The 140,000-nt window shown below is 44.0% G+C and overlaps 5 protein-coding genes and 1 long non-coding RNA gene across 23 annotated transcripts in view; 2 read left to right on the top strand and 4 right to left on the bottom strand.

The window, feature by feature from the left end:
* LOC143487818 (NACHT, LRR and PYD domains-containing protein 3-like) overlaps positions 1 to 51,295 on the top strand; it is a 55,279-nt gene extending 3,984 nt beyond the window's left edge. The window contains exons 2-14 of one of the 7 annotated variants that reach the window (XM_076987023.1): positions 23,330 to 23,411; positions 24,570 to 24,623; positions 25,288 to 25,345; positions 26,205 to 26,409; positions 29,644 to 31,420; positions 31,602 to 31,778; positions 41,125 to 41,301; positions 41,717 to 41,893; positions 42,261 to 42,437; positions 42,963 to 43,139; positions 45,225 to 45,401; positions 48,795 to 48,971; positions 49,100 to 51,295. In XM_076987023.1, coding sequence (XP_076843138.1) covers positions 23,371 to 23,411; positions 24,570 to 24,623; positions 25,288 to 25,345; positions 26,205 to 26,409; positions 29,644 to 31,420; positions 31,602 to 31,778; positions 41,125 to 41,301; positions 41,717 to 41,893; positions 42,261 to 42,437; positions 42,963 to 43,139; positions 45,225 to 45,401; positions 48,795 to 48,971; positions 49,100 to 49,226 — 3,501 coding nt within the window. In that variant the 5' untranslated portion in view covers positions 23,330 to 23,370 and the 3' untranslated portion in view covers positions 49,227 to 51,295. Of the gene's footprint in view, positions 1 to 23,329; positions 23,412 to 24,569; positions 24,624 to 25,287; positions 25,346 to 26,204; positions 26,410 to 29,643; positions 31,421 to 31,601; positions 31,779 to 41,124; positions 41,302 to 41,716; positions 41,894 to 42,260; positions 42,438 to 42,962; positions 43,140 to 44,996; positions 45,199 to 45,224; positions 45,402 to 48,794; positions 48,972 to 49,099 lie in introns of those variants that run through there. The other 6 variants (XM_076987026.1, XM_076987025.1, XM_076987027.1 and 3 more) reach the window with 6 other exon arrangements.
* Positions 5,872 to 15,756, bottom strand: LOC143487819 (uncharacterized). Of its 2 annotated transcripts, XM_076987031.1 has the most exons (12): positions 15,355 to 15,756; positions 12,575 to 12,770; positions 12,373 to 12,481; positions 12,187 to 12,278; positions 11,588 to 11,632; positions 11,461 to 11,490; positions 10,748 to 10,786; positions 10,608 to 10,670; positions 10,372 to 10,407; positions 9,386 to 9,621; positions 7,034 to 7,193; positions 5,872 to 6,027 (listed from the first exon to the last, which is right to left on the bottom strand). In XM_076987031.1, exons 2-9 carry the CDS (start codon positions 12,768 to 12,770, stop codon positions 10,397 to 10,399), a joined length of 585 nt encoding a protein of 194 aa, XP_076843146.1. In that variant the 5' UTR covers positions 15,355 to 15,756; the 3' UTR covers positions 5,872 to 6,027; positions 7,034 to 7,193; positions 9,386 to 9,621; positions 10,372 to 10,396. The 2 variants fall into 2 exon arrangements, with proteins under 2 accessions (XP_076843146.1, XP_076843145.1); XM_076987030.1 differs by having other exon boundaries at positions 12,575 to 15,756.
* A 15,755-nt stretch (positions 51,296 to 67,050) lies between the features above and the next one.
* LOC143487820 (enteropeptidase-like) lies at positions 67,051 to 90,671 on the bottom strand. The gene is made up of 25 exons (XM_076987033.1): positions 90,395 to 90,671; positions 89,824 to 89,963; positions 89,495 to 89,562; positions 87,889 to 88,031; positions 87,690 to 87,755; positions 86,123 to 86,242; positions 85,828 to 85,936; positions 83,524 to 83,633; positions 82,542 to 82,679; positions 81,024 to 81,173; positions 80,797 to 80,902; positions 79,446 to 79,593; positions 78,852 to 78,993; positions 72,708 to 72,797; positions 72,303 to 72,428; positions 72,029 to 72,169; positions 71,835 to 71,945; positions 71,190 to 71,322; positions 69,709 to 69,804; positions 69,436 to 69,485; positions 69,108 to 69,339; positions 68,842 to 69,023; positions 68,657 to 68,752; positions 67,542 to 67,681; positions 67,051 to 67,424 (listed from the first exon to the last, which is right to left on the bottom strand). The coding sequence occupies exons 1-25, from the start codon at positions 90,507 to 90,509 to the stop codon at positions 67,230 to 67,232; spliced, it is 3,147 nt and encodes a 1,048-aa protein (XP_076843148.1). The 5' UTR covers positions 90,510 to 90,671; the 3' UTR covers positions 67,051 to 67,229.
* Positions 90,672 to 91,437: 766 nt separating this feature from the next.
* LOC143487810 (uncharacterized) lies at positions 91,438 to 96,385 on the bottom strand. 4 transcript variants are annotated; one of them, XR_013124374.1, is made up of 3 exons: positions 96,250 to 96,385; positions 92,394 to 93,043; positions 91,438 to 92,290 (listed from the first exon to the last, which is right to left on the bottom strand). It is a non-coding gene; the product is annotated as an uncharacterized LOC143487810 (long non-coding RNA). The 4 variants fall into 4 exon arrangements; XR_013124373.1 differs by lacking the exon at positions 96,250 to 96,385 and adding an exon at positions 95,722 to 95,985; XR_013124371.1 differs by lacking the exon at positions 96,250 to 96,385 and adding an exon at positions 94,181 to 94,718.
* Positions 92,262 to 105,591, top strand: lipia (lipase, member Ia). Of its 4 annotated transcripts, none has more exons than XM_076986995.1 (12): positions 92,262 to 92,382; positions 96,321 to 96,478; positions 98,539 to 98,602; positions 99,398 to 99,768; positions 102,095 to 102,203; positions 102,295 to 102,396; positions 102,533 to 102,622; positions 103,030 to 103,197; positions 103,381 to 103,470; positions 103,626 to 103,734; positions 103,848 to 104,021; positions 105,240 to 105,591. In XM_076986995.1, exons 2-12 carry the CDS (start codon positions 96,476 to 96,478, stop codon positions 105,322 to 105,324), a joined length of 1,365 nt encoding a protein of 454 aa, XP_076843110.1. In that variant the 5' UTR covers positions 92,262 to 92,382; positions 96,321 to 96,475; the 3' UTR covers positions 105,325 to 105,591. The 4 variants fall into 4 exon arrangements, with proteins under 4 accessions (XP_076843110.1, XP_076843108.1, XP_076843109.1 ...); XM_076986993.1 differs by lacking the exon at positions 92,262 to 92,382 and adding an exon at positions 95,162 to 95,291; XM_076986994.1 differs by lacking the exon at positions 92,262 to 92,382 and adding an exon at positions 96,015 to 96,153.
* A 10-nt stretch (positions 105,592 to 105,601) lies between these two features.
* On the bottom strand, positions 105,602 to 132,546 carry csf1rb (colony stimulating factor 1 receptor, b). Of its 5 annotated transcripts, none has more exons than XM_076986988.1 (26): positions 132,307 to 132,546; positions 129,701 to 129,961; positions 128,704 to 128,988; positions 128,439 to 128,575; positions 128,099 to 128,261; positions 127,835 to 128,012; positions 127,388 to 127,509; positions 127,080 to 127,188; positions 125,844 to 126,046; positions 125,570 to 125,691; positions 125,360 to 125,486; positions 121,638 to 121,742; positions 121,366 to 121,476; positions 119,159 to 119,369; positions 117,376 to 117,422; positions 117,179 to 117,276; positions 116,435 to 116,557; positions 115,981 to 116,092; positions 115,794 to 115,893; positions 115,546 to 115,663; positions 114,696 to 114,840; positions 112,278 to 112,294; positions 111,852 to 111,944; positions 109,461 to 109,654; positions 108,660 to 108,723; positions 105,602 to 108,272 (listed from the first exon to the last, which is right to left on the bottom strand). In XM_076986988.1, the coding sequence occupies exons 1-26, from the start codon at positions 132,353 to 132,355 to the stop codon at positions 108,222 to 108,224; spliced, it is 3,345 nt and encodes a 1,114-aa protein (XP_076843103.1). In that variant the 5' UTR covers positions 132,356 to 132,546; the 3' UTR covers positions 105,602 to 108,221. The 5 variants fall into 5 exon arrangements, 4 of the variants coding, with proteins under 4 accessions (XP_076843103.1, XP_076843102.1, XP_076843104.1 ...); XM_076986987.1 differs by having other exon boundaries at positions 105,603 to 108,272; positions 114,696 to 114,843; positions 132,307 to 132,544; XM_076986989.1 differs by lacking the exons at positions 105,602 to 108,272; positions 108,660 to 108,723 and having other exon boundaries at positions 109,516 to 109,654; positions 111,856 to 111,944; positions 114,696 to 114,843; positions 132,307 to 132,543.
* Between the last annotated feature and the right edge of the window lie 7,454 nt (positions 132,547 to 140,000).

Genomic DNA, 140,000 nt, shown 5'->3' with positions numbered 1-140,000 from the left:
TTCTGCACACCTCTGGTTACGACCAGTGATGTCGTAGTAATCTAACGTAGTTACTTTTAAAATCAAGTAGGCTAATATGTAACGTAACTAAGTTACTTTTAAAAGGAGTAATCGGATTACTTTCTCAAGGTAACTTAGCCATCACTGGTTACGCGACACACCTCCCATTTACTGTATAAAGCAGAGATTGTGAGGCAGGTGGTGCGCACGCGCACACACTGCTTGGTGTTAGACAAAAGGGACCCAAATGCCAAACCATAAACAAACAAAAAACAAAGAACTGAAACCTCCGCCAAAAGAGTGCGGGAAAAGAGAAAAAGAAAAACCCTATGGATAAATAGGATGAAGGGTAAAAACACGGTAAACTGAGAAATGACGCGGAGGGAACTCGACGCGCGGTAAGTAGCTACTGAATGAAAGGAAAACGAAATCAGAATAACAGAAAGACGCGGAAATACTTCAACGCGAAAACGAGAAGGAGAGAAAGAGAGGAAAGTGAAACAAAAAAACTGTCAGGGAAAAACCCGACTACCCGACCAACAACGGGGATATACTAAACTCCACTTGAAATTAAACAAAATTCGGACAGGAAGAATATAGCGGGAGGAAAACTTGAGATGGGCCAAACGGCGCAGGAGATAAACTCGAAGAGACAGGAGATAGCGAAGAGAAAAAACACTGGAGAACATGAATCGGAGAGTAAACCGACGATACCGGCTGGCCGCATGAAAGATCAAACAACTCAGCAAAGATGAGTCGCAGTCAGCTTCCTTAAAAAGGGTGAAATCAGGTGTTCTGTCGATTTTTCCTACCCATCGAAAATTCATACCAAGGCTTACTGCGCATGCGCAAGTCGCTTTTACGTCACTATTTTGGTGGCCGCCTACTACACCCATCGATTTTTCCTGCCTGCTAGCGAATTTCAACAGTGCAGTACTATTTAGTCCTTTCAGTAGTGCAGTAAGTTAATTTCTTGTTTATAATTCCTTCTTTGTTTGCAATTGCTATGTTTTCAACTGTGCATTAAGTTAACTAGTTGATTAAAATGTTTTAAACAGCGCCGTTTTACTACCTGTTATTACCTATTTATAGGGACTTGGATATTTCCGCATGATAATGATTGAGCCGTGTAATAATACACTAATACGCAAAATAAAACTTTTATTTTAAAGCTCATCCTACTTTTTAAACGCTGATTTGCGCTACATTACAACGTTTCCATAAGGTAAACAAACTAGAGATACGTCTACAATACTACTTTTTAAACGCTGATTTGCACTACATTACAACGTTTCCATAAGGTAAACAAACTAAGAGATACGTCTACAAATACTACTTTTTAAACGCTGGTTTGCGCTACATTACGACGTTTCCATAAGGTAAACAAACTAAGAGATACGTCTACAAATACGCGATGCCAACGGACACGGTAGGAACATTCGACAAGGTAGGAAAATTCGACAGACTAGTCTATAAATACTCGCTGCCAGCTGATACGGTAGGAAAATTCGACAAAGTAGGAAAATCCGACAGAACACCGGCTGCGGCTCATCTTCGCTGATTGAGAGTTGTGGAATGCGAACGCCTTCTGGTATTCATGGCATGCGTAGAGGAGGGACCTGCCCTGACAGGGGACCGCGAGCACCCTCTGGTGGACATGGGCGGGGCAGCGCTGGGGCCTGCCCTGACAGAGATGGGCAACTTCCATGATAAAGAGGGCCACATGACCACGCACTTCAAATAATTGGATATGAAAGACACTACAAATTATTCTCAATAAGAACACATTTTAAATGAATTCAGATCTGTATGTTTATTGCACCAGCATACATCTATTTACTGCATCAACATGTCCTTAATAAGTAACAAAGACAAAACATTTTACTGAGGTCGGTTTGAAATGATCTTTTGAAAACCTGAGCGATTAAAAACAATGCCCTGAAACAGTGGCGTGTACAGACATTTTGGGGGGCAAGTGCCTGGGCACTCTTTAGCTCACGTGGAACACTTCATTATAAAAAAAATTACAGTCATATCCAATATACAGTCATGTCCTTCAGGTAACTTCTGTTTACCCTCCACTGTCTGCAGGCCTTGTTGCATATATTTTGCAATTAGTAAATCAATATAGGCCTACAATTAAGACAGTAAAAAGACCAAAAAGTAGGAGAAGGAGTTATAGGCTACTGAGTGTTGTCATTACATGAATGCAGATGGGCATTTTTCACAGGTAATGGGGAACTTCCCGTTTCTTCTTTCACAAATGAATGTGTTAATTTATGATGCGTGACAGCACAGCACTCGCTGAACTGAACTGGAAGAGAGGTCGGGTGTGTGTGAGGTGGTGGCTCATTTCAGGCCCTGAAATGAGCCACCACCTCACACACACCCAACCTCTCTCTTCCTTTAACACCAGATGCGCTGCAGCAGCAGTTCAGTTCAGCGAGTGGAAGGAAGCGTCTTCAGCACAGCACACACGCTCACAGATAGACTTCTTCTCCCGTCCCCACCAGCCAGGTCACATACACATCAAGTCAAATCTACCGTTTGCCCTCTAAGCCCAACGTGAAATCATTTTGTTGTGCAGTAAAATGTCTCATACAGCTCCAAACTACTAAGCATTTTTAGCCGATGGTAACCTGATAAACTAGTCGCACTAGCCCAAATCAATGATAGATAACGTGAGGATGACCACATACAAATAATTAAGGTAGAGTTTGCAAATCTATGTGTTAAGCTGAACGTCTTCTGTTGTATAGGTTTGTTAGGCAACATAAATTAACACATTCGTTTGTGAAAGAAGAAACGGGAAGTTCCCCATTACCTGTGAAAAATGCTAATCTGCATTCGCTGAAGTTGGTTACTTATTTGCAGTTTCAGATTCGTTTGGTTACGCAGCTTGTTATTCTGTGGCTTAAGGTTCCTTATTCAAACAGAATGTGTTGATGCGTGGGAAACACTCAGGTTTTCAAAAGATCATTTCAAACTGACCTCAGTAAAATGTTAATAATAATAATAAAAAAACCACTGAAAAAAGTTTCAAAAGGGCACTTTCGTTGATACAGGGCAGAGTTGGGATGTCTATTTCTGCACACCTCTGGTTACGACACACCTCCCATTTACTGTATAAAGCAGGGATTGTGAGGCAGGTGGTGCGCACGCGCACACACTGCTTGGTGTTAGACAAAAGGGACCCAAATGCCAAACCATAAACAAACAAAAAACAAAGAACTGAAACCTCCGCCAAAAGAGTGCGGGGAAAGAGAAAAAGAAAAACCCTATGGATAAATAGGATGAAGGGTAAAAACACGGTAAACTGAGAAATGACGCGGAGGGAACTCGACGCGCGGTAAGTAGCTACTGAATGAAAGGAAAACGAAATCAGAATAACAGAAAGACGCGGAAATACTTCAACGCGACTGACAGAGATGGGCAACTTCCATGATAAAGAGGGCCACATGACCACGCACTTCAAATAATTGGATATGAAAGACACTACAAATTATTCTCAATAAGAACACATTTTAAATGAATTCAGATCTGTATGTTTATTGCACCAACATACATCTATTTACTGCATCAACATGTCCTTAATAAGTAACAAAGACAAAACATTTACAAAAAGGTGCAAAAAGGAATTTGAACTCCTTCATATCAAAGAACAAAAAAGTTTGCTTTAAAAAACTGAGTGCAAATGGCTCACATTCAATAATGGCAGAAAACTATACCACAGAAGCCCACCATTAATTAAACCTAACGAGAGAGCTGTGGTTTGGCCTGCTGTCTATGGATTGGATGTCAGTGTCAATTTTTGTGGCCGCAATGCGCATCAAATGAAAGTATCATCGGTGAGTCTGTTTCTCTCCTTGGATTTTATGTGCTTCACGGTGGAAAAACTGCTCTCACAAATATAAGTGCTCCCAAACACGCTGGCCAATGAGAGGGCAAAATATCTGAGACGTGGGAAACGTGCCTCAGGAAGAAGTCTCCAAAATGTAATTTCCCTCTCGTTGCGCTTTGCTTGAAAAAACGGGTCTGCCTGCAGCTGCAGCTCCGATGGTTGCACGCTGACCACAGCAGAGAGGGGGTCTGTGAATAGTGCAATTCGTGGTCGCATCTCGTGAAAATCTTGGAAACGATAGTTGAATTGCTCCTGTAATTTTTTGAGGTCTGCTTTGTATTTCTGGATTTGGTTTTCGCACTCGGGGCTCTCTTTGCGAATCTCGATGCACACGGGAAAATGTGCCAGATTTGCACAAGGGGAAGAAAAGCCTTCTATGAACAGCCCAAGTTTGCGCTGAAATGCAGTCATATGAGAATATAGATCACACACCGTTTGATCTCTCCCCTGCAAAAGTGTTTTGAGGTGATTGAGATGCGTGGTGATGTCTGTCAGAAAGGCCATGTCACAAAGAAACTGTATCTGAGTTTTGTGCAGTATGCATTTGTATCGCCACTAATATTGTTCTCCAAGAACACTGGTATTTCCATGTTTTTTTTTTTCTTTTAATTATTAAATTATTATTGATCTATTTGCGGGCTGCACTGAGTGTGGACGAGGGCCGTGTGTGGCCCCGGGCCGCCAGTTGCCCATCCCTGCGGGGTGGCCGCGGGTCCTTAAAAAGTCTTAAATTGTATTAAATTTCATTTTTGTCAAATAAGGCCTTGAAAAGTCTTATTTTGTCTTAAATTTTCAACAAAAATGTCTTAAATTTGCGGAGCTAAATTTAGGGAGGAATTAATTCCGTCAGCCATGTGTTGAACTTCGGGGGCGGAAATCGGTAGCCATCGGAAGTATTTCGGGCTTAACGAACACCCGTAGTTATTGGACTGGCGGGATCGTAATTTCATGCGTGCTGTATGTACGTTAACGTCTGTTCGGAGAGATGGGGAAATGCAAATTTAGCCAGAAATGGTTGGAAGATCCGAAATAATGTTGGTGGCTCAGAGCTGTCACAGATACCAGCGAGGCTCGTCAGCAGCAGCCTGCAATATCAAAGTTTTGCCCCGCTGCTGGCGCTACTGCAACAGCCAGCAGTACAAGAGAACCCATTCAGTCGAGCTCTGCTCTACGTCGCATTTACGCTGTATGCGGCGCTACCAATATTTTGAAGGCTGAGGTAATATGGGCGCTAAAACAGTTACGAGTTACCAGGCATACAGATCCAACGAAGGAAATGACTCATTGTTTAAAACCATGTTCCCTGATTCCGCCTTCAAGCCTGGTTTATACTTTAGTGAGTGACCGTAGCGCGCGAATCCGCACACCTCGCGCATGTGCGATAATGTGATAAAAAAGCGAATTTTTTCGAATCATTTCGAGTATATGTATAAATATTTAACTTAATTCCCAGATAGCAAAATGACATTGATTCAATATTGAATCAACATCAGTCATTATCATTGAATCAACATTGATTTCTGATGTTGATTCACCATTGAAACTGCTCGTTATGTCCGACATTGAATAAATGTTGAATAAACAACCGAGGCCAACACAGAATCAACACTCATTCAATATTGAATCAACATTGATTTCTGATGTTGATTCAGCATTGAAACTGCATGTTCTGTCCAACATTCAATAAGTGTTGAATAAACAACTTGGGCAAACACAAAATCAACTCTATCAATCAAAATTTAAATGCAGTACAATTGATTACATGTTTTTTTAGGTGATTCAATGTTGAGTCAAGCCATAAAACAATTTTATATATAAAAATACCCTCTCCTCCACAAAGTAAAACTCAAAACACAACTCAGTTGAATTACATTGCTTTATTTTACTAACCAAACCAAAATTTTATATAACACAAGTAAACAATCTTCACGTGGTGTGGTTCAGAATTTTAGATGAAAACATACAAAAAAAAAAAATGAAACCTTCAGACGTTCATCATCTGACACTGTTTCAATTCTTCTTCCTGGGAATGCCACCTTCTCTTTCGGGTGCATAGCGCAGCCACTTCATAACAACATCTGAGAAGGTCAGCAAGGTCAAACCTTTATGTTGTTGGCAGGCTGCAGCTAAAAGCAGACAATAAAAAAATAACACTTTCAGGTTACGTTCAGTCTCTTAGCAATTCATTCAAATAGCAAATGATTAACTACAATGGGCACTACAAAATATACTATGAAATTGAATAAAACCAGTAAGAGTGACAGTATACCAGTGCCAGTAATACTAGTACATTTCTTGTAGTTTATAACATCAATATAATATCCTGATCCTTAGTTATATTTTATATGAATGCCACAAGTGTTGCTGGCTCACATGAGGTGTGGAAGGTAAAAGGATTTACTGTTCACTGTTCTGTTTTTGAAATTTTTTCTCAGCTTGAGCAAACCATTAAACATTATCTCATGTCTGTACACACCACAATGGTTCAAACTCAAATGAATGCACTCTCTCTACTTTGCACTGAAAATAACATTGTTGACAGTCTGGAGTTTGATGATGTAATAGATGATTATGCCACTTCTATAGACTACTGACTGAGCAGTACTGACTATGGCTATAAACAATTCATGAGTATGACTTAGATACTGATCAGCAACAATAATAGTAATTATTTACTGATTGTGTCTGTCGGTCTGTGAGAAATTTACATTTACTCTGCTGTATGAATTTGTTCAGAGGTGTCATTTTCAGGTTCAGAAAGTAAAAGTCCTCACGAGGATTTTGCTCAGGCTTCTTGGATTGTGTTGATTCCACTAATTTTACTTGGATTGAACTAATTAGAAAATCTAGCAAGCTTGAGCAAAGTCCTGGTCAGGACTTTTACTTTCTGAACCTGGAATTGACACCTCTGAATTTGTTTAGTGTTCTGCAGCTCTGAACTCCCGAATATAACCGAACTCAACAATTGTTGGCTTGCATTTTACTTCAGACTGAAAACTGCAGGTGCAAAAGGTTGGGACGACAAAGGGGGCGTTGAATTTTTTTTGGCCTTGGACACGTTGCAGCCTAAAGATGTCCCTGCCTGCAAGTGGAAAACTGTGGAGATAAGAGATAACACCTGTAAAGACCTACCAAATATGCAGTCTTTCAAGATGGTGTCTTTGAATGGCCTTTTACATCCTTTCCCAGCCCAATTAAACTGACAAGCCAATTCATTTGTCAACGATGACTGCAAAATGCGGCGTATTGTTGTCTCTGGTGTTCCACAACCCACAGCAGCAAATTTGGACACCTACAAAATCAAAATTTAAATAAACATTGGTTTCTTTAGTTTCAATTAGCTCTGTTTGGTATTATACGTGGTACATTTTGTAAAAGAGAGCAGGCGAGTGGACACCTTTGGCAATGTAGTGCATGTCTGCATATTATGCATTATCTATGCCAACAATTTCAACTTTGAAAATGTGTGTGTACGTGTTATATTACTATTGAACGTACTAAAAAACGAGGTGCTATACTATGACTGATAAGTACTAGGGCTGAACGATTTTGGAAAATAATCTAATTGCAATTTTTTATCTATAAATTGCGATTGCGATTTAAAATCGCGATTTTTTCCCATTGTTCCATTTCAGGAAACTCTGTTTCGGCATTTTTTATACAGCTCAGATACAGTGTTGCGGGAGGGGGGGTGTAAACAGAGGCGGTCTTTGCATAGAGGCGTTGCTAGGCAATTGCCTTGGGCCCCTCCCACTGTAGGGCCCCCTTGTCTAGCTAAAGCCAGGTTCACACTACACGACTTTTCAGTCATCAGGTTTTTGTGCCGTTCGCACTACATGACTGGTTGTGCTGTAATCGCGAGTCTTTCAGTTGTTGTGGCTTTCACACTACATGACTGATCGGTGACGCGGGCTCACGAATTAAACGACTGGGGAATCGCCGACTCATCTGGCTGCCGTCCAAAAACACGAGAACACGAAAATGAAACACTCGCGAGAACCAGCAACACCACGAAGAAAATAAAAACAACGTACATGTACTCCACATTTTCGTTATTATTATTTTTTTTTTTTTACCGTTTAACCACTCCATAGTCCCAAATTGCCAGTTATTTCATCTCTCCGTTGCAGTGAACATAGATATAGTCAATCGCACTATTTCTCCAGTGCTGTCACAATAACTTAAACACAGTGTTGTAGTAAAGTTGTATGAAGCTAGACGCTGCTGTTGACTCACAGTCGCCGACTGGGCTAGATATGAAACATGCTAGATATTAAACATGCTAGATATCTGCCGGTCGTCTGCGATGAGTTGGCGGCCACTCGGCGAGCGTCTTTCAGCAGTTCACACTACACGACTGAGCGAGCGCCGAATGATCCCCGATTTGCGTCCGACCACAGTTTCTGTCGGCGATCTACAAAAACAGTCGGCGACTGAAAAACCAGCCTAAAATCTTGTAGTGTGAACCTGAACTTATTTCTCGCATATTAATGTTGATGGGCCCCCTAGCTAAATTCGCCTTGAGCCTCCAAATTGCTATGTCCGCCACTGGGTGTAAAATGGACTAAATTTAAGTATTATTATTATATCGTGATCGATCGATCGCCTGTGGTTGGCGCCAGAGCGAACTACTAATTTTTTAGTCTAAGACGGTCAATGCGTGAGAGTTGGCAACCCTGCAGGTATAGCAACTTGGCTAAAATATGTGCGTGAGGGCGTTTGGTAGCGCATATCCAGTGTGTTTAACAAAGCCATGAAGCCGGGCTTGTTCACTATATTAACGGGCATCATGTCTTTCACTATGAACTCCGTTACTGCCCGAGTTATTTCAGCATGCCGCTTCCAATTACATCCATAAGGAGTTACACTTTCAAACGGTTCGGTCAGTGAACCCTGTCTGCTGGACCGCGGTCAAGCTATCCGCGTTTTCGCGATTCATCCGTGCTTTAAATCTTATTGCACCTATATGCGTGATTTTACGGTATTTCGCTGCTCACCGCATACTAAAGCTGTATAAGCGCAGAAAAACACTGGCGTATTTGAAGATGCAGCACTGGTCGTTGGCATTTTAGCCTTACAAATATCATACGAGGCTTTGTGGTGTTTTTTTAATGCTGAAGGTTTGTAGTGTTACCTCGCGTCGTAGCAACAGTAGCAAGGCATGTTTTACACAGTACCTGACGTTGAGCAGCATCTTTTTAAAAGCCAAAGTAATTTCACACAACTTATGTGCTGCCCCTCTTTGGTATTAGACTTTCAGTTGCCTGAAGCCATTGTGCAACAAGTTAAAGTGCGCTGTGTTAACTTCACTTCTCCACCTCTCTGCCTCCTGCTCGGGTTTGCTCCGTTCGTCCTCGGCTCGGCTCGCTCCCAAGTCACGTGACCAGTTTAAATCGCAGCCTGTGCGATTAGACAATCGCGTTTTAAAAAATCGCGAAATTATCGCAAATGCAATTAATCGTTCAGCCCTAATAAGTACATTACGGTTTTTCGATGGACTGCTTCAGTCTGAAGTTGTCTCTCTGCTTCCTCAAAATCCTCCACAGTCTTCAAGGGCAGACATAAAGCAGCACCCAGTGATTCCACGCTCTCATTCTGTGTTCCAAACCATTGTTTAATTTCTCCAACATCCTTCTGGAGTGTCAGGATCTCCTTTCGAGCTTCTTTTATGTCCTCGCGGATATTAACCAAAATGGTCATCATTTTGTTAACTGCTATGTCTGAAACAATAACCAAACAAGATTATTATCCTAAATGAACAAAAGGGCTACCACATTTGTTTATTTAAGCTATTAAGATATTAAATATACCTTTAATATTAAATCAGACAGATACAGAACAGCAAGGATAATGTGAATATCGTAATAAAGGAAAATATGGGTAACAGTAGTGTTACTAAGGTGCAGCCTAATAAGCTATAGACTTGAACATTTTGATCAGTGTTAGCTTATGTTAAATAATTTAGCCTTCCTGCTGTCTCTGTGAGGTAATGGTATATTACAAGTAGGGATGTCCCCGATCCAATCACCTAATCTGAAATCGGGATTGATCTCGTAAATTTCAAAGGATCGGAATTGAATGAAAATGATTCGGATCATTAATGTATAAAAAATTTATATAGTTGCATCATAGAGGCTCTATGATGCATATTCAGTGTCAATGGGTAGGCAACGAGTCTTCTAGTACTGTATATTTCTATTAGTGGGCATATAGTTTCAGACAATGTTTGTGGTAGTGAGCAGAGCTGTGAGCTGATCGCAAAAAATATATATATAATACTTTTTTAATTTGGGACACTGCTGCTAAATGACAGGTAGGTAGGTAAATCAGGCACAGTGCCTCCAGTAAGACATCAGAGTGGTCAAATAACCGACACTTCTACTGTAAAAATAGCTTTAACTTGAGAAGTGATTTAATATCAATCTGTAATATGTAGTCTTTAAGCTCAGATTTTAAAACAAGTATCATACCTTTCAGGACTTGCCTTGACCCTGGTCATATCGGATCTGCTCCCACAAGATCATATTGAAGAACAATTATTAAAATTGTAAAACTGTGATGAATTTAAATAACATACTCATTTTGAACATTTCAATAATTAAACAATAACAGGTAAAGCTTAAACCAAAATTTAGGTTGGATAAAATGTATAGGGCTTTAAAAGAAATAATATCTAAAATATCAAATTAATTAGTTCATTATTTACCATTTCTTTCATATTCTGGGACTTGCAGTGTATGGTACACTGGGTTGCTGCTGCCTTGGGAGTCTAACATGACAAACAAAATGTCACCAAGTACCTTCTAAGACTTTTAAATGGACATTTAATTCATTAAGTTCACTAACCATTAAAACACTGCTCAGACCAGTTTGTTGAACCCAAACCTGTAAAGAAAAAGGTAAATCAGTTTATTTTAACATTTCTAGTATTATTTCTGGTTTTGGCTCATCACTCACACTTAATTTCTGCAATTCAGGTTATTATTCTCGATTATTCATTATATCATATGTAATTCAAATGGAATTGCACTGGGGCACAGGTGAGATGGTGAAAACATGTCTGAGTGGAGTGAGTGAGTTATTTGCCTGAAGCATTGTTTTGCATCTGTATACACAGGATTATTGTTATTTCTTGTTCATTATCCCCATAACACTTTAAAGTAATTTTGTCCACAATGTATTTTATACAATGTATTTTTTAGCAATATATGCATGTGATGATACAATATTGTCATGATACGTTGCCCATGATAAAGATGATATAACGATACTGTGATTCTGATCACTGTGATCACTGTTTTCAGATCAGATTTTTTGGTAAGAATTAATATTCACAAACATTTAATGTTTTACTGCCAATATGTAGCACAATGTAACAACTGCTAATACTACTCTGTCACAAATTATTTGCAGTTACATGACATCTACATTTCATTTTGAGAAATTACAATTTAATCTGTCAATTATATTTTTGCAAACTTTGAATGCCGTTATGATCATATATACTGGAATATCACTCAAGTAAAGAAAACAGACACAACTGCTACTCAATAACTTACCATTTGACGGCCACTGTCCCCAGAATGATCCTGCACAATGAATAAAAATTCAACATTTTGAACAGCTTTATAAAATATGTCTTTTTTAAAAAGAATTTGAATAAAATAACAATAATACAATTCTAACCATTATTTGATCTTTGTTCCTGTGCCGTATATCCCGGGCTGACTTCTAATGAGACAAATCAAAGTTTAATACTGTTACACTGAAGAAGTAGACCTTGTTGTACCTTAGTTGTTGAACTACTTCTTCAGCATATTGTGACGTGCGGGCAGGGCGAAGGACGAGACACGGGAATCCTTGCTTTCGTGGCAAACGTCACTTTTAATAACAAATAACGGTTGCGCAATAGCGCACGAGCAACACAGAATAATCACACAACGTGCAGACTTAGACAACGACGAGCACAGGACACTGCGCGAGCACACATTAAATAGACAGACCACATTAGCCCCACGTGATTACGAGACGATTCACAGGTGAGACACATTATTCACACGACATAGCCTTCACCACGGAGTCCCACTGACGCAGACAAAGCACGTGGACTACGTATACACACGCCCAAAAGGGAGGGGCCGGGGTCCTCAACGTGACACATATGATGTGATGTGGTGTTACAAGCCAACTTTGTATTAACCAACAGCTGCTCCAACACTGCTCAGTAATGGACAAAATCTGTGAAAATATTCACTGGTTTCATTTAATTTAAAAAAGAAAGGTACCTGGCAGCACAACTGGAGGAGGCTTGGCTAACTGTCTCCTTTTTGATTCCCCAGGGTCCTCATCAACATAGTCACTGTAACGAGTATTAATCCTGAACACAATATTTGACCGTTATGTGAATGATCAGATTCCCAGCATACAATGGCAAAAAATAAAACAGAAGTCAGAGAAAGTTACAAATGCACCTCATTTTCCTTTTTTTTCGTTCTTCTGTATCCTCATCTGACTGCAGGTCTGATGTGCAGCAACCTTCTTCAACTAATTTAAGACGGCTGTGAGCCATTTCATAGGTATCTATAAAAAATATATATAGAAAATTGAATAAAAAAAAACTGATAAAACTGGAAAGGTATTAAAAATTCTCTCAAATGCATAAAAAGTCCTCACCACAAGTTACTAGACATCGCACATTGTCATGAACAGTCCAGTCAGGTCTGGATATTTCCCTTTGTCTGACAGATTTTTGCAGCTTTTGGCTGTTATAGGGTGGCCATGAACATTTGTCACCCTTGAGCCAGCAGCTAGGCACAACGGCAGTACCCCTGTCCTGGAACTCCACCACACAATATTGTTTGTTTTCCATCTGAAACATAGAAACACATGAAACAGGAACTGGATAACTGGTAAACAGGAAACTTTTCAAATTAGGCCTCTTTCCTCCTCCATTTTTAGAGGAGAACACCAGTGTGAAATGGACTTGGGATGTAGTGAAACATGAAAACCAGTAGGAATCTCTTACGAGTATCCCACCGTTTAGAGCATTCCAAAATACAACTCTATTTGCCGAGGATAACAGGCTCACAATGCTAGCAATAGTGGAATTGCATTGTTTATGCAAATATCATCATTTTTCCACCATTAACAAGGCTCAAAGTAGCTCCACAAAAACGAAGCGAATGGGCTATCCACATAATTGATTATGATCTACACAGAGCCTATTAGAGTAGCCGGTGACAGCAGGCAATTGTTTCTAATAAAGTAGCTGGTGAACAGCTGGATGCTGACCCTATTCCATCAAACACAAAAAATAGAACTATTACAACATTCCTGAACACTACTATACATACCAAATCCTCAGAAGTTGAGGTGTGTTCTCTATAGATGACTATTTGTGAAGCATAGGAAAGACTACAGAGCCATTATCTACTGGATATAGAACACACTTTCTTTGTATGTGTGAAAGCTTTACCACTGTCAGATTGTCAGATAAATCACACACCCTGTAACAACCAATATATGTGGAGGTACATGGATACTCAAAGTAGGGTTCACGGTGTCTATATTTCTGAAACAGCAGAAAAATATTTCCATTGTCCCTGATGACATTCTTGATCACACCAATCTCACCTGAAACCTCGATGCAATTATTACCAGTCTCAGTGGATAAGCAGAAGTCTCTGGAAGTTACCTTTCTGAACTGCTCAGCATGACAAAACTGAGAGGGTAAGGGACCACTATAATGCAAGCCTGCAACTGTAGCCTCACTTGGAGGCATTTCCACCAAAGCCGGTGTCGCTTCTGATAATCTTTTAACAACTTGCTGCAATGGCTGGTGTGGTTTGCGTAGGAGACGTTTAATCTGACACAAATAATTCTCAAACGGAAACCCAGACACATTGTCAAGTGGACCAAAGTGTCTATACTCATCGGCTAAGTGAATCAACTGGTGTATAGTGAACACAACTTCGTCACTTCCATACAGTTTCCCAAAGTGCTGCACAAAAGACACGAGGAGATCATGAGCAAATTTTACCATTTGTTCATTGTTGACTGGAGACAGGAGTAAACGCATGGCAACAGAAAACAGCATAAAATTGTCATAGAGCTCGCTAGGCAGACAATCTTGGAGGACAACAGGACCAGAGTACAACATGAACTGTCTTAGCTCAGTGGCTTTCCACCGATCCACCTCAGTCAGGTCCCTTGGTTTGCGTGCAAACTCAACAGGAGTGTGAGGACGTAGCTCTAAAAGTTTGCTAGAAATCAAGCCAACTACTTGAGATTGAATCCTTGTGGTCAAATTTTTGCCTCTCAGCCAGAAGTACAGGAGTTTTCTTGTTACCCCAAGACAGCAAAGATGCATGTAATCTATAGGGAACTGAGAAACCATTTTTACCACACTTGTCAAAGGGCTAAGTTTTTGTTCTAGGTGATGGTCTTCATCAACCATAGCTGCAAAATCAGCATCAGTCCTAGGTTTAACTGCAATATCAGGAAATGTCATCTTGTTCTTCCACACATCAGCCTGTGTACATTTATCACATCCATAGTAACCATTATGAGCTTTCACGTTTTTGACAAAAGCACGAGCTGGAGCATCACACACAAAAGCTGAAAGAAGTACCTGAAAAGATCTACCACAATACACAATGCCATTAGTAAGAACATGTGTCAAATCCTCAAAGACACTTCCAGGTTTCCCTGCTCCACAGTATATACCAACAACAAATGGGGTTCTGGTGTAATCACAATCGAGTAGTCCAAGAATTGGCCAAAACTGTAGCCTAGAACTTTTAAACAAAGGAAGGCCATCAATGTTGAACTGCAGTTTCAGTTTGTTGACATCTGCAGGAAAAACTAGACACTTTAATCTAGAGAGCAACCCTTGTTCTAAACCAAAGTGGTAGTACTGTCCATTTCCCATTTTACGAGTGGGTACCTTTGCTTGTGTGCCAAGGAGTGTCCTTCCATCACGTGGAAGTTTTGGGTGAAACACTTGCAGAATACACAGGAGTGCTGTAAGAGCAACCAGTGAAATTGAAAACTTTGCTGCCCACTGTTTCAAGCTCATGTAAAGCATATTGTCCTTTGGTTCATCTTCATCTGAACCACCAGCTGATTCACTAGAGAAACTGCTACCAACTGCACATTGTTCATCAGACTCTGCCATGACATCACTAGCACAGGCAGAGCTGGCTTCATTTGAAGGTGAACTCTGTGTACGTGCTTCAACAGTATTTGCACTAGCCAAATTCACAAACCTGTGCTCTTCAGTTTGGAAGCTTTCGCCCCCATGTGGTCCTGTCTCAACTATTTTTTTAAACTCTTGCAAGATCTCGTTCTCTATCCTGCTTACTTCCCTATTTACCTTCCGTCTCTTTGACCAGTAAGAAGCCATGCTGTTTGCTGTATCATTCAATGTATCACACTTCAAAAGTGAGACTTACCTCTGTTCAACACAACAAACCTGTGAATCTCTACTGTGCTTCTTTTCACCACCTGGGTTACAAAAGAAAAAAAATTGTAATAAAAAAACCAGTGTTTAAGTTTGGCATAACACATATTACATATTAGATGGCATATTACATTAGAACAATAAAAAAGGATTTTAATATAGAAATGTTGGCCTACTGAAAAGCATGTAGGCTACAGTATATACACTCAATACTTGGTCGGGGCTCCTTTTACATGAGTTACTACATCAGTGTGGCAGCTTCTTGAACTGAGGTGTTAGAGAAGCCCAGCATTTTTGTGTTATGGAGTGCCAACATTTCTGTATTAACTGTACAATGTAATAAATTCACTTTTTGATGATATTCAAATGTATTGAGTTTCTCTGGTAAATAGCATTTTAGTTATTTACCCTGCAAATGAAACACTATATAATGACATAGAAATTCACTTTATAATCAAAACAAATAGATTTTTTTTACATGGCAAAAATAGGCTTTTATATATGTGCAAATGCTGTGTCTTGCACAATGCAAGTAGATGGCAGTATGTCTTTTCTTAATTCTAAAAACTTTATATAAATGTCCTTATATTGAAAAGGAAGGGGAAAATTTTGGCCCAGTCTTTTCATGTATTTTATTTAATTTTCTGTGTTGCTTGCTCAAATTCAATTATATATATATATATATATATATATATATATATATATATATATATATATATATATATATATATATATATATATATATAATTTAATGTGTACGTATGTGTGTACACATTTTACATACGATATAGGTCAAGTAATTGCATTGCGTTGTTGATCATAACCAATCAAAATGTTGATACAATGTCATCTTTTCAATGTTGAATCACAGTTAAGACTTCAACCCAATAACAATATTGATTTATAGTTGATTTATGGTCATCAACCAAAACCAACCAAAAAAACCCAAAATCAACATTGATTCAATATTCCTTTGCTATCTGGGTTAAGTTTAACGTGCTGGGAAATATTGAAATGAACCTTTAAAGTGACGTACAAGTGCTTTAATTCCACCTTGTAAAGGTGTATGAACCCTGCAAACATGACTTTGTTCATTGCGCTAAAGCGCGGCGCGCGCAAAGTTTTTACAAATTTCGAGAGGTGCACGACCTCGCGAATCGACAGCGCGCGAGCCCCTCGCTCATGGGTGGAGCCACCGCGATTACGTCATTTTCGCCGCGCGGATCCTCGCGCCGCTTGCGACGCGTCAAGTATAAACCGGGCTTTATTACGCGGCTCTGACTGAGGAGGACGGCGTCAGGATAGGAGTTGGGACAGGATAACTGCGTACAGTACGGTTTACGACGCGAGCGTAGGAAAGGATCAACGTCCTAACCCATGGACCACCTGTATTTCAGACATCGGAACAGCTTCAGAGGTAGACGTAAGATAAATTCAGTATTTTATCTTTATTCTGATGAAGTTAAATTTATCATGGCCGTCCGTAATTTACGGCGTAATTCGTAATACATGAACAAAAGCATATAATTTACGTCCTAATAAACCAACATGAAATATTTATTAAATACTTTATTAAAACGAACCATAATCATAATGTGACGTCGGGTGCGTTGCAAAGGACGAGACACGAATCCTGGCTTGGCAATAGACGACACATTTATTTTAACAGAACGTGCAGACAGCGCACGTAAAACACTCAGTGTAAACACTCACAACGTGTAGACTTAGACAACGACGAGCACAAGACACAGCGCGAACGCACATTAAATAGACAGACCACACAAGTCCCATGTGATGACGAGATGAGCCACAGGTGAGACGGATAATCACGAGACACACCCGCACCCACGGAGATACACAGACGCAGACGACGTTAACACACGCCCCAAAGGGAGGGTTCGGGGACCGTAACGTGGCAGACGCCCCCACCAAGGGCACTACCCGTCCGGGGTGCCAACAGGACCGAGTGCCCCGAACCCACGTTGATGGGCGGATCCGAAGCGCCCAGTCCTGCGTCTGGGAGATGACCGCCCTCGGTGGAGAGTCCGCCACGAACAGCCTAGAACACCCTCCCTGGGAAGACGGGGGAAAACACATTAGACACATTAAACGGGACGTTTACGAACACACAAACAGGAACATTAACACAGAGGTACGAAAGGGAAAAGGAGATTAGGCAGACATACGGGAATACATACGAACACAGGGACAGACACATATGCAACAGGCTCCAAGCTACGCGCCAGGAGGAGAGCAATCAGGGGAGAGAGACCGGGAGCTGCTGGTGCTGCAGGCGCTGCGGTGGGTGGTCCTCCTCCTGCCCTCGCTGCAAACCCTCCACCAGGCGCAGCGCGGCCGGCGGATGCGCCGGGTGCAGCACGGCTGGCGGACGTGCCAGGTGCAGCGTGACTAGTCTCTCCCCTTGGTGGGCCATACGGGAGTCCATCTTCGCCCTGGGATCTCCCTCTGGGCCCGGCAGTGGAAGTGCCTTCTTCCTCCCTCGCCTCCTCACTGCCACGGCTCCAGCTCATGGGCTGCCCCGAGCTGCCACCCCGGGAACAGTCCATTTCGCTGACTTGGGAGCGCTCGGGGGATGAGCCCGCCTCTGGACTCCTCCTCCTCTTCACTGTCCCGGCGGAGAGCTCCGAAGGGGGTGGCATCTCCTCCTCCGTGTAGGAGCACCCTTCATCCTCCTCCTCCTCGCCGTAGTCTGTGGCGGGCATGGAGCACACTGACGGAGGGTAGTCCTCTTCCTCCTCGCCGTAGTCTGTGGCGGGTGTGGAGCACACCGACGGAGGGTAGTCCTCTTCCTCCTCCTCTCCCTCACAGTAGTCCACGGTAGGAGCGGAACAGACCGAGGGAGCAGGTTCTTCTTCCTCCTCCTCATCTTCCTCGTCCTCTGATTCCTCTGCCTCAAACTCTCTCTCGGGGGTCTTCTCCATTGAGCAGAGTTCGAGGTGACCTACCCTCAGGGGCGAGAGGTTTCGGGATGGAGAGGGGTGTTGCTGTCTCCACCACCGCTCTGCAGCTTCGCAGAAGCTCTCCACCTGCTCAGCGCTGCAGGCTTCTCGAGCCTGAGGCAGCATGGCTCCGCAGAACGGGTCCTGCTCTAACAGCTCGAGGGGCACGGAGGCGTTACGGTGCTGTGCAGGGGAAGAGCCATGGTGGTGTTTGCTGGGTGGCGTAGCCTGGCATACTTTGGTGTCTCTTGTCGGCTCGTCGTTCTGTGACGTCGGGTGCGTTGCAAAGGACGAGACACGAATCCTGGCTTGGCAATAGACGACACGTTTATTTTAACAGAGAACGCACAGACAGCGCACGTAAAACATTCAGTGTAAACACTCACAACGTGTAGACTTACTGTGCGTTCACACCGAAAGCGACGAGAGCGACACGGCGACCGGAAGTCATTCATTTTCAATGAGAGTGAGCGACACCCAGCGACACGACGCGGCGCGACGCGAAGTGAGCGATTCAAGCGACGCGAACAAGTTGAGCTTGGCTCAACTTTATGCAAATGAGCAGTGACGCGCGGCGGCGACTACCAATCAGAAAGTATGTTTGCACCCTCCTCCGAAACCGCACCTCTGACTTTGGTTCCTACTGATTATTTGTTCCGATTGCAAAATTGAGGAGAGATTAATAGTGGCTGTCTCTGGATGTCCCGCACTTTACGATGTGTCCCTGTTTATTTACAGTACAAAATGTTTATTTTTGGAGGGAATACTGTTCATTTGTTAAAAAACATCTGCAATAAATTAGCGTATACCCGATTATTGGTTATGATTTTTTTAATTCCTGTTTGATCTTCGGGTCTGGGGTAAAAAGTAAAAAAAATACATAAACATTTTAGGTTTATATACTATATGTGTTTTATACACACACTATGTTTTATACACGCACTCCTTTATAATCGTGTGTCCTGTAATCAATAGATTAAAATAAATACTGCGTCCTGCTTTAAAAACGTGATTTGCATATCTGTCACGCGCTGCATGCAGGCGTGATGTTGGACACGCCCCCACGCGACGCAACGCTGGCGACTCTGCGACGGAGAGCGATTTTATCGCTTTCGGTGTGAACGCACAGTTAGACAATGACGAGCATAAGACACTGCGCGAACGCACATTAAATAGACAGACCACACAAGTCCCACGTTATGATGAGACGAGCCACAGGTGAGACGGATAATCACGAGACACACCCGCACCCACGGAGATACACAGACGCAGACGAGTAGACGCAGACGACGTTAACACACGCCCCAAAGGGAGGGTTCGGGGACCGTAACGTGACACATAATACTTGTAATTCTTTTAAACTTTATTTTCATGATTTATTTGAGTTGTCTTTAATCATTTTAATAACAGTAATAATTAATTAATTAATCATGCCTACATATTGTTTAATTGTGTTAACAGAATCTTTAGGTTACAGCATTTTCTCAGAATATTAATAGAAATTTTGTTTTTTTAATTAAAATAATTAATTTAAAGATTAATCATTAAATATTAATTTGTTTATTCATTTTGAATATTATAATGTCATGTCCATACTATAAAATTTTATTTGAATTTGTAGTGAAATATAGAAGTTGTTACGGTGATGGCTCCGGACCCTTCCCTGTGGGCGTGCTGCTACGTTGTCTGCGTGTCGTTATGTCCATGTATGTTCTTCCGTGGGTGTGGGTTGTCCGTGAGCGTGTTCGTAGTCTCACCTGTGCCTTGTCTCAAGATCACGAGGGTACATGTGGATCACCTATTTAATGTGCGTTCGAGCAGTGTCTTGTGCTCGTCTTTGTTTAAAGTTTCGTGCCAGTGTGAGTGTCTCTGCTTTCGTGCTTACTCTCCGCACGGAGCTTACACGTCTTTTGTAAAATAAACGTTCTGTGTTGCACCGTTATCACTCGTGCCTCCTCCCTCGAGTGTGACAGTTATGGTTATTTATATTGAAGAATCTCTCCACCGATCACAGACTTTTCTTCATTTAGCTTTAATACATTCGGAGAAATTCCATAAAAATTCTTCCATTTAAAATGTCATAACTTTTTTATTTCTAACCAATTTTAACATGGATGGTGTTGTTCTGTTTGTATTTAAAGGCTCTATCCAGTGATGTGATTTAATTTGCCATTTTTGGACTTTTAATATTTTTGTAACATACCTACTTAGAGCAGGTAATCTTACTGCTTATGTTTTTGCGATAGTGAGTCTGATAAAAACGAGAGAGCTTCATACTTTTTAAAACTCACCAGGATTCACTAAATTTGACTTGATCTTTAAATTTTCTGGAGAAGGACCCCCAGATAACTCCATTATATAAACATTTATGTACATTTATTGCTCAGGTGTTGCATTTTGTCGCTTCATAGATTCTCTCTTCTCTCCTTACACAGGCTGTTTAGATAAATATACTTTATAAATGTGTTTATTGTGTAGAATTAAGAGGTCTTGTCCCAACTATACCACATTGTCAGTAATTGCTGGCATTGTCTTTTGCCAGGAAAAAATTTCAGTCAAATGAAAATTTCTTGCTTTAACCCATGGAATAGCGCAAATACGCTCGTCTGATGAACAATTAGCAATTGTTTCGTGTAAGTAAATGAAGTGCATCTGAACCAGATGTTTACTGAGAGCTTTTAGTCCCTTTGTGCTGTTTTACACTCCTGCAGGGTCCAGTCAACATGACACGTATCGGTAATACTAATCTACATGTGTTACACGTACGAGTTTCTCTCCCCTTCACTGGATAACACCGCCTAACGACGGTTATTATCACAATTATTCACAAATGAAGGTGATTTTATACACCAGGCCAGAGTTATGTCCAGAGTTAATATTAATATTTCACAGTATGCCAGGCTGAACGGTGGCCCACACACACTTTCACCTGAACAGATGTGGCCCTCATTGCAAAAGGTTTGGACACCCCTGCTGTGCACAGGAAGTGCCACAAATGTCTCGGACCGAGTCATCAGATCTACCAGTGTTTTAAGTGTCCAAATCAACCTAGACTAGACAAATTAGTCTAGACTAGACATGTTCACACCGTGCTGTTGATAAAATCACATATTAAAAGACTTAACGCTATCAGACCGGTGTTGCCCCAGTGGTGTGCATGTAAGTGTAGATAAGGATTTATGGAGTGAATATTCTGCACTTTCTTTATATACATGTCAGTTGGTCTGTGGTCCAGTATACACATATTTTAAAAACACTTTATCCAGGACTTTAGTCTCACAGTGTTCTTGACACTAAACTGCTCAGATGAAGATATTTATATTTACACTCATGGCATTTAGTAGACTGTCTAATACACAGTGACTTACAACAGTGATTTAGTTCTGTATTTGATAGAGACTACAAACGTCTTCTACAAGTCTCTCTGGACAAAGGTGTCAAATGCTGTAAAAGTAAATAATTAGGGGTGGGAATTGTTTACTATCTCACGATTCGATTCGATTCCGATTTTGGGGGCCACAATTCAATTCAAAAATCGATTTTCGATTCAAAACGATTTTCGATTCAAAAAACGATTTGATTTATAAAAATGTCTGCTTCAGTCTATAAAATCTGCATGATCTACTACAGTCTGCTTTGCAAGACAGAACAACAAATACAGAAAATTAAGTGTCTTTCACATTTAACAAAAATTAAGTGCTTTGGTAAAATAAAATGGTTTTTGTTGTTACCAAAATTCTTGAGGTTCATTTTGCGAGCTGTCAGGGCTGGCTCGGATGCAGTTCCCCCAGCCGTCGCTAGGGGCACCAGAGTCAGTCCCAGACTAAACCGATGTAACCGTATGTTCTCAGCCAGTCTCTGCTTTCTCTGTGATTGCTTATCGTTTAATTAATGGTGTCTCGCCACCTCTCTCTGTTATGCTTTCTCTTTACTTATTCGAGTATCTCATGCGTCGCTTTCTGACCCATCTCAAGTTTTCCCAATCCTGTATGTCTTTCTATCCGTTTTGCCTTTATTTTTGGGAACGGTTTTATTTTGCTGCAGCATTTTTTGTCAGTTACTTCTGCTGGTGTCCTTGTTTTCGTTTTCGCGTTGCATTTATCCGCGCTGTTTTTTAGTTACTGTTGTTGTTTTGTTTCTTCCTCCCGTCTCACTACGGTTGAGTGTTATTTTTCACGCGTTGTATTTTCCGCATTGGTTTTTTGTTTCTATTTACTCCGTGCCCTCGCGGTTTTGCTTTCTATTCTCTTGCGCGTTGAGTCTTCCGTGTTGTTTTGTTTGTTCGTTCTGGGTCGCTGTGCGCGTTTCCCTCTCGCTAATACATTTGACGAATGTCAGTTGTTGAGCGGGGGGGTGGGGGGGGGGGTTGTATACGTTGAACATCGCGATCGATCGCCAGTGGAGGGCGACTTAGATATGGATCGGAGGTAAATAAACTAGATTTTTTTTCTCGCCGTGTGAAATCGGAGGTGTGGCGTGTGAGCGTGTGAAGACGGTCAAATGCGTGTGTCACACGCTCAATGCGTGAGACTTGAGAGCCCTGTTTCTCACCCTTCTCTATATTAACGCTCCCGTGCTCACCGCGTTACACAAGCCTTGCACACGAGCTATTGTGTCCAGTTCGGTCTTCCCCGGCATTCGGTAAAAACCAAAATGAACCCATATTTTTGCCTTAAATGAAGACCAGACAGGTTGAATATCTCTTTCCTCCATGTGTTTTGAAACTTTTCCGCGCATGAGTGTGTCCCAGAACATGCTGCGTAAAGTCTCGCGTAATTTTGTAATTACGTAACGCAAGACTTCAACACGACTTAGAATCGATTTTGGGACATTTAAAATCGATTCTGAATCGTAGTAAATGAGAATCGATTTTTGATATATGAATCGATTTTTTGGCACACCTCTATAAATAATGTAATTGAATATGTATCTGGAATTACTTATCTGTGTGTGTGTGTGTGTGTGTGTGTGTGTGTGTGTGTGTGTGTGTGTGTGTGTGTGTTGCAGGTTTACAGCTGTAATCTGTAGGAGGAGACGTGACCTCCAGAATGAGTGTCTCTGGGGAACAGCACACACAGAAAGGAAAGAGGTGAGAATACACACACACAAAGGAGAGAGGTGAGAATAACAAACATGAGACACACATGGGGGAACCAGCCAGGAGTGAGTCACAGTCACCAGGAGTGAGTAACAGTCACCCAGGAGTGAGTTACAGTCACCCAGGAGTGAGATACACTCACCCACACTATGGGAAACAACAAATGAATCACACCATTCTGTCACGTCTGGCTCCGCCCTCCTCTACTAGCTGTCCTCTCTGTGGTCCTGGTCCGTGTGTAAGTGTTTTCCTACCCTAACATTAACTCTCTTAAATCCTGCAAGTGCGTCACACCTGCTCCGCCCAAACAAAACATATTCCCAGCTGCTTATGGGGGATATAAGTTCTAAGAACAAGTACAAACCGAAATAGACCACAGAAGCATAAATCCACATGTACATCCAACAGTATATACACTATAACTTTAAACAACAATAATCAATGATCCGCTACACAAAACACAAGCTATGTATAATCACATACTCAACAAGTAACACCTGAAAATGCTAACATGGGGAAAATGTTACAAATTACAAGGCGGGACTAAGAAAGGCACATAGCTGTACTGTTCTGAGATCAGGTAATGATGATGTAGGAATGTGAGTGTTGTACTGAGTTCAGGTAATGATGATGTAGGAATGTGAGTGTTGTACTGAGTTCAGGTAATGATGATGTATGAATATGTGTGTTGTACTGAGTTCAGGTAATGATGATGTAGGAATGTGAGTGTTGTACTGAGTTCAGGTAATGATGATGTAAGAATATGTGTGTTGTACTGAGTTCAGGTAATGATGATGTAGGAATGTGAGTGTTGTACTGAGTTCAGGTAATGATGATGTAGGAATGTGAGTGTTGTACTGAGTTCAGGTAATGATTATGTAGGAATGTGAGTGTTGTACTGTGTTCAGGTAATGATGATGTAGGAATGTGAGTGTTGTACTGAGTTCAGGTAATGATGATGTAGGAATGTGAGTGTTGTACGGGCTTCCACGAACTTTGTGTAATTTTGTAACAATTTAACAAATAATAAACAATATTGTAACATTAGTTACATTCAAATGACACTTCCACCATTTATACACAAATTATGTTTTGCATTTTGGTGTTAACAATAACTTTTTTTTTTTATTATTATTCACCTGAACCCAGCTGTGTGTCCATGAAGAGTGATGCATCCATGGACTCTCCAATACATTTTAGACCGTAAGTGAATCCTAATGAGTTCAGGTAATGAGGATGTAGGAATGTGAGTGTTGTACTGAGTTCAGGTAATGATGATGTATGAATGTGAGTGTTCTACTGTGTTCAGGTAATGATGATGTAGGAATTTGAGTGTTGTACTGAGTTCAGGTAATGATGTTTGAATGTGAGTGTTGTACTGAGTTCAGGTAATGATGTAGGAATGTGAGTGTTGTACTGAGTTCAGGTAATGATGATGTAGGAATGTCAGTGTATCTGAGTGTATGAGGAGGTGTTCATAAAGTGATGTGAGTGTATCTATGAGGAGGTGTTAATAAAGTGATGTGAGTGTATCTGTGAGGAGGTGTTAATAAAGTGATGTGAGTGTATCTATGAGGAGGTGTTCTTAATAGTTCTAGTGTAGTAAAGACGAGGAGTGTGAGATGCACTAGTGATGTAGTGATATCTGCACATGCATCACCATTGACACGACTCTGTAGTGAATGTTTAGGAAATTAAACCAGTTCATCCAGCACTGGAATGAGGAACAGTGGATTAATTGATTAAATCAGTTAATCCAGTCTGTATTGTGCATTATTTGCTGGTGTGTTTAATGGTGTGTTGTACAGGGATGAATGTGCTACATATTCCCCATTAAACTCAGTGTTGTGTTTGTGTTTGTCCACAGTGAACAAAAGGAGAAATTAGTGCTGCGCTACAGAAAACATGTGGAGTCCATATTCAAGGTGTGTGTGTGCGTGTATGTAAGTGTGTGCGTGTGTGTAGGGGTGCGTGTGTGTAGGGGTGTGTGTGTGTATATATATGTGTGTGTGTGTGTATATGTGTGTGTTTGTGTAGGGGTGTGTGTGTGTGTGTGTGTGTGTGTGTGTGTGTGTATATATATGTGTGTGTGTATATGTGTGTGTTTGTGTTTGTGTAGGGGTGTGTGTGTGTGTGTGTGTGTGTGTGTGTGTGTATATATATGTGTGTGTGTATATGTGTGTGTTTGTGTTTGTGTAGGGGTGTGTGTGTGTGTGTGTGTGTGTGTGTGTGTGTGTGTATATGTGTGTGTGTGCGCGCGTTTTATGTAAGTGTGTGTATATGTGTGTGTGTGTGTGTGTGGGGGTGTGTGTGTGTGTGTGTGTGTGTGTATGTGTGTGTGTGTGTGTGTGTGTTTATGTGTGTGTATATGTGTGTGTGTGTGTGTGTATGTGTGTGTGTTTGTGTAGGGGTGTGTGTGTGTGTGAGAGTGTGTGTGTGTATGTGTGTGTGTGTTTATGTGTGTGTGTGTGTATGTGTGTGTGTATATGTGTGTGTGTGTGTGTGTATGTGTGTGTGTGTGTATGTGTGTGTGTGTGTGTGTGTGTGTGTGTGTGTGTGTGTGTGTGTGTGTGTGTGTGTATGTGTGTGTGTGTGTATGTGTATACGTGTGTGTGTGTGTTTGTGTAGGGGTGTGTGTGTGTGTGTGTGTGTGTGTGTGTGTGTGTGTGTGTATATGTGTGTGTGTGTGTGTGTGTGTGTGTGTGTGTGTGTGTGTGTGTGTAGGGGTCTGTTTGTTTGTGTACCATTCTGGTGTTTTTATGATTGGTGTTTATTCATTACCAGGAGATGGAGCACAAAGTCATCTCTCTGGTGAAGAAGGAGCTGAAGAGGTTTAAGAAGATACTGAGTCCAGATTACCCAGCATGCTCTGGGGGAGAGATGGAGGATGAGGAGGATCAGAGCAGTGTCAGAGAGGGAGCGCTGAAGATCACACTGCACGTCCTGAGGAACATGAACCAGAGAGACCTCGCTAACAAACTACAGACCAGTAAGAAATCTGGGTCATGGACCAGACAGACCTCAGTAACACACTACAGACCAGTAAGAGATCTGGGTCATGGAACAGACAGACCTCACTAACACACTACAGACCAGTAAGAGATCTGGGTCATGAACCAGACAGACCTCGCAAACACACTACAGACCAGTAAGAGATCTGGGTCATGAACCAGACAGACCTCACTAACACACTACAGACCAGTAAGAGATCTGGATCATGAACCAGACAGACCTCAGTAACACACTACAGACCAGTAAGAGATCTGGATCATGAACCAGACAGACCTCAATAACACACTACAGACCAGTAAGAGATCTAGGTCATGAACCAGACAGACCTCACTAACACACTACAGACCAGTAAGAGATCTGGGTCATGGACCAGACAGACCTCAGTAACACACTACAGACCAGTAAGAGATCTGGGTCATGGACCAGACAGACCTCAGTAACAAACTACAGACCAGTAAGAGATCTGGATCATGAACCAGACAGACCTCAATAACACACTACAGACCAGTAAGAGATCTGGGTCATGGACCAGACAGACCTCATTAACACACTACAGACCAGTAAGAGATCTGGGTCATGAAACAGACAGACCTCATTAACACACTACAGACCAGTAAGAGATCTGGGTCATGAACCAGACAGACCTCACTAACACACTACAGACCAGTATGAGATCTGGGTCATGAACCAGACAGACCCCACTAACACATTACAGACCAGTAAGAGATCTGGGTCATGGAATAGACAGACCTCACTAACATACTACAGACCAGTAAGAGATCTGAGTCATGGAGCAGACAGACCTCACTAACACACTACAGACCAGTAAGAGCTCTGGGCCATGTCTCTATGATGACAGTATCACTCTCACTACATTTAGTGTGCGTGAAGGGTAGGACCCATATGAATTGAGTACCTGTCAAGGGTGATGTAACTCTTTAAGACACTAACCAGACACACACACACACACACACGACCACATCACAACCACAGACACTAACCAGACACACACACAGTTAGTAACTGTAATAGGTTCCCTCTTTAGTTGAGGGGGTGTTACACCCTGTATATGGACATGAGTTAGTAACTGTAATAGGTTCACTCTTCCTTTAGTTGAGGGGTGTTACACCCTGTATATGGACATGAGTTAGTAACTGTAATAGGTTCACTCTTCCTTTAGTTGAGGTGTTACACCCTGTATATGGACATGAGTTAGTAACTGTAATAGATTCACTCTTCCTTTAGTTGAGGTGTTACACCCTGTATATGGACATGAGTTAGTAACTAATAGATTCACTCTTCCTTTAGTTGAGGGGGTGTTACACCCTGTATATGGACATGAGTTAGTAACTGTAATAGATTCACTCTTCCTTTAGTTGAGGTGTTACACCCTGTATATGGACATGAGTTAGTAACTGTAATAGGTTCACTCTTCCTTTAGTTGAGGTGTTACACCCTGTATATGGACATGAGTTTGTAACTGTAATAGGTTCACTCTTCCTTTAGTTGAGGGGTGTTACACCCTGTATAGGGACATGAGTTAGTAACTGTAATAGGTTCACTCTTCCTTTAGTTGAGGTGTTACACCCTGTATATGGACATGAGTTAGTAACTGTAATAGGTTCACTCTTCCTTTAGTTGAGGTGTTACACCCTGTATATGGACATGAGTTAGTAACTGTAATAGGTTCACTCTTCCTTTGGTTGAGGTGTTACACCCTGTATATGGACATGAGTTAGTAACTGTAATAGATTCACTCTTCCTTTAATTGAGGTGTTACACCCTGTATATGGACATGAGTTAGTAACTGTAATAGATTCACTCTTCCTTTAGTTGATGGGGTGTTACACCCTGTATATGGACATGAGTTAGTAACTGTAATAGGTTCACTCTTCCTTTAGTTGAGGTGTTACACCCTGTATATGGACATGAGTTAGTAACTGTAATAGGTTCACTCTTCCTTTAGTTGAGGTGTTACACCCTGTATATGGACATGAGTTAGTAACTGTAATAGGTTCACTCTTCCTTTAGTTGAGGGGTGTTACACCATGTATATGGACATGAGTTAGTAACTGTAATAGATTCACTCTTCCTTTAGTTGAGGGGTGTTACACCCTGTATATGGACATGAGTTAGTAACTGTAATAGGTTCACCCTTCCTTTAGTTGAGGTGTTACACCCTGTATATGGACATGAGTTAGTAACTGTAATAGGTTCACTCTTCCTTTAGTTGAGGTGTTACACCCTGTATATGGACATGAGTTAGTAACTGTAATAGGTTCACTCTTCCTTTAGTTGAGGTGTTACACCCTGTATATGGACATGAGTTAGTAACTGTAATAGGTTCACTCTTCCTTTAGTTGAAGTGTTACACCCTGTATATGGACATGAGTTAGTAACTGTAATAGGTTCACTCTTCCTTTAGTTGAGGGGTGTTACACCCTGTATATGGACATGAGTTAGTAACTGTAATAGGTTCACTCTTCCTTTAGTTGATGGGGTGTTACACCCTGTATATGGACATGAGTTAGTAACTGTAATAGGTTCACTCTTGCTTTAGTTGATTGGGTGTTACACCCTGTATATGGACATGAGTTAGTAACTGTAATAGGTTCGCTCTTCCTTTAGTTGATGGGGTGTTACACCCTGTATATGGACATGAGTTAGTAACTGTAATAGGTTCACTCTTCATTTAGTTGAGGGGGTGTTACACCCTGTATATGGACATGAGTTAGTAACTGTAATAGGTTCACTCTTGCTTTAGTTGATTGGGTGTTACACCCTGTATATGGACATGAGTTAGTAACTGTAATAGGTTCGCTCTTCCTTTAGTTGATGGGGTGTTATACCCTGTATATGGACATGAGTTAGTAACTGTAATAGGTTCACTCTTCATTTAGTTGAGGGGGTGTTACACCCTGTATGTGGACATGAGTTAGTAACTGTAATAGGTTCACTCTTCCTTTAGTTGAGGGGTGTTACACCCTGTATATGGACATGAGTTAGTAACTGTAATAGGTTCACTCTTCCTTTAGTTGAGGTGTTACACCCTGTATATGTACATGAGTTAGTAACTGTAATAGGTTCACTCTTCCTTTAGTTGACGGTGGAGTATTTAATTTGGGTTTACTTCAATAAAGGTGTTTTAAAGGTGGGCCGAATTTAGAGGTAATACCCAAATACAGTAACATCATGTGTTTCTGTTTTTTAGAGCTGGTCTCTGTATATCAGCAAAATCTCAAACACAAACTACTGGAGAAATGTAAAAAAATTAATGAAGGAATCTCAGATCATGGAAGCTCAACCCTTCTGAATGAGATCTACACAGAGCTCTACATCACAGAGGGAGGGAGTGGAGACATCAATAATGAACATGAGGTGAGACAGATTGAGACAGCATCCAGGAGACCAGCAACACAGGAGACACCCATCATATGTAATGACCTCTTTAAAGACAAATCCATCAGAACAGTGCTGACTAAAGGAGTTGCTGGAATTGGGAAAACAGTCTCTGTGCAGAAGTTCATTCTGGACTGGGCTGAAGGAAGAGCCAATCAGGACGTCTGCTTCATATTTCCACTTCCTTTTAGGGAGCTGAATTTGATGAAGGAGAAAAGGTTAAGTCTGATGTGTCTGCTTCATCACTTTTTCCCAGAAGCAAAACAATTACAGTTAATAGACTGTGATGATTATAAAGTCATTTTCATCTTTGATGGTCTGGATGAGTATCGACTTCCTCTAGATTTCCAGAACAATGAGAGCTTATCAGACATAACGGAGTCGACCTCAGTGGATGTGCTGCTGACAAACCTCATCAAGGGGAATCTGCTTCCCTCTGCTCACCTCTGGATAACCTCTCGACCAGCAGCAGCCAATCAGATCCCTCCTGATTGTGTTGACCAGGTAACAGAGGTACGAGGGTTCAGTGGTCCTCAGAAAGAGGAGTACTTCAGGAAGAGAATCAGTGATCAGATCCTGGCCAATAAAATCATCTCACACATGAAGTCATCAAGAAGCCTCTACATCATGTGCCACATTCCAGTCTTCTGTTGGGTTGCAGCCACTGTTCTAGAGAGGATGTTGGGTGAAGCAGAGAGTGGAGAGATCCCCAAGACTCTGACTCAGATGTTCACACACTTCCTGATCTTTAACATCAAACACAAGGACAGAAAGTACCGTGGAAAAACTGATGCTGATCCTCACCAGACTAGAAATATTGTTCTGGCACTGGGAAAACTGGCTTTCCAACAGCTGAAAAAGGGCAACCTGATCTTCTATGAGGAAGACCTAAGAGAGTGTGGCATTGATGTCAAAGAAGTGTCAGTGTACTCAGGATTGTGTACCCAGATCTTCAGAGAGGAGTCTGAACTGCACCTGGGGAAGGTGTTCAGCTTTGTACATCTGAGTGTTCAGGAGTTTCTGGCTGCTTTATATGCATTTTTCTCCTTCATCTCCAACAACACAAATGTGCTGGAACATCAAACCACTGCAGACCAACATGACATTAAAAGATCAACAATATCTGACTTCCTTAAGAAAGCAGTGGACAAGGCCTTACAGAGTGAGAATGGACACCTGGACCTTTTCCTCCGCTTCCTTCTGGGTCTCTCACTGGAGTCCAATCAGACTCTCTTACGAGGTCTACTGACACAGACAGGAAGCAGCTCTCACAGCAAAGAGGAAACAGTCAAGTACATCAAGAAGAAGATCAAGAAGAATCTCTCTCCAGAGAAATCCATCAATCTGTTCCACTGTCTGAATGAACTGAATGATCATTCTCTAGTGCAGGAAGTTCAAAAATATCTGAACAGAGGAGGTGACCGTCGTCTCCGTGGAGTCAGTCTCTCTTCTGCTCAGTGGTCAGCTCTGATGTTTGTGTTGCTGATCTCAGAAGAGAAGCTGGATGAGTTTGACCTGGGTAAATATCACCCATCAGAGAAATGTCTACTGAGACTGCTGCCAGTGGTCACAGCATCCAGAAAAGCTGAGTGAGTATCTTCATTCATAAACACATTACAGCACCAGGGGGGAGTTTCCCAAAAGCACCATAGAATCTCACACACACACACACACACACACACACTGCATGTCTCTCCTGAATACACACACAGTGTCTGTTTGTGTGAGTGTGTGTTGATGTGTAAGGAGTTTTTCTCATTCTCTCTACAGTCTGACTAGCTGCAGTATTAGAGAGGAAGGCTGTGCTGCTCTGTGTTCAGCTCTGAGGTCAAACCCCTCATCACACCTGAGAGAGCTGAAACTGAACTACAATAAACCAGGAGACTCAGGAGTGAAGCAGCTCTCTGCTCTACTGGAGGATCCACACTGTACACTGGAGAAACTAGAGTGAGTTACTGACTTACTGAGTCTTTATACACTTGCTTGCTTGCGGTTGTCCATCGGTCCGATGATGACATCCACTTCTGTTTTCTAGCGGTGAATTCTCTGATGGCTGAACAGGCCAATCCTAGATCCACAAGTTCTATTGCAAGTGGGGCAAGAATACGTAGTATTAGTGTGACTGGCAGCCATGTGTATGTCCCTCCTGAATCTTCTTTGTTGTCTCCTGGCTGTCCTTTCCTCCTCCAGTGTTTGAGTCCCAACCACAGCTGCCTCCAGGTGTTGCGTTAAGCAGCCATACTTTCCACGTCTCCAGGTTTATTTTTGCACCTTTTAAGCGCTGTTTTCAGCTGGTCTTTAAAGCGCTTTTTCTGTCCTCCAGCAAGGCGCTGGCCATACAACACCCTGCGTGGTAGCCTGTTGTAAGGCATCGTTTTAACGTGCCCTAGCCACCGTAATTGGTGCTGAATGATTGTAGTCTCAATGCTACTGCAGCCTGTTCTCCTCAGGATCTCAATGTGTGGCACTCGATCACACCAGGTGATTCCTAGGATTCACTGAAGGCAGCGGATGTGGAAATGTTCCAGGGTTTTAATGTGGCGGCTGTAAGTAACCCAGGCCTCACAGCTGTAGAGGAGTGTGGAAATGCAGACTGCTTGGTAGACGGATATTTTAGTGTTCAGGTGAAGATTTTTATTCAGGAAAACCCGGTGACTAAGTCTCCCAAAAGAAGCTGATGCATGGCTGACTCTATTCTGGACTTCATTGTCGATGGTATTGTCATCAGACAAAACACTCCCAAGGTATCTGAAAGATGAGACAACTGACAATGGTTCTCCTGCAGCAGTAAATGTGGGTGACGTGGGTGGGATTTTGTCACTCCACTGGCAGATTATCTCTGTCTTTATGGTGTTAATAGTCAGTCCCGTCCTGATGAATGCCCTGACTGCTGCATTGAGGACAGATTGGAGATCTTGTGGAGTGTTAGACACGAGAGCACAGTCATCAGCATACTGTAGCTCCAGTATCCTCACTCTATACAGCTTGGTAGTTGCTTGCAGTCTCCTGATGTTAGAGATTGCCATCTAGCCTGTATGCCACTGTATCCCACTGTTGTCTTCGAACTCCTTATGGAGGAGCTGGGTGACGCATGAGAGGAAGATGTTAAATATAGAGCTGGGCGATTAATCGATATTATCTATTAATTCGAATTTACAGTTAAGGACGATGTGTTTTTAAGAAAATCGATTTTCTGAGTTTTAATTTTCACCACCGACGCTGCACTGTGGGCTCCCGTAGTTCAGTGAGTTTAGCACCTCCCACCCATCCACCCTCAACACACACACACACACACACACACACACACACACACACACACACACACACACACACACACACACACAAACATGACGGTGGATCTTGTGCCCAAGAAAAGAGCAACTAGCTCCGTGATCTGGAGTTGGTTCGGTTTTGCGGCGTCAGACGTAGACCAAACAAGTCCTCGCTGTAAGGTGTTTGAAACCGATAGAGGGAGAGAGCGAAGAGTGCTATTTATTGTTCAGTTGCGTTGTGAATAAAGTTTCCCTCCGTGGGATATTTTGGATTAAGCAGTTTCTGCCTCGGTTACCAAACCTGCTTCAATGGTTTATACTTTCGCGAGTGACCGTAGCGCGCGGCTCCGCACACCTTGCGCGAACGGTGGTGGCAGGGTTGCCAGGTCCTACAAAAATATCCAGCACAAAATCAGGGTAAAACCCGCCCTTCAGAAGCCTAAACTAGCCCAAAGCCGCACCCCGCGACCCCAAAATTTTTACCCGCGGCTTTTCAAACAAGTCCAATTTGGCGTGAAAACCGCGAACCTGGCAACTATGGGTGAAGGCGTCCGAAACGATATGTGGTAGTATAAAGAAACACCCCTCAAAAACAGGGGAAGGAACATTTACCTGACGAATTTTAATGTTGCTTTGTATTCCAGGTTTGAAAAGTGAATTTAGGCTAAAGTGAGGGCAGCCCTGATCTTAATCAGAATGTAGACAGCGTGACTGTCAGTACGCAACATGCAACAATTGTTAAATTGTATTTGTTTTCCATTTTATTAAAAAGGGCACCAAATTATTTATATCTATTTATTTTTTGAGGGTGTGTTTTATTTATTTATTTATTTTAAGTTTGAGGGTGCATTGTGTCAGTGTTTAAACTATGTTGGAGCCTTCTAAAAGTAACTGAATGTTCTCACTTGTTTATGTGATGGGCAAGGTGAGCAACTAAAAAGGAAGCGATCACGCCAAGTCTCAGGGAAAGAGGATGGTTTAATAGAAAGTGCGCAAACCAAAAACCCGTGATGTTGTTCCAGATGAAGGAAATAATAACCAGCAGTCAACTGGTACAAAGACAAGACAGATATAGACGAACAAACGACCCTCAGGTGAAACGGATCACTGGTCCCGCCCACCTGAGGGACGAACATCACGTGACCAAAAGAGGACATCTGCCGCTGTAAACGGGGGCGACCGGCAGGGAGCCCCCCCACAACGTGACAGACCCCCCACCAAAGCCGCACTCCCCTCCGGATGTGCGGCTTACAGCGGCAGCACACAAAACACAACAAAGGGGTGGGAGGGCAGGGACAAGACAGGGACCCGTTCCCTGCCGTCCTGGAGCTAAAACATAAAACACACACACACAGGTTAGCTCGCCTCCTGGGCGGGACCCTGGACCGACTGGGCCGTCAACAAAATGAAAACCACGCCCCGGTCGGTCACAGGGCCCTCACGCCCTAACCGGCCTTAGGCCGCTTAAGCCCCACCGCTGTGCGCGGACCGGGAGCACATAGCCCAACACACATCACAGGTGTGGATGTGTGCAGGCCGCCACACTGGGGTGCGACCACGGCTTCCACCAACCACCTCCCGAACCTACCTCTTCGCTCGGAGCTGACCCCTGCCCTTTTCGCTAGGGGTCACCCCAGACTCCTGGGGAGTGAACCCCTCCCGGGGCCCCTCATTGCACGGTGGACTCCTCCAGCCAACCCGGTAGCGCCAGAGACCAGGGCCCTGGCAATGCGCATCAGGGACACGCTGGTCACCCCGAGTTCGAAGGGGAGGGTCTCCTCCTGGAGACCCCACTAGGTCCGGGAGTGCCGCAGTTCACCACCAGGAGCAACCTGCAACACATCACACACACACGCACACATACGACACACAACATATAACGCGCACTGCCCTGACCTTTGACCCCCCTTTATCCAGGGGGGAGGGGACCCCTTCTTGGCATGAGGAGACACCCTGTCCATACACCCCAGGCATCCTCTGCCTACATAAAGGGGTACAGGGGCTCCTCCCTGCTCAGGGGTCCCTCCCAAAGGTCAGGTCTCCTGATGGAGCAGCGCCTTCTGAGCCATCTTCCTGGCTCAGGAACCCCATAGCTCCCCCCCAAAAACATATTTAGGGGTGGCCCCTCCAGGGAACAACAAAAGAAAAACACAAACACAACACTTACGCACCTAAGATGCCCTCCGTGCCACACCCAGTGGCACGGGACCTCAAATAGACCCCTCCCCACACACAGTGAAGAGGGGTGCAAGCGAGGAATTACACAAAACAAAGCACGCTACACAAAACAAAGCACGCTACACAAAACAAAGCACGCTACACGCTATAACAAAACGAACACGCAAAGACAGAAAACACAAAAACAAACGGACAGGACCCACCGATGCACGCGCTCTGTGGAGCGCGACGCGCCTAGTCCAGCTCTCTCTCTCTCACCATTTTCACAACGGAATCCGAAGATCTTTGGAGAGAGAGAGAGCTATACGCGAGCGGATTGCACGTCACGCCCACAGCAACGCGTCTCTCTGGCTCGCGGTCGCTCACCCCCATCACCACGGAATATTAGGTGAGCGAGGCGAAAAGAGCAGAGAGACTCTGGCGTCTTACGCGGTCTAGCGTGCGGCACGCATCGGTGGACCCGTCCACACACACACGAACACCACCAGCAAGACACACACAACGGCACACACACACACTCGCTCACGTCCGTGTAGTTATTTATACAAAACAAAACAACGTACACACACACACACATACACACATACACAGACGATAACGATCAACGGACGAGCGTAATGTGTGGTACCGGTAGTCATGGCGGGACGAGTGGGGACAGACTCAACACACTCTCAGACAATACATGACAAACACACAGCACGTAGACAAACACTCACCACGAGACATGACCACGAACGAAGGAGAAAGTAAAGAAGACTGGCGGCTTCTGAAGGGTGGCTGGCTATTCTGTGATGGGCAGGGTGAACAACTAAAAAGGAAGCGATCACGCCAAGTCTCAGGGAAAGAGGATGGTTTAATAGAAAGTGCCAGTGTTTGGAACGTGGGTGCATCCATGATGACTTTTGCTGGAAGATGGTGTTGGGTATTGCTCAGGTCATGCTCAGAGCAGAGGGTAAGTAGCCTCATGCCACTTAAATTGATCTGACCAATCCCATGTCTGCCAAGCACTCCTTTCCATATGTCGCTATTTTGTCCCGCAGGTGCATTAAAGTCCCCAAGAAGTAGGATCTTGTCAGTCTTGGGGATCTGACGGAGAGCTTCATCCAATAACTGATAAAAGGAGTCCTTTGTCTCAGTGTCTGATGGCATAGTAGGTGCATACACACTAAGAATGGTAGCAAAATGGTTCTTCACCAGGGGAATACGGAGGGTCATCAATCTTTCACTAATGCCCACAGGGGCTTCAGTGAGTCTTGGCAGTAGCGTATTCTTAATGGCCAACCCCACGCCATGCAGATGATTTTGTCCACCTGTTTGGTAACCTTTTCAGTAAAAGGTGTAGCCCATGCCCTCTTCTGTAAGAGAGCCTTCATCAAGGAGCCTGGTTTCACTGAGAGCAGCAATATCAATGTTATAGCGACCCAACTCAGCTGCAATCAGGGCTGTTCTTCTATGGGGTCTCTCAGATCCACCACAAGAGTCCAGGAGGGTTCTTGTATTCCATGTTGCCAGTTTAAAATTAAAATACTTATTTTTCCTGTTTCGACCACAGATATGGAATAACCCGACAGGTGCGGTAGCCTGTCCAGGTACAAGTTAAGTGGGTATTTTTTAGACCACCTTTTCTAGGTCCCTCCTCAAAACTGAGGTGAGTAGTGCGGTCCCTAAATAGGGCTGCTCAGTCACACAGGGGTCTGCCGAGAACAGCTGTCACCCAGACCCAGCTGTTAGCGACCAATATCCTATGATAATACCCTATGATAATACCCGATGATAATACCCCATAATACCCTATGATAATACCCTATGATAATACCCGATGATAATACCCCATAATACCCTATGATAATACCCCATGATAATACCCCATAATACCCTATGATAATACCCCATAATACCCTATGATAATACCCTATGATAATGCCCTATGATAATACCCCATGATAATGCCCTACGATAATACCCTATGATACCCCTATGATAATACCCCATGATAATTCCCCATGATACTACCCCATGATAATACCCCATGATAATGCCCTATGATAATACCCTATAATACCCCTATGATAATACCCAATGATAATACCCTATGATAATACCCTATGATAATACCCTATGATAATACCCTATAATTACCCTATGATAATACCCCTATGATAATACCCTATGATAATACCCCTATGATAATACCCTATGATAATGCCCTACGATAATACCCTACGATAATACCCTATGATACCCCCATGATAATACCCCATGATAATACCCCATGATAATACCCCATGATAATGCCCTATGATAATGCCCTATAATACCCAATGGTAATACCCCTATGATAATACCCCTATGATAATACCCTATGATAATACCCTATGATAATACCCCTATGATAATACTCTATGATAATACCCTATAATACCCCTATGATAATACCCCTATGATAATACCCTATGATAATACCCCATGATAATACCCCATGATAATGCCCTATGATAATACCCTATAATACCCCTATGATAATACCCAATGATAATACCCCTATGATAATACCCTATGATAATACCCCTATGATAATACCCTATGATAATACCCTATAATACCCCTATGATAATACCCCTATGATAATACCCTATGATAATACCCTATGATAATACCCCTATGATAATACCCAATGATAATACCCCTATGATAATACCCCTATGATAATACCCCTATAATACCCTATGATAATACCCTATAATACCCCTATGATAATACCCTATGATAATACCCCTATGATAATACCCTATGATAATACCCTATGCCGCTGACATGTAGGGCTCTGACTAGGAGCTCCCAGCCAATTCAAACCTGCCCCCGTCGCCAGACACCCCATCGCTGTCAGACTTCAACCAGATGTGGATCGGTAATATCACCATTGGTCAGAGGTGGATACCTGCGCCAGGAGATTTTTAAGTGCTGTAGGGGGTGCGCTATCTGCAGGAGGCTGCCGGATCCTGTTTCTGTTCAGGTCCACCTATTGCGCGCCACCAGCGCCTTACTTTTCTGTCAGGGTGTGCTCCCTTAGCCCTTGCCTGAAAAAAGGCTACCCACAAGGCAGTGGGGCTATTTGCCCATAGTTGGGGCAGTGGTTGATGGGTGCTAGGACGTGTCCACCCTGTGGTGGGCCTACACACCGCATCTCTGGGGCCCACTGCTGCTCCGAGATCCCCTGCAGTTTAGCCTGGGACCACGAGGACCCAGTTTACGTGTGTGGCCGCGAGGAGGCACTGCAGGAGTCTTGGCTGTGTACTGAATCAGAATCGCCTTTATTGTCATTATAATTTGCATTAAAATGAAATTTGATTTTACTCCAAGGTGCTTGTTGGGACAATAAATACATACAATACAGACAATAAATACACACAATACAGACAATAAATACACTCAATGACATAAAATGATCCAAATATACAACTGGTTCAGTAGTTTCCTTATGTGGTATGTTGGATATTGCACAAGCTATTTACAGTGTATGTTACATAATATTGCACGTGGGAAGTATTTTACAGGGGTTGTATTGCACATGGGTTGGGAGTTTACATATTGCCATTATTTACATGTATTTAGTGCAGTGATGGCTCTAGGGTAAAAGCTGTCCCTGAGCCTACTTGTGTGAGTTTTGTGCAACCTGTACCGTCTGCCTGAGGGTAACAGGTCAAACAGATGATTTCTGGGGTGGGATGAGTCCTTGGTGATACTGATCGCCCTTCTGAGGTAGCGAGAGGTGGCAATGTCCTCCAGGCTGGGCAGGGAGCAACCAGTGATCCCCTGGGCCGTGTTGATCACCCTCTGCAGTGCTTTTTTATCTGCTGCTGAGCACCCTCCATACCATGTTGTGATGCAGTACATGAGGATGCTCTTGATGGAGCTGTAAAAGAGCACCAGCAGTTTCTCCTCCATCTTGTTCCTCTTTAGAACTCTCAGGAAGTGGAGTCGCTGCTGGGCTTTCTTTACCACCATTACTGTGTTTGCAGTCCAGGTGAGGCTGTCGGTGATCTGCACACCCAGGAACCTGATTGAGCTGACCCTTTCAACGCAGACTCCGTTTATGAGAAGCGGGGCTGGGTCAGTCCTGCCCTTCCTGAAGTCCAGAATTAGTTCTTTAGTTTTTTGAAGGTTCAGTGGCAGGTTGTTGGCAGAGCACCACCTGGACAGCCTGTTTATCTCATCCCTGTAACCCGACTCATCTCCCCCTGAGATGAGCCCGACCACGGTGGTGTCATCTGCAAACTTTATGATTGTGTTAGAGAGATGGTCATGGAGCAGTCGTAGGTGTAGAGGGTGAACAGGAGAGGGCTCAGTACACAGCCTTGGGGGGAGCCGGTGCTGAGTGAGATGGTGGAGGAGAGGTGGGGGGCCTAATTTCACAGACTGTGGGCGGTCTGTGAGAAAATTCTGTATCCACTGGCAGGTGGGGGTGGAGATACCCAGAGCCGTGAGTTTGTGAACCAGAACCAGGATGATGTGGTTGAATGCTGAGCTGAAGTCCAGGAAGAGCATTCTCACGTAGCTCCCCCTATGCTCCAGGTGACTCAGCGCGGTGTGGAGTGTAATGTTTATGGTGTCCTCTGAGGAGCCGTTTGCCTTATAGGCGAACTGATGGGGGTCCAGGTTGGGAGGTAGACAGACTCTAAGGTGTTTAGAGATCAGTCTTTCAAAGCACTTAATGACTACTGGTGTAAGTGCAACAGGCCTGTAGTCATTTGTGCTCTCCACCACAGACTTCTTCAGGACTGGTATGATGATGGAGGACTTGAGGCAAGGTGGAATGATGGCCTGTGACAGGGACATGTTAAATATGCAGGTGAAGACCCCCGCCAGTTGGTCGGCACACGCTTTTAGCACCTTTCCAGGTACGCCGTCGGGGCCAGCCGCCTTCCTGGGATTCACCGCCTTCAGCACACATCTCACTTCATGTTCCTGGAGTGTTAACATGCTAGTGCTAATTGAGTGGTGAATGTGTAGTTGATGTTGCTGGTCCGACTGTGTCGAAGCGGGCAAAGAAGCGGTTCAGCTCCTCTGCCATCGAGGCGTCGGTACCAGCGTTGTCCGGATTCTTGCATCTGTAGTTAGTGATGTGATTTATGCCCTGCCACATCATTGAATGATCATTTCCAGTGAAGTGGTCCTCTATCTTCCTTTTATGCACCGTCTTGGCCTCCCTGATGCTTTTTCTCAGGTCAGCTCTGGCTGCGCTATACCGGGCCCTGTCCCCCGATTTAAAGGCAGTGTTTTGGCTTTTTAAGAGGGACTGGACTTTGCTGTTCATCCAGGGTTTCTGGTTACTAAACACCCTGACCTTTTTGTAGATGGTGACAGTGTCAATGCAGAGGAGAGGAGCACTCAGCTCCTCGTTTCACCCCCGGTGAGGGGGCTAGCCAGAGGCAGTAGCTAAAAGCAGAAAGTTACAAGCAGAAAGAGACATGCACTTACTACAAGAACTTCTACACTACTGCACTAGATGTCTCACACACATACCCATACACATAGCCACTATCCTCTCTCTCTCTCTCTCTCTCACTCACACACACACACACACACACACACACACACACCACACACACACACACACACACACACACACACACACACACACAGAGTCAATATCCCTGTTATTCGGCTGAAACACACTATCTCTGTATTAATATATTTACATACACACTTTCTTGCTTGTTCTCTCTCTACAAACACACACACACACACACACACACACACACACACTGCATGTCTCTCCTGAATACACACAGTGTCTGTGTGTGTTGATGTGTAAGTGTGAGTTTTTCTCCTTCTCTCTACAGTTTGTCTGACTGCAGTATTAGAGAGGAAGGCTGTGCTGCTCTGTGTTCAGCTCTGAGGTCAAACCCCTCATCACACCTGAGAGAGCTGAAACTGAACCTCAATAAACCAGGAGACTCAGGAGTGAAGCAGCTCTCTGCTCTACTGGAGGATCCACACTGTACACTGGAGAAACTAGAGTGAGTTACTGACTTACTGACTCTTTATACACACACACACACACACACACACACACACACACACACACACACACACACACACACACACATACAGTCAATATCCCCTCTCTCTCTCTCCCTCTCACACACACACACACACACCACACAGTCCGTATCCTCTCTCTTCCTCTCTCCCTCTCTCTCTCTCTCTCTCTCTCTCTCTCTCTCATTTCCCTTTTTCCTCTGAGACACAAACTATCACCATATTAATTAGATTCACATACACACACTTTCTTGCTTGTTTTCTCTCTACACACACACACACACACACACACACCATTGTAAATAATTTCTGAAAACACACACAGTGTCTATATTTGTGTTCATGTATGTGTTGATGTGTAAGTGTGAGGAGTTTTTCTCCTTCTCTCTACAGTTTGTCTGACTGCAGTATTAGAGAGGAAGGCTGTGCTGCTCTGTGTTCAGCTCTGAGGTCAAACCCCTCATCACACCTGAGAGAGCTGAATCTGAATTACAATAAACCAGGAGACTCAGGAGTGAAGCAGCTCTCTGTTCTACTGGAGGATCCACACTGTACACTGGAGAAACTAGAGTGAGTTACTGACTTACTGACTCTTTATACACACACACACACTCACAGACGCACACAAACACATACACACACGCACACACACCCATACACATAGTCACTATTTTCTCTCTCTCTCTCTCTCACACACACACACACACACACACACATACACACACACACACACTGTCAATATACCTGTTATTCCTCTGAGACACACACTATCTCTGTATTAATTATACTTACATGCACACTTTCTTGCTTGTTCTATCTCTACAAACACACACATACACACACTGCATGTCTCCTGAATACACACACAGTGTCTGTGTTTGTGTTCATGTGTGTGTTGATGTGTAAGTGTGAGGAGTTTTTCTCCTTCTCTCTACAGTCTGTCTAGCTGCAGTATTAGAGAGGAAGGCTGTGCTGCTCTGTGTTCAGCTCTAAGGTCAAACCCCTCATCACACCTGAGAGAGCTGAATCTGAACAACAATAAACCAGGAGACTCAGGAGTGAAGCAGCTCTCTGCTCTACTGAAGGATCCACACTGTACACTGGAGAAACTAGAGTGAGTTACTGACTTACTGACTCTTTATACACACACACACACACACACACACACACATGGCTACATGTTTCTCCTGAATACACACACAGTGTCTGTGTTTGTAATCAATCAATCAATCATATTTTAGTTATATAGCGCTTTTTACAACAGTTGTTGTCACAAAGCAGCTTTACAAGTGCCGAGTCCTAGCCCCCAGTGAGCAAGCCAAAGGCGACAGTGGCAAGGAAAAACTCCCTAGTTTTTTGCATGAGGAAGAAACCTTGAGAGGAACCAAGACTCAGGGGGGGAACCCGTCCTCCTCTGGCCGACACCTGTCACCATGACAACAACAACAACAATTTATACAGAAAGAAGAGAAAGAAAAGGAAAAAGATGTAATAATGTCCATCTTGGTGTAGGCATCCGTTTAGGCAGGAGGTGACCGGCCCAGGATGGATCGCTTGTCTCTCCTCATCTCATTATTCCAAATTGTTCACGTGCGTGTTGATGTGTAAGTGTGAGGAGTTTTTCTCCTTCTCTCTACAGTCTGTTTGAGTGCAGTATTAGAGAGGAAGGCTGTGCTGCTCTGTGTTCAGCTCTGAGGTCAAACCCCTCATCACACCTGAGAGAGCTGAATCTGAATTACAATAAACCAGGAGACTCAGGAGTGAAGCAGCTCTCTGCTCTACTGGAGGATCCACACTGTACACTGGAGAAACTAGAGTGAGTTACTGACTTACTGACTCTTTATACACCACACACACACACACACACACACACACACACACACACACACACACGCGCGCACACACACACACACACACACACACACACACACCAGGGTTCCCACGGGTCCTTGAAATACTTGAAAGTTTGTGAATCTGAAATAATAAGTTCAAGGCCCTGGAAAGTTTTTGAAAACAGGCATAAAAGACAGCTGTCCTTGAAGGTCCTTGAATATTTTGGGAAGTTTGAAATTCCACATGGATGAAGACCGCAGTCAAGGAATAATAGGGCACAGTTGGTAGGAAGTCAATATTTACAAAAGATTGCTATGAAAAAGATTGTCATAATGTTTTACATTTCTCATCCTTTGTTGAAAAATATGATCTGACCCTAGTTGTTAAAAGATTTTAAGAAAGTGCAAAGTGATTCCTTTAGCATTAATTCAATTAATCAAAAATGTTATTTTATATTCAGAGTTGACTGTTTTGATGCCCATGTTAAAAGTGAATGACTAACTTAGTTGACTTCAATTGTAATAACAAGATTATCACTGATGGTATGAGACAAAAAATGTAATAGAGATTCTTTCAAGAAACGTCCTAATACAAGTTATAAAACCACAATGGCTTGTCAAATGGCCCATATCTTCTGAAGTAAAAGAGACTCATTTCAAAATAATAAATAAGATATATCCTGTAGCCATGTTTCTTGAAAGAAGAGTTAAACTTGATGTGGATTCATGTGCCTTTTGTAAGTCAGAAGATGAATTCCAGGAGCATTTGTTTTTTCATGTCAACATTCACAAAGTTTTTGCATGGACACTAGAAACTGGATTAATCTCAAACTTAACATTCTTTCTTTTGATACCATTTTACTTTATGCGGAAAACTTAAGTTCGGATTTCTCTGATGCCATAAATGTAGTCGTACTTTTAGCAAAATACCACATTCACTACAGTAAGTGGAGTGGTTAAAAGCCTTCTTTTCTCTTTATGAATGAATTAAATTCATATTACTCTTCATTAAGTAGATAAAAAAACTTGTAAAATGCTAGAATCATCTCACACCAGATTTCTCTAGAAATCTATAGTTCTAATCTCATTATATGGCTTTGCTCCTCTGTTTTATGTATGTACTGTATGTGTATATGCATATGTGTATTATTGTTATTATTATTTATCTGCTGTCAATGTGTCATTATTTTGCCAACACAAGTTCATTTAAAATTATATTGATTCTACAGGGCCTATGCTGACTTTTACTTTGCAAAAGTTTGGTCATTCTCCTGTAGAGAAATTAGTTTGTTTGTTCAGCACTGAAAGCTAGTGTTTCCTGTATGTAGTTAGCGTATGTGTAGCCACTTTACGTGAATGTCACCTTCTCACAGGTGCATTACTAAATTGCCAGTCGTTGAGTGTGAATTAAGTTTTTGTTTAATCAGCGCTTAATGTCATGCACAGAACATTTCAGGATGCATGGCTTGAAATGACATTCAGTCTTTTGAATTTGCGTTGTATTAACATCGTTTTTTGATAACATATTCAGGGGTAAGAGTAGGTAAATGCTGGCAGGTGCTGTCCTTGAATTTGAGGAAGTTGGTCCTGGAAAGTCATTGAAAGGTCCTTGAATTTTATGTTAACCAAGGTGTGGGAACCCTGACACACACGCACACACACACACACAGTCAATATCCTCACTCTCTCTGTCTGTCTAACCCTAACACCAGGGTTCAGGGCAAAATTCATATATGGGTCTTATAGGTTCTGTGTGTTTATGAAGAAGATGCATTTAGGTGATGTGCGTTAAATATGAATATTAATTTCTACATGATTTTATCCTGATTTTGCTGCTCCAGACTCATTTTGGACACTTGGACAAATCGCAGTGCGCACATGATGACCGCTGTAGTGTGAAGGTTCCATGCGCGGTTTTCCCACGCAGATCTGTGTGTGTGTGTATGTGTGTGTGCGTATATGTGTGTGTGTGCGTGCCTGTGTGCGTGCGTGCGTGTGTGGTAGAGATATTTGTGTTGATGTGTGTGTTGATGTGTAAGTGTGAGGAGTTTTTCTTCTTCTCTCTACAGTCTGTCTGACTGCAGTATTAGAGAGGAAGGCTGTGCTGCTCTGTGTTCAGCTCTGAGGTCAAACCCCTCATCACACCTGAGAGAGCTGAATCTGAACAACAATGAACCAGGAGACTCAGGAGTGAAGCAGCTCTCTGCTCTACTGGAGGAGCCACACTGTACACTGGAGAAACTAGAGTGAGTTACTGACTTACTGACTCTTTATACACCACACACACACTCACAGACGCACACAAACACATACACACGCGCACACACACCCATACACATAGTCACTATCCTCTCTCTCTCTCTCTCTCTCTCTCTCTCTCTCACACACACACACATACACACTCTATTCCAGCAGGTCCAGTTCTGTCAGTACTGCTCCAGCAGGTCCAGTTCTGTCAGTACTGCTCTATATGGTCCAGTTCTGTCAGTACTGCTCCAGGTCCAGTTCTGTCAGTACTGCTCCATGTTCAGTTCTGTCAGTACTGCTCCAGCAGGTCCAGGTTCTGCTGTAGACCTGCTCAGTGGGGACAGCAGAACCAGGTCGTCTGATAGAGCAGGAATTTGATCTCTGAGTGGTGCAGAGTGAGACCAGGAGCTGTGGATTGTTCTAATATTTTTGCCAATTCATTAATATAGATATTAAATAATGTTGGGCTTAAACAGCAGCCCTGTCTCACTCCACTTATTACTAAGAGTGATCAATACATATATGAATACTGATGAATATGATTACAGAGAGACCAAATATGAATTTTATCCCGACACTGTCTCACTCCTGTGACGCGGGGATAGAGACGGCAGGAGGCAGAGGCTGCAAACTGAACGCTTTATTGTCCATGATAACAAACACAAAGACTCAGGCCGAAAGGCAACAACCATGAAGACAGTAGCACTCAAAGCAGTTCTGAGAGGTAGACCAAGGGTGAGGAGACTTCTAGGTGCAGAAGGTGACGTCTGTCCAGGGATTCGAGACGAAGGCTCAACAATGTGCAGCACTGGACTGCACGACCTGTGGGCTTTTAGTACGATGTGTGAAATAAGGAACAGGTGTTAGTAATGTGGTCATTGGGACCTGGGGCGTGGTCTGGTAACCGGGGGAGTGGTCTGGTAACCGGGGGCGTGTGCTGCCCTGAAGTCTGCGTGTGTGAATCAGCGAATGCGAGCCCTCTGGTGGCTTCTAGGCTGACCCACCGTGACAACTCCGCACTCCTAAGAATTTGTTTATTGCCCATTTTATTACGCACCTACAAACCGGATTCCAAAAAAGTTGGGACACTAAACAAATTGTGAATAAAAACTGAATGCAGAGATGTGGAGATAATAGAACATAGATGACAGATCAAAAGTTTAATCTGAGTAAATGTATCATTTTAAAGGAAAAATATGTTGATTCAAAATTTCACAGTGTCAACAAATCCCAAAAAAGTTGGGACAAGTAGCAATTAGTGGCTGGAAAAAGGAAATTGAGCATATAACGAACAGCTGGAAGACCAATTAACAATAATTAGGTCAACTGACAACATGATTGAGCTTCTCAGAGTGTCAGTGTCTCTCTGAAGCCAAGATGGTAAGAGGACCATCAATTCCACCATTGTTGTGCAGAAAGATAGTGCAGCAATACCAGAATGGTTTTACCCAGCGTAAAATAACAAAGACTTTTAAGTTATCATCATCAACCGTGCATAACATCATCAAACAATTCAGGGAATCTGGAACAATCACTGTGCATAAGGGTCAAGGCCGTAAAACTACTGGATGATCGTGATCTCTGGGTTCTTAAACATCACTGCACCTCAAACAGGAATGCCACTGTCAAGGAAATAACAGAATGGACTCAAGAATACTTCCAGAAAGCTTCGTCAGTGAACACAATCCACCGTGCCATCCGCCGTTGCCAGCTGAAACTCTGCAGTGCAAAGAGGAAGCCATTTCTAAGCAAGCTCCACAAACTCAGACGTTTGCAGTGGGCCAGGGGTCATTTAAAATGGAGTGTGGTAAAATGGAAGACTGTTCTGTGGTCAGATGAGTCACGATTTGAAGTTCTTTATGGAACACTGGGACACCATGTCATCTGGACCAGAGAGGACAAGGATAACCCAAGTTGTTATCAACGCTCCGTTCAGAAGCCTGCGTCACTGATGGTATGGGGGTTGTATGAGTGCTTGTGGCATGGGCAGCTTGCATGTCTGGAAAGGCTCCATTAATGCAGAGAACTATGTTCAGGTTCTACAACAACGTATGCTCCCATCTAGACGTCGTCTCTTTCAGGGAAGACCCTGCATTTTTCAACAAGATAATGCGAGACCACATTCTGCAGCAATCACAACATCATGGCTACATAGGAGAAGGATCCAGGTACTGAAATGTCCAGCCTGCAGTCCAGATCTTTCACCTATAGAGAATGATTTGGTGCATCATAAAGAGGAAGGTGCTACAAAGAAGGCCCAAGATGATTGAACAGTTAGAGGCCTGTATTAGACATGAATGGGAGAGCATTCTTATTTCTAAACTTGAGAAACTGGTCTCCTCTGTCCCCAGACGTCTGTTGAGTGGTGTAAGAAGGGGGGATGCCACACAGTGGTAAAAATGGCCTTGTCCCAACTTTTTTGGGATTTGTTGACGCCATGAAATTTTGAAACAACATATTTTTACTTAAAATGAAACATTCTCTCAGTTTAAACTTCCGTGATTTGTGTTCTATTCTGAATAAAATATTATGTTAGCACCTCCACATCATTGCATTCAGTGTTTATTCACAATTTGTTTAATGTCCAAACGTTTCTGGAATCCAGTTTGTATTTCCCGTGTACATTGATTTAATTAGATCATATGTTTTACGCTCTATGCCACTTTTAACACGTTTGTAAAATAGTCTCTGGTGCCAAATAGAATCAAAAGCTTTTTAAAAGTCTATAAAGCATGCAATCCCCTCCCTCTCTCTCTATCTTTCTCTCTTACACACACACACTGTCAATATCCTCTTTCTCTCTTCAATTCTCATTTTTTAATACTTTCAATTCAATAAGCTTTATTGGCATGACCATATTCAGTTACAGTATTGCCAAAGCAGTGTTATCGTTCAACATGAATAAATCATTGAAAAATATGAACAATTCTAATTATGATGAACCTGAACATGAAGAATTTAAAGTTGAAGTGAAAAGAAAGGAAAGGAAATAAATAATATAAGGATATGAGAAGAAATAAATAGATCAATATAAATTAGTGTTTACAAACAGGGCATTACAGTCTGTGTGTGTGTGTGTGTGTGCATGTGTGTGCGTGCATGTGTGTGTGTGCGCGTGTGTGTGCGCGTGCATGTATGTGTGTGTGCATGCGTGTCTTTGTGCATGTGTGTGTATGTGTGTGCTACTCACTGTCCCTTATGTTGTGTAAGGCAGACACATATCTCCCTGCTAAAGTGCTGCTTTCTTTCTCTTCTCCAGCAGGGTGGGGAGTTAGTGGGTATTAGAGAGTTAAGTAGGGGTGAATCAGCTCAAATGTTGTGAAATAGATCTGACGTATTTGGTGAAATGTTCCACATTCAAATGTGAGGCGTTTTTCTCCTTCTCTCTACAGTTTGTCTAGCTGCAGTATTAGAGAGGAAGGCTGTGCTGCTCTGTGTTCAGCTCTGAGGTCAAACCCCTCATCACACCTGAGAGAGCTGAAACTGTACAACAATAAACCAGGAGACTCAGGAGTGAAGCAGCTTTCTGCTCTACTGGAGGATCCACACTGTACACTGGAGAAACTAGAGTGAGTTACTGACTTACTGACTCTTTACAGTGAGTGTTTACACTGATTGAGTTTGTGTATAGAGTGTGATGTCTGACTGTGATGAGTGTGTGTTCATGTCCGATTCTGTCCTTTTCTCTGTCTTACAGTATGGGACCACGTCAGTGGAGACAGAAGAGGGTTTTCCATCAGCCGAGGACCAAAAAGACCAAAATTCGAAAAAAGCCCCAAATATCGCAAAAAGATTTTTACGCTAGGAGGAGGTGGAAAAGTTAGACTATCGCATCGCCAAAATTCGGAAAAACTGGATGAAAAAGGGTTTTTCGCATAAACGATGACGTATCATGCCTCAAGTCATGTGGTTCTGTACATGATCGCGATGTAAAGATGGCAAATGCATACAAAAACAGTTCTGGAGAGAGCAAAAATTGAATTTAACTTCTCCATGTATAGAAAAGAAAAAGAAAAAAATGTTTCAAAACCTCAATGTGCAAAAATGCGTAACTGCCAGATGGACGTAAAACCACTATTGTTTGGCGTCCTCTCACGTGATCTAAAGTTTATTCGCATAACTGTAATGAATGGAAACAAGGCTTAAGTCGCATTTTTTTCTGCCGAAACTTGGAAATTGCGCATTATTTTTTCGAAAGGTTTGGATGGAAACCCGGCTACTGAAGTTGATCTGAACTGATCTGAGGCTCATATACAGAGAAGAGGATGACCACACACACACACACACACACACACACACACACACACACACCTACCTTACAAGAAACAAGGCCTGCAGACAGTGGAGGGTAAACAGAAGTTAACTGAAGGACTTAACAATGACTGTATATAGTTAATATTGGATATGGATTTTATCAGTTGGCGGTGTGACTTTTTTTCCATTGAAAACTCACGTCTTGTAAATTTTTTTATAATGAAGTGTTAACCCCCCCCCCCCCCCCCCCCCCCCGAGCACTTGCCCCCCAAAATGTCTGTGCACTCCCCTGGTTTACAGGTATATACAACTCAGTATTACATTTGGTGCATTTTAAATGTTATGTAAATGGTTGTTTACAGTGTATTATTAGTGTTCCGGCTGTTTCAGTACAATAAATGTGGACCTTACAGATCTTGTCCATATTTGATTTGTTATCTGGGTAGTCATCTGTATAGTGGTGTCAGTTCCAGGTTCAGAGATTAAAAGTCCTCACCAGGATTTTGCTCAAGCTTGCTAGATTTTCTAATTAGCAATCCAGGTAAAATTAGTGGAATCAACACAATCCAGGAAGCCTGAGCAAAATCCTGGTGAGGACATTTAATCTCTGAACCTGGAATTGACAGCACTACATCTGTAATATATTGGCTAAGAAATTATAAAAATTTGGTAGTTCAAAGCCACCATTGTGTTTTAGCTTTTGTAATGTTTTCAGACTTATTTGCGATGACTTGTTTTTCCATGGAAATGTTGAGATGTTTGAATCTAAGTACAAAAACCAAGCAACAGAGGGTTTATTTGTGATTAGTGAGAAAATATTTTATTTTTGGTAAAACTGTCATTTTACTCCCCATGAGTGATAGGGATGTGATTTAACTGCACTAAGTCTAAAAGTCTAGCAGAGACATGTATGCCTAAATATCTAACATTACCTGATTTTAGTGGAGTGGTGGTCGTGTTCTGGAAACTACAATTTATAGACAAAACTGTTGATTTACCCCAGCTGATGGAATAGTCTGATATAGAAGAAAAGAATCTTATAAGTTTTATCATAATCAGAAGAGATGCTTGTGAGTTCCCCAGGAAAAGTAATACATCTGCATAAAGGCTTATCTTATGTTTGTAGTTTCTGTGTAAATTCCTTTAATATTTGGGTTTTGTCGAATCGAATTGATGCTAATGGATCATTGAAGAAAACAAAAAAGTGAAGGAGAGAGTGATCAGTGAGATCAGAGAGAGTGAGAGAGAGTGATGATCAATCATGGTGCCCTCCGTGGCAGACGTGTTTGCTTGCTCCGCTCCTGGCTCTTACTTTTTTCCTTTCTTGTATGTTTTTATTTCTTGTTTTGGATGTAGTGCACACAATTGCCATGCACTACAGACTTACAGCAGACAGGACTAATGTATCCCCACCATTGCACAATGTAAATAATTTTGTAAATAATTTTGTATTTGTATTTTGTATTTAGCTTGAGAGTATGTTTGTTTTTATATTTCCATAATTTTTTTATTCATTTATTCTTTTTATTTCTTACTTTATTTACATTATTACATCCAAGGCGGATAGCAAAGTAGGGGTTTCATTGTACAGGGAAGCTTGCTCCTTACTGTGCATATGACAATAAAGCTTTGAATCCTTGAGTGTGTAGCTCTGTCTGGTGTTCTGTAGAGTGAAGGAGAGAGTGTGTAGTCCTGTCTGGTGTTTTGTAGAGTGAATGGAGAGAGAGTGTGTAGTTCTGTCTGGTGTTCTGTAGAGTGAAGGAGAGAGAGTGTAGTTCTGTATGGTGTTCTGTAGAGTGAAGGAGAGAGAGTGTGTAGTTCTGTCTGGTGTTCTGTACACTCACAGAAATTATTCATGGCAGAGTTAAGTTTTATGCATTTACATATATTTGATTTTATTTAAAAACTCATATTTTTTATATTTATGCCTTAAAATTAATTATATCTACATAATCTAATCAATTCTAAAATATATTGAATGTAATTAGTTAATTTATACCTACCCAGTTTAAATAATTACAGTTGTAAAACAAACAAGATTCTGTTATATAAAATTTATGTGACTGGTTTTCATTGAAGTTATGAGAAATAAAATGTACTGCTTTCCCGCGGGTCTCCAGTAGGGGTGGGCGATACTCTGAATTTTGGTATCGATACCGATACGATACTGGTCAGTATCGCCGATATCGATACCGATACTTCCAAACCGTTGGGGGGGGTGATACTTTTTACTTTAAATTATAATCCATTAATATAATAATTTATATATTTTTGCTGATGCTGGTCCAGCGTGTCGCGTGCCAGTGATTATGCCTCGTGCCAATGGTGGCACGCGTGCCATAGGTTGCCGACCCCTGCTGTAGACGATCAACCAGTTTCAGCTGTGGAAAATTCAGTTAAAATAGGTGAATACACCGCAATTAAGCCAACTACAGGAAAGTCTGATGTATGGAAGTCATATTCCATTGTAATTAATGGAGAGGGAAATCGGCTTGTTGTGATTGATATCAGAAAGTGTTGGTGTACGTCACCTGACGGCATGTGTTTGGACTGTGGTAAGAAATGGGACAGCGCGATCCATCGCTATATTGCTGTTTTAATAAATACATAAGAAAATTTCAAGTACTAAAACTAATTAATTCAATTCATATTAGGATTGCGGGCGGGGGCGACAGAAATGTGTATGTGGCGGGCGGATGCGGGATTAAAACAAGCGATTTTTTGGCGGGAGTGGGATTAAAACAAGCGGGAGCGGGTGGGAGCGGGATTTAAAAAGCAGTCCCGCGCAGACCTCTAAACTGCAGCAAAAGAATCGATATTTTCGCCGTGGTATCGATCCGATACCGATCCTCACCTTTGTATCGATACTATCGATATAAATATCGATCCGCCCACCCCTAGTCTCCAGCAGGCAGGTTCATTTGGGTAGCAGTCATCCATGCGACGGTAAGCAATCCGAGACATCCTATGTTTTATTACTTTCAAATGTGTCCTAATCGTGCAGTTTATATCACATCACATCAATATAAATATATTTGTATAGTTCTTGATTATTTTAAGCAGTTTTATCTCGGTCATGTTGCTGGACTAGACAATACCAGCACACGCTAGCATCACAGCTAAGCTAGTTATTTCGCGACATAGCTAGATAGGTAATACAGTTTGATACTGAATTAAACTAACCCATTGCAGTTGGTTTTCATGCCAGTTAAAATGACTAGTTATATCAGTTGCAAAGCAAGTCGGAAAGCATTCTCTTTGTCCACAACATTTAGCATATTCATTTTGTAATAAGTTAGGCGCTGTCTGCTTATTTAAAGGTGAACTTGAGAACTTGGTAGGTGCAAACTCATTACATTTTAATGAAATTCTGTGGTGTGAATGCAAAATATGGCATTTCTGTGATTCATTCAATTAAAACATTTCTTTCTTCGGGGGGTCAATGTGCTTCGCAAGCTTAGTCATGAGTACAAATCACTTTGTTTCAGTGTTTTACAGACCCCAACGCGCGCGTAAGTTCGCGCCTTTTTTCGTGATGCCGCTTTCCTGCTCGTTAAACGTCGCTAGTCATGCTGCCTTTTACAGTGCGCACAATTTCTCAGTATTTTGTGGTGGCTGTGACATAATTCTTCTGGCTTACTGTCCATGATACAGAGCATGCTGCTGGTCTGTTTGTGTGTGGAAACATGGAAGCATGAATTCATTAAATTGCCTCAATGATCCAGACATTTTCTATAGGTTGTTATTTGTAGGAAAATTTAGTGTTGGCCATTAATGATGTAAAAAATTTCATACAGTAAACTGAGCTATTCAACTGCAATCAACTAACCCAAACCATTGTACAACAATTGAGTCAAGAATCAGGGATCTAATTTGTTAGCTAGTATTAGCTGAGTGACTGCTTTTTAAAGTACTAAATTTACATACTGGCTTTGATTACAGAATTGAATGTTGGATGCTGCTTTTTTTCTCACTTATATCCATTTTTTTCAGGTACCTAACTCTTAGGGTGTGTTTCTCCTCCTGTCCCATTTTCTCACTTCCATGTGGCAACATAGATTTAGTAAGTGCAAATTAATAGATGTACACATCAAAATGTAGTTCATATTAATTTATACTCCATTTGATGTTAAAATTGTTTACAATATCAAACTAAAATGTTTAGAGTGAGCATGTTAAAAGTATAAAAGATTTGATTTATAATACACAAAATTTATTGGGCTTACAAACAAGGTTGGATGTGTTAGTTTTTCAGGTGTTGTACATTGTGCACTTTGAAAAGGAGCTGACTTTTTGAGTGCCTTTTTTGTAACATCATGAATGCTGTTAGAACTCCCAACAACAAACTCAAGCTGAAAGGCAGCTCATTTTACAGGTAACCTAATTGATTGGTTGTTCTTTGCCTTCATTCACAGGTGCTGTGTGAATGTGGCCTTGCAGATTGTGTGACAGTTTATTATCTACCAGGTATGAGTTATTAAAACATTTTAGGCTGCAACATTTCCACCATAGCCAGGCAGGCCGATATCCATGTGTATATCTAGACTGTGCTTGCACATTCACAAGCTGGAAGAAACTTTTGAGTCACACACATCAAGCACACAGGAAGGTAGAAACAGCAGGTGCTCAGTCCACTACATTCTCATGTCAGACATGTAGGTGTGAAGAACTTTCAACAGTCATATAAATCAACACCTTAGGCAGTATGAAAATGTAACTTGTATGTTTGAGGGATGTACATATCAGTTAAACATATATGGCACTTTTAACTCACATAAAAATCGTAAACACAATCCACACAGTCTAAAGGATTTTAAAGCAGGTGTAGTGAAAGTCAGTGTTCAGTCTAGTCCAGCAGAGGAAGGGCCCGCGTTTACTACAGACGTAGATTGTAGTCTGTCAGATGCAGATAGTGTATTGCTAATTCAAAGGACCTTCCTGAAGTTGTAGGACAAAAACTTGGCTCTCTTCTATTGAAGTTAGAAAAAATTTTTTATGTTCCATCTACAGCAATAGATGAATTGGTTGATGAGCTACACTACTTGCTGAGTACTGTGTCTGTGCCAATAACTTGTAGAAGTATTTCAGATTTTTTCAAAAGTAAAGACCTATCAACCAAGGTTGATAGCTTGGTTATTAAGGAATTAGCTCATTCACTGTGTAAATCTAATCCTTTGGCAAATGCACTGGGAAATGGTGGCCCCCTTGCAACAGCTTATAAGAGAAAACAGTACTATAAAGAAGTGTTTAGGATTGTCGAGCCTGTAGAGTTTGTTCTTGATCAAAAAACAAGCAGGTCCTTTCAATATATCCCATTACTGCGATCTTTGCAGCAGATACTTGATTCTCCTGAAGTGTTGAATAGAGTTCTTGATAGCCACAAAACACAGGGCAGTAACACAGATCAGCTTGATAAACAGCAGTATTGCTCCATAAGAGATGGTGTATACTTCAAAGAAAACCATTTTCTGTCAGGTGATGATGAGTTAAAAATTTGTTTAACCTTATACATCGATGACTTTGAATTGTGTAATCCTTTGGGCACATCACGGAAGAAGCACAAGTTGTGTAGCATATACTGGATTCTCAATAACTTGGGACCAGGCTCTCACTCAGCACTCACCTCTATTTATTTAGCAGTTTTGTGCAAGACTAATGATGTAAAGACATATGGATATAGAAATATATTAGGGCCACTATTACATGACCTTGTTACATTAGAAGAGCATGGCGTCTATGTTTCAAAGCTTGGGACTTTTGTCAAAGGAACGGTGCACAGTGTTATTGCTGACAATTTGGGTGCCCATGCTTTGGCTGGTTTTATAGAGAGCTTTTCTGGGCATTATATTTGTCGATTTTGTACTGCTCAGAAAGAAGAGATCCAGTCAACAGATGTTTATTCGGGTGCGTTTTCTCTTAGAACCAAAGAAGTACATGAAGCACATGTGAAGACTGCACTGGACACTGAAACGAGTTGCTTTGGAGTGAAGCGTGCTTGCCCTTTAACTGAGCATCTTAGGCATTTTCACGTCAGCACGGGCTATCCCCCAGATATAGTCCATGATTTGTTTGAAGGAATTGTCCCATTAGAACTAGCATTGTGTTTGAGTATTCTGATCTCCAAGAACTATTTTAGGCTTGACTCTCTTAACACATGTATCCGCAAGTTTCCTTTCAAGTGGAGTGACAAATAGAATCGGTCTCACCTTATACCACACAACTATTCCAGTAGGAAGACAGTAGGTGGTAACGCCCATGAGAATTGGTGCCTTGTACGTTTCCTCCCATTTCTAATAGGAGACCTTGTACCAGAAGGTGAGCTTGCTTGGCAAGTGATACTAGATCTGAAGGAAATCGTAGAGTTAGTTGTGGCACCTGTTCACACCCAAGAGACAATCGCCTACCTTGATGTCAAAGTGTCTGAGCACAGACAGAGATTACATGAGCTTATCCCAGGTGAGATGCTGAAACCTAAACACCACTATCTTGAGCACTATCCACACTTGATCAAATGCTTTGGGCCTCTTGTGGGTGTTTGGACGATAAGATTTGAGGCAAAACAGTTATTTTAAACAAATTGCCAGGCACACAAATAATTTCAGGAATATTGCACTCACTCTGGCAACCAAACACCAGCAATTAATCAGTTATCATTTGCACTTATCTAGTCTCAGTGGTTCAAATCTGGAAGTGACAAATGTCTCCACAGTCCCTATTGAAGTTCTGAGTGAGGAGGTTGTAGTGGCTCTCAGACAGAAATATCCAGACATTAGTCAAGTTAATCTCACAAAGAATGTCACAACTAAGGGGATCAACTACAGAAGTGGAATGATGGTTGTATGTTATTCAACTGCTGGAATGCCTGAATTTGCAGAGATTCTACAAATGTGTATAGTAGGAGATGAGTTGAGCTTCATAGTTCGTTTATATTTTGCATGGTATCAGGATCATTTCAGGGCCTTTCAGTTGACAGTGTCACCAGATAGAAAGGTTGCCCTTGTTCAGTTTGAGGAGCTAAAAGACTGCTACCCACTTGTGGCCTACACAGTCGGATCCAGACGTATGGTGACCCTGAAGAGATACATCGTCATCAAAGGTATGATTTTCATATGCTACAGTGCTGTGAAAGGTCTTCTGTAATGGAGAGTTGGTGGGTAGGATAGAAGAAAGTGGAGGGTTGACTCTTCACTAGTGACCTTTCTTGGCTTCCACATTTTGCCTAACTTCTCTCCCATCCTGCTCACTCCAAGTTTCCTCTAGCCTTCTCACTACTAACCTCTCTTACCCTCCTCCCAGCTGTTCTAGTCTCCTCTCAACTGACCACTTATTTTGCCATTCTCACTCGACTTTTCTCTTTACAAACCATTCTATTACCCACCTTGCTCTAGTATTCTTCTCCCTAAAAGCCACCTCTCTCATACATTCTTCTGTTAACCTTCTCTCCTTTCTCCTACTCCATACTCTCTCTACCAGCTGTTCTCCCTTTATTAATATTCTGTCTTTATTAACTCATCAGTTATAGGCTAATACTGCCTCCTATTTCTGCTTGGGTGGTTAAGTATTTAAATAAACAAAATTAATACCTGTCCACTTTGGGTCTCTACCTTAGATTAGCAAAGCAGGATGGCAGGACGAGTAACTTTCAGAGTACTCTTTGGAGGTGAAGATGATGCAAGAAAACTCACCATTGAATCTGGAATACCAAACACTGTGGAGGAATTCGCTCTTCAAATAAAGACTTTCTTCCAAGTAACTGAGCCATTCAGACTTCAGTACAGAGAAATGGATGATCAGTTCATGAACCTCTCATCAGCTTCAGAACTTGAAGATAAAGCTACTGTGAAAGTTGTGTTCATGCCTTCTGACACAGCTAGCTCTAATCCAATCACAAGAGATACCAGCCCCACAACCCCTGGTACTCCTTCCAGTGTCAGCTCGTCATCACATGGAGTAAATGATTCAGACTCCTACAGCAGCAATGACACCATCATCACCCGGGACCCGGTCCTGTTCTTGGCCCAAAGTCTTTGTTGTTCCTCGTTTCTCATACTAATGCGTGAGTGAAAATTATATTTTTATATTTAGCAGAAGAGTGCGATTATATTATTATTTTCTCCACCTTTATAATACTGTATTGAGTTTTTAAATATTTTTTAATTGAACACTTACTGATTCCAGGTCTAATCTTAGTGGTGTGAAACACACATGGCATCAGATAAAAATGAAGTATAAGAATATAGTACAAAGTGGTATGGCTGTATATAACTATATCTTATTCTTAAAATATATTCTAAAATATATTTATTTACAAGAAAAATGAAATAATGAAACATAACAGTGAATTTGACTGTAATGTATATTAAAAGGTTACAGAGTGGATGGTGGGGTGGGTGGTGGTGCATGATTTAATGTGGAAAGCAATGATTGCAGATGGAGTCTCTGACAACTCCACCATCTCTGTTGTCACCCACATGCATGTAAGGTTCCTCGTCTGTGGGCATGTCAAAGATGGTAGGTTGTCGCTCTTCCTGGATGGTTGCAATGTTGTGTAATACCACATATGCCATTATTATGTGGCACACCCTATCAGGGGTTACTCTGAGCCCCTTCAGGCACTGGAACCTGACCACGAGGATTCCTGGGGTCATTTAAATTCCTGCCCTGGTTTTGCTGTTTTTTGTATTTTGCAATTTCTTTATTGTCCGTGTGAATTAAAGACAAACCAACGATGCTGTGGAATTCCTCTTTGATGTCCATAACTGGCTTAAGCCCAGAAAACACCACAAAACCGGGCACTAGTCATTTTAATGCCGGACATAGTTTTTGGACAGACCGACATACAGTAGCTTTGCTGACAGATCCCGCATCTTCTACACTATAAAAAAAAAACTTCCACTAGCAAAAAACGAAGAGCGATGTATAACAATCTGGAGAGAATTTAGGGCTGATCCGCGATGTGTAATATTTGAAATGTGACGCTTAATAATTTTATTGATGTAAGTATTGGATTGTGCTGAAAAACGATAACGTTCATTAAAAAATAATCCGAAAATGATAGTAGGCCTATGTCTATTCGGGGTTTTATAAGGCGTTCCCGACGAAGAACTCAGCGAATAAACTGAGTTTCAATATCCACATGATCTTCGAGGAAATGACACGTCATGATGACGTGTTTGTAACTCTGGGTCAGGTCCAAGTTAACCTGCCAGCGAGCAGGTTAGCTTCAGAGCACAAGTTGCTATAGTAACTGACTCCGGTTCTCTCTAAGCTCGGTTTCTGGAACGGAAAACCTCGAGTTTCCGTGAACTCTGAGTTAACTTACCCGGGTTTTCTCGCTTAACCCGCTTCTTGGAACACCCCCCTGGATTCTAATGTTTGTTTGTTTGTGTGTGTGTGTGTGTGTGTGTGTGTGTGTGGTGGGGGGGTGGGGGTCACTAGGATGCATGTTGTGGACTATCTGCTTATGAACTCCAGCACCTTGAGAACATCACACAGAAGGAAGCCTTCTTGTCTTCTTTGAAGTTATGGCAAGTATGTGAACATGTTAACTGAAACTATAACCAATACAGGCCTGATTAGCTATTGTCCATTTCACACTGTCTCCCTCTCATAGTTTGTCTTCATCTACTCTCCTCTCAGTCTCTTTTCTCTCCATCCTGCTCTTTTCACTGTTGTCCCCTACTGTCTCTGTATCTTTCTCTCATACTCACTCCTCTCCCACCAGTGTAACTTCACACAATTTTGCATGGGATTTTATTCTTCTTCCCTAACCTTCCCTTGTCTCTCCCTTTATTCTTCAAAGCCAGATGTCAAGAGGTAAGTCATAAAGCAGTGTAGTTGGAGCATTAATTATTGTTGCTCTTGGGGCTGAATATTGACTAGAAAGGGGTTTTTTCTAACAGTCGAAGAATAAAGGGAGAGACAAGGAAAGGTTGGTTCTTTCCTTATCGTCCTCCCTCCAACCTTCCTGCTCACAACTTAATTCATTGAGCGCATTAGTTTTGTCCTAACTAGATATTTAGGCATAATACTGCTGTAATACTGCGAAGTTGTAGTCAGAAGTGAACTTTGGTATAGCCAGTGTGTTTTTTATTTAAAATAATTAACACCCTTGAGCCAGTGTGGCTTTGGACATAGATAATGGCATGCCATTTGCTGTGATGGATAATTAAAGTCTAACTCTTCAACAATATAACAATATAATCAACAATATAATCTGTAGCATCTTTATGTGGATAAACGAGATGAGTCGGAATTCGGCACAATACCGGCTGAAAGCTGAATCTGTCACATGTGAAATGCTACAGGCACCGTTCAGAAACTGATCATTTCAGTTAAATGTAATCAGTTCAGTAGATATATGCGCCTATTAGCCCGGTGCGGCTTATAAATTTTCCATTTTTAAAAAACTTTGTAGGTGAGGCTTATATTGAGGTGCGCTCTATAGTCCAGAAAGTATGGTAATCACTTAAACTAATAGTATATGCAGGAAATAAAGGTCTTCCTGTCAGGATGTAGTGGAGCTTGTGCATCAGGTCTATTATTCCAGTGATGAGAGTAAGAAGGAGAATAAACCTTACCCCTACAAGAGCTTAGGAGAGAGAAGAGGTGAGTAGAGAAGGAAGACTGTAGAAGAGAGGGAGAGGTGAGTGGAGAGGTTTACCTCCTTTGCTTCAATCCGTTTTCCCTGCATCAAAGAACAGCTCCATCTTAAAGAAGCACAAGGCCTTACCCCCAGTGGTGGATCAACCCTTAAACAGGTGAGAACAAGTCTACTACTGTAAAGGATAATTTTAGAGTTTTTAATTGTTGTCATCTTGATTGAAAAGTCCACAATTTGAGAGAAGTCTGTATATAATCTCATGTTAACAAAAACACAAAATGCATCCTTATGACTTTTCCTTTTTTTCCCAGGCTTTTAGGAGGTGATCAAAGGTCGTTGTTAGAAACAGCACATGACCTGTCCTGAACTTTTGATTCACCTGCTACTCATTTCCCCAACCATTTCACGACTATTTAACCATCCACGTCACACTTCCGGGTTGCGAAGTATTGTTGCCATGCCACATACCGAGCGTTCTATTCAAGCGATTGTCTCTCCATGTTCTTACCTCTGCTCTCCTAGACCTCATCCTCTGCTTAGCCCTACTGTACTTTCTGGCCTCTGTCTTCCCGGCGTGACCCTGGACCGTCCTGACCTCGTTCGTAGCACCCCTGTGCTTTGTTCTCTGAGTAGAGTTTCACGTCTGTTTAAGTGCTGTATACTTGCTCTATAATAAAAGCTGTGATTCTCCGCATTTGGATCCTTGCCTGTCTGGTGTTCTGTAGAGTGAAGGAGAGAGAGTGTGTAGTCCTGTCTGGTGTTCTGTAGAGTGAATGGAGAGAGAGTGTGTAGTTCTGTCTGGTGTTCTGTAGAGTGAAGGAGAGAGAGTGTGTTGTCCTGTCTGGTGTTCTGTAGAGTGAATGGAGAGAGAGTGTGTAGTCCTGTCTGGTGTTCTGTAGAGTGAATGGAGAGAGAGTGTGTAGTCCTGTTTGGTGTTCTGTAGAGTGAAGGAGAGAGAGTGTGCAGTCCTGTCTGGTGTTCTGTAGAGTGAAGGAGAGAGTGTGTGTAGTCCTGTCTGGTGTTCTGTAGAGTGAAGGTGTGAGTGTGTAGTCCTGTCTGGTGTTCTGTAGAGTGAAGGAAAGAGAGTGTGTAGTCCTGTCTGGTGTTCTGTAGAGTGAAGGAAAGAGAGTGTGTAGTCCTGTCTGGTGTTCTGTAGAGTGAAGGAGTGAGTGTGTAGTCCTGTCTGGTGTTCTGTAGAGTGAAGGAGAGAGAGTGTGTAGTTCTGTCTGGTGTTCTGTAGAGTGAAGGAGTGAGTGTGTAGTCCTGTCTGGTGTTCTGTAGAGTGAATGGAGAGAGAGTGTGTAGTCCTGTCTGGTGTTCTGTAGAGTGAAGGAGAGAGAGTGTGCAGTCCTGTCTGGTGTTCTGTAGAGTGAAGGAGAGAGTGTGTGTAGTTCTGTCTGGTGTTCTGTAGAGTGAAGGTGTGAGTGTGTAGTCCTGTCTGGTGTTCTGTAGAGTGAAGGAAAGAGAGTGTGTAGTCCTGTCTGGTGTTCTGTAGAGTGAAGGAAAGAGAGTGTGTAGTCCTGTCTGGTGTTCTGTAGAGTGAAGGAGTGAGTGTGTAGTCCTGTCTGGTGTTCTGTAGAGTGAAGGAGAGAGAGTGTGTAGTTCTGTCTGGTGTTCTGTAGAGTGAAGGAGTGAGTGTGTAGTCCTGTCTGGTGTTCTGTAGAGTGAATGGAGAGAGAGTGTGTAGTCCTGTCTGGTGTTCTGTAGAGTGAAGGAGAGAGAGTGTGTAGTTCTGTCTGGTGTTCTGTAGAGTGAAGGAGTGAGAGTGTGTAGTCCTGTCTGGTCCTCTGTACTTACGTTATCCCATCACCCTCGGTTTGCCCTGGCTTCACTTACACAACCCTCACATAAAGTGGTCCACTGGTAGCATCCTTCGCTGGTCGACTCCGTGTAGAGCTCATTAGAATGCTAACCACCAGCATTGAGATCCCGAATGTAGCCAACCCCCCAGTACCGGGACTTCGCGGAGATGTTCAGCACCGAGATAGCAGCCCAACTATCGCCACACCATCCATGGGACTGCTCCATCACCCTAACTCCACCCAAAGGCAGAGTATGTCCTCTTTCACAAGAGGAGGAGAAGGTAATGGACCAATATATCAGGGAGGCCTTAGCGCAGGGCTACATCACTCCATCCACCTCGCTTGCCTCAGCAGGAAGAAGGACGGTGGTCTGAGGCCGTGCGTAGATTATCGAGGGTCAATTCCCTCTTGGTACTCCTACTGCTACCCGCTTCCTCTAGAGCACTGGAGCAGTTGTGGGCAGCGAGGATATTCACCAAGCTCGATCTACACTGCGCCTACAACCTCATCCGTGTCCGGGAGGAGGGTGAATGGAAAACAGCGTTTAGTACATCCATGGGACACTATGGCTGGAGGGAGTGAGGCCTCACGAATCACAAAAACCTGGAGTACCTGAAAACCACTAAAAGAATGAATGCGCACCAGGCCCGCTGGTCTTTATTCTTGTCAAGATTTTGTTTTCAGGTTACTTACCCAGTCCCACCAGGATTTCGCGGGCCTTTTTTGTGATTGTTGCGGGCTAAAATGTTTGATGTTGCGGGTGTTTTTCAAAAAAATTGCGATGGAAGTTGCGGTGTGTTTTTGCTTTTTTGTGAGTACATTACAATAGGGAGTAAATGTTGTATGGTTTCCTCTATTTAGTAGTCCATTTTAATTATCTATTTACCTATTTAATCAGGGTTGCCAACTTTTCAAGATCGCTTGAAGTGAGATTTGAACCTGGAGGGGGTGGCGAACATTAATTGTTGACGGGGGGGCGGAGTTAGCGAATGTAAGTTGTTACCGGGCGGCCTGTAAAATGGACACAAATTAAGTATTATATCGAGATCGATCGCCAGTGGTTGGCGCCAGAGCGAACTAGTAACTCATAGATATGGATCAGAGATAAATAAACTTTATCTCAGTTTAAAGTTTAAACTTATAAACTTTATCTCAGACCCTCGCCACTTGCGTGCGCTGCAGTGACTTCGCAGGCTACCGTTGCATTGTGGGGAATGTAGTGTTTGTGCGTGCAAAACACCATCGGGTGGCTGTGGCCTGCGGGCCGGTTCTAATAGTAGTTAAATATCATCCAGGGGTCCATAGATAATCAATTCGCGGGTCGGATCTGGACAGTTTATCCCCGCTTTCATGTAGTGTACCGGGATACTGCTTTTCCCAATCTTTTTGCCGTTATTTTCGTCGCTCATGCTGCTTTCAGTCTGCTCCTCTTGAACGTATATACGGAAGTAAGCCGGGAGTTTGTCGACGTCACATCAATACGACATCAGTGATTGGTCAAATTTGCGGGAAAGTTGCGGTGATTGGCTGAAGTTGCAACACCGCCCTGAATTCGCGGGGTTTGCTTGAAGTTGCGTTGAAGTTGCAAATCGCAACATCGCGACTTTCTGGAGGGTCTGCTTACCGCCCCAGTGAGAGGAACACGCGGGCTGATGCCTGTGACATGTTTGGGTCTGTTTGTTATTCAACACTGGGAGAGCCAGTAAGAGACAGATCTGTCTCCCTAGTTTTTTGCATGAGGAAGAAACCTTGAGAGGAACCAAGACTCAGGGGGGGAACCCATCCTCCTCTGGCCGACACCGGTCACCATGACAACAACAGCAATTTATACAGAAAGAAGAGAAAGAAAAGGAAAAAGATGTAATAATGTCCATCATGGTGTAGGCATCCGGTTAGGCAGGAAGTGGCCGGCCCAGGATGGATCGCTGGTCTCCTCATCTCATTATTCCTCTTCTTCCTCCATCATCATCTGTGTGGATGGACTCTTCCTCCTCCATCATCATCTGTGGGGATGGACTCTTCCTCCTCCATCATCATCTGTGGGGATGAACTCTTCCTCCTCCATCATCATCATCTGTGTGGATGAACTCTTCCTCCTCCATCATCATCATCTGTGTGGATGGACTCTTCATCCTCCATCATCATCATCTGTGTGGATGAACTTTTCCTCCTCCATCATCATCTGTGTGGATGAACTCTTCCTCCTCCATCATCATCTGTGTGGATGAACTCTTCCTCCTCCATCATCATCATCTGTGGTGATGGACTCTTCCTCCTCCATCATCATCTGTGTGGATGAACTCTTCCTCCTCCATCATCATCATCTGTGTGGATGAACTCTTCCTCCTCCATCATCATCTGTGTGGATGAACTCTTCCTCCTCCATCATCATCATCTGTGTGGATGAACTCTTCCTCCTCCATCATCATCTGTGTGGATGAACTCTTCCTCCTCCATCATCATCATCTGTGGTGATGGACTCTTCCTCCTCCATCATCATCATCTGTGTGGATGAACTCTTCCTCCTCCATCATCATCTGTGTGGATGAACTCTTCCTCCTCCATCATCATCATCTGTGGTGATGGACTCTTCCTCCTCCATCATCATCATCTGTGTGGATGAACTCTTCCTCCTCCATCATCATCATCTGTGGGGATGGACTCTTCCTCCTCCATCATCATCTGTGTGGATGAACTCTTCCTCCTCCATCATCATCATCTGTGTGGATGGACTCTTCCTCCTCCATCATCATCATCTGTGTGGATGGACTCTTCCTCCTCCATCATCATCTTTGGGGATGGACTCTTCCTCCTCCATCATCATCATCTGTGGGGATGAACTCTTCCTCCTCCATCATCATCTGTGTGGATGGACTCTTCCTCCTCCATCATCATCATCTGTGGTGATGGACTCTTCCTCCTCCATCATCATCTTTGGGGATGGACTCTTCCTCCTCCATCATCATCATCTGTGTGGATGAACTCTTCCTCCTCCATCATCATCATCTGTGGGGATGGACTCTTCCTCCTCCATCATCATCTGTGTGGATGAACTCTTCCTCCTCCATCATCATCATCTGTGTGGATGAACTCTTCCTCCTCCATCATCATCATCTGTGTGGATGAACTCTTCCTCCTCCATCATCATCATCTGTGTGGATGGACTCTTCATCCTCCATCATCATCATCTGTGTGGATGAACTCTTCCTCCTCCATCATCATCATCTGTGGGGATGGACTCTTCCTCCTCCATCATCATCTGTGTGGATGAACTCTTCCTCCTCCATCATCATCATCTGTGTGGATGAACTCTTCCTCCTCCATCATCATCATCTGTGTGGATGGACTCTTCCTCCTCCATCATCATCATCTGTGTGGATGGACTCTTCCTCCTCCATCATCATCTTTGGGGATGGACTCTTCCTCCTCCATCATCATCATCTGTGGGGATGAACTCTTCCTCCTCCATCATCATCTGTGTGGATGGACTCTTCCTCCTCCATCATCATCATCTGTGGTGATGGACTCTTCCTCCTCCATCATCATCTTTGGGGATGGACTCTTCCTCCTCCATCATCATCATCTGTGTGGATGAACTCTTCCTCCTCCATCATCATCTGTGTGGATGGACTCTTCCTCCTCCATCATCATCATCTGTGGGGATGGACTCTTCCTCCTCCATCATCATCATCTGTGGGGATGAACTCTTTCTCCTCCATCATCATCATCATCTGTGTGGATGGACTCTTCCTCCTCCATCATCATCATCTGTGTGGATGAACTCTTCATCCTCCATCATCATCATCTGTGGGGATGGACTCTTCCTCCTCCATCATCATCTGTGTGGATGGACTCTTCCTCCTCCATCATCATCATCTGTGTGGATGGACTCTTCCTCCTCCATCATCATCATCTGTGTGGATGGACTCTTCCTCCTCCATCATCATCTGCATGGTTTTTCTGCTGTAGCTGCAGATACAGGTGTCACCACACATGCACACCTGGACACTTCAGTCTTACCTGATGACTCCGTTCCCACTGATTCAGTTCCACAGATAGAGGGTTCTGTAAGAACATGTGCAGGTAGACTGGTAACGTGTCTTAATAGATTAATTGACTCAATGGTCCAGAAACCTTTGCAGAAGAGCAAACATTTTGTGTTTAATTATTAATCTGATTTCAATAATTTACATGGGTTATCCTAAAGTAGGTGACATTCTCATTTTTTGTCTTGTCCGTTAGTAACTTATGATTAGTAGAGCCAAGTCTGGTGTTGTGTAACATCATACTGTTCTGAGAGGATCTCGTGACCTGATCAATCTCGTTCTTCTCCTAACCCTTGAAGGGGATGACTATTAAATTGACGTGAACTAGGTCTTCACTTTTATTTGCACCATCATGTTCACTAGTCCCTTGTTGGTTTGTGGTCAGTGCTGCATTCAGTTTATCAGGATATTGGTGGATTTAACCCAATGTAACCCAATCAAAATTAACACAGTACTACAAAAACATAATAGTGATGAAACTCCACCAAATCCTGGTAAATGCACTGCAACATCGTCATTTCATTTCAGGCTGGAGTTTGGCAAATACCTGTACTGTCTCTTTAAGAGAGAACTAGTTGCAACACCTTTTCCGGTTAGCCTCTCAGTCCACGGGTTACGAGCTGATAGGAGGTCAGTGTTTCTTCATGTTCTCCATATAAATGTGTTTTGTAAAGCCTGAAATTACTCTAAAACTAGTGTGAGGTTAAATCATTCGTAATACTGTGTGACTCATTTTATGTTAGTCATATAAGAGTAAATGGAAGGGAAAGCGCTGTTTTTCTAGTTTTTCTGTTGGACATGTGCTCGAGCTAATTTTCCATGTGCGTTGTCTGCTAGGAGGGAGCTGTAGGCCTCATGAGTGTGTCTGTCGACGGCTCGACTGTGTGGAAAAAACTCTCTGTACACATTGTCTTCAATGATTGTTTATTGTTTCATGTACAGACCCTTGAAATAAAGCAGCAGTAGTTACAGCACTGATCACCTCAGAGTTCATTCTTCCCCTTCGCTTACCACGGACACCCAGAACACCACACAGAAGTATTACGGGTGTGTCAGGACTGTATAGATGACGATTAAAGGACTCACGACACACACACCTGTTACACCAGTCTGAGGACACAACTATCCCAGTCTGAGGACAGAACTATCCCAGTATGAGGACAGGCGGCGAGTCTCCACCACCCAGTCTGTGAACTGGCTGACATTAACGTACACCCCCGGGCGCTGGGGTCGCCCACAGCCCCTGCCAAATGATGTCACACCCACCAGGACCCAGTGGTCATCCTCTTCACACATAAATGGACCTCCAGAATCAGCCTGGAAGAGTAACACAGTGGCACAACAAATATGGGCTTTTCCAAACGTGATCTAAGATCTCTTCACATAACTGTGAACTTCACTGATGTTTAAGTGTCTAGCCACCATTGCACAGACCTGGCAGCTGTCGTGGCCTCCGTCAGCGTAGCCGGCACACACCATGCGCTCGGTGATGTGGTACTCTGGCATCCAGTCCTGACACAGTGCGCTGCCCAGGATGGGCAAAACCGCCTGACGCAGTGTGTTCGACATACTGCCTGTGAAGCACAGAGACACTTACACTCACACACAGTGAACCCTCATCTAAACACTGTTGAAACACAGAGACACTTACACTCACACACAGTGAACCCTCATCTAAACACTGTTGAAGCACAGAGACACGACTCTTACACTCACACAGAGTGAACCCTCACCTAAACACTGTTGAAGCACAGAGACACGACTCTTACACTCACACACAGTGAACTGAGACAGCTGTACAGCTTTAGAAACGCAATAAACAATATTATCTGTACTAGATAACTTCTTAAGCAAAATAATGCTCCAACAAAATAAGGTTTCACAGCTCCGTGGTTCTCGGAAGCGGAATATGTAAACGAGGACGTCAAAGGACTGAATCGAAACTAGCTAGCGGTGGTACGCTAACAACAGCTAGCGTCGCCACAGCGGGCGGAAATTATCATACAGTTAAGCCCGCTCACTAAGAGGGAAGATATGATTGGTCAATTTTACTGTCATTTGAAACTAGTATTGCGCTGAATTATAACTGCCAGGCCCTCTGTAAACAAACAGCGGGCATCACAGTCCTGATAGGCGGAGACACAGGCTCACAGGCTTCCACTCAACCCCTCACCTTCCAACACAGATTGAATAGACACGGGTGAATCATTTATTTGCTTATATTTTTGTAATTGTTTAGATGTCGATTGTCAAACTGTAAGTAGATTTTAAAAAATTGATAAATTGTATATATTTATGTTTTAAGAATATTTTAGGCCCTCTGAGAGGGCGTAGAGGGCCCTGACGGTTCCCCACTGGTGAACCCTCACCTAAACACTGTTGAATATTAGTACAAATAACTACAAAAACTGCAGAACAAGAGTTCTTCACTGATGGAGCAGATGATGGACCTCCGTCCAGAACATCGTGTTCTTCTGAGAACCTCACGCTCTTCACTGCAGTTTTAATGACGTGTAGTTTTATATTTTAACCCAGGCGAGGTCACTCACCTCCTTCAGATACTGCACCCCAGCCAGTTATCACACATTTTCTTCCAGGTTCAAACTGTTGCTTGGGGTCAGGCAGGCAGATGGGCTGTATGTGGTCTGCAGGAAGGAGACCTGTGAGGTGCTGGTTTGAACAAGGCTGCAGACAGAGGTGTGAGAGATAAAGGCCACACAGGCGGGAAACCTACCTGTGAAGTTCACCGGGGTCTCTAAATGAATCAGTGCAATGTCAGAGTCTTTTGTCCTCCTGTTGTAGTGCTGGTTGATGATGATTTGATCCACTAGACGGGTTTGTCTTTCTGAAGTGTCCACCTCATACTGGGAATGCATACCCAACACAGCTTCCCAGTACTGCAGGTGATTGTTCCTTCTACGGACACACAGACCAGCGTGTTTACGTTGTGAACGTGTCTGTTTGAATCACGTGGAGCATCATTGTGTGACGAGCACTTACCCAAACACACAGTGGGCAGCCGTCACCAGCCACTCTCTGTCAATCACAGCAGCTCCACACACGTGTCGGCCTTGCCACTGAAGAGACACCATCCATGGCCACGCCCCCTTCTGTGCCTGTTCCCCTCCCACCACTCGATCCATCCCATAATAGCTCGTCTCCTGCTTTTCTGTTTCTTTTGCTGAATACGACCTGGAGCCGGTCTCCATGGCGATCATCCGTGTTCCACACGCTGTAAAACAGGCCAGTTTGAGGCTCACACTGTTTCTCTCTAATGGGAAATTAATTTTCTCTGTAGTGTAAATTCAAACCTCGGCTTCTTACTTACGCTGGTTGTTGCAGTGAAGTGATACGACCATTTCACCTGGACATCTCTCACTTTTAAACAAAGAGAAAAGTTTGAAAATATGATTACTGCATTTTACATACATACACACTCACACACACACACACACACACACACACACACACACACACACACACACACACACACACACACACACACACACCTTTTACTCTCTCATATATATATATAAATGTGTGTGTGTGTGTGTGTGTGTGTGTGTATGTAAATAAAAACATGTATATCACACAGTGATACCTGGGTTTTAGCTCGAGAGCGCCCTCTCCTGTCAAGTTGACTGTAGTAAAGGGAGCGTCCTCTTCAACAAGTGGCACAAATGAAACGTTTCCTGACCTTGATGGACAATAAGATTATTAGAAGAAACTCAAACATTTATTATAACATTTATTATTACATTATTGGGAAAAAACACTTGGAAAATGTATTTTCCTAATAGGCAGTACAGCATAGACATATGGATACCCCTACATTACAGACACATGGATACAACTACACTACAGACACACGCATACCCCTACACTACAGACACACCGATACCACTACACTACAGACACACGGATACCCCTACACTACAGACACACAGATACCACTACACCACTGTCTGTAGTGTAGTAGTGTAGAGGCATCTGTGTCTGTAGTGTAGTGGCATCTGTGTGTACCACTACACACAGATGCCACTACACTACAGACAAACGGATACCACTACACTACAGACACACGGATACCACTACACTACAGACACACGGATACCACTACACTACAGACACACAGATACCACTACACTACAGACACACGGATACCACTACACTACAGACACACAGATACCACTACACTACAGACACACAGATACCACTACACTACAGACACACGGATACCACTACACTACAGACACACGGATACCCCTACACTACAGACACACAGATACCACTACACTACAGACACACAGATACCACTACACTACAGACACACGGATACCACTACACTACAGACACACAGATACCACTACACTACAGACACACAGATACCACTACACTACAGACACACGGATACCACTACACTACAGACACAGGGATACCACTACATTACAGACACACGGATACCACTACACTACAGACACACATACCACTACATTACAGACACACAGATACCACTACACTACAGACACACATACCACTACACTACAGACACACAGATACCCCTACACTACAGACACACGGATACCACTACACTACAGACACACGGATACCACTACACTACACACACGGATACCCCTACACTACAGACCCACAGATACCACTACACTACAGACACACGGATACCACTACACTACAGACACACGGATACCACTACACTACAGACACACAGATACCACTACACTACAGACACACGGATACCACTACACTACAGACACACAGATACCACTACACTACAGACACACAGATACCCCTACACTACAGACACACAGATACCACTACACTACAGACACGCAGATACCACTACACTACAGACACACAGATTCCACTACACTACAGACACACAGATACCACTACACTACAGACACACGGATACCACTACACTACAGACACACGGATACCACTACACTACAGACACACAGATACCACTACACTACAGACACACAGATTCCACTACACTACAGACACACAGATACCACTACACTACACTATGGACACATGGATCTTTGTACGAGTCACCATCACCTGTAGCCCAGATAGTGACAGAAGATGGTGGAGAGATGTTGACTCCAGCTCTGTGCACATGCTGTGTAGAGGATCTTCTCAACCTGAATTCTTAGGCGCCGAGTTCCAGTCAGATTTACGGACATCAAATGCACTAAAGTACAATGAAATATAAAATAATAAATTAATAATTTCACGTGTTTATATGAATAATCATTTAAGTATTAATTTAATGCACTTGCTAATGCTCTTTCTGCTATCACGTGATATAATTTTTCATAGGCTTCTATAAATGTGCACACACAGCCCCCAAACCGCCTGCACTTCAAACGCATCGGCCTTACATAGATTTAAACATACCACAGTAACCAATAATCACCACAATAAACACACATACATTAAACACTCACCACCGTAAACACTCACCACCGTAAATACTCATCAGAGTAAACACGCACCACAGTAAATACTCATCAGAGTAAACACTCACCACAGTAAACACTCACCACTGTAAACACTCACCACTGTAAATACTCACCACTGTAAACACTCACCACAGTAAATACTCACCACAGTAAACACTCAACACAGTAAACACTCACCACAGTAGACACTCAACACAGTAAATACTCACCACAGTAGACACTCAACACAGTAAATACTCACCACAGTAGGCTTCATCAGAACCATCTGGGCAGCTAAGCGTTCCATCACACACATTGGAACCATGCACACACTCTCCTGACCTGCACTGGTACTGGTCAGTCTCACAAGGCTCTGCAAAGACATCTTTTTTGTTATTTCTAAATCTTTCTTTGGTGACCACAGATTTCGTACTGTAGAACAGTTGCACGTGTCACCTGGCTGGCCCAGATGGAAACCTGCACTGAAGTTTGCCAGAAAGCCCCGATTTGTTCCTGAGATGTCGGACATGAACCTCACAGTCATCTGAGACGTTGTGGAGAACAGGTCAGGAAAGGGATCAGTTCCAGTCAGGACATCTTCAGGGTGGAAGACATGGGATGGACAACAAAGGGGACAACATGAACTCTGTGTGTGTCCTTCATGACCAGATTAGAGGCAATTGAAGAACTTTAATCTCTGACCATCACATTTTACCTGTACTGAACTCACCTAGCAACATGGAGTGAGGCTCCTCCCCGTCTCGGATCTCCACCGTGTCATAGGGCATCTCCAAAGCAAAATCTTGAAAATGGAGTTGAATATTTTGCCCTTCCTCAGCATGTAAAGTCCACAAACCTGATCAAAACCACACAATATACCTCAGTGAAGTACCTCAATATACCTCAGTGACGTACCTCAATATACCTCAGTGACGTACCTCAATATACCTCAGTGACGTACCTCAATATACCTCAGTGACATACCTCAATATACCTTAGTGACATACTTCAATATACCTCAAAGAACACTTAACTTACTAAAATAGAACACTTACTGGATGAGAAAAGGAACCCAGCAAATATGAACACACTGACAAATGTAAGATTCAAAGAACACAGTGGTTGTAATACTTACATGAAGCTTCATTTCTGTAGTAATGTGGGTAGTTGGGAGTGCTGAACGTTGAGTTTGTTACATATAGATCAAAGGGACCTCCACAGTCCACTGGCATCGTGTAAAAACAACAAAAACAATAACAGGCGTTCATATGAACATTAATAACTGAATTAGCACAACTCTGATCTAGAGTCAGACAGAGAGAGATATCATGGTATCTGTTATGTCATGTGCACTGTGGGGTTTAGTGTTGCAGTCAGTTATTGCATCTCTGTTCACTGATGTCACACTATAAAGCAGGGGTACTCAACTGGCGGACCGCGGTCCGGATCCGGACCCGAACGCAGTCCTGTCCGGACCCAATCTCATTCCTGATTAACTGGATACGGACTAAAACAAAACCGTAGCATTTATTTCAGGGCTATTGAAAAAACACTCCGTCACGTTAAAGCCTGGTTTATACTTTCGCGAGCGACCGTAGCGCGCGGCTCCGCCCACCTCGCGCGACCCTGCGCGAGCGGTGTAGGCGTTTATACTTTCGCGAACGTCGCGAGCGTCGCTGCAGTGTTCTCCGAAACGATAGGTGGCGATAGGTGGCAGTGGAGAATAAAAAACCCCTGCAAAACCGGGGAAAGAACATTTTTACCTGACCAGAGACCGTATATATACACATCAGGCATCAAACGTAAATATGGCTTTGCAATGTTGTTCGAAACGATACGTTAACAAATAAGAGCCTCTTGTAATTCCAGGACGAAACATGAGAGAACGTGAAGACGTTAAGATTGGGCGTTTTGAAAATAAACAACCATTAAATAATGTGATAAAAAGCGAATTATGTCGATTAATTTCGAGTATATGTATAAATATTTAACTTAATTAAGTTTAACGTGCTGGGAAATATTGAAATGGACCTTGAAAGTGACGTACAAATGCTTTAATTCCACCTTGTAAAGGTGTATGAACCCGGCAAACATGACTTTGTCCATCGCGCTGAAGCGCGGCGCGCGCGCGAAGTTACAAAATTCGAGAGGTGCACGGGCGGAGCCACAGCGATTACGTCATTTTCGCCGCGCGGACCCTCGGCGTCGAGTATAAACCAGGCTTAAGCTGTTGAGCGGGGGTGGCAAACGTAAAGCCTGGTTTATACTTTCGCGAGCGACCGTAGCGCGCGGCTCCGCCCACCTCGCGCGACCCTGCTTAAGCCTGGTTTATACTCGACGCGCCGCGAGCGGCGCGAGGGTCCGCGCGGCGAAAATGACGTAATCGCTGTGGCTCCGCCCGTGCACCTCTCGAATTTTGTAACTTCGCGCGCGCGCCGCGCTTCAGCGCGACCGACAAAGTCATGTTTGCAGGGTTCATACACCTAAACAAGTTGGAATTAAAGCACTTGTACGGCACTTTCAAGGTCCATTTCAATATTTCCCAGCACGTTAAACTGAATTAAGTTAAATATTTATACATATACTCGAAATGAATCGAAATAATTCGCTTTTTTAATCACATTAGTTTATGATTGTTTATTTTCAAAACGCCCAATCTTAACGTCTTCACGTTCTCTCATGTTTCGCCCTGGAATTACAAGAGGCTCGTATTTGTTAACGTATCGTTTCGGACAACACTGCAAAGCCATAACTACGTTTGATGCCTGATGTGTATATATACGGTCTCTGGTCAGGTAAAATGTTCTTTCCCCGGTTTTGGAGGGGTTTTTTATTCTCCACTGCCACCTATCGCCACCTATCGTTTCGGAGAACACTGCAGCGACGCTCGCGACGTTCGCGAAAGTATAAACGCCTACACCGCTCGCGCAGGGTCGCGCGAGGTGGGCGGAGCCGCGCGCTACGGTCGCTCGCGAAAGTATAAACCAGGCTTTACGTTTGCCACCCCCGCTCAACAACTTACGTTCGCCACCCCCCGCTCAACAACAAGCCTGCCTGGTTGACGCTTCGCGAGCGGCGCGAGGGTCCGCGCGGCGAAAATGATGTAATCGCTGTGGCTCCGCGCAGGGGCGGACTGGGACAAAAAATCGGCCCTGGCATTTTTGGACCAGACCGGCCCACTCACACTCGATAACGCTTTTCACACTTTTCAGTTTTTTGAATGTGTATACCAACAGTTTACACTCTTTAAAACCATGTACCCTAAGCCATGCCATGAGTTTACAGGAATTAGTGAGAGTGAAATTAAATAATTTTTAAATCATTAAATACTTTCAAAAAGTTTTGTTTATTAACAGTATGAAAATGCATATTGAACCACTCCATCACAGTAACGAATGCAGCATTCATCCAACTGGGTGTGCCTATGTGTTTCAGGGAGGAAGACAAGAGAAAGAAAGAATAGAGATGAAAAATAAAGGATCAGATGCTAACTCTTCCAAGAGTAGTACTCAATAAATTGTGAACTTACCCAGTCAAAAGAATGAATGTATGTTTTTTTTTTATCTCAACATAAGGAATTAATTATTGTTGTTTTATCAGAAAAACAGACACACAGCTGCATTGGCATAATACTGGCAAAAAAAATTGTCATTGTAAAAAATAAGATTTTCTTTAATTAGAGCCTACATTTTCTTTAGCCAGCTAGGCTAAATGCCCCCAAACACATCCAGGCGAAAAAGTAGCTAAACCTAGGCTTACAAGTTAAACAATCAATGGCCTAATAACAAAATCAGAAAACTGCCCAGTAACTCAGTTTAATTGAATGGTGGCTTTAAAAATACACCTAGAAATACTGGATTTATGAAGATTTGTGAAGAGGCACACAGCAGCATTGGCATATGGCACAGGCAATAAACAAAATTACCATTTTAAAAAGTGTAATTTCCTTTAATTTCTGTACATTGTCCCTAAACACCTCCATAAAAGCTACCAAACATTTCCCCTTCCTACCAAGCATAGCCTTAGCCTAGCCTACTACTCACCCCACAAATATTAATAGTATAATAATGAAAATAGAATGCTGCCTGCTGAGTGACTTAGTACTGTTTTTGTTGGTGAATGGAGGTTTTTAAAGTGTTCTCAAATTTAAGACTATTTAGTTCAGAATGGAAGACATAAAAGTACTAAAATAGGCTTATTTTCTCATTCAGTCAGTGTACACAAAGTCTTATAATAGAGGTAAGGACGTTATTCACTTATTTTACCTTTTGCATTTACAATACAAACTAACTCGGCCATAGAACATTAGCCAAAATGATTTTATTGATGTTTTATCAATTTATCAGATTTGGCAAAGGGTTTGGTTGCTTAACCCTACTCATTTTATAGCTGCTCTGAAAGGAGTCAGGCTTACCGCACGTTCAGTACATGTTTCTGTCCACTGGCCACCGTCACCACTGTCATCAGCCACGGGAGCTGATGAAGGCCCTGCTGTGGCAAACATTTGAGTAATTTTTATACATTTGGCAGCGTTTACTTGAAGTTCAAGCTTCTTTTTTGTCGTAGTTTCTCTGCACCTCCTTTGCGCTTTTTCTCCATCTCAGATACTCACGTACGTTATGTTAATCAACGTTAGATTGCACTACGCACCGGCGCATGGAGGAGGGGGTGTTTGATGATATGATTGGTACAGCTCTGTGTCAGTAAAGAAAATAACAAATGGGCTGCATACCAGCGTGTTTAAGGACCGGTAAACTCTCGCGCTGACTTTTTTTGCCAAATGCATTATGCAGGCAGCAGGAGCATCGCGAAAGGTGTGTTAATGTGATTCGCCAGACAAGTGTCAATCAGCCAGCCTCCATCTGAATCGGCCCACTGATCTACTTGTTTTATGGGCCGGTCAGACCAATATATAAATAGATAAAAAAAGTGTCAGGACTGTCGGCCAAAATAGCACGTCGGCCCACCGGGAAAATGCCCGGTATGCCCGATGGCCAGTCCGTCCCTGGCTCCGCGTGTGCGCGAGTGTCTCGCGCGCTGTCGGTTCGAGAGGTCGTGCACCTCTCGAATTTTGTAACTTCGCGCCGCGCTTCAGCGCAATGAACAAAGTCACGTTTTCAGGGTTCATACACCTTTATAAGGTGGAATTAAAGCACTTGTACGTCACTTTCAAGGTCCATTTCAATATTTCCCAGCATGTTTTACAAGAATTGTAATGAATTACATGAATTACAAGAGGCTCGTATTTGTTAACCTAATACAGTACAAGAGAACTATTCAGTCAGACAGCTATTTGTTGTGAAACCAAGTAGTTACAATTTCAAGCATTTTAAAGTACTTTAACCTAAATTCCAGCACTTTTCAAACCTGAAACATATAGCAACATTAAAATTGGTCAGGTAAATGTTCATTCCCCTGTTTTGAGGGGTGTTTCTACCACATATCGTTTCGGAGAACACTGCAGTGACGCTCGCGAAAGCCCCCCCCCGCTCAACAACTTACGTTCGCCACCCCCGCCGCACCGGACCTCAGGTCACAGGTATCTGCCAAAATTGGACCGCGGACAAATTTAGTTGAGTACGCCTGCTATAAAGCATCAGAAAATCCTCAACACAGCCTCAGTGTTTGGAATGAATAGTGTTGGTGTTTAAGGTTCATACAGCTTCAGTGTTTGGAGTGAATAGTGTCAGTGTTTGAGGTTCATACAGCTTCAGTGTTTGGAGTGAATAGTGTCAGTGTTTGAGGTTCATACAGCTTCAGTGTTTAAAGTGAATAGTGTTGGTGTTTGCGGTTCACACAGGTTCAGTGTTTGGAGTAAATAGTGTTGGTGTTTGGGGTTCACACAGCTTCAGTGTTTGGAGTGAATAGTGTTGGTGTTTGGGGTTCACACAGGTTCAGTGTGTTTAGAGACGTGGAGGCACCTTCACCGCTATAGAAAGTGTGATCAAACATTTAGCACCTGCTTCTTCTGAAGAGCTTGGAGACATGACATCTGCATGTTATTAGCATATATAACAATCCTACCTGTTAGTACCTATGCACAATGGCTTTGTTTATTATGTTCTAGAGGTGTTTAGAATGTACATAATAATAAGTGTCTAAAGTCTGCTACAAGAACCACAAGAGGCAGACGCCACACACACTAGAGCATCACACGCATTAGAGCACATAACACATACTAGAGCAGTGGTTCTCAAACTTTTTCTATCATTCCCCACCTCAGAAGAAGGTGAAATTCCACGTCCCATGAACGGATGGTGAACGTAATTTGTTGAAGGGGGTGGTGAACGTAATTTGTTTATACTTGACGCGTCGCGAGCGAAAATTACGTAATCGCTGTGGCTCCGCCCGTGCGCGAGGGCCTCGCTCGCTGTCGATTCGCGAGGTCGTGCACCTCTTGAATTTTGTAACTTCGCGTGCGCCGCGCCTCAGCGCAATAAACAAAGTCATGTTTGCAGGGTTCATACACCTTTTATAAGGTGGAATAAAGGACGTGTACGTCATTTTCAAGGTCCATTTCAATATTTCTCAGCACGTTAAACTTAATTAAGTTAAATATTTATACATATACTCGAAATTATTCGAAATAATTTGCTTTTTTTATCACATTATTTAATGGTTGTTTATTTTCAAAACGCCCAATCTTAACGTCTTCACGTTCTCTCATGTTTCGTCCTGGAATTACAAGAGGCTCGTATTTGTTAACGTAATACAAGAGAACTGTTCAGTCAGACAGATATTTGTTGTGAAACAAAGTAGTTACAATTTCAAGCATTTTCAAGTACTTTAGCCTAAATTTCAGCACTTTCAAAACTGAAACACAAAGCAACATTAAAATTCATCAGGTAAATGTTCCTTCCCCTGTTGTTGAGGGGTGTTTCTTTATACTACCACATATCGTTACGAAGAACACTGCACGCGGAAAGTATAAACGCTTCCACCGTTCGCGCAGGGTCGCGCGGCGGAGTCACGCGCTACGGTCACTCGCGAAAGTATAAACCAGGCTTTAGAAAGGTTCATTTCTTCCAATTGCTTGCGCCCGGGCGCGCCCCACACTTTGAGAAACGGTGTACTAGAGGATCTCACACACACTAGAGCGCCACACACACTGAAGCGCCACACACACTGGAGCGCCACACACACTGGAGCGCCACACACACTGGAGTGCCACATACACTAGAGGATCTGTTCCTTGTTTGGCTACATGCTATACTTCAACATGGCAGTGCTTGCTCTGCTGACTGTAGTGAAGTGTGCTGGTACAGCCGTGTTACTCTACTTGGTCCAGGAGGGGGCGTAGTAGTGAGGGGCACTGGGGTTGGGTCTGGAGGCCCCTCCCCACAGGGCCCAGACCTCATGCTGATGTCATCTAGCGCAATGTCGCTCCTGAGCCCCCCATACTTCTGTGCTTCAAAAACAACCTACACACACACCAACAATACAGGGCCATGGCAATAAAGGAGTCAGCATCTTCCATGACTGTTCAAAAAGCACATGACACACGTGAGACTAGAGAATATGACACCTGTGATACTAAGACATTACTGCACTTAGAGCATTTGACACATGTGAGACAAAGACATTACTACACCACCACATGAAACGCTGTCTGATTTTATGAACATTATTTTCAAATCCAGAGGTCTATGTCTTTTCACAGAAGAATCTAGTTATTAAATATAGAAGTGTGTTCAGAAAAGTAGGAGATATATATATATCTCACACTGACAATTTCCTTCCAACAGGATCTGCCACTAAGACAACACAACCTGCCCTAATATGGGTGTGCAAAGCTTGTAGATTCATGTCTAAATACATTTAAAATATAATGAAGGCCTTAGACGTAAGCACAGTGTATATATAGAGCTCTTACCATTTGATCAGCTGTATGGTTTATTGTTATTTGGCCATAGTTCCAGTTGTCTCCATAGTTACCCTCTTTCTGGAAGAGGGGGGTCATTCCTGACTCTTGTTTTATCATTACTGTCAAACGCCAAACATCCACTCCAAACATGTGATACCTGTGAATCAAGACATTTACAGACATGTTTGCTGTATGCAATACACAGATGTACTGCATATATACTGTATATCTCACACACACACACACACACACACACACACACACACACACACACACACACACACACACACACACACACACACACACACACACACACACACAGATAAGGTAAAACAATACACAGATATATTGTATATATATATATATATATATCTCACACACGCCCCCAGTAGGGTCTCCCAAGACAGCCCGAAGGAAACACGTGGGTCCACTCTTGTGAGTCCACACGTGAGTCCATTCTCCTAGGATGTCTCTCAATGTACTAGGGGTCCAGTGCATTGTGGATCAGGTGGTGGCCGTCAAGGTTATAATCGTTAATGAAAATGAAGGAAAAAATGAAAACTGATATTGAAAAAACATTTTCGTTAACTGAAACTATTATAACCTTGGTGGCCATAGATCCATAGGGCCTTGGTGTTCTGATCCTCGGTTACTGAATCTGGCTCTTGGGACATGGAACGTAACCTCTCTGGTTGGGAAGGAGCCTGAGCTGGTGTGCGAGGCTGAGAGATACCAACTAGATATAGTTGGGCTCACCTCAACACACAGTTTGGGTTCTGGAACCAATTATCTCGAGAGAGGCTGGACTTTATTCTTTTCTGGAGTTGCCCAGGATGAAAGGCGGAGGGCTGGAGTGGGCTTATAGCTCCCCGGCTCACTGCCTGTGTGTTGGGGTTTTCCCAGTAGACAAGAGGGTTACTTCCGTGCACCTTCGGATTGGGGAACGGACTCTGACTGTCGTTCCAAATGACAGTTCAGAGTACCAGGCTTTCTTGGAGTCCTTGGAGAGGATACTGGAAGGTTCTATTGTTCTGCTAGGGGACTTCAATGCTCACGAGGGCAATGGCAGTAGGACCTTGAAGAGCATAATTGGGAGGAACGGCCTCTCCGATCTGAACCTGAGTGGTGTTCTGTTATTGGACATCTGTGCTCATCACAGTCTGTCCATAACGAACATCATGTTCGAGCACAGAGGTTTCCATAAGTGCTTAAGGCACCAGGACACCTTAGGTCACGGTTCAATGATCGATTTTGTAATCATGTCATCAGACTTGTGATCGTGTGTCTTGGACACTCGGGTAGAGAGGACCTGAGCTGTGAGTTGTGTTGCTAAGAGATGGAAACCAATCTGGCTACAAACCAAAACTGCAGACACACTGATCCATTTTCAGAAGCCAATGGAAGACTCTGGATGCGATAGGCCTTCCTCCAACTCCCTGGACTGAATGGGGTTATGATGTAATATCCTGTCAAATTAATGACATATTTAAACTAATTTGTGTAACGGTCATGTTTAATAGTAGGTTAAAGTTTTTGTATCCATGTTTAATTTCTTAGATTCTCAGAAACTCAGGTGTGCAGTCTTACCTGACTCGTTTCCCAGGGTGTGGTCATGGAGGGGTCCAGTCATGGCAGGCAAGGTGAAGCCCCTTGCTCTTAACCAATCAGCATCATCCTCGTGGTCCTGCCTCCAGTAACAGAAGCCCTCCTCGAAGGTGCAGTTGATCTTCTCAGCATCTAAAAATGCCCCAGCAGACAGTACACAGGGGTCACCCAGGGGTCACCCAGGGGTCACCAAGAGGTCACATGGGACTTGTGAGAACAGCCAGGACCACCAAGTCTCATATTCATGATTCCCTATAGATAATTACAAGACTATATGAAGAAATTAAACATGTACTACTCTCAAAGAGTTAGGGACGTTTGGCTTTCGGGTGAAGTTTCAAGATTAACCTAAAATGCACTCTGACCTTTACAAGTGAACTTAAAGTGACCTTCTCTAAACTTTTATAATGCCCATGTCCAACTGTTCACTGTTTCACTTAATGTTCTCCATGAAGCCTAATGACAAAATTCACAACAGATCCATGAATCGACCAATACATTTCCTCGTTCAGTTAGAATTGGTATTTAAACATAAATGTCTTCCTCATCGTGTTGTTCACATTTTGATATCATGAGACCAAAACGACACCCAACAAATGATCAACAGCACCTCACCTTTGTTGTTAGACGAAAGTGGCCTCTGAGCTCTGAGTGCCATCAGCAGGTTGCAACAGAGATTCAGAGAGACCGGAAGAGTCACAGAAAGACATAGAAATGGACTTCCATAGAAGTGTTAATCACCATGGGCTTTGTCTGCTCTACTGGCACTTGGGTCCGCCTCACCCTCTGTTTTCTAACGCGGCGTGTACGTGTCCGTACATGCGTCATTACACAGACACAGACCTCATCAAGAGTACCTGACCACACCAGCACACACAGACGTCATCAAGAGTACCTGACCACACCAGCAGACACAGACATCATCGTCCTGCATGGACGAGGGACCAATGGGCCTCAGTGCTGTTCACTCATGTGAACATCACATCATTGTCAAGCTGTAATTGATGCTCATGGACACGACAAGTAATTGAGACACTGATGTTTTCTGTTGGGGTTCACCCACCACCACTACATGGATCGACTTAACCAACCTACCTATGTTTTCTGTTGGGGTTCACCAACCACCATTACATTGAACGACTTAACCAACCTACCTATGTTTTCCATTAATTTCACCCAAAAGCCAAATATCTCTACTTTTTTGTTAGTGGTGTATGTGCAGTTGGTGCAGATGAAAGAATATTAAGTCTTTGTGACCTTACTGAGTGATTTCATCTTTATTCAGAAATGGAGTGAATCCTAGGATGTGCAGTAAACAATATAATGTTCCCCACTAAAAACTTCCCACATACTGAGACCTTCAATCACTGATACGTTTTTAGTTTGATATTGTGATGGAGATGTGATAATGTGATAGTGTGTTTGTGAGATGGAGATGTGATGATGTGTTAGTTCTCTGCCTTTGCTACACCAGTATGGGTGTTTTAAACTGAGACTTACTGGACAGATGGGTGATGTCCTCTGCCCAGTATGTTGCATTGAAGCCTTTATCGTGTATGATTAAGTTAGAGGAGAATTCTACAGTCACCTCATGAGACAGCATCCATATTGTTCCCGGGGAGGAACCTGACAGCAAGTCTGAGAGGAAGGAGGGAAAGAAGTGTTTGACATCAATCAAATACTGACATCAAAGTGTTTGACATCAATCAAATACTGACATCAAAGTGTTTGACATCAATCAAATACTGACATCAAAGTGTTCGACACCAATCAAATACTGACATCAATCAAATACTGACATCAAACTTCAAACATCTACACAAAAAATCATTTAACTCATTGATAGCTTAAGAGCTTGGGCACCCCACTAACACGGACATTAAACACTTAACCCCACTAACACGGACATTAAATACTTAACTCCAATAACACTGACATTAAATACTTAACCCCACTAACACTGACATTAAACACTTAACCCCACTAACACTGACATTAAACACTTAACCCCACTAACACTGACATTAAACACTTAACCCCACTAACACGGAAATTAAATACTTAACCCCAATAACATTGTGACATGAAACAGTTAACCCCACCAACACTGACATTAAACACTTAACCCCACTAACACTGACTTTAAACACTTAACCCCACTAACACTGACACTAAACACTTAACCCCACTAACACGGACATGAAACACTTAACCCCAATAACACTGTGGTGTTGGCACTGAAACCCACTGTCACTCGCTCTCAGGTGCTCAACCCTACATCGCTGATATGATACACAACATGGCATCTAAACACCAACATGGTATCTAAACACCAACATGGCTGCACTGGAGAAGAGTTCTTCTCCATCTTGAATGTACAACTTTATTTATGTGCAGTGCTATAATTTTAATGCAAAGCACAAAGTAATAATAATAGCAAGTACAACCAAGATCAGGTAAAGATTAAGAGCCATGAACTCACATTCCAATTTTTTCCCAGGACCGATTCCTTCATAAAGATACAGGATATCCACATCTTCCTGGGTACGGAATACCTCAAAGATGATCTTTATGACTAGACCACTGTTAGCACTGTGGGGAAATGTGTTGAAATGTGTATATAACATGGACACACCTGTTCATTTCTATTATATTCAACACGGAATAAACAGGAGAAATGCCAGACCAATGAAATGTTATTTTGCTCTAATAAACAAATATCGACTAAATTTACATATTAGGGTTAGATTCTTTGAAGTAACTAGGGTTAGGGTTAGATTCTTTGAAGTAACTATCCTATATTTTGATGACATCTTTGCATGCTCTTGGTGTTCTGTTAAACAGCTTTATTAATGTAATTAAGGTTAATTAAGTTAACATTAATTAACTTTGTTTCTAAGACAAATATAATTTGCAAAATATGCTATATTGAAACAAATATATGAATTAACTTTCATATTTCACTGAAAAATTCATTTTCACTGAAAGGTTGGTGGTTCAAGCCTCTGAACAATAATAGCCATGTGTGAAGTGCCCTTGAGTAAGGCCCCTAACCCCTAACTAGTAATGACCATGTGTGAAGTGCCCTTGAGTAAGGCCCCTAACCCCTAACTAGTAATGACCATGTGTGATGTGCCCTTGAGTAAGGCCCCTAACCCCTAACTAGTGTGTGTGTGTGTGTGTGTGTGTGTGTGTGTATTCTCTTATTCTCTCCTGATGGGTTCAGACCAGAGAACATTTCCCCAAGGGGATCAATAGGAAAGTAGTAAAGTAGTAAAGTAGTACAGTAGTAAAGTAGTAAAGTAGTAAAGTAGTAAAGTAGTAAAGTGATTCTTCACACACACTCAGACTGTGACATGACAGAACAAGTCAGACACGTCTGAGAAGTAAGATCACGTGTTTAGTGGCTGTGTGTGTGTGTGTGTGTGTGTGTGTGTGTGTGTGTGTGTGTGTGTGTGTGTGTGTGTGTGTGTGTGTGTGTGTGTGTGTGTGTTGGACTGATGGAGAAACAACACAGAGGACTGCAGGGTAAGAGAACACCGAGCATGTTCAACACAGAGGAACTGCCCCACAGCGTGGAGTAAGAGAACACCGAGCATGTTCAACACAGAGGAACTGCCCCACAGCGCGGGGTTAGAGAACACCGAGCATGTTCAACACAGAGGAACTGCCCCAAGGAGCGGGGTAAGAGAACACCGAGCATGTTCAACACAGAGGAACTGCCCCAAGGCGCGGGGTTAGAGAACACCGAGCATGTTCAACACAGAGGAACTGCCCCACAGCGCGGGGTTAGAGAACACCGAGCATGTTCAACACAGAGGAACTGCCCCGCAGGGTGGGGTAAGAGAACACCGAGCATGTTCAACACAGAGGAACTGCCCCACAGCGTGGGGTTAGAGAACACCGAGCATGTTCAACACAGAGGAACTGCCCCAAGGAGCGGGGTAAGAGAACACCGAGCATGTTCAACACAGAGGAACTGCCCCAAGGCGCGGGGTTAGAGAACACCGAGCATGTTCAACACAGAGGAACTGCCCCGCAGGGTGGGGTAAGAGAACACCGAGCATGTTCAACACAGAGGAACTGCCCCGCAGGGTGGGGTAAGAGAACACCGAGCATGTTCAACACAGAGGAACTGCCCCGCAGGGTGGGGTAAGAGAACACAGAGCATGTTCAACACAGAGGAACTGCCCCAAGGCACGGGGTTAGAGAACACCGAGCATGTTCAACACAGAGGAACTGCCCCACAGGTTGGGTAAGAGAACACCACGCATGTTCAACACAGAGGAACTGCCCCACGGGGTGGGGTTACAGAACACCGAGCATGTTCAACACAGAGGACTGCCCCAAGGCGTGGGGTAAAAGAATGCCGAGCATGTTCAACACAGAGAGCTGCCCCGCAGGGTGGGGTAAGAGAACACCGAGCATGTTCAACACAGAGAGCTGCCCCGCGGGGTGGGGTAAGAGAACACCGAGCATGTTCAACACAGAGGAACTGCCCCACAGCGTGGGGTAAGAGAACACCATGCATGTTCAACACAGAGGACTGCCCCACGGGGTGGAGTAAGAGAACACACTTCAGCGCTGTCAGCAGAGGACACCAGAGTAACTAAGACCGCCAATATTTGTTTATCACAGCACAATCCCGTAAAAGAAAATAAAAAAGTTAAAATGTTCAGTGTAGTTGTGTCAAAAAAAGACCGGGTCTCTCTATATATCGAGAGGTTACGAGTGACACAGAACAGAGGGTTTGGGGCGGATGTGAGGCACAAGCAAGCAGACATACCGAATAATCCAGCGGCAGTGTGTGTTGTTGTCGTAATCCAGGGGGAAGTTCTTAGAATGGAAAAACCCAGACGCACCAGTCAGGAGGAACTGTCCATCACACACTGTTGCTATGGAGATATAAACCTCAGTAAATCAGAACAAAGTGAATATCATGGATTGAATTATGGGAGAGATTCACACACACACACACACACACACACACACACACACACACACACACACACACACACACACACACACACACACACACACACACACACACACACACACACACACACACACACGCACTGTACCACAGAGGCTGTCAGACTCATCCAGGCCATCAGGACAGTTGGGGATCCCATCACAGAACTGGGTTACAAGCACACAGGTGGTTTCATCTCCACACGCCTCCTGTCCATCTGGGCACGTCACTATAATAATACACACACACACACACATGGGCACACACACACACACACACACACACACACACACACACACACGCGCGCGCTCACGCACGCACACACACACAAACACTTCAAGCTTTGTGTGTTTGCCATGTCTGAACTGTTTCAGCTGTTATAGTACACCTGTAGTGTTGCACCTGTAGTGGCGCACCTGTAGTGGCGCACCTGTAGTGGTGTACCTGTAGTGGTGTACCTGTAGTGGCGCACTAGTAGTGGTGTACCTGTAGTGGCACACCTGTAGTGTTGTATCTGTAGTGGCACACCTGTAGTGGCGGACTTGTAGTGGCACACCTGTAGTGGTGTACCTGTAGTGGCGCACCTGTAGTGGTGTACCTGTAGTGTTGCACCTGTAGTGGCGCACTAGTAGTGGTGCACCTGTAGTGATGTACCTGTAGTGTTGCACCTGTAGTGTTGTATCTGTAGTGGCGCACCTGTAGTGGTGTACCTGTAGTGTTGCACCTGTAGTGGCGCACTAGTAGTGGTGTACCTGTAGTGGTGTACCTGTAGTGTTGTACCTGTAGTGGCGCACTAGTAGTGGTGCACCTGTAGTGTTGTACCTGTAGTGGTGCACCTGTAGTGTTGTACCTGTAGTGGTGCACCTGTAGTGGTGCACCTGTAGTGTTGTACCTGTAGTGGTGTACCTGTAGTGGCGCACTAGTAGTGGTGCACCTGTAGTGGCGCACTAGTAGTGGTGCACCTGTAGTGATGTACCTGTAGTGTTGCACCTGTAGTGTTGTACCTGTAGTGGCTCACTAGTAGTGGTGCACCTGTAGTGATGTACCTGTAGTGTTGCACCTGTAGTGTTGTACCTGTAGTGGCGCACTAGTAGTGGTGCACCTGTAGTGGTGTACCTGTAGTGGTGTACCTGTAGTGGCGCACTAGTAGTGGTGCACCTGTAGTGATGTACCTGTAGTGATGTACCTGTAATGTTGTACCTGTAGTGGTGTACCTGTAGTGATGTACCTGTAGTGGTGTACCTGTAGTGGCGCACTAGTAGTGGTGCACCTGTAGTGATGTACCTGTAGTGATGTACCTGTAGTGGTGTACCTGTAGTGGTGTACCTGTAGTGATGTACCTGTAGTGGCGCACTAGTAGTGGTGCACCTGAAGTGGTGTACCTGTAGTGGTGTACCTGTAGTGATGTACCTGTAGTGATGTACCTGTAGTGGCGCACTAGTAGTGGTGCACCTGTAGTGATGTACCTGTAGTGTTGCACCTGTAGTGTTGTACCTGTAGTGGCGCACTAGTAGTGGTGCACCTGTAGTGGTGTACCTGTAGTGGTGTACCTGTAGTGGTGTACCTGTAGTGGCGCACTAGTAGTGGTGCACCTGTAGTGATGTACCTGTAATGTTGCACCTGTAATGTTGCACCTGTAGTGGTGTACCTGTAGTGATGTACCTGTAGTGATGTACCTGTAGTGGGCCTTGGTGCAGCTGTGGTGGTCAGTGCTGTGGAGGGCATCTGAGTGGTGAAACTGTCTGTTGGTAGAGGAGTTACAAACTTTTAGTGCCATGAACATCTTCATTTTACTTCATTAAGGTGATAGATGAAGATGGTCCTTAACAAGATGGGTTTTTATTTTGAGTTCAGTTTTAAATTCGAAGTAAGTACCTGAAATGTAAATAGTGCTGGTATCAATCCCAAGTCCCCCTGTTGCTCCACTCTGAACGCTGGTCACCAGCTGCTCTTGTGCTGTCTCTGAGTCCACAGCTCCACGGAAGACCAGATCAAAGTGCACCATTACACTCCCCTGGCTAGAGGAACCCAGAGAACATGTAAGTGCTGCTTCTACTCCGTTATCATTCAGTGCTTCAACACACATTTCCACAAGAAGCATCATTCACCATTTCATACCAGTAATCAAGATTCCATCAGAATATACAGCAAAACACGCTGCTACCGTTGTAAATAAAAACAGCTGCCGTGTATCCCCTCAGTCCCCCCAGTGTGTGTCCCCCCAGTGTGTGTCCCCCCAGTGTGTGTCCCCTCAGTCCCCTCAGTGTGTGTCCCCTCAGTGTGTGTCCCCTCAGTCCCCCCAGTGTGTGTCCCCTCAGTGTGTGTCGCCTCAGTCCCCCCCAGTGTGTGTCCCCTCAGTGTGTGTCCCCTCAGTGTGTGTCGCCTCAGTCCCCCCAGTGTGTGTCCCCTTAGTCCCCCCAGTGTGTGTCCCCTCAGTGTGTGTCGCCTCAGTCCCCCCAGTGTGTGTCCCCTCAGTGTGTGTCCCCTCAGTCCCCCCAGTGTGTGTCCCCTCAGTGTGTGTCGCCTCAGTCCCCCCCAGTGTGTGTCCCCTCAGTGTGTGTCCCCTCAGTGTGTGTCCCCTCAGTCCCCCCAGTGTGTGTCCCCTCAGTCCCCTCAGTGTGTGTCCCCTCAGTGTGTGTCCCCTCAGTCCCCCCAGTGTGTGTCCCCCCAGTGTGTGTCCCCTCAGTCCCCCCAGTGTGTGTCCCCTCAGTGTGTGTCGCCTCAGTCCCCCCCAGTGTGTGTCCCCTCAGTGTGTGTCCCCTCAGTGTGTGTCGCCTCAGTCCCCCCAGTGTGTGTCCCCTTAGTCCCCCCAGTGTGTGTCCCCTCAGTGTGTGTCCCCTCAGTCCCCCCAGTGTATGTCCCCCCAGTGTGTGTCCCCTCAGTGTGTGTCGCCTCAGTCCCCCCAGTGTGTGTCCCCTCAGTGTGTGTCCCCTCAGTCCCCTCAGTGTGTGTCCCCTCAGTGTGTGTCCCCCAGTGTGTGTCCCCCAGTGTGTGTCCCCTCAGTCCCCCCAGTGTGTGTCCCCTCAGTCCCCCCAGTGTGTGTCTCCCCAGTGTGTGTCCCCTCAGTCCCCCCAGTGTGTGTCCCCTCAGTGTGTGTCGCCTCAGTCCCCCCAGTGTGTGTCCCCTCAGTGTGTGTTGCCTCAGTCCCTCAGTGTGTGTCCCCTCAGTGTGTGTCTCCCCAGTGTGTGTCCCCTCAGTCCCCCCAGTGTGTGTCCCCTCAGTGTGTCCCCCCCCGTGTGTGTCCCCTCAGTCCCCCAGTGTGTGTCCCCTCAGTGTGTGTCCCCTCAGTGTGTGTCCCCTCAGTCCCCCCAGTGTGTCTCCCCAGTGTGTGTCCCCTCAGTGTGTGTCCCCTCAGTCCCCCCAGTGTGTCTCCCCAGTGTGTGTCCCCTCAGTCCCCCCAGTGTGTGTCCCCTCAGTGTGTGTCCCCTCAGTCCCCCCAGTGTGTGTCCCCTCAGTCCCCCCAGTGTGTGTCCCCTCTCACCTAAACTCAGTCACCCTGCACGTCCTGAATTGCTCACTAAGGGAGCTGCGCCTGTATGCATCACTGACCTGGCCAATCAGCATGAAGAGAGGAGGGGTTACGGGATGATAGACAGATGACAACTAACAAAGAACTGTCAATCAAACATGGCATATCCAATGTGTGTCATGATGCACGAGCATTGTGATTAATTGTGGAACGACATTACTGTCACTGTCAGATCAGTGATAGAACAACCGGACCAGCAGAGTCTCTGTGCAGAAGGAACACTGAGTCAGCTTCATCTAAACACACATAGAAATGAAAGAGTTTCACGTTTTCAGCCTCACCAGCAGGTCGACGTCAAAGGCCAGGGCTTTGAACCCTGTGCTGCTTTTGTTTCGGAGCTCGTCTGTGAAAGAGGCTCCGTCTGAGATCACCAGACGTCCACGAAACGTCACGTCAGTAGACCCTCCTTGGGTCTCCTCAGCTAAAGAAACATTCACTCAGCATTAATAAGCCATGACCCTCTCACAATCCACCAATCAGAGTCTATGCCCCCCTAAGGAGCAACCAATCAGAGTCTATGCCCCTCCTACAATCCACCAATCAGAGTCTATGCCCTCTCACAATCCACCAATCAGTCTATGCATTTCTCATCTACATAACTCATTATTTTCTAAATAAATCCCACAATTAATTGTGATACTTTGGCAAAGTTTGGCTTATAATTCGTGTCCACTGATTTCTCTGTACAAACCTTGAGTGTTCCACTCCTACATTAATGACTGATTACACTGTTTTGAGGTCTGTGCATATCAGTGCATATCAGTTTGTGGCATTTTTGTAGAGAAACACCTTCCAACGACTTTCACACCTCTGGGCACACTGTGCTGTTGATGATGTTTGTGAGGTTCTTACCTGCATTAAGAACTTGCCAGGAAACGATGCTTAGTCCCAAACACGCAAGTAGGAGCAGCAGGACCACGACAGAGAGGATCACCTCGAAGGAGGACCAACCACGCCTCTGGCCCATGATGCAACACCTTCCTCCTGCTCCTCCTCGCCCCCTGCTCACGGTCTGCTGGCTCTCCTCAGATGTTAGCAGGGTTGAGTAGTCTGCTGTGGTACGCTCTCTCTTCCGCAGGTACACGGCCTGGTTTTAGAGGAGCTAAACGGAGTTCTTACCTCATCTGAAGTCGTGAAACTACGTGTCTGTTCATAGCTCACAATACCTGTATATATGACCCATTAATCAGCAATAAAGAGAATCACTACAATAACTGTATATGTGACCCATTAATCAGCAATAAAGAGAAGCACTTTGGCCCTGAGAATGTGCTCATGGGCTCTGATATCTTATCATGCACTCTAGTCCTGCTCAGGAACAAATTCTACCTTATTACAAAACCTCTAAACATTAGAGTCTGCTGTCATTTTACCTTCCTTACTGTATTTTGAAAATTATTTTAAAAGTAGAATAATCATTATAGAATAATGTAAATAATCAGTTTGAATTCTGAATATTCAAATTTATATCATGTATTTCCATGAAGGCCCACTGTTATTTTGACAGTTTTATGTCACTTGTGGTTTGAGGACAGAAAACGTGTTTGATTGGATAGGGTTCGGACCATCTGATTGGTTGGGGTCATTCGATTGGTTAGGGCAGTGGTTCCCAAAGTGGGGGGCGCACCCCCTAGGTGGGGCGTGGAGCTATTGCAGGGGGGGCGCGGAGCTTGGAAGTAAAACATGTGCACATGTGTCAATATGGGGGGGGGGGGGGGGGGGGGGGGGGTGTAGGGGGGGGCGCAAAAATATTCTCATCTACTAAAGGGGGGCACGGCAGAAAAAGTTTGGGAACCACTGGGTTAGGGTGATCTGATTGGTTAGGGTGATCTGATTGGTTAGGGGCTCATACTCCAGCAGATGCTGAAATAAAGTCACATTACAGATACAAATACTATTTTTTTTTAAAGAAAACATTTTATAGACTTTTACAACATCACTTCCTTCCAGATTAATATTCACATTCAATAGTCAGGTTCATATTCAAAACATCACAAGATTCATGAAAGCAAAGAGCATTCAGTATGCAGCTAGCTGAAAGGTTTTCAGTCAAACATTCTGGAGAGATTTCAGCAAAACACATCCAGCTCTTCTTCACTGTAGTAAGAGCTTTTGAGGATGAGATGATTCATAAGAAAACACTCAGTAACAGCAGCACTGCTCATATTATTACCTTAGATTTCACAAAGTCAATTTGTGAAATTTGGACAATTTGATTCTATTGCAAAATAACAGCAATTTTTAAATTCAATTTAAAGCAGGTCAGCAGAAGCACGTCTGCACCTGCAACATACATTAACGATACTCACAATTCCCACCAAGCCCAAACATGTCAAAGCATTTGGCTTCAGTTACCCTTCAGTATTTATGTAATATGAACATTAAATACTGAACATAAACATTGGCCAATATGTACATTAAATTATGTACAAAATTACCAACACAGCTGCATTTAGAGTGCAGTAGATATACACTTAATTCTAATGTCATCACTTGTGTCTCCATCTTTTCTTCTGTGTTTGTGTCTCTTATCTTTTCTTCCGTGTTTGTGGTCTTTCCCACTCTGTGAATTGTGCCCTTCACCCCCCTTTGATGAGTTGGTACAGTCCAAATCCTGGGACTGTCCATTTGAGCAGGGCATCCAAGAGTCGGACCACAAGGGGGCAGTGGAGGATGTTGTAGCCACGAGAGGCCAGGGCGACTCCAGAACCGGCTCACAAAGCAGTGGGGGAGGGACAGACCCGGCATCTGGGTCAGAACACACAGAACAGGGTCAGTTAGGGGTCGGCTGCACCAGGTGTATGAACTCAAAGGTGTCACATCAAAGCAACGTTAGCCAGGTAAAACCAACCATAATTTTTCACGTTTCACTGTCTTCACTTCTGCTCAGTGTTCACTCAGTGTCTCACTTCTGTGTACTCAGTAGTATGGCCCTTTAAGTAGAAGATGGGTGGTTTGTGTAAGGTGGGTGGTTTGTAGCAGGCTGGTTGTGTGTGTAAGGTGGGTGGTTTGTAGCAGGCTGGTTGTGTGTATGGTGGGTATGTACCAGATCACCCCCACTGTGGTGCTGCTGAAACCTGCCAGCCCAAAGAGCAAAGCACACACACACACACACACACACACACACACACACACACACACACACACACACGTTATACAGTCTGAATAACATTCCAAAGTTACACTGACCATAGATAAATGTCAGCTCAGAGCCACAGTTGGTCTAGATCAACAGTATTTAAATCTAAAGGTCAAATCAAAATCTGGTGCTGGAATCTGAGATTCCTTGTAACTGCTGAACTAACTGGCCAGTCTGCCATCACCCCTGACTCCTGGATGAAGGGAGGGTGGAGAACCTGGAGGTCCTGGACGTCACGGACTGGGATGTGAAGACGTCTGGTGTGGATCTCACCAGCAGTGCGGACCACATCCACGCTGAGCTGTGTCCTGCCAGTCTGGTGCACAGGTGCGCACACGCAGCGTCCGTCTGCGGAATGTGTGCTGGGGAGTTTAAACACAGCTCAATAACTGCAGCACAATTCATAAATAACAATCGGGATTGAAAACTTAAACATGAGAGAGGGCTACATTAAAATAGCATAATATTAAAAATGTCTTCACTGTCAGGCGTACAGAAGCTGCGCTTGAGTGTGAGTGGACGGCCGTACAGTCGGATCCCGTCTAGCAGGTCCGCGGCGTACGGAACCTTCTCCAAGTATGTCTCGCTGCAGCCTGCAGGAAGGCGGAGTTGGACATCCAACCCCGCCCACATCCAACTCCACCCTCTAATGCGCTCTCGTGCGCCAACCCACTACTTCTTCGTTCTAGAATAACTATGGTACTTGAAAATATGCATAATAACTCACAAGTGTTCAAGAGACACGTCGTTGCGCTTAATTTACACATACCTCGTTTACTTTGTGTATCGTTCCACGTATGTTATTCATTATTTTTATTTATTGGGTGGCGAACGTAAAATGTTGACGGGGGGATTTAAAATGAACACAAATAAAATATTATATCGCGATAGATCGATCGCCGGTGGTTGGCGCCAGAGCGAACTAGTAACTCATTGAATCATAGATGTAGATCAGAGGTAAATAAACTAGATTTTTTTTCGGCGTGAGAAATCGGATGTGTGGCGTGAGAGCGTGTGAAGACAGTCAAATGCGTGTGTCTCATGCTCAATGCGTGAGAGTTGGCAACTCTGCTACTATAAGTACACAATTAAAATGGTAATGTTTACTGTTTACTGATAATGTTGGTGATAGAGAAGGGGTATGTTGGTAATGGAGAAGTGGTGTAATCAGGGCTTAATTTGAGCCGGATCCTGCCGGAACAGGATCCGGGAACTGGGAACTCTTTCATTTTGAAGGGTGCGTTCCGGGAACTGTCTGCCTCGATCCGGTAACTTTCAAGCCTACTAATTATAAGTTATAAGGAAATCTGTCTGCGTTGAACCAATTAATTGAACAAATAATTCTATAAAAGACATTTTTAAACACAAGATCCACATTCCTAAATCACATAAGAGCTCTCCTTTTTAGCTATGCCTTTCCGTGTCTCCAACTTAAAACTGCATAGCGTTAAGCTAATAAACCATGCAACATTGACATCAATTGCAAATTATTTACTAACCTCGTGATGTGGATGGGGCCATCTCAGATACTCTCTTGGCTGCAATTTCGTCCGTTTTCGGTGTCTTCGCCCTTTTCCACACGCATTCCACATCGGTGCGGGACACGTTTTTCTCCACCCAAATCAACAAGGCTGCCATATGATGGCACTTGTCTTTACCGATTGGGCAAACGCAGCTGCTGTACCTCACTGCCTGACCCTCAACGTGTACCTGTATTAAACGTTATTTGACCCATACTCACTTCAGTCACCACACCTCAACCTCAATTCACCTCAACTCACCTCAACCTCGTAAATCGTCTTTTTCATGGACGCCTGGACTCTACCCCTAAATATACCACCTGGGAGAACAGATACACTTAGTACTCTATTGGAGTTGAAAGAGTTTAGACCTTTTTTAACCCTCAATGGTGCCTCACTAAAGAACGAAGTTATCGTAAACAGGTTTACAGGCTCCGCCATCCTTGTTTGTTTGGACCCGGAAGCGGCTGAAACGTCACGCGTGTCGTCACACTTAACAAGCGGATAAAGCTAGTTTCGTGAGTGACCGTAGTGCGCGACTCCGCACACCTCGTGCGCGTCACATTCTTTGCAGTGTCTTCCTGAAACGATATGTGGTAGTATAAAGAAACACAGGGGAAGGAACATTTACCTGACCAATTTTAATGTTGTATTGTGTTTCAGATTTGAAAAGTGCTGGAATTTAGGCTAAAGTACTTGAAAATGCACTTAAAATGCACCTCTGCACATAAAACACTTATAAAACACACGTAAATAGTTCTGGCAGTTCTGTTTACTGGGAGCAAAAACAGTCCGAGTTTCGAACGTAACATGGGCGTGGCTTCGGTCTTGAGAAGAGGGTGGAGTTGGATGTGGGCGGGGTTGGATGTCCAACTCCGCCTTCCTGCAGGCTGCAGCGAGAGGCTTCTCTCTCTGCGTGTTTGTAGCGCACAAAACCGTAAACCAGGCTTAAGACCGCCGGTTCCCCTGTGGGAATGGTCACCTTCAACACGGGCCCTGCTTGCTAAGAGAAGGAAACTCTCGGCCCGCTTCATCCTCATTAATCTACATCTCCAACTAGAACATCCACCCAAGCGCAGTAGGTTTAAAGGTTAGTTACGTGCCTATGACGTCCACCTAACTACAGCAGGTGTTGTAGAGAGATCACCAACAGATGAACAAGTCGAACAAAAATTATTTTCATTTATAAATTTAACTGATGGGCCCAGTTGCTGCCACGATGACAATACCGGCTCAAACCTGCACTACGCGCATAAGCAGAAAGGTGCGTGTTTTCCAGCTAAAGTGATGACCGAATAAATAATGTGCAGAACTGGTCCGTTTGTGCGGTACTGGTCCGTTGAGCCTCATATAACAGCTCAACAGCAACGCAAGATACGCACAAACATCGCTGTTAGTGCAAGACAAATTCACGCATTACTGAAGCAGCGGAGATGAACTTGTGGAGGAACTACACACCCGAGTCTGTGGAGATGTAGATGTGGAACAAACCTGCAGAAACAACTCGTACAAAATCTCACCCGTCACGGAGCTGTGCAGAGTTCCGACGAATAAAGTCTTATCATCGCCATTTTCAAACATTTTAATTAAAGCAGCGAAACTGATCAGATAAAGCTCGTTTAAGGGCCCCATTAGAAACTGTGACCCACATTCGCGAGGATGGTGTGTCTCTCTCCTCCGGTCGGTGTGTTAATGCGACAGCGGAGTACCGCAGACAGGCAGCAGGGGGCGCTGTGGGGACGCTTTAATTAACGACACCGAGGAGTTTTCTGTGGGGGTTTCCACACACGACTAATGAAACCTGTTGTGAAATGTTAGTGTGAAGTGTAAGTGTGGAGTCAGATACTACACCAGAACCACCACAACCTGGTGTGTGTTGCAGTTATAATGAGATATTAGAGCTCATGTTCACGCATGTCTAGGAAATATCGTGCTGCCTTCATAACACAGCGGTAATTATCACTCGGGTGAAGTTATTGGGCTGGCTAGTTTAATAACAGAAGAAAGTTATTATTCACTATTTGAGTGGGAAGAACCTCTGAACATACCCAGCTGCTGTCTTCACAAACACAGGCAGCTTCCTGGAACAGGTAACACCTCGGGATCGTGTTTCACACAGGAATGCGCCACCTCCCCGTGGGCGGACCCGAGAGGCAGTAGTGACACACAAGGAGGTGTCCGGAGAACCGCAGACCTTCCCTCCCCGTCCGGACTCCTGGTAGAAACGTGCAGCTATTTCCCAATGAGCGTGGTGGATCAGCCTTCCTCTCCAGAATGGTAAGGCGCTCTATCTCTCTCTCTCTCTCTCTCTCTCTCTCTCTCTCTCTCTCTCTCTCACAGGTGTCTCTACTTGACATTGAGTTTTAATTATAGTTTTAGTGTATTGTGTGTGTGTGTGTTCTACTTAGAATGTGTGTGTGTGTGTGTGTGTGTGGGGGGGGGGGGGGGGGGGGTTGGTTATCTCCCCTCCCCGAAGGGCTGCTGGGAACGTGTTCTAGCGGAACGAGACATGTCAAATGAGGACGGTTGTGCTGGATGACACTGTTTGAGGATCGGTCAGAATTAAAGTGACATGGTTTTGGGATCGGTTTTGTTTTATGAACTAAGGAAAGTTGCAGAACAGAGCAATGTTGGAAAACAGGAGGTAAACGCATGAGGGTGTGTAACTAGCCAGAGTAACCGGTCTGTCCTCCTCACTGTAGTTTGCCCTGTCTGACATTTACATAGATGAGAAGACAGGGCGCCTGGTTTCAGTGTGAGGATGAAATATTCAATCAATCAATCAATCAAAGTTTATTTGTATAGCGCTTTTCACAACACATGTTGTCACAAAGCGCCTTACAGGATTTAAAAGGTTAACAATACTACGGGTCCAGAACCCTAATGAGCAAGCCAAGGGCGACAGTGGCGAGGAAAAACTCCCTATGATGGTGGGGAATAGGAAGAAACCTCGGGAGAACCAATTGGCCATGTTGCTCTGACTGAGACAAATCAGGTGTTTGTATTTGGAGGAACAAACGTGGGCTGCTATACTGACTTGTGTCTGAGTAACTAGAACTGTAGTTTAAACTGTTGGAAACTACCGTTATGCTGCCAAACTACCATCTTCTCCACCAGCCAGGCTGGTATCGACTGTGTGTGTGGGGTGTGCTGGTGTGTGTGGGGTGTGTGGGGTCGTTTGTGGGGTGTGTGTGTGGGGTGTGTTTGTGGGGTGTGTGTGTGGGGTGTGGGGGTTGTTTGTGGGGTGTGCAGGTGTGTGTGGGGTCGTTTGTGGGGTGTGCTGGTGTGTGTGGGGTGTGTTAGGTCGTTTGTAGGGTGTGCAGGTGTGTGTGGGGTGTGTTAGGTCGTTTGTGGGGTGTGCTGGTGTGTGTGGGGTCGTTTGTGGGGTGTGCTGGTGTGTGTGGGGTGTGTTAGGTCGTTTGTGGGGTGTGCTGGTGTGTGTGGGGTGTGTTAGGTCGTTTGTGGGGTGTGCTGGTGTGTGTGGGGTGTGTTAGGTCGTTTGTAGGGTGTGCAGGTGTGTGTGGGGTGTGTTAGGTCGTTTGTGGGGTGTGCTGGTGTGTGTGGGGTCGTTTGTGGGGTGTGCTGGTGTGTGTGGGGTGTGTTAGGTCGTTTGTGGGGTGTGCTGGTGTGTGTGGGGTGTGTTAGGTCGTTTGTGGGGTGTGCTGGTGTGTGTGGGGTGTGTTAGGTCGTTTGTAGGGTGTGCGGGTGTGTTAGGTCGTTTGTAGGGTGTGTGGGGGGTGTGTGGGGTGTGTTAGGTCGTTTGTAGGGTGTGCGGGTGTGTGTGGGGTGTGTGTGGGGTGTGGTAGGTCGTTTGTAGGGTGTGCTGGTGTGTGTGGGGTGTGTTAGGTCGTTTGTAGGGTGTGCGGGTGTGTGTGGGGTGTGTTAGGTCGTTTGTAGGGTGTGCGGGTGTGTGTGGGGTGTGTTAGGTCGTTTGTAGGGTGTGCTGGTGTGTGTGGGGTGTGTTAGGTCGTTTGTAGGGTGTGCGGGTGTGTGTGGGGTGTGTTAGGTCGTTTGTAGGGTGTGCGGGTGTGTGTGGGGTGTGTTAGGTCGTTTGTAGGGTGTGCTGGTGTGTGTGGGGTGTGTTAGGTCGTTTGTAGGGTGTGCGGGTGTGTGTGGGGTGTGTTAGGTCGTTTGTAGGGTGTGCGGGTGTGTGTGGGGTGTGTTAGGTCGTTTGTAGGGTGTGCGGGTGTGTGTGGGGTGTGTTAGGTCGTTTGTAGGGTGTGCGGGTGTGTGTGGGGTGTGTTAGGTCGTTTGTAGGGTGTGCGGGTGTGTGTGGGGTGTGTTAGGTCGTTTGTGGGGTGTGCGGGTGTGTTCAGTTCAGCTCTCTCTCCTTGCAGCTCTGTTGGATGTCCTGGTGTTTGGTCTTAGCTGTGATGCTGGCTTCGCTGGAACTGTGCCCAGGTGAGGCTTGAACTGGTACCCACGTCCTGTCTCTCTGTCTCTGTCTGTCTCTGTGTCTGTCTGTCTTTGTCTCTCTGTCTCTGCTGAGCTGCCCAGTTTTCTCCGTTTGTGTTGTTCACCAGAAGAGAAGCGTAATTCTGTTCCAGATGACCAGAAGCTCCTGTTGATCTTTTCCCACTCAACACCAACATCTCTAGTGCTTCAATTCTCCTTTCAGTTCCTCATGTGTCGCTACTGTTTAAAGCTCAGGACTCTCGGGGTCAGGGGTCAGTGTCAGGGCACCTGTTTGTGCACAGGGTGGATGGGATGTAAAGCTGACCTCAGGAAGCGGTTTTGTAGCCGCTGTTTCTCCATGGCGTGGTTGACATTGCACAGTCAGTGCTGGGAAAAGCCCAGAAGACTCATTGTGGAACAGTGAGAAATCAAAGACGTGTTACTGTAACCACCTACTCACTGTGACATGAAACGTGTGTTAGACAGCGACAGCCCTGTTGAACACTGAACTATGAATGAGGCATCTCGTTTTCTTTGTGTTAGCACAGAGCAGCCTTATTGGCATAGTTATTTGATCCTAATCAAAACACTGACATCTGTGGGAACCACAAGGATCAAAGAACACATCTGTTTTGAAGTCTCAGCTGGAGAAGTTGCCTCCCGCATCACAAACCAGCAGAAAAGCACATGGAGTCAACAATTCTTCTAGTGTTTGACCTAGTTTAAACTCCTACGTGATTCCCCCCCCCCCCCCCCCCCCCCCCCCCACACACACACACACACTTTCCTCTGACCCTGCAGCTGAGACTTGTGAGGAGATTACTGATCTGGACCTGAAGCACTCCATCGCTGGTCCTGCTCTCCGAGTGAGACTCCTCCTGTTCACGCGTGCCAACTCCACCTGTGGCTACCTGCTGTCCCATGACGACCCCTTCAGCAACCCCGAGTTCAACGTCTCACGCCCCACCACCTTCATCATCCACGGCTACCGGCCCACCGGCTCGCCTCCCATCTGGACGCACAAGGTGGTGGAGGCCACGCTGGGCCAGCGGGATGTGAACGTCGTGGTGGTGGACTGGAACCGAGGAGCCACCAACATCAACTACCTGAAGGTGGTGGAGAACACACCCCTCGTGGCCACCAACCTGACCGCCTTCATCCAGAAGATGCAGGTAAGAGTCAGGGAGGGAGGGGCTGAGGGAGGGAGGGAGGGGCTGAGGGAGGGGCTGAGGGTGGGAGGGGTGGGACAGTAAGCTGCCATGGCTGAAACGTTGTGGTTGACGCTACATCCTTGTAACTTAGCCTAAACCTAGGACTTCCCTGTCTTGTTCCCACTGTGTTCCCGCTGTGTTCCCCGTGACACGTTAGACTCAGCTCATGCTAGGCTTGATAATTAGGTAATGAGTGAGCTGGGCTAGATTTAGACTCCTGCTGCATGTATAAAGTGAGCGTGTGAAACATTGTGTAAGATGATGAGTATGTCTCACATACCAAAGACAGGAGCCGTTTCTCATGTGATTTTCAGAATGGTGCACGTACTCAGGACTGTGAGTGGAGTGGGCGTGTCTTTCTAGGGCTGTACGTGAGAAGTGGGTGTGTCCTAGGGCTACATGTGAGTGGAGTGGGTGTGTCCTTCTAGGGCTGTACGTGATAAGTGGGTGTGTCCTAGGGCTACAGGTGAGTGGAGTGGGTGTGTCCTTCTAGGACTGTATGTGAGAAGTGGGTGTGTCCTAGGGCTACATGTGAGTGGAGGGGGTGTGTCCTCCTAGGGCTGTATGTGATAAGTGGGTGTGTTCTAGGCTACATGTGAGTGGAGGGGGTGTGTCCTCCTAGGGCTGTACGTGATAAGTGGGTGTGTCCTAGGCTACATGTGAGTGGAGGGGGTGTGTCCTCCTAGGGCTGTATGTGATAAGTGGGTGTGTCCTAGGCTACGTGTGAGTGGAGTGGGTGTGTCCTCCTAGTGCTGTACATGATAAGTGGGTGTGTCCTAGGCTACGTGTGAGTGGAGGGGGTGTGTCCTCCTAGGGCTGTATGTGATAAGTGGGTGTGTCCTAGGCTACATGTGAGTGGAGGGGGTGTGTCCTCCTAGGGCTGTACATGATAAGTGGGTGTGTCCTAGGCTACATGTGAGTGGAGGGGGTGTGTCCTCCTAGGGCTGTACATGATAAGTGGGTGTGTCCTTGGGCTACGTGTGAGTGGAGGGGGTGTGTCCTCCTAGGGCTGTACATGATAAGTGGGTGTGTCCTAGGGCTACGTGTGAGTGGAGTGGGTGTGTCCTTCTAGGGCTGTACGTGATAAGTGGGTGTGTCCTAGGCTACATGTGAGTGGAGTGGGTGTGTCCTTCTAGGGCTGTACGTGATAAGTGGGTGTGTCCTAGGCTACATGTGAGTGGAGTGGGTGTGTCCTCCTAGGGCTGTACATGATAAGTGGGTGTGTCCTAGGCTACATGTGAGTGGAGTGGGTGTGTCCTCTCCACAGCCACATATGCTCTGAGCTTGCATGTGTGTGGTTGATCTCTTCAGAGGTGTCACTTCCAGGTTCAGAAAGTAAAAGTCCTCACCAGGACTCACCAGGACTCACTTTCTGAACCTGGAATTGACACCTCTGTATCTCTTGATACTTGTTGCTGTAGTTCTCAAGTGCACAGTGATGTGAATCTGAGTTTTTGGACACGTGATTGACTGTGACACACCTGTACATTGTGCATTGTGTGTCTAAATTTCATTGTTTGAAATGAAACTATCAGAGCACCTGAGCTGGCTTTACTCGTCCGTGTACATTTTAGAAGAAGGAGGAGTATTGCCATCAAGTTTGTGTGACCTTCCTTACCCTCACTGTCACACTGGCCCAGTACTGACACTGGTCCATATGATAAAATACTGGAATACAGCACATTAAACCACAGAGCAGTGTGTCTTGTATAAGCTGTACTGACTTTCTCAGGAAAAGAGAAAACGAGTCAGTTTTGAAAAACCGGTGTGTAGCGCTAATCCTGTTTGTTACATAAATAATACATCATATTAGTGATCGGGGCCAGTTTAGGGATTAAGTAATCAGAAGGTTGTCAGCTCAATCCCCTCTGTGTTTCCAAGGAACCTCTGCTGGGCCCCTGAGCCCATAACCCTCAATTCTTCAATTCAGTCAAAATTTTAATTTACTTTGGATAAAAGCAGCGACCAAATGTCATGAATGTAATCTGTCACTGGTTCCACAGAGCAAGCCGCTCTGAAATGATCACTCTGAACACAATGGAGAACACTGTGTACACAGGCACCAGGCAAACAGACCCTTTATAATCCCTGGGTAATTTTTAACACAGATGAGTTTACACTTTAACATGGATCTTGAACTATGGAAGGGTGTTGGTGTTGTGTATGAAACAGTGAATTAAGCCTTTACAGATATTGTGTTCAATTAATCATAAACAGCATCTGAACTGTTCCGTGTGTGTGCGTGTGTGTGCGTGTGTGTGTGTGTGTGTGTGTGTGTGTGGGGCAGATAGAGGGGGCATCTCTGAGCTCCATCCACATGATCGGGGTGAGTTTGGGAGCCCACATCTCTGGCTTCACTGGGTCCAGCTTTAACGGTTCCATTGGCAGGATCACAGGTGCGTTACGCTCAACTGTGCAGCTGTCAGTGACACTCTCTGAAACGCTCTGAAGACGTTACTAACGTGGAGATGTGCTTGTTCACGGCAGCTCTAGATCCTGCTGGGCCCTCGTTCACAGATAAACCAGCAGACCAACGCCTGGATCCCTCAGACGCTCAGTTCGTTGATGCCCTGCACACAGACATGGACGGTGGGTGCGTCCAGAGCGACGCTCGTTTTATTCACGTGTTCAAGGCAGCAGCAGTTCCACTGGACAGCGCTGTACTGAGACTGTTCACCTGCTCTGACTGCCTGTCTGGTTAGTGATGCTCGTGTTCTCATCCTAGCGTTTGGCTTTCGGAAACCGCTGGGTCACGTTGACTTCTACGCAAACGGCGGAGCTGACCAGCCCGGCTGCCCCAAGAGCATCTTCTCAGGTCAGGGAGTCTCTCATAATCCAGACTACTCCACCTCCAGTTGAGCTCATAGACACCCCAGCAGATATTTTAAAAATATACCTGGATGTGGCAGTCTGAGCATCTGTCACTTCTTCACGTCGTCTTCACCTTCAGCTCTGATGGTCTTTCCTTCCTTTTTTGCTCCAGTGGTTTTGTCCTATGTCAGAGCGTAGTAGTGGTCCACTGCTAGGGTGCGCTGCTCGGGTGCGCTGCTAGGGTGCGCTGTTGGGCTCCAGTTAGATCCAGTTTTGCATGCCAAGGGTGTTCTGTCCATGACTCACTGATTACTAATGACTAACTTCCAGGAATGGGCTAACATGCACAAACATCTTACAGATTCTTAAAGTTCAGTTCAGTGTTGTGACCGTATTTTTGACCTCTCTCAGGTTCTGCATATTTTAAATGTGACCACCAGAGGTCAGTGTTTCTCTATGTGGACTCCTTTATTGAGTCGTGTGGGATGACCGCTTACCCCTGTGCCAATTACTCCGCCTACCTGGATGGAAAGTGCTTAAGTTGTGACCAGTTCGGATCAGTTGGATGTCCAGTCTTTGGTAAAGCTCAGCAATCCCTTAATCAATCAATTTCTGAGTTAAACCCTAGTAGTGTGTGTGGATTTTTTTGTTAACTTGTGTTTTTATAAAGGAATGTTTTTATAAAGGTGTGTTTTCTGCATGCTCTCAGTAACTGTCTCCCTGTGTTGTGAAATATCTTCCGGTCCTGTCTGATGCCCCCAGGGCCTCATCTGGTTCGCTGGAAGGATATACTGGTCAAACTTGGACAGACATCAACATATTTTGCAACAAACCAAATCTCCCCATACTGCCGTGAGTTTAAGATGCATTGAGACCCACATGAACTACTGCTGGAACGATTGTTGATTCCCTGGAGCTTTTCAGAACCACACTGTCTAAAACCAGAACCAGTGCTGGACGTTCAGTTAGCAGTGATGTTCAGTGGGTGCTTCTGTTCATTTTAACAGAGACCAACTACAAGGTTGAAATTGTGACCTGGAACTCTCAGCCTCGCTGGGGCTTCATTAGCATAAAGTTACACAGCGCATCAGAAGAGGTGCTGGCCCAGACCCTGCAGTGAGTCCGCCGGTCCGATCCGTTTGATATTTAAAGACACAGATCCACACCCAGCGTCCAGTAGGACGAGGTGCGTCACTCTGATGGTGCCGTTTCCTTCTGCTCCACCCTAGCACGTCCACCAAGTTTGAGCAGTATGTGGAGACCACGCTGCTGGCACGCTTCGACAGACGTGTGCGGAGTGTGGAGAAGATCACGCTGAAGTACAGCACAGCTAACGTCTGCACGGGCCGCTACAAACTCCGCCTGCTCCGCATACGACTCACCCCTCTGGACAGAAGCACCAGGTACGGCCACCACCAGTCAGCCTCCATCACTGGCACTGGAAACCAGTTAGAATTACAAAATACAGATTTGTAATAAATATTCACAAAAATTACTTTGTAAACATCTTTAGGATGGTTCAGAGTAGAGGTACACACGTGGACAAAATTGTTCAGTTAATGAAAGACAAACCTACAATGGTCACAGAAATAACTTGAATCTGACAAAAGTATTAATAAATAAAAATGCTATGAAAATTATCCAGTGAAAGTCAGACATTGCTTTTCAACCATGATTCAATCATTAAAAAAATAAAAAGAGGTGCGTGTGCGAGTGTCAATTGCTAAGCGGGAAGACCGCTAGCAACCGCGGACAATCTCTAATAGTAGCAAAAACATAAACAATGCAGCACTTTGGTGCATGGCACTATAGTGAGCTATTTTTAAAACAAGCCCGCGGGCGACTCGTCACGTCCTCGCGGGCGACATGGTGCCCACGTGCACCACGTTGGTGACCTGGGTTAGGGGATAGGGTAGAGTTAGGGTCATGGTCAGGGTAGAGTTAGGGGTTAGGGTCAGGGTAGGGTTAGGGTCAGGGTAGAGTTAGGGGTTAGGGTCAGGGTAGAATTAGGGTTAGGGGAGTCACAGGAACATCCAGCTGCTTTTTAATCCTTCACCTTTAACATACTGGTCTAGAACTTTCTTTCTAATCTCCTGAGACAACTCTCTCCTTCACCTCCTCTGGTCCTTGTTGAGTGTGGTACACGCCATGATACCAAACAGCACAGTGACTACCTGTAGCCCTACATATAGGCCCACTGACTGATTACAAGATTGTAGACACCTGTAATGCTAATTAGTGGACACACCTTGATTTATCATGTCCCTTTGGTCACATTATTTTCAGGGATACCATCATTTTTGTCCAGGCCTGTTTAATGAGTTTACTTTTTTAAATAATTCTGTTGAAGCATGGTTAAAATTATTTTTTTAATTCATAGAATTTTGATTTATTATTACTTTTGTGAGATTATTTCTCTGATCAATGTGGGTTAATCTTTCATTAACCGAGTGGGATCAACAATTTTGTCCATGTGTGTAATATCAGAGTTCAGTTACTGGAAAGGGGCCAGTCAGCTGGCCCAGCTCTGAATCTCTCTGAATCACTAGGGTCTGAATCTCTCTGAATCACTAGGGTCTGAATCTCTCTACTCAAAGTTATCACTTGTTTTCTTCTTCCAGACCTTTGTGTCGCTATGATCTTGTCCTGATGGAAAACACAGAGGTGACCTTCAGACCTATTTACTGTGAAGACTCCAACTTCTGAACCAGAATACTGGTTCCTAAAACCCTAATGAACCCAAATGTCCAACACTGCCATCTTCATACTGGAACATTCACGTGTGTCCACACAGACACACACATGGGGAACACGATTGAAGCGTCATTCACCAAGTGCCATATTGGTGCGCAACTCTGGAGAGTTGAAATTATGATATATGCTAATATCAATTTTAATGTGTATGCTGTACATTCACCTTGTATTTCACACTTTCTTTGGTCTTGTATTTTTAAATAAATGTTTATTTTTATATTTTAGTAGTGATTTAGTAGTAATCCTAACACACACACACACACACACACACAGCATGATAATGTTGAAGACACATTACTCAGTACAGCACATAAACCATCGGAGCAGAAAACAGAATCAAATCAAACAATGAACTGATTTAATGCACTACCACTATAATACCAGTACCACTATATACCACTACCAGAATATAACCAATACCACTATAATACCAGTACAACTATTTACCACTACCAGAATATAACCAATACCACTATAATACCAGTACAACTATTTACCACTACCAGAATATAACCAATACCACTATAATACCAGTACAACTATTTACCACTACCAGAATATAACCAATACCACTATAATACCAGTACAACTATTTACCACTACCAGAATATAACCAATACCACTATAAGACCAGTACCACTATATTGGTACCACTATACACTCACAGGCCACTTTTATTAGTTACACCTGTCCAACTGCTCATTAATGCAAATGTCGAATCAGACAATCACATTGCATCAGCTCAATGCATTTAAACATGTAGACGAAAAAGAGAAGATATCCTGTGAGCAGCAGTTCTGTGGGCGCAAATGTCTTTTTAATACCAGAGGTCAGAGGAGAATGGCCAGACTGGTTCGAGCTGATACTGCAACAGTAACTCAAATACCGAGGCATACAGAAGAGCATCTCTGAACACACATTGAACCTTGAGGTGGATGGGCTACAGCAGCAGAAGACCACACCGGGTGCCACTCCTGTCAGCTAAGAACAGGAAACTGAGGCTACAATTCACACAGACTCACCAAAATTGGACAATAGAAGACTGGAAAAATGTTGCCTGATCTCGATTTCTGAGTGTGACATTCGGATGGTAGGGTCAGAATTTGGCATCAACAACATGAAAGCATGGATCCATCCTGCCTTGTATCAACGGTTCAGGCTGCTGGTGGTGGTGCAATGGTGTGGGGGATATTTTCCTGGCATACTTTGGGACCTTTAGTACCAATTGAGCATCGTGTGAACACCACAGTCTACCTGAGTATTGTTGCTGACCATGTCCATCCCTTTATGACCACAGTGTACCCATCTTCTGATGGCTACTTCTAGCAGGATAACACGCCATGTAATAAAGCGCAAATAATTCCTTTTCAATTCCTTGCCTTTTCCAGTAGCTCCGACTTTGTGTGTTTTTTGTTTATTTATTGTCTCTGGGCTTCTACGCACACCCAGTGTGCATCTTATTTATATGCTAAGGATATTAGAAGATATTTAATTGTTAATATGGAGAGCAGCGAGGAATATGGAATCTAAATCCGTTAACAACTGCTGACCCTCCGACCCATGGGACGCGGGGACATTGTCCAAACAGTCACGGGGGAGCTGAGGCAGAAGTATCAGGACTGCAGAGGTGGAGCTAAGATCAAGGCTAAGATCAAGGCTAAACTATTTGTATGTCTATCCACTACTGGATGTCAAGAATTTACCTCCGGGATCAATAAAGTATTTATCTATATATCTATCTTATCGATCATCTCAGACTGGTTTCTTGAACACGACTAGTTCACTGTAATCAAATGGCCTCCACAGTCACCAGGTCTCAATCCAATAGAGCACCTTTGGGATGTGGTGGAACGGGAGATTCACATCATGGATGTGCAGCTGATAAATCTGCAGCAACTGTGTGATGCTATCATGTCAATATGGACCAGAATCTCTGAGAAATGTTTCCAGTACCTTGATGAATCTGCGACGAAGGATTAAGGCAGTTCTGAAGACAAAAGGTGGTCCAACTGGGCACTAGCAAGGTGTACCTAATAAAGTGGCCTATGGGTGTAATACTAGTACATTATAATGCCATCACCACTATCATACCAGAGCACTATAACTGACCGTAGTCTGGCACTAGTGACTCTACAAGTAGCAATGGTTGTAGTTTAAATACATGTTTATATGTGGTTTAGGTTTAAATACATTTGCTTTAAATACACGTGTTTAGGTATATGTGGCTTAAATATGTGGTTTAAATCGATTTTAGATTAGTCCAATTGAAGCATCATTACTCTATAAATCAAGTTGGTTGGAAATAGTTAAAATATTGTTTGCCTGAAAAGTAGAACATCGTTAATAAACATAATTTCCTGATATCAAGAATATTTATAATCTTGCTCAAAGCAGAACTCAAGAACTCTGGAGGGTTGATGAGAACTTTTAGAACATCAGTAGCTTCTGTTAGTTGCTGACATGAGCAGATGTGGTGACTTCAGTAGACATCAAACATGGTGACGTCAGTAGTTCAGTCTGCACTTGTCTGTAGCTTCACAGCGGAGCTGAGCTCTGTTTTATAGTAACTTACAGTAGCTTCTTCTGTACTGCCAGGACACAGCAAACGTAAGTGAAAGAGAAAATAAACCCACAGCAGTTTCAGTATGTGTCAGATACAGCGTGTCCAGAGACCACAGCAGAAACAGAACTGTGTTCCACCCACTCCATCTGGTACACCTTCCTGTCTGTCTCCTCCTCTGCGGGACGCCCTGCCAGTAACAGGGAGTACGGCATTTCCACAGTTACTCCCTGTGGTGTCACAGTCTTGTGTGTGGGGTGTGCTGCCCCCTGTGGGTAGGTGTTTGACACTAATGTGATGTGTGTTTAGCAATGTGCTTCTTAAGGCGGTCAACCTCCACCTGGGGAGAAACACAACGAGCAGCATTAATGAGCAGTTACACACAACAGTTACACACAACACTAACATACAACAGTTACACACAACAGTTACACACAACAGTTACATACACCAGTTACATACAACAGTTACATACAACAGTAACACAACAGTAACATACAACAGTAACATACAACAGTAACATACAACAGTTACATACAACAGTTACATACAACAGTATGCACAGAAGGCATATCAGAGTTGGTGTCCTGATCCTGGATCACACTTGTGTTGTGCGTTCACTATAATTAGTGAATAAACAAGGTTGTATATCAGCCAACAGCATGTGGGTAGAAGATGCACAGGTCTGGGATCAGGCCTCTGCTCCTCTTCACAGATTCATTCTCACCTGCAGGGCCAAGCGCTTTTTCTTCTCTTCATCAAGTTCATTCATCAGGAGTTTAATCTCAGTCCTGCAACACAACGTTTCCCGTCAAGGCAGAGCAGCCATAACACTTCACTAGTCTGCTAATCTACTAGACTGCTAATCTACTAGTCTGCTAATCTACTAGACTGCTAATGTACTAGACTGCTAATCCACGAGTCTGCTAATCTACTAGACTGCTAATCCATTAGTCTACTAATCTACTAGACTGCTAATCCACTAGTCTACTAATCTACTAGACTGCTAATCCACTAGTCTGCTAATCTACTAGACTGCTAATCCATTAGTCTACTAATCTACTAGACTGCTAATCCACTAGTCTACTAATCTACTAGACTGCTAATCCACTAGTCTGCTAATCTACTAGACTGCTAATCCACTAGTCTGCTAATCTACTAGACTGCTAATCCATTAGTCTACTAATCTACTAGACTGCTAATCCATTAGTCTGCTAATCTACTAGACTGCTTTATATGTATGTGTATTTTATATGTATGCACGAGTAGTGTCTGTTTCACTGATTTCACCCTCTCATACATGCACAAATACACACGCACGCATGCACAAACATGCACACACACACACACACACACGCACGCACAAACATGCACACACACACACGCACGCGCACACACACATGCACAAACACGCACACACATGACGGGCAGTCATGGCCTGGTGGTAGGGAGGGTCGTGGGTTCGATTCCCAGACCTGACAAAAATATAATATAGCACACACACACACACACACACACACACACACACTTGTGTTGACTCTTCAGCTGCTGGAGCTCCTCTCTCATGTCGTGGATCTCCTCCTCGAGGTGCTCCAGTGTGGGCGGGGCCTGTGATGTGGCTGTGGGCGGGGCTCTGGGTGGAGGCTTCAGTGAGGTGTCACATGACCCTGCAGGGGGCGGAGCAACCACAGACCTCACAGGAGGATCGTCAATCACAGACTCCTGTGGATGAGTGGATGAGAGGTTGAGAGGGTGAGAGAATGATTGGATGAGAGGATGAATGGATGAGTGGATGAGAGTGGATGCTCCCCATCATACTTTGATGTACCATCTTTTCAAAACAGGTTCATTTTCAGAAGTTCAGTGTTCAGAAGTTCAGTGTTCAGTGTTCCTTTCAGCATCAACATTTAGCAGTAATTGCTTGTGTTGAACATTCATGGCTTCAACAAACACCCATAACCCAAAACATAATAAAACTAAATTACATGTTATAAATTCAATCTGTTTATAACTGCTGTGACGATTAGTCACTGCCACTAGGGGGCAGTGGGCTGTTTAAGTTAGAGTCTTTGGGTTTAATGGCGTGCTAAAGCACAGAGAAGCAGTTGAAGGTGGGCTCAGGGGGTGTGGCTTAATGCACGACCACTGTGAGACCCCAGGAACCCGTGGACAACCAGCTGCTCAAGGCCCGGCACTGTCAGGGATGAACAGGGACGGACACAGAGACAGACACAGGGAACAGGGACAGACACACAGAACAGGGACGGACACAGAGACAGACACAGGAAACAGGGACGGACACAGAGACAGACACAGGGAACAGGGACGAACACAGAGACAGACACAGGGAACAGGGACAGACACAGGGACAGACACTGACAGACACAGAGAACAGGGTGTGTATGTGTGTATGGTGTGTGTGTGTGTGTGTGCGTGTGTGTGTGTGTGTGTGTGTGTGTGTGTGTATGGTGTGTGTGTGTGTATGGTATGTGTGTGTATGGTGTGTGTGTGTGTGTGTGTGTGTGTGTGTATGGTGTGTGTGTGTGTGTGTGGGGTGTGTGTGTATGGTGTGTGTGTGTATGTGTGTGTATGGTGTGTGTGTGTGTGTGTGTGTGTGTGTGTGTGTGTGTGTGTGTGTGTGTGTGTGTGTGTGTGTGTGTGTGTTAAATATAGCCCAAGGACGTTTCAGCCCTACAGAAGCAGCTGCTCTGTTTGTGGACATGCATGAATTCTGTAGTCCAATCCAGCCCTGCACAGCTCGACCAACCGCATGACTTTAAACTGGGTGTGGCCTCAACTGGGTGTGGCCTCAACTGGGCGTGGCCTCAACTGTTTCTGTCTGAACAGACTTTTCATCTAAACATGTAAATCTAAGACACCAGCTGTGCAGCAATAACTAGAACAGAGACGCCATCCCTGCTCACTGTTACTCACACGTTCATCATCTCACAGAGACCTCTCAGAGACCTGACCTGGTCTCACAGAGACCTCTCAGAGACCTGACCTGGTCCCACAGGGGCCTCTCATAGACCTGACCTGGTCTCACAGAGACCTCTCATAGACCTGACCTGGTTCCACAGGGGCCTCTCAGAGACCTGACCTGGTCCCACAGAGACCTCTCATAGACCTGACCTGGTCCCACAGAGACCTCTCATAGACCTGACCTGGTCCCACAGGGGCCTCTCATAGACCTGACCTGGTCCCACAGAGACCTCTCATAGACCTGACCTGGTCCCACAGGGGCCTCTCATAGACCTGACCTGGTCCCACAGGGGCCTCTCATAGACCTGACCTGGTCCCACAGAGACCTCTCATAGACCTGACCTGGTCCCACAGGGGCCTCTCATAGACCTGACCTGGTCCCACAGAAACCTCTCAGAGACCTGACCTGGTCCCACAGGGGCCTCTCATAGACCTGACCTGGTCCCACAGGGGCCTCTCGGAGACCTGACCTGGTCCCACAGGGACCTCTCATAGACCTGACCTGGTCCCACAGAGACCTCTCATAGACCTGACCTGGTCCCACAGGGGCCTCTCAGAGACCTGACCTGGTCTGCATTACCCAGCAGGCTGTTTGGCAGGAGAAGGTAGTGTAAAACCATGGACCAGTAGTTTCAGATTGTCTGAGCTGGGCTTCATCACTCTGAACTGAGAGTCATTAATCCAACTCTCCAGCAGCGTTAAACTGTGGGTTAAGACAGCTTATTATATTTCATCTTAGGATATTATTTTGTACTGGGATGTTGTGTGTAAGTGTATTTTACTGGACCTGTAAGAGGGTTCATATTAACAGTGAATGTGTGAGTCCTGTACTGACCTAATGTAAATCACGTGTTGGCGGATGAGCAGAAACTACAACATATAACAACTGTGTTGGGTTCCAGCAGTTTGAGTATGTCTGTCAGATGGATCCACTTACTGACATTCTCATGTAAGGGTGGAGTCTCCGACGTGTGTCTGTCACACACCACACTCTCCGACGACGACACGATGGCTTTAAAATCTTCCACCTCTTCGAGATGCAAAACAGAAGGATTAAACAAAAAATCTGATATTAAAACCTGATCACCATCTGTACCACTGACTCATACTGCAGTTTTAAGAAGAAATAATTAGACATCATTACAAATATAAAAATTATTAACATGTACATGCTGATAAACAGACTTGTGTTCTGTAGCCTAGAAGAGTTTTAACAATCTGACACAGTAGTGGGACTGTAGTCTTATGTGCAGGAAACTGAGAATGTCTGCAGGGCACAAGAGAAACACACCAGGACTGAACTGGGAGAGGAAACTGGAAACACCAGGACTGAACTGGGAGAAGAGACTGGAAACATGCTTACCACCATACAGGGCAGAGCTGTAGTTTCCCATAGAAACCAGATGACAAGAACAAGAGATGGTGTCAGGAAGGAAGGTTCGACAACATGAACTCAACGAGGCAGGACACAGCAGGACACAGGCAGGACACAGCAGGACACAGCAGGACACAGGCAGCTGGTTGACCTGCTCAGTTGGTTATTCCACTGCAGACCTCTGTGAAAACAGCTTTAGTGTTTCTCTTCACTCAAAGTTCTTCTGAACACTCAGCACTCGCTCCACACTTCTGTTCTCTGCGGCCGCCAGTGTTACAGCCTGCAGCTTGGCCCTATAAATAAAGCCTGGGGGGCTGTAAGCCTACACCAGTGTGAGCATGGCTATTGTCAGGGCTAAGTTTAGCCAACACAACATACTCACTACTGATCTGACCACATTCAGAACAACACAAGTGCTGTTTCTCACCTCTGCAGACACACATGGAAATTTGTTATGAGAATAAAGAATGAATGAAGGAGGACAGATAAGTGCTTTTAATGTCTAGGGGAAAGAGGCTAGAGGTCAAAGGTCAGAGGTTAGGATTGGCTGGACAGGATCTGCCTAAACGTACGCAGTGTTGTGGCGTCTCATCTCCACCTACAGGTCAAGGGTCAGAAGTTAGGATCTCTACCTACAGTCTCCATTTCCCACACTGACAGTGTGTCCACACTGACCCACCAACCCCTGACCCTCAGGTGTATTGAAACACAGAGGTGCTCTGAAACATTTCAAGTCAAAGGCAGAGAGCCGTTTTGAGAGACGAGTTCAGAGATGGAGAGCCGTTTTGAGAGACGTGTTCAGAGAGCTGTTTTGAGAGACGTGTTCAGAGCTGTTTTGAGAGACGTGTTCAGAGACGGAGAGCCGTTTTGAGAGATATGTTCAGAGCCATTTTGAGATCTTTTTTTTTGTGATACCAGCCTGATGTTGTGGAGACTGGGCAGAGGAGAGAGGCAGTTACTGAGGCTACCAAGGGGAAACCAGGCCACTGAACCAAACTGTTTTATTAGACTGAATGATTAGGAATAAGAGCAAACCCCAGAGTACTAATACACTTGAATCACCTCCAGAGTACTAATACACTTGAATCACCTCCAGAGTACTAATACACTTGAATCAACCCCAGAGTACTAATACACTTGAACCAACCCCAGAGTACTAATACACTTGAACCAACCAGAGGAGTACTAATACACTTGAACCAACCCCAGAATACTAATACACTTGAATCAACCCCAGAGTACTAATACACTTGAACCAACCCCAGAGTACTAATACACTTGAACCAACCCCTGAGTACTAATACACTTGAACCAACCCCAGAGTACTAATACACTTGAACCAACCCCAGAGTACTAATACACTTGAATCAACCCCAGAGCACTAATACACTTGAACCAACCCCAGAGCACTAATACACTTGAATCAACCCCAGAGTACTAATACATGTTAATCATGTCAAATCTTAAGCACTGCAGGACCGAAATAAAGAAATAAAGGCACAGACATCACAGACCCTTCAGCAGAACTGTGAGGTGTAATATTAATGTGTCTGTGCAGCACTGCATCATAAACACAGGTCCTGCTATAAAAGCACAGACAGTAACTACAATGACCCTGAAATGATTATATTATAATGTTATTTTGGGTCTAGAAAAAGAAAGACATGGGGATATGAATTTAACATGGGGATATGAATACATGTTTAACACATTGCTATGAATAACAGCTTAACACGGTTCCGCAAATATTTAAGATTTTTGCCATTTACTGACATTTAAAGTAAACAGTTTCTAAAACTAAATACAGATAATAATTCATCTAAAGTAGCAGTATTGATACAGCATGACTAATCTCAGTCCTCAGGACAGCAGCAGGCTGGCCACGTTTTTGATCCAGCCAAGCTCACAAGACACCTGCACCAGAGCAGTGCTGCTTATGAGTGGGTTCAGGGGCGGAGCTCGGCACAGGGGCAGAGCTCGGCACAGGGGCGGAGCTCCGCACAGGGGTGGAGCATCTGTTAGGGCACAAGCACTAGTGTGCGCACCATCTGTAAGCACTGGAGCGAGTATCACTGCTGAAGTTCAACACGAACATGAACCTTTAGCCTTTAGTATATAAACTTCATAGACTGGTGAGATGTTCATTAGTTCTCCACCTGTTACTCTGACGTTTACTAAGCAAATCACGACTGTCCCTGACAGTTATGAGGGACATTTCACTCTAGTGATGCAGAGTGCAAATAAAACAGAATCTTTCAAATACTTTCATGTAAGTTCATCATCTGTTCATCATCAGATCAATCTGTTCGTCAGATCCAGTGGGCTGTTAGCACAGATGGTAGTAATCTGGCTGTGTGAGCAGCTGCTTGTCTTCACTGCATGGTGTTTGGTGACATAGGTCCTCACCTTCTTCACTGTATGGTGTTTGGTGACATAGGTCCTCACGTTCTTCACTGCATGGTGTTTGGTGACAGGGATCCTCACGTTTTTGAGCTGAGACACACTGCATTGATGTGAGTTTCTGGTGCAGCTCCTGTTGTAAGTTCTTATACTGCTGCAGGTGAAATGAAATCACAATCATTCCAATCTGACTGTCATCTTCAATCATCACACAATAATCAATCAGTCTGACTGTTCCCTTCAATCATCACACAATAATCAATCAGTCTGACCGTCACCTTCAATCATCACACCATAATCAATCAGTCTGACTGTTCCCTTCAATCATCACACAATAATCAATCAGTTTGCCTGCACTCGTTTAGATTCGTTACCCAGAGTTTGTTTTCCCTATTCAACCAGCACATGCATTACATTTTTATTAATTCATTTACATATTAACAGTGGGCCAGACGGTTCAAAAGAGGGTGTGTATGAAAGATGTAGTGATGATGGTTGACCAGAGGGGCACCACCACTCTTCGAGTCTTGAGTCCTCTCAGGTTTTCTTCCTCATGTTCTTGGGGAGATTGTTCATGCCACTGTTGCCTCTGACTTGTGTAAAGCTTTGTGATTTTGTGACTGATTTGTGACAACAGCTGTTTTAAAAACCGCTATACAAATAAATTTCATGACTTGTAGTACAGGGGTATTCAAATCTGGACCTCAGATTCAAAATCTGGTGCTGGAATCTGAGATTCCTTGTAGCTGCTGAACTAACTGGCCAGTCTGCCATCACCCCTGACTCCTGGATGAAGGGAGGGTGGAGAACCTGGAGGTCCTGGACCTCACGGACTGGGATGTGAAGATGATCTTACCTGGTCAGTGATGGAGTCCTGCAGCTCTGGCAGGATCTTGGCAATAAGCTGCAGGACCCTGCTGAAGGACGGACGCAGGTCGGGTTCCAGACTCCAGCACAGCTTCATGATGGTGTACCTGGAGGAACACGTCACCTTTTAATCCCTGAGCAGCTTCACACACACGGCATCCACCATGTCACCACCAGCTGTTCTCTGTGTAGCAGAACTGTTTATTAAAATCACAAGACAAATTCATTTCAACTCACATCTCTGAAGGGGCAAAATCTGGTTGCGACATGTGATATCCGCCTTTGATCATTTCATAGAACCGTGTGTCAACCACAAGATCTGGGTAAGGACTTCTACCTGTAGATCCATTAACAATACTAAGAAATCCCTGAAGTGCAGCGGAGAACTTCCAAACTGTAATGATCATGTGAGGAGCCAGCTCACCAAGAGAAAAGATCTCCCATAAGAGGACCCCATACGACCAGACATCACTCTGCACGGTGTAGATGCACTCAAAGATGCTCTCAGGAGACATCCACTTAACAGGCAGCCGGGCCTGTGGGGTCCACAGGATGGTTCAGACATCGTGTGTGTGCTCACATTCCATCAGACAGCACCTCATACCACAGTTAGACTCCTGACTCATTACTAATAATATTGAGTATTTTCATTTTTTCCCCTTTTTTAAAAATATAATTTATCACATCACTCAACTACAGTATCTCCAGATGTCACTAGAACCCAGAATCTCCAGATGTCTGAGAACTCAAATGACATGAAATAATTTATAAATGTCATTGGTGCTCTGCATCATCTGTTGATGAATCCTGTTGGTGGTACAATCTGGTCTGGACTGGACTCAGCTGGTCTGGACTGGACTCAGCTGGTCTGGACTTACATTTCCTCTCACAACATAGTTGGCGTCATTCATGATGTCTCGTGCGAGGCCAAAGTCACAGATCTTAGCAACGAAGTGGTCAGTGACCAGGACGTTCCTCGCTGCCAGATCCCTGTGGATACACTGGGATGGACACACACACACACACACACACACACACACACACACACACACACACACACACACACACACACACACACACAAATAAATACATTGTATAGTTTAATGCAGAAATGGCTGCAGTCTTCAGACTAAGAGAATTGAGTAAGGGTTTTACTCTAGTGCATGTCTTTGCACACATTATATCTACACTAGTAAATACACGTGAATTATGTGTGTAAGAGGAGCCTTGTTGCTCAGACAGCAGTGTGCCTGACTGACATTATGTCCATGGACTAGCTGGTCTAGGAATGCATCTCTGCAGGTCACTGGTCCTTATCCTGCTAAAAGGGCCCTTTCTCCTTCCATGCACCCTACAAATACCAAACTGGCTAGGGCACTAGACGGAGTATGGGAACTCATTCTGTAGCTGGTCAAACTGCACCGGCCTCACTGACTTTGGCTAATTACTGGTTCCTGAAGAAGAGCTGGCACAGATTTGTCTTGTTAATGGTGTGACGTATGTGTGTGTGTGTGTGTGTGTGTGTGTGTGTGTGTTACTATATGTGTGTATTACTTATTCTTGTGAATATTTGTCACCCATTATAAAATGTTCATCTTTTAATTAATTTCCATTAATTTCACCTTTTTGGTAGCAAGAAAATCCATCCCCTGGGCCACCTGTCCAGCAAATCTTAGCAAACACTCCATGTCTAGACTCGTCTCTCCTCCATCACAAGATCCTAACAAACAAATAAACAAAAAGCTCCATGTTTATAAAAAAGAGTGTCAGAGGTTAGTGTGGCTCTGTGGTCTGCTAATAATGTCTGAGATCTGCTAACCTTGGGTGTCATGCTTTGGACTGTGTGCAGGCTGCATGTCTTGATAGCTAAAGAAACAACAGTTGAGATATAATTAATGACTGTATTATCAGTTAAGTATATTAACCAACATAGTCATTCAGTGAACAGAAGAATCACCACTACAGTCCCTGTCTGGCCAGGACAACCTCACTACAATGTTGCTCGGAGAAAACATGAGCTGTAATATACTAACTGTGCATTATTATTAAAATGTGCCCACCACCTGTTGGAGAGGTAGTACTAGGGGTCTAGTGCATTGTGGATCTGGTGGTGGCCGTAGGTGGGGGCTTGGTGTTCTGATCCTCGGTTACTGAAGCTGGCTCTTGGGACATGGAACGTAACCTCTCTGGTTGGGAAGGAGCCTGAGCTGGTGTGTGAGGATGAGAGACACCAACTAGATATAGTTGGACTCACCTCAACACACGGTTTGGGTTCTGGAACTAATTATCTCAAGAGAGGCTGGACTTTATTATTTTCTCGAGTTGCCCAGGGTGAAAGGCGGAGGGCTGGAGTGGGCTTATAGCACCCCGGCTCACTGCCTGTGTGTTGGGGTTTTTCCCGGTAGACAGGAGGGTTGCTTCCCTGCACCTTCGGGTTGAAGAACTGTCAGGCAACTCAGGAGGGGAAAGCGAATCCCGAACAACACTCTATACAATGAGGCTAGGGATCTGCTGACCTCAACTTGGGTTAGGGTTAGGATTAGGTTTAGGGTTAGGATTAGGGTAAGGTTTTTGCAGATGTGGCCCTGTTGGCATCATCGGGCCAAGACCTACAGCTCTCACTCTCTGCAGCAGAGTGTGAGACACCTGGGATGAGAATCAGCAGCACTAAAGGGTGCTGGACAAGGTGGAGTGCCCTCTCCAGGTTGGGAGTTTAGTCCTTGCCTGAGTGGAGGAGTTAAAGTATCTCTGGTTCTTGTTCATGAGTGAGGGAAGGTGGAGCGGGAGGTTGACAGGTGGATCGGTGCGGTGGCTGCAGTATTGTGGACGTTGTACTGGACCGTTGTGGTGAAGAAGGAGTTGAGCCAAAAGACAAAAGACATTCTGACTCCCACCCATGGTCATGAGCTCTGGGTGGTGACCGAAAGAATGAGATTGCAAATACAAGCGGCTGAAATGAGTTTTCTCCGCAGGGTGCCCGTGCTCTCCTTTAGAGATAAGGTGAGGAGCACGGTCATCGGGGAGAGGCTCGGAGTAGAGTCACTGCTCCTCCATGTAGAGAGGAGTCAGGTGAGGTGGTCCGGGCATCTGGTCCGGATGCCACCTGGGGTCCTCTCTGGGCATGTCCAACTGGAAGGAGATCCCAGGGAAGACCCAGGACACACTGGAGAAATTATATTTCTCAGCTGTCCTGGGAACGCCTCGGTATCCCCCCAGAAGAGCTAGAAGAGGTGTGTGGGGAGAGGGACACCTGGGCCTCTTTGATTAGGCTACTGCCCCCGCGACCCGAACCCGGATAAGTGGATGTAAATGGATGGATGGATATTATTATTAATGGGGAGCTTCAATATACTAGCTGTGTATTAATATTAAAAGGTGAGCTGTAATTTTCTATAGACATTTGTTACTGGCAGTGGTGCTGCTAAACCCATGACAATCACCCTCCTGAACATTCTCAAAATTCTGCCACCTTCTTTTGGGATGAATAAAGTATTTCTCATTTCTTTTGCCAAGAACATTTTGAGAACATTGTGAGTAAAATTCTTTAAACAATTTTTTTTTCCTTGAACAAGCCTCCATCCACCACAGATTTGCCCACTTGCCCGGAGTCTCCAGGCTGTCTGCCCCAGCTTTCCTGAACTGGAAGGTTGTTATACGGCTGTGAGGAGCTCTGATCCTGGACTGGCAGGTTATTGTACGTCTGTGAGGAGCTTTGATCCTTGAACAGCGAGTTCACAAACAGCTGAGCTCTTCTCCGCAGGAAGTTCATTAGGTCACCGTGGCAACAGTACTCCGTTATCAGAAGCACAGGTCCTGTAAACATACAGAAGCGATCAGATTATTCACAGCCCTGTGCCTGCATACCCCCAAGTGAACTCTTCTTCATGTGCTGTTTTGTCCTGTCGTGTCCTGTAGTGTCCTGTGCCATTACACGAATCCATGTTCTGTTCAATTTCGGTTTCTCAAGACTTACAATTGGCTATTAGTAAGCCTACCAGCGTTATCCTTACATTTTGACATATTGAATATTGCTTGGGCTCTGTAGTCAGGGACTCTGGGCCCCTTACAGGAACATGCAAAGTATTTTCATTCTGTAGTTTTTGTTTCTTGTCATTGTCACTGTCAGATTGCTGCTGTGACTTCAGACTGGAGTTGTACAACATTAATTAAAGATTTACAAGGAGATTATAATTGTAACAGACTCTTTAATTTATCAATAGCGATACTTTTGCAACACAACAAGCATGTAATTATTATAATATATGTAAATGTATTACGAATGTTTGAACAGCTGGAGTCCAGTGTGCGCAGACACAGGACTCACCTCCATGTGTGCACGCTCCCAGCAGACACAGGACTCACCTCCACGTGTGCACGCTCCCAGCAGACACAGGACTCACATCCACGTGTACACGCTCCCAGCAGACACAGGACTCACCTCCACGTGTGCACGCTCCCAGCAGACACAGGACTCACCTCCACGTGTGCACGCTCCCAGCAGACACAGGACTCACCTCCACGTGTGCACGCTCCCAGCAGACACAGGACTCACCTCCACGTGTGCACGTTCCCAGCAGACACAGGACTCACCTCCATGTGTGCACGCCAGAGGTGGGACCAAGTCAGTGTTTTGCAAGTCTTAAGTAAGTCCAAGTCTTTATCCTCAAGTCCCGAGTCAAGTCTCAAGCAAAGACAGTCAACTCAAGTCAAGTCTCGAGTCAAGACAGGCAACCGTCAAGTCAAGTCCCAAGTCTGAAACTTGGAATTTCAAGTCCTTTCGAGTCTTTTTTTTTACAGGCACCAACGCTTTACGAATGCTACACTGATGCGTTTCTTTACTCGTTTTGTTGGTGTCCGCCAGCCAAAAGATGACAGATCATTTACATTTTATCTTCTCCTAATTACATAAATGTACTTAAACAAGAATGTTTCGTTACATCATTTTACACGAAAATAGCAAGCTTCATCGTAAGCAAGATGCTGTCATTACGAATGGTTATTCTAAACATTTGGATAAAATGTTTAAATATAGACTAATAAAAGGTTAGGGTTATTTTTTCATTGTTTTCTGTTATTGTGGGCTCACGGTGTACTATTGTTACCTGGAGATTCAGTGGGGTCACATATTCTGATGGCTGTCGTCAGAATTGGTGATCCCAGTTAAAAAGGCTCACCTGTACATCCCATTCATGATTTCATGTTGGCTGCAATGGTGAGGGGATGGTAAATCTTGTTTACATAATTAAGAGTCGATAAAATGTAAATATAAACATCTGTCATATTTTGGCTCGTGGACACCAACAAAACGAGTAAAGAAAGTGCATCAGAGTAGTTTACGTAGCATTCGTAAAGCGTTTGTGCATCTGAACAGAAACTGTGAAATAGCGCCCCCTGTGGTCACAAAACTCGACGGTCACAGAATCTGGTGTAACACCGGTCTGCGTCAGAAGGACGGAAATGAAATTAATGGGGCGCACTTTATAAATATTAATATGCGTTTTAAAATTTAGATTTGGGGTAAAATAAAATCAAGTCTTTGCAAGTAAACAGGTTCAAGTCCAATTCAAGTCCCAAGTTATTGGTGTAAAAGTCCAAGTCAAGTCTAAGTCTCTGAATATTTTTTCAAGTCAAGTCAAAAGTCTTAATATTAATGACTCGAGTCTGACTCGAGTCCAAGTCATGTGACTCGAGTCCCCACCTCTGGTGCACACTCCCAGCAGACACAGGACTCACCTCCATGTGTGCACGCTCCCAGCAGACACAGGACTCACCTCCACGTGTGCACGCTCCCAGCAGACACAGGACTCACCTCCACGTGTGCACGCTCCCAGCAGGTTCACGATGTTGCCGTGTGGTCCCAGATGACTCAAGATCTTCAGCTCCGACATGAGGGCCTCTCGTTCTTCAGCGTGAGCGCTCGCTGTGGGGTGAAGCTCACAACTCGGTCACCTGTACACCTCCTTGTGCTTTACTCTACACCTCCGTCCCTTTAGCTACTGGGAGGTTTGGCATTTTGTGTTTGTCACAGTGGATGAAATTATGCCAGATGAGCTGAAATGAGGTGAAACAAATGTCACTCACATTTCAGCATCTTCACCGCCACCTGAGTGACGCGCTCGTCGTCATCCAGACCATAGGCTGTGGCCTCTACCACCTTCCCAAAGGCTCCAGCACCCAGGACCTGTCCTGCAGATGGACAAAGATAACGTGTAACGTCCGTGGCATCTGGGAGCGATGAGACCCACGCATGCGCTGAGAAGAGTGAGTTATCGTGAAGGACAATCCAAAATCAAGGTCATATAAACAGGCAAGGGTCAAATCCGACAGCGAGTTATTCATATTTCACTAAGACTACATCAAACAACACAAGCAGATTTACAGACACGAACCTCAGGGCTGAGGCACAAAACAATGACCAGCACAGACTACACAGAAACCAGGATTTAAATACAGGACAAACCAAGGAAAACTAAGTACAAACACTTGGGAGTGCTAATGAGGGGTGGGGTTACAAACAAGGGGTTTTCCTGAGAAGGGTGATGGTGAGGGTGGAGGGTCTGTTATGAGAAGGGTGGTAGTATGCCTGTCGCGATAATTACATTATCGACTTATCGTACAATAATTTTTTTTACCGCGATCATTTTTGCTGATCCCGTGACCCCGACTAGCGGGATTAAGCGGTTCAGATAATGGATGGATGGATTTTTGCTGATGTCGATAATTGGCCATTGGGTTTCCGCGCACATTTGTTTACACGGGAAGACGAATCTGTGATCAGAGAGCGACACCTACTGGTTAGGAAATGAGTGCAGTACACGGAGAGCGTATGCGTCAATAACAGTGCCTCCACACACACACACGTGGAGATGTGTTCGCGAACGTATTCGAGGATAATAGGACTCAAAATGATTCGAAATAATTGGCTTTTTATTACATTATTTAATGGTTGTTTATTATAGTGACCGTAGCGCGCGACTCCTACCTCCGCGAAAGGTGGAAGCGTTTATACTTGCTTTTCTTTGCAGTGTTGTTCGAAACGATATGTGGTAGTATAAGAAACACCCCTCAAAAACAGGGGAATGAACATTTACCTGACAAACTTTAATGTTGCTTTTGTGTTTCAGGTTTGAAAAGTGCTGGAATTTGTTCGGTTCACAACAAATATCTGTCTGACTGAACAGTTCTCTCGTATTACGTTAACAAATACGAGCCTCTTGTAATTCCAGGACGAAACATTAGAGAACGTGAAGACGTTAAGATTGGGCGTTTTGAAAATAAACATCCATTAAATAATGTGATAAAAAGCGAATTATTTCAAGTATATATATAAAGATTTAACTTAATTAGGTTTAACGTGCTGGGTATTATTGAAATGGACCTTTAAAGTGACGTACAAGTGATTGAATTCCACCTTTTAAACGTGCATGAATCCTGCAAACATGACATTGTTCATTGCGCTGAGAGGTGCACAGGGTTGCCAGGTCCTACAAAATTTTCCCGCACAAAGTCAGTGTAAAACCCTCCCCTCAGAAGCCTTGCTTTTGTGTTTCAGGTTTAAAAAGTGCTGGAATTTGTTCGTTTCACAACAAATATCTGTCTGACTGAACAGTTCTCTTACGTTAACAAATACGAGCCTCTTGTAATTCCCGCAGGAGAAAGAGAGATCATATTACACCTGCACTCCACTCACTGCACTGGTTACCTGTCAGCTTTAGAATAGATTTTAAGGTTCTAGTCATGGTTTTTAAATGTCTTCATGGTCTTGCCCCTCTTTACCTAAGTGAATTGATGGTTAGATATGTTCCAGTCAGGTCTCTCAGGTCTTCAAACAGTAATCTACTGGTGATTCCTAAAAGCCGATTAAAGATTGGCGAGGGTGCTTTTAGCCACTATGGCCCAAAGCTCTGGAATTCTCTTCCTGAAGAGCTCAGAGGCATTTCATCCCTGCATAGTTTTAAGAGCAGTCTCAAAACATTCCTGTTTAGATCCGCTTTTAGTTAAAACAATTAAGATAGAGTTTCTTATCTTATTTACTTTACTTTTTATTATCTTACTTACTTCACTTTTTACTTTTTATGTTATTTTAATATTTTTATCTTTAATTTCTTTTAAAATTTTCTTCTGTCTTTTTGTCTTTGTCTTATCTCCTTTTAATGTTTCTTTTATTTATACTGTAAAGCACTTTGAGTTACATGTATGTATGAAAGGTGCTATACAAATAAAGATTATTATTATTATTATTATTAAATAATGTGATTAAAAGTGAATTATTTCGAATCATTTCGAGTATATGTATAAATATTTAATTAAGTTTATCGTGCTGGGAAATATAGAAATGGACCTTTAAAGTGACGTACAAGTGCTTTAATTCCACCTTGTAAAGGTTCATGAACCCTGCAAACATGACTTTGTTCATTGCGCTGAGGTGCGGCGCGCGTGAAGTTACAAAATTCGAGAGGTACACGACCTCGCGAATCAACAGCGCGTGACGCCCTCGCGCACGGGAGGAGCCACTGCGATTACGTCATTTTCGCCTTGCGGACCTTCGCGCCGCTTGCGATGCGTCAAGTATAAATATAATATTATCATTTATCGCGATAATTTCTGGGACAATATATCGTTCTGAAATTTTTGTTATTGTGACAGGCTTAGGTGGTAGTCTGGGTGGAGGGTCTGTTATGAGAAGGGTGGTAGTCTGGGTGGAGGGTCTGTTGTGAGAAGGGTAGTAGGGAGGGTGGAGGGTCTGTTGTGAGAAGGGTGGTAGTCTGGGTGGAGGGTCTGTTGTGAGAAGGGTAGTAGGGAGGGTGGAGGGTCTGTTATGAGAAGGGTGGTAGTCTGGGTGGAGGGTCTGTTATGAGAAGGGTGGTAGTCTGGGTGGAGGGTCTGTTATGAGAAGGGTGATAGTCTGGGTGGAGGGTCTGTTGTGAGAAGGGTGGTAGTCTGGGTGGAGGGTCTGTTATGAGAAGGGTGGTAGTCTGGGTGGAGGGTCTGTTGTGAGAAGGGTGGTAGTCTGGGTGGAGGGTCTGTTATGAGAAGGGTGGTAGTCTGGGTGGAGGGTCTGTTGTGAGAAGGGTGGTAATCTGGGTGGAGGGTCTGTTGTGAGAAGGGTGGTAGTCTGGGTGGAGGGTCTGTTGTGAGAAGGGTGGTAGTCTGGGTGGAGGGTCTGTTGTGAGAAGGGTGGTAGTGAGGGTGGAGGGTCTGTTATGAGAAGGGTGATAGTCTGGGTGGAGGGTCTGTTGTGAGAAGGGTGGTAGTCTGGGTGGAGGGTCTGTTGTGAGAAGGGTGGTAGTCTGGGTGGAGGGTCTGTTATGAGAAGGGTGGTAGTCTGGGTGGAGGGTCTGTTGTGAGAAGGGTGGTAGTCTGGGTGGAGGGTCTGGTACAGGAGCAGGTACAAGAAGTGAAGCAGGTACAAGAAGTTCAGCAGGTACAGGAAGTTCAGCAGGTACAGGAAGTGCAGCAGGTACAGGAAGTGCAGCAGGTACAGGAATTGGTGCATGTACAGGAAGTGGACCAGGTACAGGAAGTGGTGCAGGTACAGGAAGTGGTGCAGGTACAGGAAGTGCAGCAGGTACAGGAAGTGGTGCAGGTACAGGAAGTGCAGCAGGTACAGGAAGTGGAGCAGGTACAGGAAGTGCAGCAGTTACAGGAAGTGGAGCAGGTACAGGAAGTGCAGCAGGTACAGCAAGTGGAGCAGGTACAGGAAGCATTTTTACACCACGATTTCCCCTGCTTTCTTCATACAATTAATTACTGTAAAATTCAAATTGATCACTGGTGTCATTTGTGAGACAGTTGTACTTTACCAAATCTCAGCCTGTTTCGAGGAAACTCCCATTTTGTGTTGTACGGAAGCTGGGTGGGGTCGATGTACGTGTAATTATTTCCATCATTAGTTTCAATGATTTTCCATCTGATTTCATATTTGGGTTTCTGAAAAATCCACACACACTGTTAGCATGGCGGTCTGTGTGTGTGTAGTGGCACCAGGCGAATCACATAATAATGAGGAATACCTGTTTCCACCTGCAGATACAAACTCCCAACATCAACACCAGCAGAACAGCCACTACAGACGCACCACTGACGATTGCTGTGTGTATCTTTGACAACCAGTGGACAGACACTGTGCTCTTATCTAAGAGAGCAGAGTTACATAAACTAGGTGCAGGGTTAGAGTTCCGTGATTCTAAATATTCTAAAATATTCTATATTCTATTAAATATTCTAAATATTTCATACTGAATACAAAATGTCAGGGTTCTGAAGACTGTAATAATGGCGTCTTACACGAGTTCTCGATATATATGGCCTGACGACCTTCTCCCGCGATGTTCACAGCCACACACTCAATGGTCATGTTGGTTATCTTCACACTGTTCTCCAGAACACTCTCCACCTGCCGGGCCTTAAATGCCTCCCTGGGCTGCACTGTGTACTGCCTGGCCTGCAGCGCCACCAGGTGGATGGATCCAGTACTACACTTGTCACCCCTATAATGAATGAATGAATGAATGAAACGTTCACTTATATAATGAATGAAACTTTCACTTATATAATATGCCTTCTTTCAACATGGTCTCTTTACAATTAACATGGTTACAACCTTTTACACCCAATCACACAGCGGTGAGAAGAAACCACGTGTGTATATATATATATATATATGATGGAAATACATATAACAATTAATATATGTGTCTAAAGATATTATGTAGGAGGTTCAGTAGAATAATGATAGTTAATAAATGGTTCACCTCCAGCCCAGGGGTATGGCTGCGGTGTGGCTTTGTATAAATTAAGCACTACAGGGGTGTGGCTTGATTCAAAACTAGAGGTGCAGGGGTGTGGCTTTATACAACACCATAGCTGCAGGGGTGTGGCTTGGTCCAGATCAAGTACTGCACATTGAGTAGGTCACATTTTAGCCTAAGATCGGACATCTTCTTATTACTGAGAAAGCCATACAGTAAGATTTCTCAGGGATGAGTGACCTCAGATCCTAATTGTAGTTATGTAATGACATTAGGGGTGGTGGAAAAAATCGATTCGAGCTCGAATCGCGTTTCTAACATGACATCATGTTTGTGATGGAACGTGGCCAGAGTTCCCAGAAGTAAAGGAGAAGATAGTTTTGCCTCACGCGACTTCTCAGGTTTAACATTGGTGAGGACTATGGAGGAAGTGACTTTATAGCAGGAGTATGTGATTAATAGCACGAGTTCTCATTTCTCCGTTAGTCATTTTATGAAATACAAAAGCTTAGATTGTTTCAATCAAGCCGATCTCAAGGCACAATGTTTATGGGGAAATCTCTGAGATTCTACACATTACACTACATCCTACACCCTGTTCACAATTAAATGTTCATAACTGGACTACACTTCTGTTCTCTTAAAGGCATGGTAACATTGCTCAATTATTTGTGGGTTATGTATAGACACATACACATTAGTCTTGGCTAATTCTGAAACGTGAATAATTTATAGCAAAACAAAGTTAAGAGACTGAAGCCCGTGAGCTCACGTGGGGTGCAGCTCTGCACATTGATGCCAGTGGATTGTGGGTTCAGGGTAGCCAGAGGCAGCGCACGTGAGTGTATCATTCCTCCATCTAATCCCAACACGGGGTTTCTCTGGAGAGACACACAGAGAGAATCACAGTCAACACCATCAGCATCTTGTTGAGTCACAGATACAGATACGAAAGATTTAGATTGCTGCTTTATAAACATCCAGCATTTATATACCATCCGATTTAATTTGACCTGATACTATTTCTTCTGTATTTGAAGTTTCACATACTTCCAAACCTCCTGCACACTCTTGACTTACGCAACACGTGGACCTCAAAGCGGGTGGAGGCGTTGGTGGTGCTGCTCCGGGCGTTGAAGATGTACCAACCACTTTCATCTGCCCTAACTCTTCTCAGTGAGAGGATGGCGATGTGTCTGTAACTGTTAAAGATTTACGTTACTACTACCACCCAGCCTGTCATGAAGAAACCTTTACAGTCTGTGGGATTCAGGAAACCACGGAAACCAGAGTGATGATTTGGTAAAGCACAAAGTGGAAGGGTGTGGTGGGAGGAGTCTAACCATCAGCACTGACCAATCACCCGCTAATATTTTTAATAAAGAGGTAATGTTCTCTTAATGTGTTCACATTTAAAATCAGTTTAAAGTACTTTAAATTTCTGAGTGAGTTCATATTATATTATAATTAATATTAAATCATATTATTATATTTGTATGTTACTCCATTACTGTCATGTCACCGAACCTCTTGTGAACTCTGTGGAGAGTTTCTTCATAGCTGGATTTGTTCTGTGCTCTGGGCGTGTCCCACCAGCTGTGCTGAACTGCTGGGTGAGCGTCCACCATCACCTTCAGCTCTAGCAGGTCTCCTTCTCGCAGGTCTCTGGACGTCTGCGCAGACGTAAGACGAATGTACGGTTTATCTGTTCGAAGAGGACAGGGGCGTGAGATGAGAGAAGGTTCAATGTTGGTCTGCATCGCTCACCTTTAGAAAGACTGTAAGACGCACCTACGACTCTGAGAGACACCGTGGAGCGGTTTTCTCCTGCCGTGTTGTTACTGATACAGCTGAGGTTCCCACTGTCAGTAATGCGGACATCAGGTAGAGTCACAACACTGGTGATGAGGATCGGAGCACTGCTACTGTCCACTTTGTTCTTCACATACAGATCCTGTAATCAATAATTAAAGAAATAATGCAATCACAAAAGTCATTGAATGGTAGATGACCATGGAAAACTGAAAATCACTGTAAAAGATTACTTTTACCACAGTAGAGAATACCACAATACCATGAACCAGTAACAAAGTTTAAGTCAGTGCTGGGGTGAGAGTATGGAGGTGATCACCCTCTTTGATGAATGCTGCCATGTGACGTGGTATGAATGGGTGGGGTTGGTGACGTAGCAGGTGGTCTGCAGCGTTTCACCAACAATCCCGACCAACTCCTCCACTTCAGTCAGCACAGATGGAGGAATCTTCACCCCTGCCAACAGACAGACAACCAGTCAGGACTCTGAACACTGAACACACACACACTGAACACACACACACTGAATACAGCCAGGTTAATGGAGTGGTTTAATGCAGACACCCGTCTGAATATCATCTCACTTTTGACGACCGTGAGGTGGAAGACCACAGACATCTTTCGGTGTGAGTTCACATTCACAGTACAGACATAGTCTCCCGTGTAATGCGGCCGCAGGTCTCGAATCCAGACGCCCTCTTTGGGATTGGTGGTGAACTTCATCTCTGGATGAACGGTGGATTGGTTGGCCAAGCGGAGGGAGAAGTCCGTGGCCTTTGGGTCTGTGGGTAAGCAGTCCAGCTGACAGTCTGTCCCCTCCTTCTCAATGAGGAGGGTGGAGCGGGGCGTGGTGAAGGGATGGGCGGGGTCTGTGTGCAGGAACACATCACCCGTTAGTCCTCACACACACACACACACACACACACACACACACACACACACACACACACACACACACACACACAGCTGAACCCTTACAATCAGAAGGACATGTGATGGTCTCATTTACAAATGGGTGAACTCCAAACTTCCCCCAACTAGCCCACTAGTCTGTTGTGTGTATTCTGAAACTTCCTGAACCAAGACAAGCTACAATCAAGATTTTAAAGAGGAAAGATGTTTATATTACATGATCTACTAAAATACTAAAGAGTGAACAAGCTTAATCACTTTGGAAGAATAGATCAGAGAATTTGATATATTTGAGAATCTTTGAGAATTTTATACCGTAACCACCCAAAAACAGACAAAAGTACATTATCTCTTTAATAACAACCGGTTTCACCCCTGGGTTTCACACATTGGGCAAAAGTGTGCGGTAAAGTTTAAGCCACATGACTACTAATCTTATATAGTCAATTGTGTAGATTTATTAAGATCATATAAATTATTGTGGGCTGACATCACCAATGTGATATAAGCAACTAAACGCTGTATTATCACGTCTGCTGTAAAGATTCAGGCTACACAGGGTCTCATCTATCTCCTAATGACACTGGTGATAGAAGTGCACGTTTACAGCTATATAAAGTGTTTATTTCAGAGGAAACAGATAGTGGGGCTACGCTACAAGACACTTACCTGTAACATAGATGTGGACCTCAGAGGACACGTTGGGCTGGGTCCTGTAACTACACCTATATGTTCCTGTATCATCTGCAGTGGCACGACTAACAGTGAGAGTGTTTTTTGAAATACGCTTCTTGGGCTGAGTGAGTCTGGTCTTCCAGATAACAGCCACCTGTTCCTCACAGCTCAGCGCGAAGGACGTTCCTGATGACACCACCAGCACGGGTCCAGTCAGGGTGGTGGAGTTCAGCTTGATCACAGGCACGGCCAAGCCTGCTCACACACACAACAGCCACAGGAGAGACAAACACAGGCCGTGTGTTTCCAGGACTGAACTGCAGTTATGACACATGAGCCAAAATACACAGCCACAAAGGATTATGGGGGAAAAAGTGACGATTATTCATGATTTGTTTGTACAATATTAGCATAGTAAAGGCTTTGCTGAAAACAGCACGTTTTAGTTAAAATGTAATTTTAGTTAAATGAAACCATTATGCTTTTGTCTTGGTCAATGTTTTGGAAATAAAAGACACATTTGTCTAGTAAACATGCCATTTTTATTTAGATTTTTTATTTGGTAATGCTTTAGTTACAGAATGAGATACAATATTACAAATCAGTTACAAAAAAGAAATTATTCGGTAATATATCTTAGATAGATTATGTTAATTGGTATGTGATCATATGTATTAGCTCATCATTTGTTTTACCATATCATGCCTATTAGCATATCAATCATTTGTATTAGCATATAATTTGTATTAGCATATCGTTTGTATTAGCATATCACAAACTGTCAGATTTATGTTCTGTTCACTACTAGACATCGTTTTTTCTGGCTCTGTTATGCGGGTGAGCCACCAGTGACTGTGAGCACCCACACCAGGAACCAAGTGTAGAATCAGAGAGATTAGTTAGGGTCGGGCTTCAAGGCTGCAGTGGCTTCTATTGACTCGGCTTCTTGGTGGCTTCCTGGATCTGAGAACTGATGCGTGAGGTTTGGAAGAGCAGAGCCTGGTGGTTCTCCACGAGCAGACTCTGGTGGCGCGCCAGGTTCATGAGATGGCTGAGCTGCTGCTCCTGCTGGTCCCTCATGACACGCAGGACCTTCAGGACTTCGCTCTGCCCGCTGGCCAGCTGTCTGTTCTCCTGCACCAGCTGGGTGAGCACCTTCACCATCTCAGCATACCAGCCCCTGGTCTCACGCTGCTCCTGAACCAGCTGAGAGAGCGCCCCCGACAGGCTTCCTATGTCACAGCACTGCGGGGCTTGGGCTTGGTGAGGGATCTCCTCACTGGCCTCGGGGGTGGATTTATCCACATCACCTGCTGAGCCCACATATGGGGTGCTCACATCTTCATTGGCTAAAGGGAGCACACACATATGGCAGGCTTCAAAAATTTCACTCAGACAGGGAACAGAAATCTGAATCACAAATGTGATTGCGCATTTAAGGAGTTAAGGAGGTAAATTAAGTACTAATACTGCAAATGTACACACCTCACCTCACCTAAAGATGTTACCAGCGTATCACTTATTATCACGTGTGTTTGCGATTGTGACACATTTGTTGTTGGGAGGGGCAGTGTCACTCCAGCATCATGGCGCAGTCAGATTATTTTTACGTTCAGGAAAAGGGGAAACAGGAGGTCTTGTGAAGGGGGGGTGGGGGGTTGGGGGGGCTATGTCTCAAGTGCTGGAACAGTACAAACAGACACAGCCAGGAAACACATTGTTGTGGGAGGTGCAGCACCCTGCTGGCCTCTCAGGTCTGTTTCCCATTCCTACTTTCACTTCAGCTTGTTCAACTTGTGCAGGACACGCCAGCGGCAGACATGACTGTTACAGCCCTGACCCCCAAACCACAGGCCGAGCGCACCTGCGTGCCTGGACCTGTGTTGTTCTAACCCACACCGCCCCACACCGCCCCACACCACCCCACACTGTGCCTCCCGCACAGCACACACGTCTGGGCAGACACAAGAAATACAAGAACTCAGGATTTATGACTGTTTGTACCACTGCAGGTGGTAATCTAACTAGGGTGAACCCTACGAACATTAACCATACTAGATAAATGTAATTAGGACTAGGGTTAAACATTAATACTAACCCTAACCCTACCATAGGTAAATATAACTAGGGTTAGGGTTAGTATTAATGTTTAACCCTAGTCCTAGTTACATTTACCTAGTAGGATTAGGGTTAGTATCAATGATTAACCCTAGCCCTAGTTACATTTATCTAATAGGGCTAGGGTTAATCATTGATACTAAACATTAATACAAACCATAACCCTAACCCTTAACTACTTTAATTAAAACAAAAAGCCATTAATCCTTTAAAGCAAATTAACCAAAAGTAAAGGTGCATTTTCAGTTCAACTTTCCTCTGAAAGGACAGTCATGCATTTTTTAAAAAAGTTTAGAAAAGTTTACATTATAAAAAGCTGACCTAATCATTTAAGTGATTAGTGAGATAATGATACAAACACATGGCAGGTTCCAGTCCAAATCTTGTGTAGTTCAGGTGGTGCGCGGGCGTGTTGTGAAGGTGAGAGCGGTTTAATGTTAAAGGTGTTAAGGTGAATGTTGGGTAAGGTCAGTCACACTTACCCTGAGCAACAGCAGCCAGCAGAGCAAGGAGCAGGGTTAGCAACAGCATCTCCACGGTGACAGTTGTCCGGTGGTCTTCTGGAGTGGCAGGTGTAGGTGTGCTCAGCTCAGACACAGCAGGGAAAGTGAGTGGCGGTTGTGGTGAAGCGTGTTCTGTACCCTCATCTACTCAAACTTCCCCCTTCCCAGAGCCCTCAGCTTCTATCACCTTGTGCTTGTGTTGTGCAATACAACCAGACGTCTCTGCAGTAAAAGGAGTCCAAAAATTACTTACACGATAATGCCTCATTTTAATACCAGCTCATTGCTGAGACCGCATTTTAATATGTATTAATTAATTAACTTCACAAAAGTGCATTTTCTTGTTACAAACAATGTAACCAGCAAGAATTTAGAAAAATCTAGTCATATGAAATTAACGGTTAAACATTAACAATAACAATAGTAAATTAACAATAGTGAAATAGTAAAAAATAAGAATGTTATTCTTAACTGACTAACAAATGTAAATTCATGTATAGTTCATGTATAGTTCATTCCTGGCAGTGCTACAATCATCTGTGTAAAATCCACTCAAAGGTGTATTCACCTGATTTAGAGCACTCTATAGAGTTTCCCATTTAAACATGCGATTTCCTCATATACCAATGGAAAACAGAAGTCAGATAAGGATATATCTAGGTGGGCTTTATACACAATATAAGTAATATGAAACATGGATGAAACAATTATACAATGTTTTGTCATGGTTTTACTTGATCTTGTTAATGAAGCCATTATTTCCAGACACTCCAGACGCGTGTTTGTAGGAGATACTGAATACCCTCAGTAAATAACAGGAAGAGTTAAGAAAGAACATCAAAAACCACAGAAATGAGACAGAGCTGAACCATGAAAGCCTCCATCAACACAAAGAGTTAACACATCAAACTTCTCTTAAAATACAAACCAGATTCCAAAAAAGTTGGGACACTAAACAAATTGTGAATAAAAACTGAATGCAATGATGTGGAGATGGCAAATGTCAATATTTTATTCGTAATAGAACATAGATGACAGATCAAAAGTTTAATCTGAGTAAATGTAACATTTGAAAGGAAAAATATGTTGTCAAAATTTCACAGTCTCAAAAATCCCAAAAAAGTTGGGACAAGTAGCAATTAGTGGCTGGAAAAAGGAAATTGAGCATATAACGAACAGCTGGAAGACCAATTAACACTAATTAGGTCAACTGACAACATGATTGAGCTTCTCAGAGTGTCAGTGTCTCTCTGAAGCCAAGATGGTAAGAGGACCATCAATTCCACCATTGGTGCAGCAATACCAGAATGGTGTTACCCAGTGTAAAATAGTGCAGCAATACCAGAATGGTGTTACCCAGTGTAAGATAGTGCAGCAATACCAGAATGGTGTTACCCAGTGTAAAATAGTGCAGCAATACCAGAATGGTGTTACCCAGTGTAAGATAGTGCAGCAATACCAGAATGGTGTTACCCAGCGTAAAATAGCAAAGACTTTTAAGTTATCATCATCAACTGTGCATAACATCATCAAAAGATTCAGATAATCTTGAACAATCGCTGTGCGTAAGGGTCAAATCCGTAAAACTACTGGATGATCGTGATCTCCGGGTTCTTAAACGTTACTGCACCTCAAACAGGAATGCCACTGTCAAGGAAATAACAGAATGGACTCAGAAATACTTCCAGAAAGCATCGTCAGTGAACACAACTCACCGTGCCATCTGCCGTTGCCAGCTGAAACTCTACAGTGCAAAGAGGAAGCCATTTCTAAGCAAGCTCCACAAGCTCAGACATTTGCACTGGGCCAGGGGTCATTTAAAATGGAGTGTGGCAAAATGGAAGACTGTTCTGTGGTCAGATGAGTCACGATTTGAAGTTCTTTATGGAACACTGGGACGCCATGTCATCTGGACCAGAGAGGACAAGGATAACCCAAGTTGTTATCAACGCTCCGTTCAGAAGCCTGCATCACTGATGGTATGGGGTTGTATGAGTGCTTGTGGCATGGGCAGCTTGCATGTCTGGAAAGGCACCATTAATGCAGAGAACTATGTTCAGGTTCTAGAACAACATCTGCTCCCATCTAGACGTCGTCTCTTTCAGGGAAGACCCTGCATTTTTCAACAAGATAATGCCAGACCACATTCTGCAGCAATCACATCATCATGGCTACGTAGGAGAAGGATCCGGGTACTGAAATGGCCAGCCTGCAGTCCAGATCTTTCACCTATAGAGAACATTTGGCACATCATAAAGAGGAAGGTGCAACAAAGAAGGCCCAAGATGACTGAACAGTTAGAGGCCTGTATTAGACATGAATGGGAGAGCATTCCTATTTCTGAACTTGAGAAACTGGTCTCCTCTGTCCTCAGACGTCTGTTGAGTGGTGTAAGAAGGGGGGATGTCACACAGTGGTAAATGGCCTTGTCCCAACTTTTTTGGCATTTGTTGACGCCATGAAATTTTGAAACAACATATTTTCCCCTTAAAATGAAACATTCTCTCAGTTTAAACTTCTGTGATTTGTGTTCTATTCTGAATAAAATATTAGATGTTGCCATCTCCACATCATTGCATTCAGTTTTTATTCACAATTTATTTAGTGTCCCAACTTTTTTGGAATCCGGTTTGTAATTAAACATCCATATTATTGTTTCCAGAATACTACATAGCAAAAATAAACCCCATTTTAGCAATTGTTAATTAATGTACAATTGTACATTGTAATCTTGAAATGTTGCATATATAGGATCTTGAGTATAATGACTACCCAATAATTTTGGGTATAGAATGTTTCATGTTTTTCTGATCCAGGAACATCACTAAACCGAACTGCATAATTACTGTACATAAATATAATTAATCTATTATTTAAGATAATGCACATATATTTATTTACTATCAATAATTAAATACTACAAAAATATTATACATCAATTTTTTTAAATAAAAGATTATTATATTAACTGCTTTATTAAATTAAAATATCTTAAATATCTAAAACAAAATTCAGTTTGAATTATACTATAGGAGTGCTTCAGGATGTTATAGTTTTATCTGAAATCACAAAATTATATTATTTCATGGAAATGAAAGATTCCATTATGCTGGAGCATCTAAGCATTTTATCTTAGGGTTTCATTTACAGAATTAAAGAAACAAGAAGTAAAACTTTTCATATCTTAATTAATATTCTAACATCAGAAATGTATTTGTTTTAAAGAATGAAAATTTTATATAAATCTATTATACAATCTTTAGATATAAAGAAGAAAATCTTCAGTCCCATTTAGTAATGGTTTCAAATGTTTATTCAGATAAGTGTGAGTGATGGATCAGGACTTCGAGATGCACCCAGACTGGATGTTGCTCTCGGGAAACAGAAGCCAGTTCTGCTGACACAGCTGTGTGCTTCCTGCAGAACCTGTTGAGCAATGAGCAAAGATGTGCACAGTCTGGAAATAACTCACACACACACACACACACCACTCGGAATCCACACACACAGCTCTCTGAATCCCCCCCCCCCCCCCCCAAAACACACACACACACACACACACACACACACACACACACAGAGGGACATACCTGCTTTGAATGCTTTTCATGAGATAAGGGTTGAAGGCAAAGTCACTTTAAAAAACACTTTAAACAAATATCACTCAAATAAAAAGAAGGAGGTTTTTGAGATGTTTCCTGTAGGAGAAGCATCTCAGGTGGAGAACCCATGGACCCATGCAGTTCTCACTGTAAGAAGCTCCGTGGACTCAGACAGGGGCTTGTGAAGCTGCCTCCTCCCCTTCCAGCTGCACTACACTGCAGTGTCAGGCCCACCATAATCAGCATGCCTGGTCTAATGGGAACACCTGACATACTTCACTGAATCAGGTGTGTTACTCAAGACATTTATATCTAGTGTGTTTTACCACACATGTTGCAATTTACAAATCTTTGGGTTCAGATCCATAATGAGCAACTGGCAACAGTTGCATGGGAGAATAATTCCTGGGTGAGATTACGGAAGTAATCTGAGATTTGGATCAAGGTGGGAATGAGACTACAAGGACTCAGACAGACTAGACATGTGCATCCTCGTCTCAACCCTACTGCCCTGCAGGAGAGACAGAAGAGACAGGACAGACAGGCGTGACAGGAGAGACAGACAAGAGAGACAGACGTGACAGGAGAGACAGACAGGAGAGACAGACATGACAAGAGAGACAGGCATGACAGGAGAGACAGGTGTGACAGGAGAGACAGACATGACAGGAGAGACAGACGTGACAGGACAGACAGACGTGACAGGAGAGACAGGCGTGACAGGAGAGACAGGCGTGACAGGAGAGACAGGCGTGACAGGACAGACAGGCGTGACAGGAGAGACAGGCGTGACAGGAGAGGCAAAGAAAAGGACAAAATTGTCTTAGTGGTGCAACCATAAAAATGCAGCACCAATAATATAAGTTGTTGAAAAAATGTGTAATGACATTCTAAACAGCCTCTGAAATACACTGGCGTTATCTTAAACAAGTATTAAATATCAAAAAATAATAGAGAAACATGGCAGTTCTGAATATTTCCATTAACATGGGGAATCATGTCTGCCAAGTCAAACGTCTGGTATGTCTACTGGTGTAACCACCATTTTAGGAGCCATTTTGAACATTTTGAGCCAGAAGATCATGTAACAGAATGTGACATCAAACAGAAGGACCTCTGAAGACCCCAACTGCCACAAGTCAAGATTAATAACTCTCTGTAAAATATGACAATATAAAGCAGATTCAGGTCATGGTCAGGTATGATTAGAACACATGTCAAATGGTATGACCTCAGTAAAATGTTAATAAATATAAAATGATTAAATATTCAAGTTAATATGAAAAATAGTTTGAAATATTCAAACCAAGGTCAAGTGTTTACATAGTCGTCCACAATAATGCACGCAAAATTTGGTTTCAATTTCAAATGTCCTTTGGAGTAACTGTGATGATAGGAGGAGGCAGGCAGAATTTGGTGATGACACACATACGTTTATTAACCCCCCACCAGGGGCTCGCTACTCTCGGAGTGTCCCGCGAAGCAGGAAAGCCCCGAACCCACTCCGACGGGCAGGTCCGGAGCCGCCGGGATCACGAGCCCCCGAGAGCCGTCTCCCCCGATGGTGGGAACCGCCGCGAACAGCTCTAGAACACCCTCCCTGGGAAGACAGGGGAAAATACATTGAACACGGGCACGTTCACAATCACACACACCGGCACATGGAACACAAGGGGCACAAGAGGGAAAAGGGGATTAGGCAGAAACATCGGGACTGCCACACACACGGGCACAGGCAACTAAGAAGTCAGGGGCGGAGTGCCTCCGGTCCTTGGAGCTGACGCTCCAGTGTGCAAAGTGCTTTTTGGCGCTCCCAGAAAGTGCACTTCCGCATGCTTGGTCCTGGGCACACCCGCAGTTCCTTTAGGGGCTCGAATTTCCACGTCTGCCCTCTGACCCTGCCGAGCCTCTCTCGTGCTCCCTGCAGCATTACGGGATCGACCGGTCGATCGCGAAGGAACTGTGGGTAGATCGCATGACATTAAAAAGTAGTGGATGAATGACATCAATATCATCCACCTGCACCGATGGTTGTATTTTGATTGACATACAAGGTCTTACATGACATACTTACGTTCGCCACCCCCCCGTCAACAATTTACACTCGCCACCCCTCCAGGTTCAAATCTCACTCCAAGCGATCTTGAAAAGGTAGATCTTTCTGACTTGGTCATCTTATAAGTAGCTTGCAAGCTGAACACTTGTGAGCACCCCTGGCCTACACAAAGAGTGATATTTACTGTTAGGTACTATATGGAATGTAGATTAAACAAAAAAGGAGTCAGTAACAGTTTTACAGTAAAGGGTATATTTTACTGTATTAGGGACATTACTGTAAATTGTAGCCTAACCCAAAAAAATTTTTGTAAACATAATTAGCCATGGTCCCATATGTATAAAAATACACATATACAAAAAAGCCACACAAGGAGGAAAAACAGAATACAAAACTGAACATTCTTGTTATGTGTAATGTAAGTGGTCTTCAGCAGTTGGCCACATGTTTTCATCCTCATCACATCTGATGTTGGCCCTTGCCATGCACCTGGGATAGAAAAGCTTGGTATGCCTTATTCACCCCTGGTAGTCTTCAGCTGAAATGTCTCTGCAGCCGGGATCCATTGCATCCAGGAGAGACATTTGGTCATGGGGCCGATGATCATACACCTTCCACCTCCAGACTGAAAAAAGTTCCTTAGTGGGGTTGAGGAAAGGCGAGTAGGGCGGGAGGAAAAGGGACATCACTCTTGGATGGTCTATAAACCAGTCTGTGATGACATGAGATCACAGAATGCTACATTGTCCCATCACAAATGTCCTGGTGTTTCCTCCCACCTGTTCCATTTCTGCTTCTGGAACCAGTTGTTGGTAGAGTTCATTCAAAAACGAAAGGAGGAGGTCACTGTTATAGGGACCAATCTGGCATTTGTGAAGGACCAAACCAGCTGTTGAGATTGCAGGACAAATTGTTATATTTGCTCCTCTCTGACCCGGTACATTACTGTACTTCATTTTATTTCATTGATCTATATGTGCAAAAAATATTGTAGCGAGGCTCCGCTACGGAGAGCCGCCATATCACCCATAATCCCTTGCGTGTCATTCCTAGTGTAGAAAATGTAATGTCTCATGTTTATAAAATGTTTGTTAAGTTGTGATACCGTGAACGTGTACTATAAATTGTAAGCTTTTGTCTGATGTATTTATGTCTGTTAGAAATGTTGTTTATGGTGCCCACCATCCCTGTGTGTTGTGTCAATGTCATATACCACCCCCATGCTGTGTGAAGGTGAGGCTTCTGCTCACATTCGATAACTCTCTGGTAAATAAAATAGCCTTTTCCCTTGCTAAAGAGCTTTTTCAAATAAAGAGAGAGAGTTGAAATGAACAGAATGACCAGTTCCTGCTTCAACTCCTCCGAGGCACACGCCACAATATGTATTACAGTAATAGCTTTTCAGCTGCCTTTGTTTTTGTAGAACTTTGCATTTTATACAATATTTAAGGTTTTGAACCTTATGTTTTCATTTTTGACATGCTGTGTGCAAGCAATTGTAAATAAGGCACAAATGATCCAGAATTTTGTTATTGGATAACCTTGTGTGTATAGAAAATTTAAGCATAATAGAAACATGTAAAATGATTGCATTTTGTGCAAAAACAACATGAATTGAACTGTTAGTATATCCACTGAAGACTGATGTTGTGTTCACTGTGTTTAGAGTTTTGAAAATGTGACTACAGATTGGACAAACGCACGTTAGCAGTCGTCAAAAACTGTAATACTCGTTGGTGGTTACACCATTTGACAATTTAATGTGACTGTGATTCTTTTATTGGTTAAAATGGTAGAAATGTCATATAAAATGCTATGGCACCAACAGAAACACAAAATATACATCTAAACAAACATCTAGAATGTTGTTATAACATGTTTAAAGCATATTTGGAAGTCACTGACCCGTTTACTGTTGATGACTAAAATAGTGACTAAAATAAGGCTTGAGTTGATAAATATCCTAAATCAGGAAAATTAGGAAAGGGAACTAATAAACAACCATAATAAACTAA

Source organism: Brachyhypopomus gauderio, unplaced genomic scaffold (assembly GCF_052324685.1).
Source record: "Brachyhypopomus gauderio isolate BG-103 unplaced genomic scaffold, BGAUD_0.2 sc50, whole genome shotgun sequence".
Classification (NCBI taxonomy): Eukaryota; Metazoa; Chordata; class Actinopteri; order Gymnotiformes; family Hypopomidae; genus Brachyhypopomus; species Brachyhypopomus gauderio.
The sequence above is the reverse complement of the archived record's forward strand: the minus strand, read 5'-3'. Positions and strand labels throughout refer to the sequence as shown.

What these genes read in the sequence shown, in the direction of transcription:
- LOC143487819 (XM_076987030.1), bottom strand. Translation starts at nt 12,779, where the DNA reads ATGTTTCAGATGGAAAACAAACAATATTGTGTGGTGGAGTTCCAGGAC. An exon ending in GGAACAAAGATCAAATAATG is followed by an intron (nt 11,491 to 11,587) that starts GTTAGAATTGTA and finishes TTCATTGTGCAG; the next exon opens with GATCATTCTGGGGACAGTGG. An exon ending in GGGACAGTGGCCGTCAAATG is followed by an intron (nt 10,787 to 11,460) that starts GTAAGTTATTGA and finishes TTTTCTTTACAG; the next exon opens with GTTTGGGTTCAACAAACTGG.
- LOC143487820 (XM_076987033.1), bottom strand. Translation starts at nt 90,509, where the DNA reads ATGGGCCAGAGGCGTGGTTGGTCCTCCTTCGAGGTGATCCTCTCTGTC. An exon ending in TTTCCATCTGGGCCAGCCAG is followed by an intron (nt 71,946 to 72,028) that starts GTGACACGTGCA and finishes ATGTCTTTGCAG; the next exon opens with AGCCTTGTGAGACTGACCAG. An exon ending in GCTGCCCACTGTGTGTTTGG is followed by an intron (nt 69,024 to 69,107) that starts GTAAGTGCTCGT and finishes GTGTGTCCGTAG; the next exon opens with AAGGAACAATCACCTGCAGT.
- lipia (XM_076986995.1), top strand. An exon ending in TTCGCTGGAACTGTGCCCAG is followed by an intron (nt 98,603 to 99,397) that starts GTGAGGCTTGAA and finishes CTGACCCTGCAG; the next exon opens with CTGAGACTTGTGAGGAGATT. An exon ending in CCTCTGGACAGAAGCACCAG is followed by an intron (nt 104,022 to 105,239) that starts GTACGGCCACCA and finishes TTCTTCTTCCAG; the next exon opens with ACCTTTGTGTCGCTATGATC.
- csf1rb (XM_076986987.1), bottom strand. Translation starts at nt 132,355, where the DNA reads ATGCTGTTGCTAACCCTGCTCCTTGCTCTGCTGGCTGCTGTTGCTCAG. An exon ending in GGCAGCATTCATCAAAGAGG is followed by an intron (nt 128,262 to 128,438) that starts GTGATCACCTCC and finishes TATTGATTACAG; the next exon opens with GATCTGTATGTGAAGAACAA. An exon ending in CAGCTGAAGAGTCAACACAA is followed by an intron (nt 108,724 to 109,460) that starts GTGTGTGTGTGT and finishes GTTGTGTTGCAG; the next exon opens with GACTGAGATTAAACTCCTGA.